General features: G+C 45.8%; 2 protein-coding genes across 3 annotated transcripts in view; both read left to right on the top strand.

Moving 5' to 3' along the window:
* Positions 1 to 242: 242 nt before the first annotated feature.
* CAPN11 (calpain 11) lies at positions 243 to 101,751 on the top strand. 2 transcript variants are annotated; one of them, XM_068129461.2, is made up of 21 exons: positions 243 to 668; positions 21,265 to 21,334; positions 25,415 to 25,533; positions 42,122 to 42,255; positions 57,689 to 57,857; positions 58,056 to 58,139; positions 65,351 to 65,436; positions 67,843 to 67,917; positions 68,292 to 68,452; positions 68,953 to 69,110; positions 69,407 to 69,418; positions 82,091 to 82,302; positions 84,901 to 84,937; positions 85,203 to 85,268; positions 88,510 to 88,567; positions 90,516 to 90,580; positions 91,114 to 91,182; positions 94,565 to 94,643; positions 98,869 to 98,985; positions 99,138 to 99,196; positions 99,996 to 101,751. In XM_068129461.2, the coding sequence occupies exons 1-21, from the start codon at positions 423 to 425 to the stop codon at positions 100,020 to 100,022; spliced, it is 2,103 nt and encodes a 700-aa protein (XP_067985562.2). In that variant the 5' UTR covers positions 243 to 422; the 3' UTR covers positions 100,023 to 101,751. The 2 variants fall into 2 exon arrangements, with proteins under 2 accessions (XP_067985562.2, XP_067985563.2); XM_068129462.2 differs by lacking the exon at positions 69,407 to 69,418.
* Positions 101,752 to 105,700: 3,949 nt separating this feature from the next.
* The window catches only part of PRPH2 (peripherin 2), a 17,602-nt gene continuing 1,406 nt past the window's right edge, over positions 105,701 to 121,896 (top strand). Inside the window, exons 1-3 of the mRNA XM_068127860.2 lie at positions 105,701 to 105,826; positions 111,553 to 112,019; positions 116,286 to 116,532. Of these exons, the coding sequence (XP_067983961.2) occupies positions 105,701 to 105,826; positions 111,553 to 112,019; positions 116,286 to 116,532 (840 nt within the window). The remainder of the gene's footprint in view (positions 105,827 to 111,552; positions 112,020 to 116,285; positions 116,533 to 121,896) is intronic.

Raw genomic sequence — 121,896 nt, 5'->3', positions numbered from 1 at the left:
AATACTGTTTAGATTTTGATGACTTGCGTGTGATATGATTTAACGGATGTTTATATAAATCGTTTAAAATAAAAAAGCCTTCAACTTCTGATATTTTGCCTTTTCATTTGGGCCTCCCAATTGAAGCCCCGCCCATAGGGGCGTTGCTAGTAGTTGCTAGCCCTGTTGCTAGTAAAGGAAAAGGAACTGAGATCTGTGAAAAGTAGGGGCGGAGCGTTGGGCGGGGCAAACTTCCTCATCCTGGGCGTGGCTTCGAAGTCCGCAATGCGTTGAGATCGGGGAGTCGGAGAGCGAACCCGAAGGGGAAAAAGAAACACGTCAGAAATAAAATACTGTATAGTATAAATCTGTCGATCGCAAGTGCCGGAGATTAATAAGCGAGAGGATCCTGAGGAAAGAGAATCGCCACAGAAGCGCCAGCGATGCCCGAGTATGGAATCTCCGCACGCGTTTCGCGGCATCTGCAGCGCCGACGCGCTCTCGGAGCCGGACGCACGGCGGTGGCGCCATTTGTGGGCCAGAGGTGGGACCAGCTCCGGGATCAATGCCTGGAGGATGGGTGCCTGTTTGAAGACTCCCGGTTTCCCGCCGTTTCCTCTTCGCTCGGTTTCAAGGAGCTCGGGCCAGGATCGAGCAAGACGCGGGGAATGCAATGGCTTCGGCCAAGGGTTCGTCAACTGAACACCATCATGATCACATCGCTCTTTATTTAATTGCACTCACATTTACTGATTCATGTGCTTCTTCTTCTTCTTTTGATGTTGTCTAGACGACCATGAAGTTTTAAATTCCGAGCAATGCGATATGCCGCAGCTGCGTCTTGAGCAATGCCTCAGGAATTTTTCTCTCTGTGGGGCGAAGCGCCAGCAACGCTTGTACCAGACATGGACTGATTTACAAAGACAGAATTTGCAATGATGAGGTCCTCTTGTCCGGCGAAACGGTACACAGGTAGCACACTTACCTTTGGGCTGGTTATATAGCCGAGGTTTGATTCCTGACCCAACTATAAATTGGTACTTTGCAGGTGAAGGTTGCTTCATCACAAAGTGTCTGTCTCTCGGATGGATATTGAGCTGGGTGTCCTGTCTCTTTACCTGCCTTCAGGTGGACCACAGGGACAGACATAGAAATACCTGAATTGTAGATGTCATTCATCTAACAAGCTCTGGTATAAATACCTGTACTGCACTTTTACAATAAGCCCTTTAGTTTGATAGTTGGGACCTTATTAATCCACATCAATATTTTCAAGTGTTTGTACCTGTTTCTCTCACGGCTGAACCGCAGCAAGGAAAAGGCCCCACATTTTGGGTGTGAGCAGGCAAAAGGTAACCAGCATGAGGCCAATAACTTTCAATGTCCAACACGTCCCCAAACAGGGAAAATCTCACCCAATGGAGGCAAAGGGTAACCAGCATGACGCCAATAACTTTCAATGTCCAACACGTCCCCAAACAGGGAAAATCTCACCCAATGGAGGCAAAGGGTAACCAGCATGACGCCAATAACTTTCAATGTCCAACACGTCCCCAAACAGGGAAAATCTCACCCAATGGAGGCAAAAGGTAACCAGCATGAGACCAATAACTTTCAATGTCTAACATGTCCCCAAACAGGGAAAATCTCACCCACCGCAGGCAAAAGGTAACCAGCATGAGGCCAATAACTTTCAATGTCCAACACGTCCCCAAACAGGGAAAATCTCACCCACCGCAGGCAAAAGGTAACCAGCATGAGGCCAATAACTTTCAATGTCTAACACGTCCCCAAACAGGGAAAATCTCACCCAACGCAGGCAAAAGGTAACCAGCATGACGCCAATAACTTTCAATGTCCAACCCGTCCCCAAGCAGGGAAAATCTTACCCAATGTAGGCAAAAGGTAACCAGCATGACGCCAATAACTTTCAATGTCCAACTTGTCCCCAAACAGGGAAAATCTCACCCACCGCAGGCAAAAGGTAACCAGCATGAGGCAAATAACTTTCAATGTCCAACACGTCCCCAAACAGGGAAAATCTCACCCACCGCAGGCAAAAGGTAACCAGCATGAGGCCAATAACTTTCAATGTCCAACACGTCCCCAAACAGGGAAAATCTCACCCACCGCAGGCAAAAGGTAACCAGCATGAGACCAATAACTTTCAATGTCTAACATGTCCCCAAACAGAGAAAAGCTCACCCACCGCAGGCAAAAGGTAACCAGCATGACGCCAATAACTTTCAATGCCCAACACGTCCCCAAACAGAGAAAAGCTCACCCACCGCAGGCAAAAGGTAACCAGCATGACGCCAATAACTTTAAATGTCCAACACATCCCCAAACAGGCAAAAGCTCACCCAATGCAGGCAAAAGGTAACCAGCATGACGCCAATAACTTTCAATGTCCAACACATCCCCAAACAGGCAAAAGCTCACCCAATGCAGGCAAAAGGTAACCAGCATGACGCCAATAACTTTCAATGTCCAACACATCCCCAAACAGGCAAAATCTCACCCAATGCAGGCAAAAGATAACCAGCATGAGGCCAATAACTTTCAATGTCCAACTCGTCCCCAAACAGGGAAAAGCTCACCCAACGCAGGCAAAAGGTAACCAGCATGAGGCCAATAACTTTCAATGTCCAACACGTCCCCAAGCAGGGAAAATCTTACCCAATGCAGGCAAAAGGTAACCAGCATGAGGCCAATAACTTTCAATGTCTAACACGTCCCCAAACAGGGAAAATCTCACCCAACGCAGGCAAAAGGTAACCAGCATGACGCCAATAACTTTCAATGTCCAACCCGTCCCCAAGCAGGGAAAATCTTACCCAATATAGGCAAAAGGTAACCAGCATGACGCCAATAACTTTCAATGTCCAACTTGTCCCCAAACAGGGAAAATCTCACCCACCGCAGGCAAAAGGTAACCAGCATGAGGCAAATAACTTTCAATGTCCAACACGTCCCCAAACAGGGAAAATCTCACCCACCGCAGGCAAAAGGTAACCAGCATGAGGCCAATAACTTTCAATGTCCAACACGTCCCCAAACAGGGAAAATCTCACCCACCGCAGGCAAAAGGTAACCAGCATGAGGCCAATAACTTTCAATGTCCAACACGTCCCCAAACAGGGAAAATCTCACCCACCGCAGGCAAAAGGTAACCAGCATGAGGCCAATAACTTTCAATGTCCAACACATCCCCAAACAGGGAAAAGTTCACCCAATGAAGGCAAAAGGTAACCAGCATGAGGCCAATAACTTTCAATGTCCAACACATCCCCAAACAGGGAAAAGTTCACCCAATGAAGGCAAAAGGTAACCAGCATGAGGCCAATAACTTTCAATGTCCAACTTGTCCCCAAACAGGGAAAATCTCACCCACCGCAGGCAAAAGGTAACCAGCATGAGGCCAATAACTTTCAATGTCCAACACGTCCCCAAACAGGGAAAATCTCACCCACCGCAGGCAAAAGGTAACCAGCATGAGGCCAATAACTTTCAATGTCCAACACATCCCCAAACAGGGAAAAGTTCACCCAATGAAGGCAAAAGGTAACCAGCATGAGGCCAATAACTTTCAATGTCCAACACATCCCCAAACAGGGAAAAGTTCACCCAATGAAGGCAAAAGGTAACCAGCATGAGGCCAACTAATGTTGACAGATTGAGTCCGGCCCATGCAGTTGCTGAAGGCTTTTGCTGCAGTGCTGTGGCTGCAGCGAGCAGACCGAGGCTGCACCGGCTCGTACAGCGGATAACAACAACAATTGTGCATTTTATGAGAAAATTATGAAATTTCTAACATAGTCAGTGCATACCATAACGTTATTTTCAGATGTGGAGGGAAGTCAGATTTGACCTCTGAGGACCGTGAGAGGTCAAATCCAAAATGGCCGCCAGTCCACCGGGTCTAATGTTCAAACGCGCTTATAGGTGTCATTTCCAACTAAATTGGGGATGCCCATTCATTTGGTGATACTTTTGAGATCGCCAGAACTCAAGGACATGCATTTAGGTCAAGGTCAAGGTCAAATTACGTTAAATATCTATTTTTATGATACTGCAGTTGGAACTGCTATTGGAAAGATCAGAAAGATCAGTTACCTCTATCATCAAAGGTGGATGGAGGTTATGTTTTCACCCCTGTCAGTCTGTCTGTCTGTCCATTTGTGAACAAAATATTTCACAAAGTTGTGGACGGATTCGGACGAAATTTGGCAGAGATGTAGCGTACGTCACAAGGACGAAATTCTTAGATTTTGGTGAAGATCCGGATTCGGATCCGGCTACTAGAATTTTTAAAGTGATTCTTCACCATTGGGAAATCGGGGCAAAAACGATACATAGCAGGATATCTTAAAAAGTTGTAGACGGATTTGGACGAAACTTGGTGGACCGGTTGGGTGTCTGACAAGGACGGTTCGATTCGATTTTGGTGAAGATCTGAATATGGATTCGGATATGAGAATTATTTAATTTTTCAAGTGATTCTTCACCATTGAGTGATATGGCTAACCAGGTGGAGGTATGCTCTCCACTGAGTGCCGTTCTAGTTCGATGTGAAATCCTCCATAGATGATGTTAAGTACGTTATAGTTTTATAAGTTTGTATCTTGGTGTATTTTTTAAGGCGTTGTGTTGTATTGAACCTTTGGAGTATCCGTGCCATCCCCATATGGGAGGTCTCGCGACTTCCTGAGAATTCTCGCAACTTCCTGATAATACAATAGTGTTAATTGTTAGCATGAATCATTTCTGTTTCCCCTCTTTACGTGTCTTTGATGACATCAAAATCTCTTTCGTACCCTCCTATCACTTGTTCCACTGACAAAGGTGTGGCCCACACCGAAGGTATTGATATTTGATGAATGTAAAGGTGTTTCTTCAATGCATTTTCTGGCACGAGCAAGCATGCTTGTCCATTTAGAAAGCAGCAACACACCTATTACCTCTGATTCTTAGCAAGGTTATCTCTGCAGTTTCACAAATGCATTGGCAATATCATTTATTGATTAGGAAGTACAAAAGTGTTATTTATTAATGGTATTAAATCACAACAGTGGTTGGCCAGCTTGGTGTCGCGTCGTTTCAGTTGGTGAGGCAAATTGTTTGTGTTATAAAGTACAAGGAAATGTCGGTGTTGGTGGAGACCATTCAGTCCATCACACCTGTATGCTTTATCTACACACCTGCAGGTCGATGCCAAATTTACAGCTGACGCCAAGCAGGGAATTTGAACAAGATACCGGCACACAATGGCTGACACTTTTAAAAAAGATACCATGGGATATTGAACCTTCATAGCTGAAATGCCAACGTTCACGTTGGTTATCCCTCTACGGAGAGCAGGATCTCCCAGGAATCCTTTTTTTGGTCTTCCCCCATAGATTAGCCATCAGCCTGGTGTTGGCTTAGCAGTTAGGGTGTCGGCTTGGGATCCTAGGATCCTGGGTTTGTTGGCCTCGCGGTGAGGGTGTCGGCTTGGGATCGTAGGACCCTGGGTTTGTTGGCCTCGCGGTGAGGGTGCTGGCTTGGGATCCTAGAATCCTGGGTTTGTTGGCTTAGCGATTAGGGTGCCGGCTTGGGATCCTAGGATCCTGGGTTTGTTGGCTTAGCAATTAGGGTGCCGGCTTGGGATCCGAGGATCCTGGGTTTGTTGGCTTAGCGGGAAGGGTGCCGGCTTGGGATCCTAGGATCCTGGGTTTGTTGGCTTAGCGGTTAGTGTGCCGGCTTGGGATCCTAGGATCCTGGGTTTGTTGGCCTCGCGGTGAGGGTGCCGGCTTGGGATCCTAGGATCCTGGGTTTGTTGGCCTCGCGGTGAGGGTGCCGGCTTGGGATCCTAGAATCCTGGGTTTGTTGGCTTAGCGATTAGGGTGCCGGCTTGGGATCCTAGGATCCTGGGTTTGTTGGCCTCGCGGTGAGGGTGCCGGCTTGGGATCCTAGAATCCTGGGTTTGTTGGCTTAGCGATTAGGGTGCTGGCTTGGGATCCTAGGATCCTGGGTTTGTTGGCCTAGCGGTGAGGGTGCCGGCTTGGGATCCTAGGATCCTGGGTTTGTTGGCTTAGCAATTAGGGTGCCGGCTTGGGATCCGAGGATGCCGGGTTTGTTGGTTTAGCGGTTAGGGTGCCGGCTTGGGATCCGAGGATCCTGGGTTTGTTGGCCTAGGGTTAGGGTGCCAGCTTGGGATCCGAGGATCCTGGGTTTGTTGGCTTAGCGGTTAGGGTGCCGGCTTGGGATCCTAGGATCCTGGGTTTGTTGGCTTAGCGGTTAGGGTGCCTGCTTGGGATACCTAGGTTCCTGGGTTCGAATCCCGGTTTATCACTGAATTAACGCCAGGGAGGTTGACTCAGCCTGTCATCCTTCCGAGGTCGGCAAATTGAGTACCAGTTCACCGATAATTCCCTGTGTGTCGCAAGAGGCGACTAACAGGGTTGGCGGCACAAAGGGCATCCGGCCATAAAACGTTGCTTCAAAAAGGGGACCACGGTGCCCAAAAAAGGCCAATCCCTGCTCTGCGGGGGGAAAATGGCCTCTAAAGGTGGTTCTATAGCTGAAATGCTGGCACGGCAGACAGGAACACCACGTACATATCAGAAGGAAAACAATATCTGTTTGTTAGCCTCACCAGGAAGAGAGATAGCTATTTTAATCAGTCTGTGTTGTTCATTCTAAGGTTGAGATGCCCTGGAGAGGCTGTTAATTGTCATCCTTGTAATTCACTCTGCATCCTGTCATGTGTATTTTTATCATTTGTTCAGGTCAAATTCCACCTTTGTGGATCAGCATCACTTTCCTTTGTCATCTGACTCTCTAACAGAGAAAACCTTGATTTCAGTATATTTTTTGCATCGTACATTGTTTACTGAAAACGTTTTTACATAACTTCTTGCTCATCATATCAAGTATGAAATTCGATTTTTGGACTGCAGTTCAGGATGAGCACCACACTGTATGTGATTCACATGACCAGTAACAGACTTTGCTTGTTCAGTAATTACACTCTACTGAACAGACCTCTTTCCCAGAAGGCTGCGTGTTTATCCTGTGAACTTCGGCTTGCTGGGCGCAAAAGGCAACTATGACCAGGGGAAGCTTAGTTCGGATGTGGTGTTGCAGTGCACAGTAGTTTTGACATCCATTTTGTGAGTGGAATAACTCCCGTTTCTTTTCCTCTCCCATAAATTTGTGGTTTGTCTCCTGCTCAGTAGCTGGAGCTTTCATACCATCTTAGATGTGTCTTCTTTCACTGGTGAGTGAGCAGATTTCTACTTTTAGCCAAAAATTTTTTAGCCAAAATCGATATAACTTAGACTTGCCTATCGCAGCCAAGGATATTTGGGTTTGCTTTCACATTTATGAAAAGTTGTCTGAAAAATATAATTTTCTTTTTAGCAGCGTCGCAGACGCTGCTCATAGAGTGCCCTCTGCTTTTGTTGTTGTTGTTCTTCTTCTTCTTCTTGTTCTTCTTGTTCTTGCAGAGAAGACAAAACCTCAAAGCTCCACCCATTCTGGGAACCATAGCTCCACCCATTCTGGGAGAGCCTTCATATAAAGAAATATCCACCATTTTATTAACTCGCATAGCTTTGAGGCCTGTTTTGTAGGCCCGTGGTGTCTTCCTCTCTCACACAGTTTTATTTCAAATCAAATTCGATATATCATTTCATTTTTCACAGTCGCTAACATCGTTTTAGACTCGGTTGAAAAAAAACGGGAAGAAAATCCGATGAAAGTTGCCCTTTATAGAACGAAATGAATTCTCAAAGGCCTGTAACTTCAAGTCCATTGAGATTTTTTTTTTTTTTAATCGCGGCATGGTCAGTCATACACCGCCCGAAATAAGAGACGGGAAAATGCCGAGATATATATATTTTGTTTAAATCGCGGCATGGTCAGTCATACACCGCCCGAAATAACAGACGGGAAAATGCCGAGATATATTAAAAATTCGTCCATTTGATGACAATTGTCACGATGAAATATTTAATTTATACGTCGTCACAATAATGTGGAGAGAGGAGCATAGCTTCGTTCACGTGTCGCCACACACGGGAAATTGCCGAGATATATTTTTTTTAAATCGCGGCATGGTCAGTCATACACCGCCTGAAATAACAGACGGGAAAATGCCGAGATATATTAAAAATTCGTCGCCACACACGGGAAATTGCCGAGATATATTTTCACTTTGCACAAAAATAACATCAAGTAATCGAATCAATAGGAATGTCCTGTGCCTATAACATCGACGTTATAGGCACAGCTGCATCTAGGCATTGTGTAACATCGACGCGGCTTTTGTTTTAATTAAAACTTTTTGTACTTGTTCAATTAATGATCATGTTTTGTTTTTGTATCTTTAATCAAGGGTCATGGAGGAGCTTTACATAAATCAGATGCAGAACAAAGACAGAACGAAGACATTGGTATGGAGAAACATGGATATTAATCGACAAAGAAGAGCAGCACCATAAAATACCCTTTTCTCGGGAGGAGAACCTACTGGAAGGACAAGAGTCTCTGCAGCCCTTCACATGTCTCGGCTTTATGGGAGAGCAGCCAGACATAACACACTCCTGAGAAAAAGGCACGAGAAAGATTCAGAGTAAGAGGCAAAATATTATGTGATCTGATGGGACGAAACTTGAACTCTTTGGCCTGAATGCAAAAGCGCTATGTCTGGCGGAAACCGAGCACAGCTCATCACCCATCTAACACCATTCCTACCGTGAAGCATGGTGGTGGCAGCATCATGCTATGGGGATGCTTTTCAATGGCAGGGATTAGGAGACTTCTAAGGATAGAGGGAACAATGAATGGAGCCAAATACAGGCAAATCCTTCAGGAGAACCTGCTTCAAAGTGCAAAAGGCCTGCGACTGCGGTGAAAATTTACATTCCAACAGGACAATGACCTCAAGCATCCAGCCAATGCAACACTGGAATAGTATCAGAACAAGAATGTGAAAGTCCTTGAGTGGCCCAGCCAAAGCCCAGACCAGAATCCCATTTAAAATCTGTGGAAAGACGTGATGATTGCCGTTCACCGATGCTCCCCATCCAACTTGACAGAGCCTGAGCAAATCTGCAAGGAACAATGGGAGAAACTCCACAAATGAGAACAGGTTTAAACAGACATACCCAAGAAGATGTGCAAAGCTGATACAACCATACCCAAGAGGCTCAAAGCTGTAATCACTGCCAAAGGCGCTTCTACAAGTATTGACTACAACAACAACAACAACAACAACAACAAGCATTATCAGGCCATTTTCCCTGTGAGAGCAGGGGTTAGCCTTGTGGGCCCCATGACGATCTCCTCCATTTTGCCATATTTTCTGCATCTCCCCTTGTTAACCCCCTTGCCCGCATTTCTTCTTCCACCATCTTTAGCCAAGTCTTTCTCGGTCTTCCCCGTCCTCTACTTCCTTCTACATTCATTTCCATCACTCTTCTCAACCAGTCACTTTCATCCTTCCTCAACACATGACCAAACCATCTCAACCTGTTCCTCTTCACAGCATCAATCACAGGATCTATTCCCATCATCTTTCGCAATTCATCATTTGTCTTCGTCTCTCTCAACGATACTCCGCACATCCACCGAACCATTCGCATTTCCACCCTTTCCGGCCTTCGTTGCTGCTCCACGTTCATGACCCATGTCTCGCTCCCATAAATCATAACACTTCTCACACATGCAGCATACACCTTTCCCTTCAGCTTCAACGACACTCCCCTCCACATCAGCACGCCACTCCGTTCCCGAAACTTCTTCCATGCACATCTCACTCCAGCAACCGTTGCCGAGTCTGATCCACCTTCTCCATTCAGCATGTCTCCGAGGTAGCAAAATGTTTTCACACCTTCCAGCTCCACGCCGTCTCCAAGATCCAACTCAACATTTCCTCCATCTGCAGCTCCCTCTGTGCACACCTTACACTTGAATGTAGCTGCCACACTCGTTAATGACCCTCTCAGACCACTACATTTTTGATGAACCCACTCAGCGCACATTGTACATTGAATGGAATTCACTCCGACACCCTTCCTACACACAGCACATGGCCACTTCCCAGTTCTTTCCACCTCACCACATGCTTTACCACTTGCCATCACCTTCGTTTTTCCGATATTCACCTTCAGACCTTTTGTCTTCATACATTCTTCCACTTGTTCATCTTCTCCTTCAGTCCATCCATACTTTGCACAATCAACACCAGTGTATTATTTATCAGAGCGGCACTCTATTAGTATACCTTCGATACACGTGTGTGTGTGCTCATGGAGAGATGTGAATTTTCTGAATTAAAGCCCAAGAGAAATCATTTTATTTCCATCTACAAAGATTTCTGATGCAGAACTTCAATTGCCTTAGGCCTGTGGCCTTTTTTCAGTTGTTGATTTCGTGCAAACAGTTTGGTTATAATATCAAAGATCTTGCCAAGGGAACAGATTAAACATGTGGATTTTGATTTATTTTCGAGGGTAGGCCTAGGGCAGCATCTTATATGAACGAGGGGAGCCTTACCTAACTCAGACTTCATCCATCGCGTTTAACATGAGCTATCTGCTCCTGTAGAAGACCATTGTCTTTTTGGGAAATGATTTTAAAAATTCCGGATTAGGTACGACTCTTGGAATTGACAGCACAACAATAAATGATGATTTAATTGTGACTTTGCAAGTACGACGTGAAATTCCGCGAAACGGTGGGCACTGTACTATAGTGCACAGCACAGCATCAGTGGCTTTGTTTATTGGCGGTGACGTCACATGCGGGTCACACCTACCAGCTGCAGTGTACATAAGTCTGGGCCAGTGGCGGTGTGAGCAGGTGAAGAAAAATAAATTCTACCTCTGGCTTGCAGGGAGATAAGATGTTCGCTTGCATGTAAATTAACAACATACTTTCATACATACAGTGCATTCAGAAAGTATTCAGACCCCTTCACTTTTTTCACATTTTGTTATGTTGCAGCCTTATGCTGAAATCGTTTAAATTCATGTTTCCCTCATCAATCTGCACTCCATACCCCATAATGACAAAGAGAAAACAGGATTTTAGAAAGTTTTGCAAATTTATTAAAAAGAAAAAACTGAAATATCACATTGACATAAGTATTCATACCCTTTGCTATGACACTTGAAATTTAGTTCAGGTGCCTCCCATTTCTCTTGATCATCTTTGAGATGTTTCTACACCTTGATTGGAGTCCACCTGTGGTAAATGCAATTATTGATTGGACATGATTTGGAAAGGCACACACCTGTCTATATAAGGTCTCCCAGCTGACAATTCATATCAGAGCAAAAACCAAGCCATGAGGTCGAGGGAACTGCTTGCAGAGCTCAGAGACAGGATTGTGTTGAGGCACAGACGGAAGCCAAACAGTTCAATCTTGGTTCATCAGACCACATAATCTTGTTTCTCACAGTCTGAGAGTCCTTCAGGTGCTTTTTTGCAAACTCCAAGCGGGCTTTCATGTGTCTTTCACTGAGGAGAGGCTTCCGTCTGGCCACTCTGCCATAAAGCCCAGATCGGTGGAGTGGTGCAGTGATGGTTGTCCTTCTGGAAGTTTCTCCCATCTCCACACAGGATCTCTGGAGCTCAGCCAGAGTGACCATCGGGTTCTTGGTCACCTCTCTTACCAAGGCCCTTCTCCCCCGATTGCTCGGTCTGGCCGCGCGGCCAGCTTTAGGAAGAGTCCTGGTTGTTCCAAACTTCTTCCATTTAAGAATTACTAGGGCATGCCCGTACTATATATAAGCTAGGACGTGCCCGTACGTGGGTGCCCGTTCCTTGCCAAAAAAAAAAAAAAAAAAAAATGTGTGTAGGGGTGTGTGTGTGTAAACATCCTAGGGCGTGCCCGTACGTGGGTGCAAAAAAACATGCGTGCAAACAACAACAACAAAAAAAAACTTTGAAACCACGTGGCAGTAACGACCACAGAACCCCCCCCCCTCTATTTACATGAATGGTTTGGTCCATTCGCAACGACCACAGAACCCCCCCCCCCCCCCCTCTATTTACATGCAATGGTTTGGTCCAAAGCGAACGGCTTGCGGTGTTTGGTAAAGAAATCGCCATAGCTCGGTAAGTAATTGTCCGATTAATATGAAACCTTGAAAAGGCACATCCTCGGGTCCCCAGCAATATACCTGGCAAGTTTCAAGTATATCGGACCCGTAGTTGTCGAGAAATCGTTGTCGCATACACACACACATACACACACACATACACACAGAGATTAATGGAATTATAGATAGATGGAGGCCACTGTGCTCTTCGAAACCTTCAATGCAGCAGAATTTTTTTTGTCGGCTTCCGCAGATCTGTGCCTCGACACAATCCTGTCTCTGAGCTCTGCAGGCAGTTCGTTCGACCTCATGGCTTGGTTTTTGCTCTGATATGCATTGTCAGCTGTGAGACCTTATATAGACAGGTGTATGCCTTTCCAAATCATGTCCAATCTATTTAATTTACCACAGGTGGACTCCAGTCAAGGTGTAGATAAGTAGAAACTTCTCAAAGATGATCAAGAGAAATGGGAGGCACCTGAGCTAAATTTCAAGTGTCATATCAAAAGGTATGAATACTTATGTAAATGTGATATTTCAGTTTTTATTTTTAATAAATTTGCAATACTTTCTAAAATCCTGTTTTCTCTTTGTCATTATGGGGTATTGAGTGAAGATTGATGAGGGAAAAAATGAATTTAAACGATTTCAGCACAAGGCTGCAACATAACAAAATGTGAAAAAGTGAAGGGGTCTGAATACTTTCTGAATGCACTGTATGCATTTGGAAAGCTTTAGATTTGACTTTTAATGTCACTAGCACACCCACAGCCTTTGGGAGGGGCAGGAAGGGTCATTCCTCTTTGGGGTATATGGATTACAGTCAATCTATGTTCGGGTCTCAAGAACATTGGGTGTGTGTTCATTTACCAAGTTTCTTGTGGAGAGATCGCCAAGTGGTTTAAGCATTTGAGCAAGCACTCCATTCAAAACCGTTAAGGAACGGCTGGCTTGGCAAGCGCTAGCTGGCTGCTTGGTAAAGGAGCACAACCCGAGCTTCTCGCTTTCAATTTCGTATGAAATAGCAGGAGCGAATTTCAAACGTTACCTACGAAAAATGACACGGGAGCGGCAGAAAGGGCCATGTTATTAACCAAACATTTGTGGGTTATATAAAGTACAGTAGATCTTCGCTCAGTTCTGTAAGTAAACATTGCTTCACGGATGTCGGGATTCCTCCAAATTTCTTAATTTAGTGTTATAAAGAGCAATAGCGACTGTTTAAAAAGCTAAGCATACGTGTTTGTGGTTTATATTATTTTTACTTCCTGGAGAAGCGGTTGCTCCCACGGAAACGCCATATAACTATAAGCTATTTATACACGATATCACTGCAGGAAAAACGCCTTGGTGAAGTGGGACATTATTAGTATTAATATTGTTTTGTAATAACATCAACAATATGCGATTATATCGTTAATTTTGTTATTAAAAGCGTCTTTGGAAAAACGCCACAATAAATCTTCTTTGGAAAAACGCCACAATAAATCTTCTTCTTTGGAAAAACGCCACAATAAATCTTCTTCTTTGGAAAAACGCCACAATAAATCTTCTTCTTTGGAAAAACGCCACAATAAATCTTCTTCTTTGGAAAAACGCCACAATAAATCTTCTTCTTTGGAAAAACGCCACAATAAATCTTCTTCTTTGGAAAAACGCCACAATAAATCTTCTTCTTTGGAAAAACGCCACAATAAATCTTCTTCTTTGGAAAAACGCCACAATAAATCTTCTTCTTTGGAAAAACGCCACAATAAATCTTCTTCTTTGGAAAAACGCCACAATAAATCTTCTTCTTTGGAAAAACGCCACAATAAATCTTCTTCTTTGGAAAAACGCCACAATAAATCTTCTTCTTTGGAAAAACGCCACAATAAATCTTCTTCTTTGGAAAAACGCCACAATAAATCTTCTTCTTTGGAAAAACGCCACAATAAATCTTCTTCTTTGGAAAAACGCCACAATAAATCTTCTTCTTTGGAAAAACGCCACAATAAATCTTCTTCTTTGGAAAAACGCCACAATAAATCTTCTTGTTTGGAAAAACGCCACAATAAATCTTCTTCTTTGGAAAAACGCCACAATAAATCTTCTTCTTTGGAAAAACGCCACAATAAATCTTCTTCTTTGGAAAAACGCCACAATAAATCTTCTTCTTTGGAAAAACGCCACAATAAATCTTCTGCTTTGGAAAAACGCCACAATAAATCCTCTTCTTTGGAAAAACGCCACAATAAATCTTCTTCTTTGGAAAAACGCCACAATAAATCTTCTTCTTTGGAAAAACGCCACAATAAATCTTCTTCTTTGGAAAAACGCCACGATAAAGCTAATTACTCCTGCCAGGGAATAATGCATTCGATCGTGTCCGTCCGTGTGTGTGTGTATGTTTGTGTGTTCGTGTGTTTGTGAACAAGATATCTGGAAAAGTTCTGAACGGATTTGGATGAAAGTTGGTGGGATGATTGCCCTTGGGATAAGGAAGAATTGATTCGTTTTTGGTGAAGCTCAGGATATTTTTCCGGATCCAGGAATTTTTTGAAGGATTTTTTGCCATTGGAAGATAGGGCTCAGCAGCGGCCACCCACGGCGGGAGTATGTGCTCTACTGAGTGGCGTTCTAGTTTAACATTGATATACACCTCAACATGCAACCCCATTGACGGCAATGACGGGGAAAATCCGCTCGGGGGAGAAAACCCCCCCTGGGGAGAGGGGGGGGCAAATGAATGCGCTACAACCTTCATTATGTTACCCTTCGTCATCCTATCAAGTTTGGTTGAGATTGGATACGTAACGACTGAATGTATCGGGGTCAAAAATTCATCAGACAGACAGACAGACAGACACCAAATGGCGTATCTTCGTATGATTGTTCAGCAGTTGCTGTTTTTGAGTTTTCCTCTGAAATTAGGCAAGTTCCTCAAGGACCCTAAACAATGGTATCCCACAAGGCTCCATGCTTGCACCTTCACTGTTTAATCCTCAAGGACCCTAAACAATGGTATCCCACTGTCATGTATGCAGTGCAAATGTTCACCGTTGTATCCCTACACCGGGACCGGGTTGTATCCCTACGCCAGAGCTCGGATGGCGCTGCTGTGAATCGGGCCTTGATCGGCAGAGTGAATAAACGCGTACGACAATTGATCGCAGTTTGTCGAGATACTTTACATGGCGACGAGGATGGGATCAATTGTCGTACGCGTTTATTCACTGTCTTCAAGGACATAATTCTGATCAATTGATCGCAGTTTGTCGAGATACTTTACACCCACAAGGCTCCATGCTTGCACCTTCACTGTTTAATATGTATGTGGGTGATATGCGGCACACAACATCGTGAAAGTTTGCTCACGCAGACGACCTTGCTCTACCAGCACAAGGAGATGGCCCGTGTACTCTCCAAGGACCTAAAAGCAATGGAGGAGGACTTCACACACTGGAAACTTGGTCCAAACGCATCAGAAATATGGCAACTGCTTTTCACTTGAACAATCGGCTGATTAAGTGCTGGGTTCGATGTAACTTTTTGTTTTAAAGTGATCTAGAATCAGCCTGACCAAAAATATATTGGTGTTCCAATAAATATCAGCTATATTTACAGAGAGCATCGGAGGAAGTTTTATTTATCGACATACTTTCGCTTTAAATATTATTTTCTCTGCAACCGCTTGTCCGATCGATGCAAAACTTTAAACATAGGAGGGATTCCCCACGGATACTATTTTATTGATAACTCTGATGCCATTGGTCATATGGTAGGACAGTCATATTGGATTTTTTAAAACTTTGGACATCTCCGATACCGCTTAATGAAAAAAATGGAAACTTCGCACGTGCCATCAACTCCCAATGGGGTATGTAGGGTGAAAACTAGTGGTGGTATAGGTGGTATAAGTAGGTGGGCATTTATCCAGGCAAGATATTCTAGATTTTTAATTAATTTCCTGAAATCTATAAAATTTGTTTTTCACTTGGAAGTTGTGGGTTATGATGTGTAAATGAAGGTGACAAAGTCTGATTTAATGCAATTTCATTCAAGGTGATAAGGCAACAAAAGGTGAAAAATTTGAAAGGGGGTGTATACTTTTTATAGGCACTGCACAACAAAGAACAAGGACAGCAGTTTGTCAGGCACTTGTTAGTTGTCAAAATTAGTGCAATTTTGAGGCCCCATTCACAATGATGCTTCGGGGAGAGAACACTTGTCTTTGTTTGATGGAGTACTGTGAGTCATTGTTTAGTGTTGTTCAGAAGATCATCACCGACCTCAGGTCCAACTTGTATAAATGTAAAAGAATGGCAGGCTTGGCCTTGTGTGTGTCAGGCTTGGCCTTGTGTGTGTCAGGCTTGGCCTTGTGTGTGTCAGGCTTGGCCTTGTGTGTGTCAGGCTTGGCCTTGTGTGTGTCAGGCTTTGCCTTGTGTGTCAGGCTTGGCCTTGTGTGTGTCAGGCTTGGCCTTGTGCGTGTCAGGCTTGGCCTTGTGTGTGTCAGGCTTGGCCTTGTGTGTGTCAGGCTTGGCCTTGTGTGTGTCACGCTTGGCCTTGTGTGTGTCAGGCTTGGCCTTGTGTGTGTCAGGCTTGGCCTTGTGTGTGTCAGGCTTTGCCTTGTGTGTGTCAGGCTTGGCCTTGTGTGTGTCAGGCTTGGCCTTGTGTGTGTCAGGCTTGGCCTTGTGTGTGTTAGGCTTGGCCTTGTGTGTGTCAGGCTTGGCCTTGTGTGTGTCAGGCTTTGCCTTGTGTGTCAGGCTTGGCCTTGTGTGTGTCAGGCTTGGCCTTGTGTGTGTCACGCTTAGCCTTGTGTGTGTCAGGCTTGGCCTTGTGTATGTCAGGCTTGGCCTTGTGTGTGTCAGGCTTGGCCTTGTGTGTGTCAGGCTTGGCCTTGTGTGTGTCAGGCTTGGCCTTGTGTGTGTCAGGCTTGGCCTTGTGTGTGTCAGGCTTGGCCTTGTGCGTGTCAGGCTTTGCCTTGTGCGTGTCAGGCTTGGCCTTGTGTGTGTCACACTTGGCCTTGTGTGTGTCAGGCTTGGCCTTGTGTGTGTCAGGCTTGGCCTTGTGTGTGTCAGGCTTGGCCTTGTGCGTGTCAGGCTTTGCCTTGTGTGTGTCAGGCTTGGCCTTGTGTGTGTCAGGCTTGGCCTTGTGTGTGTCAGGCTTGGCCTTGTGTGTGTCAGGCTTGGCCTTGTGTGTGTCAGGCTTGGCCTTGTGTGTGTCAGGCTTTGCCTTGTGTGTGTCAGGCTTGGCCTTGTGTGTGTCAGGCTTGGCCTTGTGTGTGTCAGGCTTGGCCTTGTGTGTGTCAGGCTTGGCCTTGTGTGTGTCAGGCTTGGCCTTGTGTGTGTCAGGCTTGGCCTTGTGTGTGTCAGGCTTGGCCTTGTGTGTGTCAGGCTTGGCCTTGTGTGTGTCAGGCTTGGCCTTGTGTGTGTCAGGCTTGGCCTTGTGTGTGTCAGGCTTGGCCTTGTGTGTGTCAGGCTTGGCCTTGTGTGTGTTAGGCTTGGCCTTGTGTGTGTCAGGCTTTGCCTTGTGTGTGTCAGGCTTGGCCTTGTGTGTGTCAGGCTTGGCCTTGTGTGTGTCAGGCTTGGCCTTGTGTGTGTTAGGCTTGGCCTTGTGTGTGTCAGGCTTGGCCTTGTGTGTGTCAGGCTTGGCCTTGTGTGTGTCAGGCTTGGCCTTGTGTGTGTCAGGCTTGGCCTTGTGTGTGTCAGGCTTGGCCTTGTGTGTGTCAGGCTTGGCCTTGTGTGTGTTAGGCTTGGCCTTGTGTGTGTCAGGCTTTGCCTTGTGTGTGTCAGGCTTGGCCTTGTGTGTGTCAGGCTTGGCCTTGTGTGTGTCAGGCTTGGCCTTGTGTGTGTTAGGCTTGACCTTGTGTGTGTCAGGCTTGGCCTTGTGTGTGTCAGGCTTGGCCTTGTGTGTGTCAGGCTTGGCCTTGTGTGTGTCAGGCTTGGCCTTGTGTGTGTCACGCTCAGTCTCAGCAACACTTGTAGAAATACTCAAGGCAAAAACGAACATCTCCATTAAGCGTGCACTGTATTAATCTCTGAGTGTTGGAGAAGAAACTTTGTTCAGTCGTTAATAAAGTCGTTTGCCATGGCAATTCTATTAATAATCCATTAATTATAATCTGTACTGTATTGTCATTTTTTTTTCTCCTCTTGACTCTCACCCACATGTCTCAAATTTAATCTATCTATAATTCCAGTAATCTCTGTCTGTACGTTTGTACGTTTGTACGTTTGTCTGTTTGTCTGTGACCGCTGTTTCTCGACAACTACCGGTCCGATATACTTGAAACTTGCCAGGTATATTGCTGGGGACCCGAGGATGTGCCTTTTCAAGGTTTGAAATTAATCGGACAAGTACTTACCGAGCTATGGCGATTTAGCCGTTCGCCGTTCGCTTTGCCGTTGCGAATGGACCAAACCATTCATGTAAATAGAGGGGGGGGGGTTCTGTGGTCGTTCGCTTTGGCTTTGCGAATGGACCAAACCATTCATGTAAATAGAGGGGGGGGTTCTGTGGTCGTTCGCTTTGGCTTTGCGAATGGACCAAACCATTCATGTAAATAGAGGGGGGGGTTCTGTGGTCGTTGCGAATGGACCAAACCATTCACATCGAATCATCGAATCACATCGAATGGACCAAACCGTTCGCTTTGGACCAAACCATTGCATGTAAATAGAGGGGGGGGTTCTGTGGTCGTTGCGAATGGACCAAACCATTCATGTTTTTTTTTTTTTTTTTTTTGGCAAGGAACGGGCACCCACGTACGGGCACGTCCTAGCTTATATATAGTACGGGCATGCCCTAGTCTATCTATAATTCCAGTAATCTCTGTCTGTACGTTTGTCTGTGACCGCTGTTTCTCGACAACCACGGGTCCGATATACTTTTAACTTGCCAGGTATATTGCTGGGGACCCGAGGATGTGCCTTTTCAAGGTTTCATATTAATCGGACAATTACTTACCGAGCTATGTCCAAAAAACGATTCAACCAATCAGAGAGCAGCGAACTATCGCGTGTGCCGAACGTGGCGGGCACACTCTGCCTCGGATGGCACATTTGAGAGCGTATTCATTTATTTCACGTTTGCAAACTATGTTGGCGTTAAACTATGTTTTACAACTAATAAAAACGAATTTGCGATTCATTCGCTTTCCTGCGCGTTTGTGCACGCGATGGCGATTTCTTTACCAAACTCCGGAAGCCGTTCGCTTTGGACCAAACCATTGCATGTAAATAGAGGGGGGGGATTGTCACCACTCGCAAGCCGTTCGCTTTGGACCAAACCATTTCATGTAAATAGAGGGGGGGGATATAATTTTAGATATAGATATAGTACGGGCATGCCCTAGTATGTAACAATGTTGGTATGATACGCTCACATGCGAAGGCGCAGCAGGCCAATTCCCAATTTATTTACTCGTTTCCCTTTGTTATTTACTTATTTGTTTGTTGTTTATTTGTGGCTGATGCACAATGTTCAATGATAAAATTATGTCCTCTTTGTCACAGGTGTGTTTGGCTCTAATCGCAGTGCCCTGTGCTGATAATATAAGTATTTATTGTTAATTCCCCATTCGGTTATTTATTTTATTAATAACTACACATTAAGCTGTTTATTCGACCTTATAAGTATTTTCAAGTGTTTGTGTGTTTGTTTGTATGTTATTCTTTCACGGCCAAACCGTTGTACCTGCAGACCGCATATTTTGGGTCTTGGAATTTCAGAATCTGGGCAAGGTTTCAGCTCCCACTCATTGGCTTTGGCACCCATTTTGAGACCACTAAAGGCCACGATAAAGTGTATATTGGGATGTGGGGTCAGGCAGTGCTGCCACTGCACAGGCAAAGGTAGCCACCATGAGGCTAATAATTCCATAGCTATTCAATGTCTAACACATCCACAAACCACCGCCGGGGAAACCTCACCCAGTTGGGCAATGCCAGGTATCCCTCCTGGGCAGCACCAGGTACCCCCCTCACCTCCTTGGGCAGTGCCAGGTATCCCTCCTGGGCAGCACTGGGTATCCCCTCTCGCCTCCTTGGGCAGTGCCAGGTATCCCTTCTGGGCAGCACCGGGTATCCCCCCTCGCCTCCTTGGGCAGTGCCAGGTATCCCTCCCCGGCATCACCAGGTATCCCCCCTCGCCTCCTTGGGCAGTGCCAGGTATTCCTCCTGGGCAGCGCTGGGTATCCCTCCTGGGCAGCGCCGGGTATCCCTTCTGGGCAGCACCGGGTATCCCCCCTCGCCTCCTTGGGCAGTGCCAGGTATCCCTCCCCGGCATCACCAGGTATCCCCCCTCGCCTCCTTGGGCAGTGCCAGGTATTCCTCCTGGGCAGTGCCAGGTATCCCTCCTGGGCAGCGCCGTGTATCCCCCCTCACCTCCTTGGGCAGTGCCAGGTATTCCTCCTGGGCAGCGCCGGGTATCCCCCGTCGCCTCCTTGGGCAGTGCCAGGTATCCCTCTTGGGCAGCGCCGGGTATCCCCCCGCGCCTCCTTGGGCAGTGCCAGGTATTCCTCCTGGGCATCACCAGGTATCCCCTGCTAGTTATCAACAATAATGTGCAGTACTAAGTTGTTTATTTTATCCTCTCTCCCATCGAATGCTCAGATTGCTCACCTTTACCAGTGTGTGTTCTTGCGAACCCAATGCCCTTTACTCGTCGCAGCTATCACTGTCGATGTGTTGATTGATCAGAATGGCACATCCATCTATGTGCTTAGAAAATGCACATTTCACTGTGATTCAGTAATGTTTTTGATCCGCTGGTTGCATCCTCACATCCAAACGGAGGTGTGGCGCTCCTGTAGATTAGGACTGAAATTTTATATTTGGCCAGGGTTCCAATCTGCATTGGTCTATACGTTAAAAAAAAGTTACTGTGGAATATTTAATGTCCACAAAGAAATGCTAACAGATGGGACAACCAGCTTAACTTCCACTACGAAGGGCAATGTACTTTTCCATGCAGCTCACTGTTCCTTATTGGACATGAAGTGGCTGCGGGTGGAGAAATTACAGGTATTTTATGAACGGCCAAAGTTTAGCTCTCGGATATTTACCCAATTACCTTTTGAACTCTTTCTCACTTGAATTTATTTGAATTATTTATTTATGGCAGCTAGGTATCCAAGTGGATTCCAAATAGACTTATCTCCTTTCTTCCATTCCCTCCCCCCCCCCCCCCCCCCGCCTTTCTAATACTGCAGGAGATATGTGCAGATCCCCAGTTCATTGTCGGGGGGGCAACAAGAACAGACATCTGTCAAGGCAGTCTTGGTGAGGATCCTTCCACCTGTCAACCGCAGATCGTTACCTGTAACGTTGCTTGTGTTTTTTGCATCATTGCCAGCCCATCGTCCTTTTCCCACATGAATGTGCTTGTGTCTCCCTGTGTCATGAGGGTATCCATCAATGACTATGGGGGGATTGTAGGGTGGCACCACAAGTTCCCCATTTTAAGCACATTAATTGAAGCCTTTATTTTACGATTGAAAACACTTGGCACGTTACATTTTCACCACCTGCGGGGTAACAAGCCCCCACTTTCATCCCCAAACGTTACATTTTCACCACCTGTGGGGTAACAAGCCCCCACTTTCATCCCTAAACGTTACATTTTCACCACCTGCGGGGTAACAAGCCCCCACTTTCATCCCTAAACGTTACATTTTCACCACCTGCGGGGTAACAAGCCCCCACTTTCATCCCTAAACGTTACATTTTCACCACCTGCGGAGTAACGAGCCCCCACTTTCATCCCCAAACATTACATTTTCACCACCTGCGGAGTAACAAGCCCCCACTTTCATCTCCAAACATTACATTTTCACCACCTGCGGGGTAACAAGCCCCCACTTTCATCCCTAAACGTTACATTTTCACCACCTGCGGAGTAACAAGCCCCCACTTTCATCTCCAAACATTACATTTTCACCACCTGCGGGGTAACAAGCCCCCACTTTCATCCCCAAACGTTACATTTTCACCACCTGCGGAGTAACAAGCCCCCACTTTCATCTCCAAACATTACATTTTCACCACCTGTGGGGTAACAAGCCCCCACTTTCATCCCTAAACGTTACATTTTCACCACCTGCGGAGTAACAAGCCCCCACTTTCATCTCCAAACATTACATTTTCACCACCTGCGGGGTAACAAGCCCCCACTTTCATCCCCAAACGTTACATTTTCACCACCTGCGGGGTAACAAGCCCTCACTTTCATCCCCAAACGTTACATTTTCACCACCTGCGGGGTAACAAGCCCCCACTTTCATCCCCAAACATTACATTTTCACCACCTGCGGGGTAACAAGCCCCCACTTTCATCCCTAACCGTTACATTTTCACCACCTGTGGGGGAACAAGCCCCCACTTTCATCCCCAACCGTTACATTTTCACCACCTGCGGGGTAACAAGCCCCCACTTTCATCACCAACTGTTACATTTTCACCACCTGCGGGGTAACAAGCCCCCACTTTCATCCCCAAACGTTACATTTTCACCACCTGTGGGGTAACAAGCCCCCACTTTCATCCCCAAACGTTACATTTTCACCACCTGTGGGGTAACAAGCCCCCACTTTCATCCCCAAACGTTACATTTTCACCACCTGTGGGGTAACAAACCCCCACTTTCATCCCCAACCGTTACATTTTCACCACCTGTGGGGTAACAAGCCCCCACTTTCATCCCCAAACGTTACATTTTCACCACCTGTGGGGTAACAAGCCCCCACTTTCATCCCCAAACGTTACATTTTCACCACTTGTGGGGTAACAAGCCCCCACCTTCATCCCCAAACGTTACATTTTCACCACCTGCAGAGTAACAAGCCCCCACTTTCATCCCCAAACGTTACATTTTCACCACCTGTGGGGTAACAAGTCCCCACTTTCATCCCCAAACGTTACATTTTCACCACCTGCGGGGTAACAAGCCCCCACTTTCATCCCCAAACGTTACGTTTCCACCACCTGTGGGGTAACAAGCCCCCACTTTCATCCCCAAACGTTACATTTTCACCACCTGCGGGGTAACAAGCCCCCACTTTGATCCCCAACCGTTACATTTTCACCACCTGCGGGGTAACAAGCCCCCACTTTCATCCCCAAACGTTACATTTTCACCACCTGCGGGGTAACAAGCCCCCACTTTCATCCCCAAACGTTACATTTTCACCACCTGCGGAGTAACGAGCCCCCACTTTCATCCCCAAACATTACATTTTCACCACCTGCGGAGTAACAAGCCCCCACTTTCATCTCCAAACATTACATTTTCACCACCTGCGGGGTAACAAGCCCCCACTTTCATCCCTAAACGTTACATTTTCACCACCTGCGGAGTAACAAGCCCCCACTTTCATCTCCAAACATTACATTTTCACCACCTGCGGGGTAACAAGCCCCCACTTTCATCCCCAAACGTTACATTTTCACCACCTGCGGAGTAACAAGCCCCCACTTTCATCTCCAAACATTACATTTTCACCACCTGTGGGGTAACAAGCCCCCACTTTCATCCCTAAACGTTACATTCTCACCACCTGCGGAGTAACAAGCCCCCACTTTCATCTCCAAACATTACATTTTCACCACCTGCGGGGTAACAAGCCCCCACTTTCATCCCCAAACGTTACATTTTCACCATCTGCGGGGTAACAAGCCCTCACTTTCATCCCCAAACGTTACATTTTCACCACCTGCGGGGTAACAAGCCCCCACTTTCATCCCCAAACATTACATTTTCACCACCTGCGGGGTAACAAGCCCCCACTTTCATCCCTAACCGTTACATTTTCACCACCTGCGGGGTAACAAGCCCCCACTTTCATCACCAACTGTTACATTTTCACCACCTGCGGGGTAACAAGCCCCCACTTTCATCCCCAAACGTTACATTTTCACCACCTGTGGGGTAACAAGCCCCCACTTTCATCCCCAAACGTTACATTTTCACCACCTGTGGGGTAACAAGCCCCCACTTTCATCCCCAAACGTTACATTTTCACCACCTGTGGGGTAACAAACCCCCACTTTCATCCCCAACCGTTACATTTTCACCACCTGTGGGGTAACAAGCCCCCACTTTCATCCCCAAACGTTACATTTTCACCACCTGTGGGGTAACAAGCCCCCACTTTCATCCCCAAACGTTACATTTTCACCACTTGTGGGGTAACAAGCCCCCACCTTCATCCCCAAACGTTACATTTTCACCACCTGCAGAGTAACAAGCCCCCACTTTCATCCCCAAACGTTACATTTTCACCACCTGTGGGGTAACAAGTCCCCACTTTCATCCCCAAACGTTACATTTTCACCACCTGCGGGGTAACAAGCCCCCACTTTCATCCCCAAACGTTACGTTTCCACCACCTGCGGGGTACAAGCCCCCACTTTCATCCCCAAACGTTACATTTTCACCACCTGCGGGGTAACAAGCCCCCACTTTGATCCCCAACCGTTACATTTTCACCACCTGCGGGGTAACAAGCCCCCACTTTCATCCCCAAACGTTACATTTTCACCACCTGCGGGGTAACAAGCCCCCACTGCATCCCCAAACGTTACATTTTCACCACCTGTGGGGTAACAAGCCCCCACTTTCATCCCCAAACGTTACATTTTCACCACCTGCGGGGTAACAAGCCCCCACTTTCATCCCCAACCGTTACATTTTCACCACCTGCGGGGTAACAAGCCCCCACTTTCATCCCCAAACGTTACATTTTCACAAGCCCCCACTTTCATCCCCAAACGTTACATTTTCACCACCTGCGGGGTAACAAGCCCCCACTTTCATCCCCAAACGTTACATTTTCACCACCTGTGGGGTAAGAAGCCCCCACTTTGATCCCCAAACGTTACATTTTCACCACCTGTGGGGTAACAAGCCCCCACTTTCATCCCCAAACGTTACATTTTCACCACCTGCGGGGTAACAAGCCCCCACTTTCATCCCCAAACGTTACATTTTCACCACCTGTGGGGTAACAAGCCCCCACTTTCATCCCCAATCCTGTAATTCGGAATCACATTGTTCAATTGAAACAATCAGCTCGGGAGATGAAATGTTATTTGAGCCTCCACGGTAAGTTTGCACAAATGTCAGATTGATATTTTGACCCTACTCCCCCTCCTCTTCCCTCCCTTTGTCCCAATTTCCCCTTCTTCTTTTTATTCTCACATTAATCATTTCCTGTTTTACTCATTCTCCCTGATTATGTTTCCATTCCATTGTCCCCAACTTCCTCCCTTCCCTGTCCTTAATTCCAACTTCCTTTTGTGTACATAATATGTAGATGGCGAAGTTTCCTAAGCTATTCGTATTGTATTCCTCACTGGTGACAGGTGATTGTTGGCTCCTGGCAGCCATTGCCTCTCTCACCATGAGTGAGCGTCTGATGTCTCGCGTCGTTCCTTCTGACCAGGGATTTGACGATAGTTACGCTGGAATCTTCCACTTCCAGGTCAGTGGATCGTTTGCACACTCTTCTCACTGGTGCTTGAACCATCCATATAACCTGCAGATTTCTACCTTTACATTTCTCCCTTGGATTGACAGTCTAGTCCTATTTAAATTCCTATGTGGAATGAATATTGGAGTCTTTGGAGTGATTCATTCTTGAGAAGTCTTTCATATCTATGATGCTCTTTTTATTTTCATTATTTCATTCCAGCCTTTTATGTTTTTTTTTCTTTCAAAATTTTCACCTTCTTTTTCACAAAGATGTACAAAGAACTTTGAAACAACAGGAGGCTATTTGGCGCATCGTGCCTGTGCTCTGTGAACACGACATAATTCGTTCTATCTGCTTATCGACTTCATTTCACTTGAGAAGATTGAAGAGAACAGTGGGGCATTTATAACAATTCATAACAAAACCATGATGTTATCTGTGTACACACACACACACACACACACACACACACACACACACACACACACACACACACACACACACACACACACACACACACACACAAACACACACATACACACACACACACACACACACACAAACACACACACACACACACACACACACTCAAACACACACACACACGCACACAAACACACACACACACACACGCACACAAACACACACACACACACACACACAAACACACACACGCACACGCACACACACACACACACGCACACAAACACACACACACACACACACACACAAACACACATACACACACACACACACACACACACACGCACACAAACACACACACACAAACACACACACGCACACGCACACAAACACACACACACACACACACGCACACAAACACACACACACACACACAAACACACACATACACACACACACACACACAAACACACAAACACACACACACACACACACTCAAACACACACACACACACACACACGCACACACACACACACACACACGCACACAAACACACACACACACACACAAACACACACACAAACACACACACACACGCACACAAACACACACACACACACACACACACACACACACAAACACACACACACAAACACACACACACACAAACACACACACACACACACACAAACAAACACACACACACAAACACACACACACACACAACCACGCACGCACACACACACACACACACACAAACACACACACACACACACACAAAGACACACACACACAAACACACACACAAACACACACACACACACACACACACAAACACACACACACAAACACACACACACACACACACACAAACACACACACACACACACACAAACAAACACACACACACACAAACACACACACACACACACACAAACACGCACGCACACACACAAACACACACACACACACACACACAAAGACACACACACACAAACACACACACAAACACACACACACACACACAAACACACACACACACACACGCACAAACACACACACACAAACACACACACACACAAACACACACACACAAACACACACAAACACACACACACAAACAAGCACACACACACACACACACAAACACACACACACACACACACACATCGATTCGGAACAACTGTGCTGAGTTGGAGTCGAATGTCTATTCATCTTTCAGCTTTATCGGAAGTATCATCACTGACTCTAGTCGAGCTTCTACTGGTTCGAACAATCGGCAGGAGCAGAAGTGGGGCAAGCATGGGGGCATGAGCAGAAGTGTGGCAGGCATGGGGGAATGTTTGTGGGGTCACGGAAGTGCAACATTCGTCCGCTGTTACCAACCATTTTCCTTTCTAACGTTCGCTCCCTCCTCCACAAAATAGACGAATTAGGAATTTTATGGTTTTCACGATTTAAGAGGTAGGAAGCAATTTCATGATAGCTGTACATACTTCATCACCGATACCTGGCTCGATGGATCCATCCCGGATGCAATGACGCCTCCTGGATGAATCCTGATGCTACTCTCAAACACACACACACACACACACCCTTTAAAATCCTCCTCTTGACCTACAAAGCCCTCCATAACCTGGCCCCATCCTACCTGGCTGACCTCCTCTCCAGACACACTCCCACCCGCAACCTTCGCTCTGCTGGTACCAACCTCCTGACCCCCCCACCCCCATCCGGACCAAATTCAGATCCTGGGGGGACAGGGCCTTCTCCATCGCTGCTCCCACCCTCTGGAACTCACTACCTCACACCATCAGAGACTCCTCCTCACTCACCACATTCAAAACATCACTCAAGACCCACCTGTTCAGCACTGCATTCAACATTCAACCCACAGCATTTAACCCCTGACTATCACTTCTCCTTCTCCCTCCTTTTGCTTTAAATATTTCCCTATTGATTCTTGTCTTTTTGCAATTGTTGTTTTCATGTTTTGGTATGCATTATGTTTTGCACTCTGTCAAAGCGCCTTTGGGCTTCATGAAAAGCGCTATACAAAATAAATGAATTATTAATTATTATTATTATTACTCTCATCATGGCTGGTGATTTCAATCAAACAAATCTGAAGAAAGGCCTTCCTAAGTTTTACCAACATGTGACATGCCCTGAAAAAAGAGAACACTGGACCACTGATGTATTGACACTCTCCATCACTGTCTGGTTTGGTCGCAGGACAGAATGTGCAAGGGAAAAAAATGCACCGTAATTATACAATTATTTTATTATATAATAATAATTATATCATTGTAATTATTGGAGTGAACCTGCCTTCGATCGCTAGTCTGTATGAAAACCGGTGTATTAATTCACGATGCGTTCCATCAAACGCATAATTTTTGTCTGCTGCCATCGAGGAAAAGATACCGAGCTATAAGGATGAAGTCAGAGCGTTCAAAAAAGGAATTTTATCCCACTGTAGCGGCTACCGCTGGGTTTACACAATCGCCTTGCACCTACCAAGGACGCGGAGCGATCACCATGCCGGGCTCGTCCAGGACGCCCGGGCAGGCCCGCTCTCAACTTGCCAGGCCTCGTCCGGGACGCCCGGGCATGCCCGGGCATGCCCGCCCTCGACTTACCAGGCCGCGTCCAGGACGCCCGGCCACGCCCCCTCTCGCCTTTCCCGGGCAAACGCTCCGGGATAATGTGTATATACAGACTTCGCATTTAATATGGAATATTTTTTTTTCTTGACTTGGGTTTACTTTCTGAACTCAGTATATCAATCTGGTGAGTTTATTTTACCCTTCGGTGATGTCTTTGTTGAAAGAACCATGTCACTGATTGTCTTTCGCAGCAAGAAGTCAATAACAGGATTATATCACAGGTGGCGTGACAAAATGTACGGACAGGTACATTTGACGATTGGCTTCACAATCAGGTATATAAGGGTTGTTGCGTTCTGTATTAGTGGAAAACAACTGCTGCACGTCTACAAAAGTTATTGCTGCTTCCTCTGGAGATGGTCCGTCAACTTGACAATGCTGTTTGTCACGGAGTGGTGGCTTTACGAAATTCTGGCATGAAACAGCGTGCTATTGCTCGGCAGTATGGCATCACTCAAGGTCAGGTGTCAAAGATCCTGAAACGAAATGCTCAGAGGGGTGTCCCTACTCCAATACCGAGGCCAGGACGTCCACGCAGAACCACAAGGAGAGATGATCGCCAGCTGCACCGGTTAGTCTGCAATGGCCGTACCAAGTCAGCTAATCGGCTTAGGGCTGAGTGGCAGCAACTGACAAATGTGCCTGTATCCAGAAGGCTAGTCAACCAACGACTGGTTCAAGCAGGCTCTCATGCCAGGCATCCCCTGAGAAAGCCACGCCTGACCAGACAACACAGCCAGCGCCGATTGCAGTGGGCCAGAGAGCACCGTCGATGGCAGCCAGGACACTGGATCCATGTGACCTTCAGTGACGAGTCTAGATTTCTGGTCTATCGTCAAGATGACCGCGTCCGAGTGCACAGACAAGTGCATGAAGCCCACAAAGAAGATTGTATAGTGCCAAGAGTCCAAGCTGGAGGTGGTGGGGTAACTGTTTGGGCTGCTTTTCATGCAGGGGGCAAAACTGACCTGGTTGTTCTGATTGGAAACCTGAATCAGTTCAAGTACAGGATCATTCTGGAAGAAACATTGCTTCCATTTGCTCGTGCAGCCTTTCGAGGAAACTTTGTCTTCCAAGATGACAATGCACGGCCTCTTCGTGCTCGCATGATCCAACACTTTCTTGCTGACCGTGGTGTAGAGCATATGGAGTGGCCTGCCATGTCCCCGGATATGAATCCGACAGAGAACTTGTGGGCAGAATTAATGCGTCAAATCGACAACTTGTACCAGCAGCCTACCTCTGTGCGTGAATTGCAGCAGACTATTGTCACTGCATGGCAAGCGATTCCTGTCCAAACCTTGGCAAATCTCGTGAACAGCATGCCTCGACGTGTACATGCTCTCCTGAATGCTCGTGGGGGTTACACGAAGTACTGAACTGTAATTTTACTGTCCGTAATCCCAGTCATAATTTAGCTTTTGTTTTTGTTGAAATTTTTTTTGGCTAATGTGCAAAATAAAGAGATACTTCTGGAAAACGTACAGAAGTTTATCACAGTACTGTCCATGAATTGAGTTCGATATCAGTTTACATCACTTTCAAGGATCAATTTATTTGCTTCGAAATGTCAAATGTGGTTTTTGTTTCTTTTAAAGGTCACATTAACAAGATCTAGAATAATTTCAACACAATTCCAATGAACTTTTGGTTCTAAGTCATCTTGAAAAGTAAGTTCACCCCCACAAGAAAGATATTCCATATTAAATGCCAAGTCTGTATATTGCTGCCCGATAAACGGGCTTTTCAGAGTACCCGAGTTGTTTTGTTTCAATAAAGAAACTCGGACGAATTCCAGCTTTTTGTCGCGTCCATTCTTCCGACTATGTGGGAGCACAGCTCCTACACCACTGCTGTTCATTTTATGAATTAATTATAAACTATCGTGATGTATTCTAAACAAACACATGCCTTGACAAATTATATTGTATTGTTGCGGATCTCCGACGTCGGCCTTCCCCTTATCAAGTGGGGGGAGGGTGGGGGGGTTAATCCTCTTGTCTTTTATCTGGCCGACGCGATCCTGGGGGTTATAACGTCCTTCCCGGGCAGTGTTAGGTAGGGTTTGTAGGACTAGGGATTCCCTATTACCTAAGTACTAACGCTGACCGGAAATGAGGGAATCACTTCCGCCCGAATCACGGATATGGATGGAATATGCCGAGCGGATAGCAATCCGCGATCCGAGCTGTTAACAAGGACTAACCCGATTATAGCGGTTGGGATCGAGCCATGCTTACCCAATTGAGAAATGACTAGGACGATCGGATTGAGAAGAAACCAGGAAGAACAAGTAATTTATTAACAATGTACAAAGAAGAGGAAAAGAAAGGATGTACAAGGAAAGAGGAAGGAAAAGAACACAGGGCAGCCTTAATAACAGTCTTATTCTATTCCTTGGACATGGGCCCGATCACTCTCAGATTCGGTCTCAGACTTCAGACTCACGCGGGGATGTAGAAGGTAGGGTGGAAGGTCCGGCGATGGTGTTCAGGCTCCGGTCTGGCTCCGGTCCTCGACCCGTACCAGGCGATGATGGTGGACGGCAGACAGCTCTCCGCGTAGCGTAGGTGCGAGCGGGCAATTATTGTGTCGGGGGAAAGGTCGGTAAGCTGGGCTAGCGCGACTTCATGGCTCTTGGCCGCGTATGTAATATGCGTACCGGCGCCTTTACACGCGCTCCCGGTATTACTCGCTCCAAGCGCCCCTTCACCAATGTCCTGCACACTGCAGTTCTCGGCAATGCGTGCCGCGCGCTCGTCCTTTGTAAGCTGATTGCCACAGCGCATCTCTCCCTCTCGTACTCAACTCTCGCACCAGTTCTTCTGAATAAAGCGCATCAGCCCTCCCCGCTCAGAACTGAAGGTCAACCTCATATAACGACTGCAGTTGCGTCAGTCCTCTCCGCACAGTCCTTTTGATAAAGCGCATCAGTCCTCTCCGCACAGTCCTGATCAATCAATGCTGTTCAGTCAGTCCTCTCCGCACAGTCCTTCCCACACAGTCCTTCCCACACAGTCCTTCCCGCACAGTCCTTCCCGCACAGTCCTGATCAATCAATGCTGTTCAAACCTCTCCGCACAGTCCTTATGAGGGCTTTGTGTCCGCGCTTTTATAAGCCAAGCCAGCGAACGCTCTGGAAGCCCCAACCACGCCCGGTCAGGCGATCTCACCTTAGCCCTGGTTGGCTGGTGATGGTTTACCGGCTCCGCCTTGATGGCCGCTTGACGTGGCCGCACCTCCACCCTTGCGCTCCGCCCCCCTTTTCGGGCCTCACCTCGTGGCTTTTGGGCTGGTTCGAGCAGAAGCCCAAGGGCAGCGAAGGCTGCTGGCCAAGGAGCGTAACAAACTGGGAGGGCCGATGGGGCATAGACTGGAGAGCGCTTAATGGCGTCGCTTGGAGGGAGGCTGCCAAAATGAACGAAAGGGGCCTACTCTTATTTGTTTTACGCAACGCAGGTGCAACTATTGGGAATGGCCTTAAATAAACACATACTAAGAAAAAGCTACCATCCTAAGGTGACCTACGTGTTGCTTGTGGCCTATCTATGGGGTGCAACCTTTAACCTTCAATGATGTTACTGTGTGGGTTCTCAAAACCGCAACAGTATGTTACCATGCATATCATCATCATCATCTAAAATACGCCATTTGGTGTCTGTCTGTCTGTCTGATGATTTTTTGACCCCAATACATTCCAATCTTGACAGGGATGTTTAAAGGTTACACAATGAAGGTTGTAGCACATTCATTTGCCCCCCTCCCCAAGGGGGTTTTCACCCCCAAGCGGGTTTTCCCCACCATTTCTGGCAATGGGGTTGCATGTTGAGGTGTATACCAATGTAAAGTTAGCTTTATCGTGGCGTTTTTCCAAGGCCGCTTCGAATAACAACACCAACGATAATAGCAGAATATTAATGTTATTACAAAACAATAATACCAATAATATCTCACCTCCCCAAGGGGTTTTCCTCCTTGAACAAACGTCGAGGCAACGTTTATAAATAGCTTATCATGGTGTTTTCGTGGTAGCAACGGCCCAACGGCCTCCACCAGAAGTAAAACTATTATAAACCATAAATACGTATGATTAGCTTTTTTAACAGTCGCTAATGCTGTTTATAACACTAAATGAAGAAATCTGGAGGAATCCCGACATCCATGAGGTTAGTTTTACTTACAGAACTGAGCGAAGATCTACTGTACTCTATATACCCCACAAGGGTTTGGTTAATAATATGGCCCTTTCTGCCGCTACCGTGTCATTTTTCGTAGGTAACTTTTGAAACTCGCTCCTGCTGTTTCATACGAAACTGAAAGGGACAAGCTCGGGTTGTGCTCATTTACCAAGCAGCTAGCTAGCGCTTTCCAAGCCAGCCGTTCCTTAACGGTTTTGAATGGAATGCTTGCTCAAATGCTTAAACCACTTGGCGATCTCTCCACAAGAAACTTGGTAAATAAACACACACCCAATGTTCTTGAGACCAGACCATAGATCGACTGTAATCTATATACCCCAAAGAGGAATGACACTTCCTGCCCTCTCGTAGTGAGCGGGTGTACTTGTAGCAATAAACTATTTTAACGGTTGCCGAAGACGATAAGAAGAGGCCATTTCGTTGGGTACAAAAGGTTGTTTATTGTACAGAAATCTCCAGCAACTGCTAGCGAACGGAAGTCGTAACGGCTTATATAAAACCAAGCACCCTCTTCGGAGGGCGTGGCTCCAACAGCCGCGCATGCGTCACGATGACACAACCAAAAGCCCGTGTGCGTGGGTTAGTCCAAACCCATCATAATGGTAACCGTCACATGCGGATAAGTTAACCGCGACAAGTGAATAAGGTAACCGCGACATGTGAATAAGGTAACCACTACATGCGCCCCCCCAGAAGGCACGCCACGGGCGTGTACGTAGTTTGCGGGTGGAACAGAGCCGGGCCACGGGTGGAACAGAGCCGGGCCGCCGGTGGAACAGAGCCGGGCCGCGGGTGGAACAGAGCCGGGCCACGGGTGGAACAGAGCCGGGCCACGGGTGGAACAGAGCCGGGCCGCGGGTGGAACAGAGCCGGGCCGTGGGTGGTGAGCAGCGGTAGCCGTTGTAGTTGCAGCAGTAGGAATTGCGGGAGTGGCGAGCAGCAGTGCGCGCGAAGGTAACGAAGCAGCCGTGCATGCGCAAGAGATGAGCAGCGGCAGTAGCTGTAGTTGCAGGAGCATCAGCCTCGGGATCCGCCGTAGGAGCAGTAGTAAGAGTGGTGAGCAGCAGTACTCGGCCTGTGTGCGCGGAGGCGACGAAGCAGCAGTACTCGGCCTGTGTGCGCGGAGGCGACGAGCAGCGGTGCTCGGCCTGTGTGCGCGAAGGCGACGAAGTAGCCGTGCCCGGCCTGTGTGCGCGGAGGCGACGAGCAGCAGTACTCGGCCTGTGTGCGCGAAGGCGACGAAGTAGCCGTGCCGCCCACGCCCCGTAACGGCGTTCCTTCGGAGGGTCCCGGAGCTGGTGCGCCCCTCCAGTCGTAGAGGAGGAACCGAGCGCGATGCGCGAACCACATGGTCGCTCGTCGTTGCTAAAACTGCGGCAGTTCGAGTTTAGGTCTTGTGGAAGAAATTGCGGTCGCAATCCTGCCGTGTTCATGTGGCCCCCGAATACGTTCGGGGGCAACGGGGTCACCAGTTTAGCGGTTGCCGAAGACGATAAGAAGAGGCCATTTCGTTGGGTACAAAAGGTTGTTTATTTTACAGAAATCTCCAGCAACTGCTGACGAACGGAAGTCGTAACGGCTTATATAAAACCAAGAACCCTCTTCGGAGGGCGTGGCTGCAACAGCCGCGCGTGCGTGACGACCACACAATCAAAAGCCCGTGTGCGTGGTTTAGACTAAACACATCGTATTGGTAACCGTCACATGCGGATAAGTTAACCGCGACATGTGAATAAGATAACCGCGACATGTGAACAAGGTAACCACTACACTATATTATATTCGAAGATATTAAGCCTTCACCGTTGAGCTAACACCAGGATTATTTTCCTGCATGAAAAACATAAAATTAATTAACTTTCTTGGGTTTTTAAGATCATGTACCTTTAAAAACGTATGTACCTTTAAAAACAGTAAGTTTTCTGTTTGGAATGATTTTCAATTTGGTTTGATTGCCAGGTAGACAGAGTAAAAATATTATCTTACTCCTCTCTGCGCATAAAAATATTATCTTACCTAGGCGATCGGGATGGATTCAAAGCCAAAGTACCGTAAAACAGCAAACTTGTTTCATATTCATGTTCCTATTCATGTTCACTATGCAACATTCGATTCAAATAAGTTGTTCTTCGATCAAAAGCTGATAAGACGGAAGGACGCACGGACCGACGGGACAAGCATAAACCAATTGCAGAACCCCACTATTCGCTTCGCATGCGCGGGGTAATCACCTATCCATACCTAATAGTACTCGTACTCGTATAAGCTACGTAACAGTCTAGCCAATATCCACGTACCTCTCTATCTGCAATGCTTCTGGGTACCAATCTACTGTTTCTGCATCACTAACTCTCGAGAAAGACAATTCCATAGAGATTAACAACACTCCAAGTGAAGGGCCCCTGCCTTACTATCGTCCTAACTCTCATCATATGTGATGATGTCACTGTCGATTCTGCTGAAAAACCCTTCTGCACTTTTTTTTCCTACACCCTTCATTGTCTTACATCCCAATCAGATCTTTAAGCTAAAAACCACCTTTAGAGGCCATTTTTCCCCGCAGAGCAGGGGTTGCCCTTTTTCGGGCACCGTGGTCCCCTTTTTGAGGCCATGTTTTATGGCCGGATGCCCTTCCTGCCGCCAACCCTGTTAATCGCCTCTTGCGACACACAGGGAATTACCAGTGAACTGGTACTCAATTTGCCGACCTCGGAAGGATGACAGGCTGAGTCAACCCCCCCCCCCCCTAGCGTTAATTCAGCGATCGACCGGGATTCGAACCCAGGATCCTAGGAATCCCAAGCCGGCACCCTGACCGCTAAGCCAACACCAGGATCAGATCCTTAAGCTAAGGAAGAGTATAAACAAAATAAGCTTTTTTTTCTTTCTGCTTTTTCTTTTTCAATAAAAATCATCACGTTTTTTAAAGCATCTTTTCTCACTTTCTTTTTGGATTTGCAACTAGGTGGTTTGATCACTTCACATAGAATTCCTGTCCGCAGGATGCCACACCCTGCCTACAAACGGCTGGCTTAGCAGTTTGCGCAACCTGTGATTCAAGCCTCGCCATGTGATTCAACCTGATTCACCACTCGGAAATCAGCACAACTGGAAGTTTTGCAATGATTATAACAATGAAAGAAGATTCCTTTAAATATAAGGATATTATTCCAACGACTATTACTATTTCCATTATTACTTCTACTTCGACTACTACTTCTACTACTAATACTTTGTATTGGTACAATTATCACTCTGGAAAAGACCATTACTTCCAACTTTCAGCTCTCTTTAAATGTCGACAATAAAATTATTTTGTGTTTTAATGTATTATTGAATTTTAACAAAAGCATGGGGTTAAATTTGTGTTTTTAACTCAACTGGACTATGTCCAGCTGAGTTTTTGTCGACACCCAGTGTCCGTCGTCCGTCTGTCGTGTGTCTGTCTGTCTGTCTGTCTGTCTGTCATCTGTAAACAATTCGACGTCTTTGCTCTAAAAGTCACAAATATTGATTAAATTTGATGAAACTTGTTATGCAGCATCTTTAAGAGATAAACTAGTTTGGGATTGCATTTGGGCGTTGCACGCCCAAAAATGGGCGTGGCAGGGCGGCCATATTGAAAAATCAATTTTTGTCAATCTGGTACTTCCTAATGTAGCTAGAAGGCTGAAATTTGGTGTGTAGACAGTATGGTACAAACCTCAAAACATATATTACGGGTATATATACCGGTGACGTCATAGGTCACGTGACATGGTGGCCATATTGCATTTCATGAAAACCTTTAAAATGCATCTCCGCCTTCATTTTTTAATCAATTGAGTTGAAACTTTGACCACTTATAGTATATCACTTGTTCGGATGTATATCCTAATTATGACATCATAGGTCACATGACATGGCGGCCATATTGGATTTGATGAAAACCTTTAAAATGCATCTCTGCCTTCATTTTACGATCGATTGAGTTGAAACTTTGACCACATACAGTATGGCACTTGATTGGATGCATATCATAACGATGACATCATAGGTCATGTGACCTGTCAGCCATATTGGCCATATTGGTGGCCATATTGGCCATATTCTAACCATATTGACATAGACCAGTTGAGTTCAGGTTCCCTGGAACCTTTAGTTTTTTCCTAACTTGTGATTTTGTGCAATATATTTTCATTAAATGATTACTCATGTGTTGCCCTGCAATTTGTAGAAATGTTTACGGTATTTAGTTCATGGATAAGCCGGTAAGATAAACACAGATTTACAAGAAGGTAATATTGACGCAATAATTCATGAATGAGGTTCAAGACAATAAAAAAAGAATGTACAAGCACATGAACACATTCTACTTGTTTAGTTATTACAGGTGATATTGTAAAGATGTCGTTGGTCTTCCTTCAGGTATTTGTTGAAGTGTGACTTTGGGAAGGTTTTTAAAATCCAGTTCTACCTTTTAGAGAAAGTAGGACTAGGATGGCCATGGGCAAGTGGATCAGCGTTCAGGAAAGAAATGGAAAAGCAAGTTAGATGCTGAAGTGCTTCACTTCTTTTCCTTTATTTGGTAGAACTTGTAGGACACTGTGCAGCTCGTGTTGTCCTTGGCAAAAGTCTGTGTTCACATTTTCCAAAGCATTTTGGGGTTTTTTCATTATTATTCTTATTGCCATTCCGCAACTCACTGCTTCTCCCCTCTCACTTCCGTTCTACCTTTTGTTTGGTTACTCCCTGGGGGTAAGGTGGAACACTGCTGGATCCGAGCAAGGGGAAAGGGTGGAAGGATACAGATTTCTGCATTTGATGTTGATACGCAGTTTTTATCAAGCATGCTTGAGGGCTCTATACTTGAGGCTTTCATGCTTTTAGATTCTTTGAATTTTGGTTTGCTGCACCAACCGTGTATTTGATAATGCCATGGGAGGTAATTAAGTCTTGGATATGTCTTTATTACTAGTGTGTGTGTGTGTTTCTATGTATATATATATATGTATATATATATATATATACACAAAGAATTAAGTTAAGCACCCCCCTCCCGTTTTTTTACAACCTCGCACATTACAAGTTTGTTGTCGTCAAAACAGTGTAATATACCCATGATATTGCTATATTTTCTGGAGAGGTGATATTATGGTCACATAAAAACATAACAATCATGCCGTTTTCAATATTTTATTCTGAATAATTTAAGGTGAAATTTTTTGGGAATTTTAGGCATATTTTCACCTCAATTTAAGTATGGAGCTATAGGTCCATCACGGACAGTGTGGATGACGTTTATGTTTTCTAACGTACAGTCATTGTTCTGAGAAGACCTCTAGCGATCTTTGCGTCAATCCCATCTTCATGGATGACAACGCCAGGCCTCACCGTGCGAGACGCGTCCGAGCCTTGCTGGAGCAAGGTGCTGTGACAACCATCCCCTGGCCTGCGTACAGTCCTGACCTGAACCCCCTCGAGCACGTTTGGGACATGTTGGGACGACAAATTGCGAAGATGGTCCCTCCAATAGCCAATCTGGATGAATTGGAACGTGCATTACATCGGGAATGGAACAACCTGCCACAGCAACGCATACGACGGCTTACAGGGTCTATGAGACGTAGGGTTGAGTCAGTGATCCGATCACGTGGGTCCTACACACGTTATTGACGCAAAGATCGCTAGAGGTCTTCTCAGAACAATGACTGTGCGTTAGAAAACATAAACGTCATCCACACTGTCCGTGATGGACCTATAGCTCCATACTTAAATTGAGGTGAAAATATGCCTAAAATTCCCAAAAAATTTCACCTTTAATTATTCAGAATAAAATATTGAAAACGGCATGATTGTTATGTTTTTATGTGACCATAATATCACTTCTCCAGAAAATATAGCAATATCATGGGTATATTACACTGTTTTGACGACAACAAACTTGTAATGTGCGAGGTTGTAAAAAAACGGGGGGGGTGCTTAACTTAATTCTTTGTGTATATATATATATATATATATATATATATATATATATATATATATGTGTGTGTGTGTGTGTGTGTGTGTGTGTGTTTGTTGTCTTACTTTCAATATTCATTGTTTTGACTATTTTTTACTGCCCTACTGACTTTTCTTTCTTTTTTTCAAACTTTTTTCTTTTTCAAACAAATTTTCAAACTTGTTTTTTCTTCCCTTAACACTCCCTTTAATATGTTCATGAAGCTGATGAGAAAAAATGTATGTGTCTATGTCTTATATATTTGTGTGTGATGATGTCTCCTGTAGTACTGGCACAACATTTATGCATGACAAACAATTCCTCTGTGTTGCTCCCACTGACATTCTCCCTCAATCACTAAGCCAGGTTTTATTTGTTACATGAGCCAAAACAACCATCAGGCCATGGAAAACCAATATTTTCTGCACATACAGTTTTGATGTACCGCATAGTAAATCATTAAGTTGGAAAGCTGGTCGGTGACAATATTATGATCATTAGCGTTGCGAACCGAGTAACTTTTGGCAATGTTGAAAAAAAGAAACGTCCTTAATGTCCAGGCCGTCAGCCAAGAGCACATGCTTGTTTTATGACACAATATCTATGAATATAATACAGCAATTGGTTCTGGCCCAGCTGATGTTTGAAGAGGGTAACAGGATGAGAACATTTTCTCTGTCTATAATTATCTGACCTTCTCTCATCATTCGTGTCTCAACAGAGTAAGATACGCTACTTTTCAGTGAAATTCGTTTGCGGCAGCACACCAGCACAACCAGGACACATCGTGCATCTTGTGATCCAAACTCTGGAAATTCTATTTGATTTATAAGACTGTTTAAGGCAGGGTACAAGTGACCAATACTCACTGCTTATTTCACTCGTAGGCAATATAAAAAATAACAAATGTTGAGCGTTTTGATAGAGCGAAAGAACAAACAGAGTACAGGTGTATGTATGCTTCTTGTAATATATGACTTGTAAAATCTGAGCATTAGCAATACATTCGGGGTTTGAAATGCATTTATTCATAAAATGCATACATATCAGAGCCATCCTAATCATATGAAAATACACCAATTGTATGTATGTATGTATGTATGTGTATATGTATGTGTATGTATGTATGTACGAGTATGTATGTAGGTGTGTGTGTGTATGTATGTATGTAGGTATGTTTGTAGGTATGTGTGTATGTAGCATGTACAACACAATGTATGAACCTTATAGAATCAAATGGCTTGGCCAATCTCAACCAAATCTTGCATACTTTCTGGGTGCACAACTGAGTCACCAATGGATGCAAGTAAAATTGGCCCCTGGACCCCCTGCCCCTCCCACCCCACCCTCGAGGGAAGGGGAAATGATCCCAGCGTAAGGCAGAGTAATGTATGCATATTATTCCAGGTAAAATTTGAATACAAAGAATGGGGAGAGTGGGGAAGGGAATACAACCAGAATATATTTTTTAATAATGGGGGAAGTTTGCGCAGTCAGAATTTTTATTAGAGGATGGGGAGAATTGTTTTGTATAAGGGGAGAGGGGGTATAGCCACAGTTTTTTTTATAAGGGAGAGGGGATGCAATCATGTTGTAATAATGGGTGGTGCAACAATGTTTTTATAATGGAGGAGGTGTGTGCAACTAGGGGTTTTATAAAGGATGTGGGGGGGGGGGGCGGGGGGGATATACACAAGGCACTTTGCATGATATTCCACTAATATGCCATAATTCGCTCCAAGAGGGAGCGGGTATTTCCTAGTGTTCGTAAAATAAAGGTATACTTTGTGTCCGATGATTGCTGCCCATTGCATGTGGGTCCATGGTTCTCGATTTACCTTTAATTATTTCTCCAGACATCCTGGAATTGTCATGTAAATGGCATGTGGATGGAGGAGTGGTTGTGGTGGGCGGGAGAGGAGGGTACGATTGGAGTCATTTGTGTGTTTCTGAACAGAAAAGGAAGTGAGAGATGGAACCAGTGAGCGAAGTTGGGCTGTGCCTGCAGATGGAATGTTCCAAGGGTTTGAGTCAGTGAGGAAGCCAAATGGGCGAGGGGGGGGGGGGGGGATGAATAGTGTGGCTGGAGAGGGAAGGAACCCATCTGGTGCATTGACTTCACAATAACAGCTAAGCAACTGTGTCGTATTGCAAGACAATCTTTGTAAAATAATACAATTACTCAATGTGCAAGATGAGTATCAAAACATGGGCCTTCTTAGAAGTTTTATTAAAGCCCTGCTTGGCCTCAAGTGATTTAATCTTTGTGGAATGCTGAGGAGGTTGAAAGGAACACGAGAGAGGATGCAAACAAAAAGGTGACATCACATGTTTACACAACAGAAAACTAGTCTTTAGAGGGACAACGTGTACCGTAAAATGGGGTGAATGGGGACAGCAAGGTGAATACGGACGCAAACTGAAAAAAAGTTGGGAAACTTTTTTCGCTGAAAATTGATAACCATACTGATTTGTTGATATTTGGGTTGAAAGTGTTCTCTTGTTTATTTAAAAAGCAACTTATAGTCCCTATTAACCCCATATATGGGTTAAATAGGAATAAATAGGATTTTTATGGCTGTCCCTATTCACCCCGTTTTACGGGTGAATAGGGACAGTCACTAATACAAAAAATTTATAATCAAGCAACAATCCTGAGTTTCCAACTTATTGCTAAATTGATAGCTCAGATGGATGCACATAATATGCACCCATAATATAAACCACGGTGCCAATGAAAAAAAATATGGGATAAAAAGTTTCTCCAAACTGTCCCTATTTCTTGATTGTTATTTTTTTTGTATTAGTGACTGTCCCTATTCACCCGTAAAACGGGGTGAATAGGGACAGCCATAAAAATCCTATTTGTTCCTATTTCACCCATATATGGGGTTAATAGGGACTATAAGTTGCTTTTTTTTAAAACAAGAGAACACTTTCAACCCAAACACCAACAAATCAGTATGGTTATCAATTTTCAGCGAAAAAAGTTTCCGAACTTTTTTCAGTTTGTGTCCCTATTTACCTTGCTGTCCCTATTCACCCCATTTCACGGTACGGTCTGCTTTGTCAGAAAAATAAGAACATTTTTTCAGCCAAATGTTGACAGAGGTAACTGAACCACCAAATCACCGTGTTTCTCACACTGGTTAGCAAATCTCTCAACATTTGGTTGAGAACATTATTTGTTACATGTTTACAGACTGAACACATGGATGTGATTATAAATGGACTGTTTTTTTTTTTGTGATTCATCTTGCCTTGCTGTAAGACAGTTAGCCCCAGATGTATATCATCCACCCTGTGTTTTTCTCTCAAATCTCAGTTCTGGCAGTTTGGAGAGTGGGTGGATGTGGTCATTGATGATCGGTTACCTGCGAAAGATGGAGAGCTGCTGTTTGTACACTCTGCTGAGGGGAATGAGTTTTGGAGTGCTCTGCTGGAGAAGGCCTATGCTAAGTGAGCAATGCACCTCTATATATATATATATATACTGAATATAAATATTGGAACAGTGAAGTAAAATGTATTATTGTTATACAGTATACTCAATAAATGTTGATTTGAGATCAAAATATGAATGAGGCAAGAATACAGAAGGTCAGCTTTTATTTATTGGTATTTATATGTACCGGTATATGTTTTACCATTGTTGAACAATATCACTTTTTATGTTCAGTCCCCCCAATTTTAGGTAAGCATAAGTATTGGAACAAATGACTGACAGGTGTTTCTTGTTGCTCAGGTGTTTCTAGTTGCATTGATTGTTCACATATAAAAGATCTGTGAATGTGTAGTCTTGGTTTTAGCCTTTGCTGTTCCCTTGGAGGTCAGTAGGCATAAACCAACATGAACAGCAGAGAACTGCCTATGAAAGAAAAACAAGTAATTTGGACGCTGAAAGAACAGAATAATTTAATTACAACTATAGCACAAAAATTGGGAAAAGCAAATACAACAATTTGGAATATCTTGAAAAAGAGATAAACCGTTAGTGTACTTGGCAATAGATAACGGCCAGGTTGGCCAAGGAACAGAAAAATCATCAGAGCTGTGATGAAAAACCCTAAAACAACTGTCAGTGATGTCACCAAGAACCTCCAGCGTGCAGCGGGGAAAGTGTCACAATCGACCGTTCACAGAAGACTTTGATGGCGGAATTACAAAGGCTACACCGCAAGATGTAAACCTCTCATCCGCACCAAAAATAGAAAGGCCAGATTTGAATTTGCCAAGAAGTACAGAGGTGAGTGAGCCAGTAGAGTTCTGGATTAAAGTTTAATGGACAGATGAGACCAAGATAAACCTTTACCAAAGCGATGGAAAGGTGAAAGTGTGGAGAAAGGCAGAAATTGCATATGATCCAAAACATACTACCTCAACTGTGAAGTATGGTGGAGGAAGTATCATGGCTTGGGCTTGCATGGCTGCCTCTAGAACTGGCTCACTCGTCTTTATTGATGACGTAACTAATGACGGCAGCAGCAGAATGAATTTGGATGTGTACAGAAACATTTTCTCTGCCTATGCACAAGGAAATCCCTCCAAACTCATTGGGCAGCGCTTCACCATGGAGCAAGACAATGACCCAAAACACACTGCCAACACAACCAATGAGTTCATGAGGGTAAAACAGTGGAAGGTTTAAAACTGGCCAAGTCAATCTCCTGATTTAAATCCAATGGAACATGAATTTCACTTTCTGAAGGGGAGACGCAAGTCAGAAACCCCCAAAAACAAACAACTGCAAATGGCTGCAGTAAAGGCTTGGCAAAGCATCTCAAAGGAAGATATCAAGAGTTTGGTGATGTCAATGGGTTACAGGCTCGATGCAGTTCTTGCAGTTATTGATATGCACCCAAATACTCACTATTATACTACTTTAATATACTTTAAGTTAATGTGTTACAATACTTATGCCTACCTAAAATTGGGACACTGACCATAAAAAGTGTTATTGTTCTACATTTGTAAAACATGAACACATAGAAATACCAATAAATAAAAGCTGACCTTCGGTACTCTTGCCTCATATTCATTTTTTGATCTCAAATCTAAATTTATTGAGGAAATCTTATTTCATAGAGCAAACGTATATGGTGATATTTGTTTCTATGTAATTTTTTTTTTGTGTGTGACCAAAACGTCTTATTCTTCAAATAAAATTAACACCCAAAACACAGTCCTTGAACTCTTAAATACGTACTGTTGGAATTACGTATTTTACCATTGTAGCACCTTTTTATACCTTTTGACCCTTTAGACTGCTGAGACCCCTCAGATCTTTGACGACCCTTTAAGTCCCCCAAGACCACTAAGACCCCTGAAGACCCAAAATACCCTTAAAGACACTGAATACCCTAAATACCCTTAAAGACCCAAAGGATCCAGAAGACCCTGAAGAACCAAAATATCCCAAAGACCCAAAACACCCCAAAGATCCTTAAAGACTCAAAGGAACCAAAAGACCCTTAAGACCCAAAATCCCCTGAAGACCCCAAATACCCTGAAAAACCTAAAGACCCCAAAACACCCCAAAGACCCAAAATACCCTTAAAGGCCCAGAGGATCCAAAAGACCCTGAACACCCAAATGGCCCCGAAGACCCCAAAGACCCAAAATACCGTTAAAGGCCCAGAGGATCCAAAAGACCTTGAAGAGCCAACACACCCTGAAGACCCAAAAGCCTCCGAAGATCCAAAAGACCCAAAATACCCCAAAGGTCCAAAAGACCCTGAAGACCCAAAATTCCCAAAGACCAAAAATAGCCTGAAGACCCAAAAGGCCCTGAAGACCCAAAATACGCCAAAGACCAAAAATGTCCCAAAAACCACGAAGACCCATAAGACATTTAGTCCCATTAGACCAGCTTGGACCCTTCACCATTGAGAGCTTTAGAACACTTGGACTTTTTAGATTTGAAATACATAATAATATCACCGGTATTACAAATGAAATGTTTCTATTATGATTGGTGTAAATCACAGCAACACAGCAACTCACATAGTCATTATTATCCTCAGTTAAAACAAGCATTTGTAAAGTTTATTGCACTCTCCGGATCATTAAGCACAGCAAAACACAAGATGAGTGCGCCAATTCTCTCCCGATCCTCCTCTTCTTCCACCTCTTAACACTTCCGACCAAACGGGTTCTTCTTCCTCCTCACGTATCGCAATGCACCGATGCCATTACATGACGTCACATATCCACGACACACACACACACATATATGTATATGTATATATTATATATGTATGTACGAGTATATGTTAAGCTAACCTAAGAAACACATTAATGATTTACCTATATTCATCAGCGCTACTTTTTTGTTACTTTGACTTGATTAATCAAGATGTAGATCGTGACATGGGGCAAAATAAAAGATACGTCGTAAAACCCCAGCCGGAAGTCTAAGGTAGGTGGTGTATTGGGGGCATATCTGCTCTGTGAGGCTGGAAGTTCGACTTTGCCATCCAGTTTTTGATTAATTTGTATTGACCTTCCCCTCCAGCTTGAACTGATAATTTAAAATATATATATATATATTTGCGCTCAGTTCCTTTTTATTTATACGTGTTGGGTTCTGACTTTTGATTTCCAATATATATTCAATCAGAGCAAAAAATATATTTGGGCGCTCTCCCCCACCATCGCCCCTCCATCATTCCCCCACTTCTCCCGACGAGCCCCAATCCACCATCACCATCACTAACCCCCACTAGTGGAGCAGCCTAACTTAGATATTTATAAGGATTGTGCAATGTGCATTTTGTGATAAAAGCAACACACTTGCCACACATAAAGACACTTATAATATTGTTACAGACACGACTTTGATGTTATGGTGGGCCGAGCGGAATGGCCGCCGTGTCCGCACAAGTTACCCGATTATGCTCGAACGTTGACTAAGTCGCGCTACGCTAGATCAATGAAGGAAAAGACACAACGGCTGGATTAAAATGACACGACACCAAGGGTTCAGTTCTCAAGACCTCCGGAGGAGGTTATATTAGGGCGGAAGGTTAGATTACAGGAATGAGAGGGACAGCATAGAAAGATAGGCACTTAGACACATTTATCTTATTCGACAGACCACAGATAAACAGGACAAAACTGACTCACACGGGGATTGATGGCAAGGAAAGCGGGCAGTCGATGGCTCAAGGTGCACTCTTGGCTCAAGGACAGAATCGACCCGCTCCGGTCCAGAGATGCGGGAGGTCTCACTCAGCGCTTGGAGGTGGTGACTTGTCTTCTTCAGTCTGGGGGCGCATCTGACGTCACGTCCGGTAAGTGGCCGCGTATATCCGGCGGGGAGTGACACGCTCTCGGCTCGTTAGCTCCGCCCCAGATGGAATCGGCCCGTTGCTTCTCATTGGGTGCGTGCGGGGGGGTTACCGGCTCCGCCCTTGACGAGGGGCTGACAGGGAGCCCCTTCGTGGTAACCCCGTCGGAGCGCATGGTCAATGGCGGCTAACCGAGCCGGTGTGAGGACGCACACTCCCCCGCGCCGCGCCGTTGTTGTAGTTGTTGTAGTTGTTGTTGTAGTTGTTGTTGTAGTTGTTGTTTGGGGAAGAAGATGGGAGGAGGTATGGGAAGGTCCTAAACTCACTACTGGTGCCATATAATCACATTCTGGTGCAACGAAGAGTCAGAATTAATGGAAACGAGTCCTTAACTGACATAGACTAAGAATAACTAGCAAGATGTCCTATAGTTGTCTACGTGAGATGCGGTGGACCTGGGCACGACATTTAATGGGGGAAAAAGGGGAAGGTCGGTTCTACAGAGTGTTATTTACAGGCAATGGGACTAGGGAATGGGGGATTGGGGATAGTTGGGGAGTATTGGGGAAATAGGGGAGTATTTACAAGCGGATATTGAGGCCAAGTCCCATATCCGCAACATTGCACCCTTCTCTACCCTCGGGGCGTCCCGACCCGATAAATTTTTACCTACTTTAGTGTGGCACTCAGATGTAGTTCCCTCTACTATTAACTCTACCCTGAGTGCGACAGTTTTACAGATGTTCACAAATGAGTAAATATGTCCCCCTGCGACGTTGCACCCTTCTCCTCACAGAAACACACCCACAGGATAACCGAATCCGGAAAGAATTCGCAAACTAAACATACAGCCGGTAGGGAGCATTATTTACAAGACTACGCTGCTATTTACACTACGATCCAGGACCTGTTTTTGGAGGAACACATGCAGATGTTATGCATAGAGAGAGCACGCATGCCAGCATCGATACACCAACCCACGAGTGCTCTGTGGCCTTACGGCCTTTAATAACGTGCAGAGCACCCCTTCCAAGCACCAAAAGCACCACCCCATCATGTACAGTCAGCACCATCCGGTGCACCAATAAAGTGTCTATAAATCACCGGTGGTGTCGCAGCCGGCCGATGTTCTGCCGCTGGTCTTGCCTTCATGTGGTGCTCTTGGCCTTCTTACTGCTTTCAAAAATAAAGAAAGGCGCCAACCGCGTCCATTTCTCTATTGTGGCCGTCAGGGGGCCAACTGTTAGTGGTTCACCTTGTATGGCATAGGTGCCACGTTGACCCATAGGTCCATCCATGGGTGGTGCTTGGCCGCAAAAGAACTGCGGTCCATTTTGGGTGGCCACAAACATTGCGGTCCATATGGTGTATCGATCCAAGCAGCAAGCAGCGAAAGTGCAGGCCCACAACTGCGGAGCCAGCACCTCTCTCTCCTCTCTCTCTGCCCCAAAACCAGATCCTCGGAGGTGGGAGACAAAAGAAGAAAACAAGTGAGTAAGGTGGTAAGGGCGCAAAAGTGCACGCAACACAAGGTAATGCACACTAGGGGCACATGGGAACCAGGTGAGACAGGTACGTTCCTACTGTACGCTCCCCCCCCCCCCCCACCAGGTAACCTACATGGCCCCTCCCTTACCCCTTACTGTATCCACAAAACACAACACTACCCATAAACATCTACTTTACAAATCAACAAACATCCCTACTGTCTTCCCCGTTCCTCCCATAAACCAAATTCGTCTTCTCTCCCTCCTAACCAATCAAATTTGCCATTTTCAACTTTCATCAAAATTTGCCATCTCCAACTCAACATCATAATTTGCTATCACCAATTCGTCATCAGTCCCTCCTAGGGAGGGAGAGATGGAATCACCCCAATGTCTCATCCACGTCGTGATGCGTCTCACCAATCCACACAGCAATTCTCAGTTCCTGCACAAAACAAAGAAAACACAGGTGTGGAGTCATCATCATCACCTCAGGTAAGTGGCTGCGTATGGTGCGACAGGTTCATCAATCCTAACTATTTCCTAAATGACTTTAACAACTTTACACTACCCGGGGTCTTTCTCCGGCCAAACCATTGGCCCTCTTACACTATGGGTTCTAAAAACCAATTCCCATTGGCCAAACTGTGGTGCTTTTCAATTTGGGGTCTCACTCCCCCGATTCATCTCCCGGTGCCCTCGCACAATTTCTGGGCTGTGGCGTGTACCTCTCCCAGCGGGTCTACCCACCTGCACACCTCCACCACTGCAGTTGCCTCCGAGCTTACCTGCTCCTTACCCTAACCTAACTACCTGGGGAAGGCCCTCTGGCGCTCTCCCCACTCGGTGCCCTCTCTGGCACTGGGCTGCCCGATCCACACCCGGGATCCTCAGGCACCCACTCACAACTACCGGCTCCCAGAGCCCACCTGCGGCCTCACCTGGCCGACATCCTCACAGTGGTGGAGTGCCCAACCAACTACACACACTAACAGGCTACACGCCCAGCCATTTCCACAACACGAATGCACCCATCCACAACACCATTCTGTCACCCGCACCACAGATGCCAATATCCAACCACAATTTACCTGTACCCTCTACCTAACACTTACACTACCCGCCCCGGGTATCCGTGATGGGGGTCCACTCTTCCCCCATTCACACCTTCGCACCATGCACACCACTCCGTACCACTCACTCCAACTCTCTCCACACACCTGTACCTGCACACCTGTGCTCTCACACCTGGTGCCACCTGCACCATTCTCTCCCCAAGCGCATTCGCGCTGATCAACACACTCACTACTCATACACTGCTCCACACACCTGTCCAGTTGCACACCTGTGCAATCACACCTGTTCAATTCTCAACCACACGGCATCATCTCATCTAACTACTCCCCTCTGAAACTTGCGCTTCCCAGTCGTCCCTTTAAACTATTGCGCTCCCTCGTCATTATCATCCATACTAATCTACCTGCGTCCCCACTACAGGTATCAGTCACTAACTAAACTTAACGTCACCTAATGTCATCTTCGCTAGATTCCTATCAATATCCTAACCCACCCGGGCTAGTTTTCACTGCCATAAACCCCATAAACTATTGCGCATTTGCCCCCATATGGGAAGGGCGGCAGGGATGCCAGCCTTACCCACCGGGCCCATCGCTCACTACCAATTTTGCACATCAAATTTCAACAAATTAAAAATTTGCCAATCACTACTCATCATCTGCCAATCACTACTGCCAATCCCTTGCCAATCATCAAATTTTGTTTTTCTCTAATTTTGGGGCCAAAACACTAACCTCGTCATCACTGTCCACTTACTAATGCCTCTCGGTGCGCCAATTCCTGTCCAAAGCCCGGCTTCGTAAAGCCGAGCAATGAATGCGGGTTGTTCCGTGCCAGCGGCTGGATGCGTCCGGCATTCGGTGCAGGGACGGGGGCTTACCCGTGCCGAGATCCCACGCACCATCTCGGCACGGAGCCATCCAATGTCCCGCTCTCGACCTGCCGGCACGTCTCACCAAAAAGTGGTCGCCATGACGACCCTTTCCATCAGGCTGCCAGCTCCGCCTAGTGGAGCACGGACGCGGCCGTTCAAAGCGAGGCCCGGCACGCACCGAGGGCCCGATTCGGCTAAAAGTCGACCTAACCTCTAACCCGTGTAACGTCGATGCTTCACCTGCATGCTTACACCCCGCAGCCCGTTCCTTGCTCACACATCCAGCCGTGCCCATGCTCCTCGTACCTTTCCTTACACACCCAGGTACACCCATTCCACTCACAGCCTTGGTCACACACCTGACCACCGAGCACTTTGGCACACATTCGTTGGTCGCACACCTCACCAACACACCTCTTCGCGCCCCCTCCTCTGTCACCTCCTCTGTGACAATCACAGGTGTGCCCTCATTCGCACACCCAACCACGTGCCTCACTACCAATTCCAGCGTGCATTCCCACTCACGCTCTACCATTCCAGGTGTGCATCCTTCCATCCCAGGTGTACATCCTCGCTCACCTGTCACAACCAACTCACGCTCCGTGTCACTCTTACTACTCTCACCACCACTCTTGACAACGCACTCACCCTTACTCTTGACAGCGCACTCTTTCCCCATGCACCTGTCCGTTACACACCTTTCTCGCGCACACTCTCCCGTTACACCCTCTGTAACACTCACCACAGGTGTGCATTCTTCCTTACTTTTGACAGCGCACTCTTTCCCCATGCACCTGTCCGTCACACACCTTTCTCGCACACACTCTCCCATCACACCCTCTGTAACACTTACCACACCGCGCTTCCATGTGCTCCCTCGCACACACGCTACGACCGACTCACTCTCGCCAGCACCCTCACTCCTTGGCACGCACTTTTTCCTCACACACCCCAGAGTCGGACTTCCTCGCACACCTCCTTTTTCGCACACCAGACCTGTCGCACACTTCACCAGTGGCCTCTCACGAACACCCGGGTCCATCTCGACCCCCAAGCTCATTAAATCACCTGGCGCATCATACGCACGACCATATTGGTCACCACTTACACCGGGTCCTCTTCCTCTTCGCTTCTCCTCCATCACCTGCGAATCCCTCATCCGGTTAATGAGCACATCATCACGATCCAAACACAGACTTTGGACCAATTCTTTTACTTCCTCTTTTATCTCTTTGTTATCCCCTCTCCGTCGCTTCTTAATTTCGCTCACCCCTTCTTCCACTTCTTCTAATTTCTGCTTCACCTCTTTTATTCCCCGGTACGTCTCCTCAAGCTCGTCCTCCAAGGCTACCTTGACCGTTTCCATGTGCGTCCTCACCTGCCGGTCCTTCGTCTCCATGACCTCTATCACCTCGTCCAGCCTCGTTGTCAGTCCCTCACGTACCATCTGACATTCCCTCTTCGTCGCTACCAAGTCATCTTTTAGTTCTTTCTGTGTCGCTTTTAAACCTCCTAATACCGCAGTGTTCCTTTGAACCTGCTCCACTAACTCCGTCTGTCCCACCGTCAGCTGCTCCACCTCCTGCGTCAGGTCCTCTATGCCCCCTTGTAACTTTACAGTCCCCTTTCTCACCTCCTTCTCCATGTGCTCCTTACAGTGCCTCACCTCCTCGCGCACTCCTCCGACCTCCTCACTCACACCTCTTCTGATCTCTTCTCCCATCACTTGCATCTCCTGCCCAGATGCCACCCTCATCTGCTCCATTTCCTCCCTGTGAGCATCCAGTTTGGTTTCTACCCCCATTCTGACCCCCTCTATCTGCTGCCCCATTTGGTTAACTTCCCTTTCCGCTTGGTCCCTCATGTCCCTCAATTTGCCTTCCATCCTGTTTTCTAACCCCTCTAACCCCTTTTGCATCCCTTCCATTTGATTCTCTTGAGCGGCCATTCTGTTTTCTACCCCCATTAACCCATTTTTCACCTCTTTTATCCCGTTGTCTAACCCCTCACCGGTACCCCTCGCTTCGTCCCTCATTACCCCCATTTCGTTTCCCATTACCCCCAATTGGCCCTCCAATCGCTCACTCTGAGCATCCATTTGGTTTCTCAAACCTCCAATTTGGTCTATAAGGGCCCTCATTTGCAGGAAAAAAAGGTTCGAATCCACCAGCGTCACTGCTAGGGTCGCGGGCGTGGACGCCGTGGCCACCTCGTGCGCGACAACGCTATTTTGCGACCCTGCCGCCCTCACTGCTTCGCTCTCCTCACGTCCCTCAATTTGGTCCTGGACCGACCCTGCCTCACTCTCCCCTACCGGACCCCAGCTGTCTTGATCCGCCATAGCGCGACTTTCAAAATTCGGGTTTTGCTTTACACAAAACAAATTTCGGCAGCTCGTAATTTTGACCAAATTTTTTTTTTTCCTCTATTCGTTTTAAAAATTTGGTCGGGCCTCGAATCCCACTCCCAGACACCAATTGTTACAGACACGACTTTGATGTTATGGTGGGCCGAGCGGAATGGCCGCCGTGTCCGCACAAGTTACCCGATTATGCTCGAACGTTGACTAAGTCGCGCTACGCTAGATCAATGAAGGAAAAGACACAACGGCTGGATTAAAATGACACGACACCAAGGGTTCAGTTCTCAAGACCTCCGGAGGAGGTTATATTAGGGCGGAAGGTTAGATTACAGGAATGAGAGGGACAGCATAGAAAGATAGGCACTTAGACACACTTATCTTATTCCCGACAGACCACAGATAAACAGGACAAAACTGACTCACACGAGGATTGATGGCAAGGAAAGCGGGCAGTCGATGGCTCAAGGTGCACTCTTGGCTCAAGGACAGAATCGACCCGCTCCGGTCCAGAGATGCGGGAGGTCTCACTCAGCGCTTGGAGGTGGTGACTTGTCTTCTTCAGTCTGGGGGCGCATCTGACGTCACGTCCGGTAAGTGGCCGCGTATATCCGGCGGGGAGTGACACGCCCTCGGCTCGTTAGCTCCGCCCCAGATGGAATCGGCCCGTTGCTTCTCATTGGGTGCGTGCGGGGGGGTTACCGGCTCCGCCCTTGACGAGGGGCTGACAGGGAGCCCCTTCGTGGTAACCCCGTCGGAGCGCATGGTCAATGGCGGCTAACCGAGCCGGTGTGAGGACGCACACTCCCCCCGCGCCGCGCCGTTGTTGTAGTTGTTGTTGTAGTTGTTGTTGTAGTTGTTGTTTGGGGAAGAAGATGGGAGGAGGTATGGGAAGGTCCTAAACTCACTACTGGTGCCATATAATCACATTCTGGTGCAACGAAGAGTCAGAATTAATGGAAACGAGTCCTTAACTGACATAGACTAAGAATAACTAGCAAGATGTCCTATAGTTGTCTACGTGAGATGCGGTGGACCTGGGCACGACATTTAATGGGGGAAAAAGGGGAAGGTCGGTTCTACAGAGTGTTATTTACAGGCAATGGGACTAGGGAATGGGGGATTGGGGATAGTTGGGGAGTATTGGGGAAATAGGGGAGTATTTACAAGCGGATATTGAGGCCAAGTCCCATATCCGCAACAATATGAACAGATTTGGATATTGGGCCACCTCACATTTTGCCCATGGTGGCTATAGCAGCCATTTTCCAAAATGGCCACCAGCGGTCACTTTTATTTTCTATATATGATGTACTGGGGAAGACAGTGGGTCGACCGTGGATGCTAATGTGCTTTTAAAAGTCCAAGACTGTTTAGGGAGTGCCTATTATTTCATTTGGTACCACAATAGATAACTATAATTGAATTAGTTAGTATAAATAGGTTTGCTACCTATTTCTACATGGTCATTCCATGGTACTTCCATATCCATTTTTCAGCACCCCTCTTATACTGGTGAAGGTGTGGATCGAAGTGTTGTCATCAATGAAGGATTGGTAAATGCAAGCTCCAAGACAATCGGCCACTTGCCACAGTACTACACCGATGTTCCCCCTGTCACCAGCAATGTTAAGATGTCCTCTGTCCCAGCTGCTAGATTAGCATCACTGAACCGAAGTGACTCCAGCCAGTTGCGGAAACATACAGAAGATGAAAATGTGTGGCTACACAATACAAAACAAGTCCTGGAAGATGAGAATGAGACACGCGATAACACATCTTGGGCTGCATTTCATGCCAGTCGCCAGCCACCAGAAGCTCGAGTCGTCTGCCACAATGCTCTGCTACCATTGTTTCTGGACAGTGCTCACACAGTTGCAATGATCCGGCATTCAATGGATGTTGTGACGAAAGCCGTGCAGCATCTGAATCCTGGGCAGATACCAGTTGTTGCCTTTGATCAGCCGTTATTTGCCTTAGCCAAGCAAATTCAGTGGACGTGGCCGGAGGACCATGGCGAAGATAAGTTGGTAGTGATGTTTGGGGGACTCCACATCGAGATGGCAGCTCTAAAGACATTGGGGGACTGGCTGCAAGGGAGTGGCTGGGTGAATGCCCTTGTGCAAGCTGAGATTACAACGCCAGAGACAGCTCAACGCCAGGGACTCATTCCTGCGAGCAGTGCACGTCGCTCGAACAAGGAGAGTTCACCAAGTCACCGCAGCAGCATTATACATCTTGCAACATCGTGCCTATGACCATTACTGTACGAGAAAAGCAGACGATGCACAAGATATCCTGAACTTCGAGGATTGGTGCCGTCAGAAAGAAGACATTCCACAGTTTAAGTACTGGGCAACTGTACTGGAACTAGAGGTTTTGGTTCTGGTCTTTGTGCGTTCTCTGCGACAAGCATCATTCGCGATGTATCTTGATGCCCTGACAGAATTGGCCTCCTGGTTTCATGCTTTAGACCACACTAATTATGCCAGGTGGATCCCTGTTCACCTGAGGGACATGGCTGAACTTCCAACAAAGCACCCACATGTAGCCAGGAAATTCCAGGAAGGTAGTTTCACTGTGCAGAAGACGAAGAAAGTGTTTTCTACCATCGCAATTGACCAGGCACATGAACAAAATAATGCCTGCATCAAAGGAGATGGTGGAGCAGTTGGCCTCACTGATAACCCCAGTGCCCTGCGCCGGTGGATGATTGCGGGGCCAGAAGTTGCCCGGATCATAGAAGAATTCCAACTTGAGAATGAGAACTGGAGGAGGCTAGTGGACACTCGTCATCATGACCAGACACCAAGCGTGCAGACTGCATTCACCAAAGATGTCCAATCTCTTGTCAGCGTCATGGAAGAGCTTGGCAACCCCTTTGAGGAAGAAAGTATGGATCTGGTTGTCCTTGATACAAAGGACATCGCAGCCCCCATTGCAGTTCAGGCAGTTCAGAATGTTAAGAGGATTGGCCAAGAGCAGTTCCAGGCTTTAACCAAAGAATGTCTGGTGGAAAGAACCAAGCCTATTTATGACACCATTCATCAAAACAACCTGAAGGTGTTCAGTAAGTCGGCTCCCAGAAGTGTCAGCAAGGGGAAACAGCAGGTAGTCTCACTCAAGAATGACTTACAACTTTTCTCTCGGCTGTACATAAGCTGTCAGACGAGAGACGGAAACCTTGATGAATTCTTTCGACATGAGAATCAGGCATGTCCTCCGTCACTCTCTGATGGAGGAAGTCTCCACCTTGGTACGAAAAGTGATCTACTCACATGCTTGGAAGCCATCTCTGATGTCCAGTCTGACCGTCCTGCTGCCACGAGCGTAGTTCTTGATGGAACTGTCATCGTTCAGATGCTGAAGCCAGCTGCAGCCAAGAACTTCGATGAATATGCTCAACAGATATTCATTCCATATATGTCTACAAAGCTTCAAACTGCATCTCGCCTGGACTTGGTGTGGGACAGCTACCATGCAAATTCTCTGAAAGCAAGTGCAAGAGCAAAGCGTGGGACAGGAGTGCGAAGACGTGTGATGGCTGGAACAACCATACCGAGAAACTGGCAGAACTTTCTCAGAGTAGATAGCAACAAGGTAGATCTGTTCAATTTTCTCTCTGAAGTTCTGTATAAGTGGTTTGATAAAGACAACAAACAACTGGTCATTACTAATGGGGAAGCCATTCTCAGCAAGCCAGTGCTATCAGATGTAGCATCACTCACCCCATGCAACCACGAAGAAGCAGATAGTCGCATGATGTTGCATGCAGCCCATGCAGTCAGGCACGGCCACCATAAAATAGTGATTCGGACAGTAGACACTGACGTTGTGGTGTTGGCCGTCTCAGTAGCCCAGGGGTTTGCATCAGAAGATGAACTGTGGTTAGCATTCGGAACTGCCAAGTCTTTTCGGTACCTGGCAGCCCACGAAATAGCAGCTGTACTAGGACCAGAGAAATCACAGGCATTGCCAATGTTCCATGCCCTGACTGGATGCGATACAGTGTCGAGTTTCGCAGGGCATGGTAAGAAAAGTGCCTGGGCAATCTGGAGCGTGTTACCAGAACTCACAGCTGCACTACTAAAGCTATCTTCTGCGCCAAGTGATATACCAGAAGATGTCATGTGCACCATCGAAAGGTTTGTTATCCTGCTCTACGACAGAACCAGTACATGCATGGACATTGACAAGGCAAGAAAGAAACTCTTTGCAAAGAAGAACAAAGTTCATCTGATTCCACCAACCAAGGCAGCGCTGGAGGAGCATGTCAAGAGAGCTGCCTACCAGGGAGGTCATGTATGGGGCCAGACACTGGTATCAGCACCAGACCTACCTCCACCGACCAGCTGGGGCTGGGTCAAGACTGAGGGTGGGATGTACGAGCCATATTGGACAAAACTACCTGAGGCGGCCAACACCTGTTATGAGCTAATCTCATGCAAGTGCAAGAAAGGTTGTGTGAGCCGATGCAAATGCAAAAAGGCTGCACTTGAATGCACTGCTCTGTGTTTGTGTGAAGGGGAGTGCTCACAAAATTGAGTTCCTGGGAATTGCGACAGCAACTTTGGCGGTATATCTGTAGAAGAAACAGACTTTGACAGAAACGTTTCATCTGATAAATGTTACAAATATCCATCAGTTTGTTCCTCAACATGCAATTGCTTTAGTTACTAGTATGTCATGGCTATGTTTATGTTTATGTATGATCCTTTCAATTTTAACAATTTTGAATAAATTGTAATTCTAATGACTGATATTTCATTTATAACAATGACAATGTTGAACTATACAACAATATTGCTTGTAACCTCAGAAATCATAAAATATATGCATAATAATGAGACATCTTCTACAGATTGTTTGTTGTTATTTTATCCAATAACTATTATAACAATCATGTAAGTGCCCCTAATTACTTGACAATCACTTTGCACAATAATGCAAAAGCTTAGAATGCCAAATATACTCAATTGTTGTCAGCTAGTTCCTCTGATATTGGCAGGTCTGCACACACAGAATTTCCGAATTTAGTTCCGATTAATTAGCATAAGCGCCATTTTGGAAATTGGCAACCATTGGTGCCCAGGCCCAAATTTGAGATGGCCCAATATCTATATCTGTTTGTAATATGTCAGTCTACATGTGTACAAATTTTGGTGCTTTTATCACAATTTGCACAATGGTTTTGCTAAGCTGCCCCACTACACCCACCATTCCCACCATCCCTCACTCCCTGGGAAAGCAGACATGGTCAAATATGCCTATCCCTCTGAAACGACGTGTGGTGAGGTGCGAGCGTCGATTCACAGGAGTAACAATGATAACAAATTTGACTTCACTGTTGCAATACTTAGAGAGCGCACTATATATATATATATATATATATATATATATATATATATATATATATATATATATATATATATATATATATATATATATATATATATATACACTAGCAAATGTATTTTCATCAATTCGTGAATTTCCCTTTTTCTTTGTAACAATTGATTGATTGAAAAGTTGAATATTATTGGATTTTTTATTTTATTTTCCTGTTGACAACATGATGACAACAGCTCGGACTATTTTGGAGGTAATTTCATATGAATGTTCAATTAAAAGCTGTTTCAAAATGTAAAGCAAAATTATGGAATTATTTCCTACTCTTTCTTTTTCTTCACTTCTCACTGTTATGCTCACAAGTATGGTCCACTCTCTTCCTGTTACAACTGATCGAATTGGTATTGCTTCCACAAAACCTGATTAGTTGAATTCCAAAAGGAACTTTCTGTTACAGACTGAACGGGTCATATGAAGCACTTTCGGGTGGAAGTACCAGTGAAGGCTTTGAGGACTTCACGGGTGGTGTTACCGAGTGTTATGATCTGGACAAAGCACCTAAGAACCTGTGGCGATTGCTGATACAAGGCCTGGCTCGGTCGTCCCTCATGGGTTGTTCCATTAACGTAAGATGGCAGTTATTGGTTGAAATTTCATTTCTTGTGCTTGAATTTTGTAGGGTAGCAAATAAAAGGGAAAAAATTCATATGTAAATATTTACCACTATTAAGTCGATAAATTGGTGAATATTTACACTGCAGCTACTGTTTGATGATGTTGATGATATATTTTAAAGAGCTACAGTGTGAGATTTGTTCCATCAGATCACCAGTTCAGGTGACATGGAGGCAGTGACTTCACGAAAGCTGGTGAAAGGTCATGCCTATTCCGTCACAGGATTGGAGGAGGTGATATCATTCTCTTAAACGACTCAATTTTCTTCTGCTTGCCATTCTATTTATCAATGTCCTGCTGCTCAATCACATGTTCACAGTTGTAGCCCTGTCTAGTACTAGTCAGGTTCACTCTGTTTTTTCGTTCAGAAATTTTGGAGATTAGCAAAACTATACATTTTTGGAATATTCAGAGCATGAGGAATCCAAAAAATTAATCTTGGCATTTGCGTAGACACCTGCATGGCCGCCATTTTGGATTTTCAAAATGGCCACCATAAAATACATAATTTGCGCTATCTCGGCTTCTAGTCAACCTAGAATCTCATATAAATATGCTAATCATATGTTTTCTGGGTCAAGAAAACCATTGGTGGGGTCATTAGACTTCTAATCCTAACACTTGCTTCACTTTTAGGACTTTCCAGATGACACTCAGGACAGTAATGAAGATCCGTAAAAGCATATTCCTGAACGGTATAGACCTTGTAGATCCTGTGTATAGGACTTGTAGTTCAATCTGATACTAACAAGGCTGCTTTCTTGCTTTATAAACCCATACCGATAACTTCAAAGGACTTGCAATATCATGTATTATGTAATACAGTTATATCACAAATATAAAGACAATGGTTTTCAATTACCTTTGTTTGTCACTTTTCTATAATCCTGAGCACTATTTTGAGGCCTTTATTGGATTCCTTGACCCAGAAAACATAGGATTAGCATATTTAATTAAGTTTCTAGGTTGACTAGAAGCCGAGATAGCGCAAAATATGTATTTTATGGCGGCCATTTTGAAAATCCAAAATGGCGACCATGCAGGTGTCTGTGCAAATGCCAACATTGATTTTCGGATTCTCCATGCTCTGATGATTCCAGAAATGTACAGGTTTGCTAATCTCCCAAAAATTTTAACGAAATTATATTTGTTAACATAGTGAACCTGACTATACTGTCACTGTCTAGTCAGGTTATATACTAGTTCCTGACCAAAATATACCCAGTTTGATTCTTGGCCAAAATATAGTCATTCTGGTATGTTGCAGTCATGCTTCACATAAATTAGTACACTGAAGCGCGATGCTGCGCGCGCTAATGCTTACGCAAGGAGCAAGCGGACAACGCGGTTCATAAAAGAGTCTTTATTGAAAGTACTCAAACTGCAGCACTGAGCTGCTCCGGGCTGCACGCCCCGTGTATATCTTGAGGCCACGCCTCTCTCTTGGGCGTGGCCGCCGCCCACTCGGTGCGCGGAATGATGTCACCACGCCAGTGGGCTTTCGTGTCCGCCACACGTGCCCCCCCAGAATTCCCGCGCACCTGGAAGGCCAGTTTGCGGGGCAAACGGATGATCCGGCCGAAGCGCCCCCTGGCGATCGGCGGCGTCTGGGGTGCAGGGATGCCAGGTGGGATGCCTCTGGCTGCCCCTGGGATGGGTGCAGGACCGGGGGGCGGCGGGGCTGGGCGGTGCCGGGGGTCCGCCCGCAGGGGGGCGGCCCCGACGCGGGGGTCGGGCCACTGGCGGTGGATGGTCCACGTCGAGGTGGGCCGGCTTGAGGCGGTCTACAGAAACGCGGTCAGGAGTACCGCCGATGTCCAGGGTGAAGTGCTTCGCCCCGGTCTCCAGCACGCGGAAAGGCCCGTCGTACGGGGGCCGCAGTGGTGTACGGTGGGCATCGAGGCGGACGAAGACGTACTCTGCCGTGCGAAGCTCCGGGGCGACGTGCGTCGGTGGGTGCCCGTGGCATGCCGTTGGCACCGGGGCGAACCTCTGGGCGGTCTCTTGCAGAGCGGAGCGCTGCTGTGCCGCGGACCATGGTGCCGTGGAGTCGGGGAGGAACTCGCCCGGCACCCGCAGCGGTTGCCCGAAGACCAACTCCGCCGCGGATGCGCGCAGGTCCTCCTTGGGCGCCGTCCGGAGGCCCAGCAGGACACAGGGGAGCCTGTCGACCCAGCCGCCGTCGCGGAGGGTGGCCCGGAGCGCGGCCTTCAATGAGCGGTGAAATCGCTCACACAGGCCGTTAGCCTGGGGGTGGTAGGCCGTGGTTCGGTGCAGCCGGACCCCGAGCCCCTGCGCGACCGCACCCCAGGGCTCCGAGGTGAACTGGGGGCCGCGGTCGGATGAGATGTCTGAGGGGGCGCCGAAACGGGCGACCCAGGTGGCGATGAAAGCCTGCGCGACGTCCGCCGCCGTCGTCGACGCCAAGGGCACGGCCTCCGGCCACCGGGTGGTGCGGTCCACCATGGTGAGGACGTGGGTGAAACCCCGCGAGGGAGGCAGAGGTCCCACCAGGTCCACGTGGACATGGTCAAACCAGCGTTCCGGCACCGTGAACGGGGCCAACGGGGCCTGGGTGTGCCGGTGTACCTTGGCGCGCTGGCACGCGAGGCACATCCTGGCCCAGCCGCGGACAGCCTTCCGGAGGCCATGCCAGACGAACTTGTCGGCGATCAACCTTTGGGAGGCCCTCGCGCCCGGGTGGGACAGGCCGTGGATGGCGTCAAACACCTGGCGCTGCCAGCCCGCGGGCACGATGGGGCGAGGCCGCCCGAGGGAGACGTCGCACAAGAGGGCCGCGCCCGCGCCGTCGAACGGCACCTCGGTGACGCGGAGGCCCGTGACGGCGGTCCGCAAGGCCTGGACTTCGGTGTCAGCGGCCTGGTCCACTGCCATCCGGGCATAGTCGATGCCGACGTGGACTGCGTGGGCGACGGCCCGGGAAAGGCAATCCGCCACCGGGTTGTCCTTCCCCGCGACGTGCCGGATGTCCGTCGTGTACTCGGACACGGCCGAGAGGTGACGCTGCTGCCGGGCCGACCACGGCTCGGTGACCTTGCCCATCGCGAAGATCAGCGGCTTGTGGTCGACGAAGGCCGTGAACGCACGGCCCTCGAGCAGATGGCGGAAGTGCCTGTCCGCCAAGTGAAGCCCGAGCAACTCGCGGTCGAAGGTACTGTAACGGCGTTCGGGCGGGCGAAGCTGCCGGCTAAAGAACGCCAGCGGTTGCCAAGCTCCATGCACCCATTGCTCGTGCACCGCGCCCACCGCGTAGTCCGAGGCGTCGGTGGTGAGGGCGATCGGTGCATCGGGCGCCGGGTGCGCGAGCATGGTGGCATTAGGCAAGGCGAGCTTCGCGCCCGTGAACGCCGTGTCCATCTGCTCGGTCCAGGTAACGTCGCCTTTGCCCAGCTTACCCGGAGAGCTTCGTGCAGGGGGCGCAGGAGCTGGGCGATACGGGGCAGGAACCGATGGTAAAAGTTCACCATGCCCAGGAACTCCTGCAGCCCTCTGATCGTGCGGGGGCGCGAAAACCCCTTAACCGCCACCACCTTGGCTGGCAGGGGGACGGCTCCGTGCCTGGTGACACGGTGCCCCAGAAAATCGATTACGGCGACGCCGAACCGGCACTTTGCGGGGTTCACAATCAGGCCATGCTGGCCCAGGCGTTCGAAGAGCGTGCGGAGGTGGCGTAGGTGCTCTTCGCGGGACGCGCTGGCGACGAGGATATCGTCCAGGTAGACGTAGACAAAATCCAAGTCGCGCAGGACGCTGTCCATCAGTCGCTGGAACGCCTGAGCCGCATTCTTCAGACCGAAGGGCATCCGCAGGAACTCGAAGAGTCCGAATGGCGTGATGACCGCCGTCTTCGGGACGTCCTCCGGCCTGACGGGGACCTGATGGTAGCCGCGTATGAGGTCCACCTTCGAGAAGCAGGACATGCCCGCCAAACGGGCGGAAAAGTCCTGAATGTGGGGGACGGGGTAGCGGTCGGGAGTGGTGGCGTCATTGAGACGGCGATAGTCCCCGCAGAGTCACCACCCCCTGCCGGGCTTCGGCACGATGTGCAGCGGCGACGCCCAAGCACTCTCCGAGCGCCGAACGATGCCGAGTCGCTCCAGGGTAGCGAACGCCGCTTTTGCCACCGCCAGCTTCGTCGGCTCGATGCGGCGTGCCCGGGCGTAGACCGGTGGCCCGACGGTGGGGATGTGATGGGCCACCCCGTGCTTGACGGCCCCCGCCGAGAAGGTGGGCCGCGTGAGGGCCGGGAAGCCGGCGAGGAGGCGGGTGAATTCGTCCGCTGCCGGAAGCGTACAGATCAACGTGGCTGGAACCGAACCGTTCGGCAAGCCGCTTGGCAAGCCGCTCGGCGAGCTGCTCGTTGAGCTGCTCGACGAGCTGGGCAGCGCACAAGCGAGCAAGCTGAACGTCTCGGCCTGGACAAGACGTCTGCGCTTTACGTCGACCAGGAGCCCATTAGCGCACAGGAAGTCCGCGCCAAGCAGTGCCATGGGCACGTCGGCGGTGACAAACGTCCATCGGAAAACCTGCCCTCCGAACCGCAGAGAGAGGCAGCATTTTCCGTACGTACGGATGGGCGTCCCGTTCGCGGCAAGCAGCGCGTGGCCCCCGCCCGCGGTGTGCTTGTCTGACGTACCGGCAGGAACGACACTCACCTGCGCTCCCGTGTCGCACAGGTAACGGCGCCCAGATAAGGTGTCCCTTATGAACAGCAGGCTGCTCGAACGGCCGGCGCTCATCGCCACTATTGAGCGCCGGCCCGGGCGTTTCCCGACCTGTTGAAGGAGCATGGCGGATGACACTGCCGAGCCTCGTGGCCGAACTTGGCGTGGAACCAGCACCAGGTGGTGGAGCTGGAGGAGTGCGGCTGGCCCCGCCAGGCCGGTGGAGTTGGCGGTTTTCCCCGCGGTGGCGGTTTTCGCCGCGGCCGTGGGCGGGGCGTGGCGGCGGTCACGAGGTGCGTATCAGCATGCTGCGTATGCTGTGTAAGCTGATGCTGTGGATCAGCATCATCAGCAGCATCAGCCTCGAGGTCCGTGACGGCCGCACCGACTCTAGCCCGCGTATCCGAAGCCGCGAAGTACCTGTCCGCCTCGGCTGCCAATGCTCGGGGTTCCGTTAGCACGGTCCCGGCCAACGCGAGGCGAACCTGTGCTGGAAGTTGGCGACGGAAAAGCGCCCGGAATAGAGAACCCGGGGCTTCGTCGCCCAACAGTGACAGCATATGGTCCATTCGGACCGACGGGCGCGTGTCGCCGAGCTCGGGGAGATCCAGGAGGCGGTCGGCCCGTGCGTCGTCCGTGAGGCCGAACGTGGCTAGGAGTAGCCGCTTGAGTGCCTCGTACTTGTGGCCGTCCGGTGGGTGGCGAAGGACGGACACAACTCGAGCGGCCGTGCCGGGCCCGAGGGAGGCAACGACGTGGCAGTAGCGCGTGTCGTCGCCGGTGAGGCGCCGAAGCTGAAATTGGGCTTCGGCTTGGACGAACCAGACTTCGGCCTGGGCCTCCCAAAATTCGGGAAGTTTAATCGACATTGCATTGTTGTTTGCCATTGCAATGGCGTCGTGTTCGGAAGGATCGCTACGGCAGATCCAACGTCGAGGTCACCATATGAAGCGCGATGCTGCGCGCGCTAATGCTTATGCAAGGAGCAAGCGGACAACGCGGTTCATAAAAGAGTCTTTATTGAAAGTACTCAAACTGCAGCACTGAGCTGCTCCGGGCTGCGCGCCCCGTGTATATCTTGAGGCCACGCCTCTCTCTTGGGCGTGGCCGCCGCCCACTCGGTGCGCGGAATGATGTCACCACGCCAGTGGGCTTTCGTGTCCGCCACAACACCATCCTTCAGATTAGACTTTAAGCCAGCTGCTCCATATGTTCGCATTCACATGGGCATGATAAAGATCCTTAAATGTTTTTTTTTTTTCCAAAAGTGTAGGCCATTGTGTGCTGGTATCCTATCGAAATTGCAATAATCTACAGTGGCACTGTATTGCTGACATAGCTGTGCACCCAGAAATGAGGCAACCAACCAGCAGTAAGTTACTGCATGCTCATAAATGAATATATCGCAGATCCTTTTATAAAACCCCTTTATACGCATTTTCAGATCAGCAGATCCAAGAAGTTGAAGGAAGAAAGAGTTACAGTGAACCTTCTTCTTCTTTCCTTCATTAGGGGAAAAATGCAGTACATTATTATTACCTTCGTTTAATTTCCCATACCTTCACTTTTAAAAAAAAAACTTTTTTGTGCCTCCGCACCCTAATCATAGGTCACATGGTTTGGCAGCCATATTGGATTTAACCTAAAACCTTAAAAAAGAACACCTCCCAAACCACCAAAGTGATAGACTCGAAACTTTACCTGTGTCATCGACTAGGCATGGCGAGTAAAAGTTGATCACGAAAATGTCATCGGTTCCATGTTGTGGCAGCCATATTGGATTGAAGGAAAATATTAAATAACTATATCTCAGAAACCGCTTACCTTATCGATGCAAACCTTTACAAATGTCACCTGACACCATTGCTGCATATAATTTGAAAATTATGAAGTCGTAGGTCACGTGGTTTGGCAGCCATCTTGGATAGAAAAACGAACCTATCCGATCAACACAAAACTTCACAAATGTCATCCCCTACCCATGCATATGCAGAGTGTACATTTTTGATGTCATATGTCACTTGGTTTGGCAGCCATATCAGCTTTAATGCCATTTTTTTTTAACCTTCTCCGAAACCGCTTCACCGATCGATGTGAAACCTGTGATATCTGGTAAAAATGTGATACTTGAGAACAGCTGTAGGGATTTAAATCAAACTTGTTTATTTTTAGGACAGTGAGCAATTGCATCTACCCGTTGTCAAGGGCAGGGACTACGCAGAGGCATATTGGCGACGCAGTCAAATGGCTCTAGTTTATTTCACTCTTGTCGGTCTGTCTGTTTGTTTGTGAACAGGATATCTCAAAAAGTTGTGGACGGATTCAGACGAAATTTGTCAGAGAGGTAGCGTATGTGACAACGACGAAATTATTAGATTTTGGTAGAGATCTGCATTCAGATCCAGCTAGTATAATTTTTTAAGTGATCCTTCACCATTGGGAGATAGGGACAAAAACGATACGTAGTATATAGCAGGATATCTTTTAACATGCCTTTCCCCAATGGATTATGATGTGAGACATGCAATTTTAGCTATGTGCCTATGAATCCCAACTATACATTCCATAACAGACTCCTGCAGTTCTTTTTTAAAATTCTGGATTTGCTTCTATTATACGTCAACCTTATTTTGTCATGATCTACATACTTCACATCATTGTAAATATACAAGTATGTATATATATATATATATTTACTCCACCTTACCCAATAAGTGTGCCACGTGTCAATCTGTCTTACTCTTTACAACCACATGCAGGTGGAATACGATGGGCAGCTGGTACGTTTGGTACGAATCCGCAACCCCTGGGGTCAGGTGGAGTGGACAGGAGCCTGGAGTGACAAGTTTGTAATGCATATAGCTTGGCTACATGGCACAAAGTAGAATATATTGCAAAGTACACTACAGGGAAACATGTGACAAACAATTGCAAAACATGCTCCATTGTTGCATGTGGTATATCATGAAATGTGTACCTCAGTACAGTGTATAGTATAACTGGACATTGGAAGCTTTGCTTGTCCACAGGAGGACTAAATATATATACCGGTATATATGTTTATTTATTTATACATACAGTGCATTCAAAATATTCACACCCCTTGACTTTTCACATTTTGTTGTGTTACAGCCTGAATTTAAAGTGGATTCAATTTTCATTTTTGTCAACAATCTGCACAAAATACCCCATAACGACAAAGTCAAAACACGTTTTTTTTAATCCCTTGCAAATATATAAAAAATGAAATACAGAAATATCTAATTTAGATAAGTATTCAACCCCCTGAGTCAATACTTTGTAGAAGCGCCTTTGTCCGTGATAACAGCTTGAAGTCTTCTTGGGTATGTCTGTATCAGCTTTGCACATCTGGATTTGGGGAGTTTCTCCCATTCTTCCTTGCAGATTTGCTCAAGCTCTGCCAAATTGGATGGGGAGCGTCGGTGAACAGCAACCTTCGAGTCTTTCCACAGATTCTCAATGGGATTCAAGTCTGGGCTTTGGCAGGGCCACTCAAGGACTTTCACTTTCTTGTTCTGAAGCCATTCCATTGTTGCATTGGCTGTATGTTAGGGGTCATTGTCCTGTTGGAATGTAAATCTTTGCCGCAGTCTAATGTCTTTTGCACTCTGAAGCAGGTTCTCCTCAAGGATTTGCCTGCATTTGGCTCCATTCATTGTTCCCTCTATCCTTAGAAGTCTCCCAGTCCCTGCTGATGAAAAACATCCCCATAGCATGATGCTGCCACCATCATGCTTCACAGTAGCATAACCACCGTCAAATTTCTTAAGCAGTCAACTTACACTTTACATAGGGCATCCATCAATCATCTGAGACAAGGAAATGAGAGTTAGAGGTGAGAGAAAGACGAAAATGGGGACTGTTCATGCCCCGTCACACCTTGTGCCCGCTTGGCTGAGCTGACCCTGCCCAATAGCTGTGTTACAATGTCTTTTTTGTTCCTGCTCCTCGTCGCCCCAGCGCTGGCCCCACTCAGCATGTCTTCGAGCCCCCATGTCACACCACGGACTCTGGGAAAGATGACGAGCATAGCGCGGACCCTGTACTATTAAGTTAGGACACCAAGACAAGTCCAACCCAGGCAAAGTGTTGACCCTCGAGCAACGAATGGTAGGGGAGTGGGGGGGGGGGGGGGTAGATGCACCACAACATGAAGCCTCGCAATAGTTCAGTTATTTCTTAGTGAATGTAAGTGTAGTCCTTTCCTGTGTTAGTTTTGCGTTGAGCAGGCCCGTGAGTAGGGCGGTCTTTTGGCCCTGAAATGCCACGTGCTCGGCCTGAACAAGTCTGGCAAGGCTGAAGGGAGGAGCTGCAGGAGGGAGTGGCCGGTAAGCGCGAGCCGCCAATCAGAGCTCGAGAGGAGTGGCTAACCACGGCAACGGGAGGCGGAGCATGGAACATTCGGGTAAGGCCGGGGCGGAGCTATAAAACCCTGCCCCGAGCCCCCCACGTCAGAATGCACGAGAACGCGAGGAGAGCGCAAGGAGTCGAGTCAAGAAGCAGAACGAGTGAATTGCATTGCCTGTTAATCATCGTTGTACACGAACTTGCCTCGTGCCCCGTGCCCTGCGCTTTGCGTTGTATTAATCGCGCGTTCGAGAAGACGACCCGTTCCGGGCCACAGACGCACGATCTCCTCCTGCCTGCTTTCTCCTGCATACGTGCTGTGACCACCAGAGGGCCACGCCGGGCACGCTGCCCCGGAGTGACCGACGGCAAAGCGCGTTTGGCGCGTGAACTTCCTTTCTTCTTCTCCCCGTGTGTGTGAGTGGGCCCTGTGTCTGGGGATAATTAACATTGTTTAAGTGCCTGCTCTGTGTCTCTTCGAATCACTGTACATAATAATAAATTGTGTTATTCCTCTTATTTGACCGTTCCCGCCCCTTCCATTAATTGGCCTCGCATAGTACGAATAAAACCGCTCGAATCGGGTTCCATAAAAGTAATGGCACGAGTCACGTGATACGCACACCGCTCAGCGTAATCGATTAGCGTGGCTTGTGTGAGGTCCGGTCCCCGTTTTCGTGGCAGCGTGGGTCAAAGGTACGAGCGGCGTCGACCCGATACCCTTTTTCACGCTTGCTGCAGATGTGGCGATTCGGCCTCGTGGACACGAAGACCCAAGGGGGAAAAAGGGGTTTAATCCCCCCTTTGTAACGTGGACGGGCTTCGGGAGATCCGCAACAATATATATATATATATATGAGAGCATCTCCTTTTCATCCTCCAGGTCTCCTCAGTGGGACTATGTTTCTGATGATGACCGTGAGCGTCTTCTCATCAATAATGAAGACGGCGAGTTCTGGTAAGTATGCATTCTGCTTGCTCTTCACTTTATTATGCTTGAGACTCCCCAACAGCGATCAATCATTTGTCGTTACCAACAATCTCCATTGATTGTTGCCCATGCTAATCAGCTGATCATGCTTGCACCATTTTATAAACAGCTTCAATTCGGCTTTTTACCATCTCATGAATGATTCACCTTCTGGTGTGTGATTGATCTGCATTTTTCTGAATTAAGAATTTATTGTTCTGATACATTTAATTGTGTTTGAACAAAACACTCCTCCATGCTTGCAAAACACATTTCACTTGCTGCATTATGTCGTCATCACTTCATCATTAAGAAAAAAGGAAGGTACCATGAGGTAATCCTTGCTTTATTGTACTTGACAGGATGGCATTTGATGATTTTATGCGGAAGTTCTCACGCCTTGAGGTGTGTAACCTGACGGCGGATGCACTCGCTGACTCGGCAACTCAACAGTGGAGTTCGGTAACACATGGAGGCAGTTGGATATCAGGATGCAGTGCAGGCGGCTGCCGAAACAATACACGTATGCACAGAACACATGCAGGCCACCATTTTCACCAAGGTGTTAAGTTGGCTTTCCAATTCATCAAAATGGTGGATACACTGTCATGGCTGTAAGAAGTGTACAGCTTTGTGATGTTTTGTATAAACAAATACATTTTATTTTTTACAATTCCTGCAGTGATTGATGTTAGCTCTTACACGAGCCTCGATCTTGTATACAAAAAAAAAAAAAAAAAAGCCATGAGTACCTTATGGGCCAAAAGTAGCATGGTGAGAAATAACTAACTAACCAAGTATCCACACTCAATAAATATTACATAACATACTCTGAACCTCTGTGACCAATTTACTGTCATTTTAAGATCCCAAGTTGTACTCGTTTTTGTAAATATGCCGATATTCTCTTTAAAATTTCACCAATTTCACCATTTCTACCAAAACTTGTGAACAGCGGTTTTCTGAGCTGTGACTTTGCCTCTGTTCATCATTTGCTGATCATACAATTAATTACCCTGGCAGGAACATTTTGGACCAATCCTCAATACCGGCTGCGACTGGAAGATCAAGATGAGGACCAAGAGGGTTGCACATTTGTGGTGGGGCTAATGCAGAAGGGTCGACGCAAGGTCAGGCGACAGGGCAAGGACCTCCTGACCGTTGGTTACGCCATCTATGAGGTGTGGCAAGTTTTGACAGCTGCCGCACATACTATGCTGTGGCTTGCAACAAAGAAAACATTCATACTGAAAATAAAATACAAAGCACCTTATACTTTGTATGTATGTATATATGTATCAGCAGGATGGCAAGCAAATGCAATTGTAAATCTAATTAATGACATGACTTGTATGTAAAGAATGGCATGAAGTAATTTTTATTTACTCGTACATCATCCCACTGTTTTTCTGACTATGGCTTGTCTTGTTTGCCTCCCCTTCCCATCTCTCTCTGCTTTTCTGTACTTGTCTGGCAGGTTCCTCCTTCGGTATGTATGTTCATGTACAGAATACGTGCAGAGGAGAGTATGCAAATTAGCAAACAAATTTAACTGGGAGAGTTTTTTTTTTTTTTTTTTGTATACTGAATCGAGGCTCGTGAAAGAGCTAACATTTACTTCACAAACAAATCAACCAGACAAACAAAATACCCAAAAAGAGGGAGCGGAAGACAAGATGGGGAGAGAAGGGGAAGCACACAAACACAACATCCGAGAGCAGGGAGATGTGTGGAAGGGAGAGGGCCCGGGGGGAGGAGGCATGGGAAGGGGGGGGGGGGGGGGAGAAGTATAAAACACAAGGACACCAAGAACTTCCTGGACAGAAGTTGGTATTTCAAAAAAGTGGAATTGGGGTGAAATTAGTGGGGGTAGAAAAGATCAAGGTTTTGGATGGGGGAAGATAAGAGATGGTGGTGAACAGCTGTTTTAAAGACTTGGAGGGTGGAGTGGGATTGAAGAGAGTGAGGGAGTTTGTTCCAGAGGCGGGAGAAAAGAGGAATGAAGGAGTGAAGGTGAGCAGAGAGTCTTGATTTTGGCAGTTTAACCATAAGAGGGTTGCAGGCAGATCTTGTGCGACCTGTAGGAATATTTGCGGGACAGAGCCCAGAGAGAGCTGGGGGGGCAAGGCCAGAGAGGAGTCGGTAGAAGACGGAAAGACCACCAACCTGCCAGCTGTGAGTGAGTGAGAGGCCCTTGGAGTTAGCTTCATCGTGGGAGATTCCAATGATTCTGAATGCTTTGGTTTCAACAGCGTGAAACCAAAGCTGGAAGTAATCAATTGGAAGTAATCTTGGAAGTTGGAAGTAATCTTGAGTTACTCAATTACTTGAGTTGGAAGTTATCAATAATTTGGGGGGCAGGAAGTAAGTAACTTGGGGGCCAGTACGGTAATTAATAATAGTCGGGAAGGTGACATAATTGAGAATATGTTTAAACTAATCTGATCTGGTCCGGGAAACTTAGCTTTGTTGAGCTGTATGGAGGAACTCACCAACCAGCAACACATGTGGAGCAGCCCGGAACCGGAAGTCTAGACGTAGGAACTGATTGAAATCTGATTATTTCATCAGATCTCTGGAGAAATTTATTTAAGGTCCACATCAAAGAAATGCCCAGATGTATTTCAAGTCTGGTTTTGCTTTCACTTTTTGGTACATATAGCATCATAATATTTACATTGTTTACATGACCATGAGAATCGTTTTGCATAAAATTTACTTGGGAGCCATCGCCATTATCTTTTTGAGTAATTCTGCTTTGTCATTGGTGTAATATTAAAAATTCTGATGATCTCCGAAATAATTTGGGCAGTGTAGTTGATTGTAAGTACTTAAGTAAGCTGTAACTTACTGGAGGTGTGAGACAAAGGTCACCATGTGAAGTTGGAGTTGCAGTGAAGAAACATTATTCCTCTTCTTCCCATGCAGGTGAATAGGCTGAACAAACTGAAACAAAATATACATCGATATATAAATATCTGTGCAGTGTCTGTCTTGTGTTGTGTTGTGTTGTGTTGTCTTGTCTTGTCACTGAACTACTTTCTCAAACTTTTGTGAAATCGTACCAAACTTCTGGTATGCACATATCTCTCCTGTCGGTATGTCCTAAGGGTATTTTTTTGGAAAAAAAATCTATTTTGTTTTTTTTCGGAATTTTTTCGGGGAATTTTTTTTTTCCGACTTAAGTTTTCAACTTCAATTGTTTATAAAATGTGATATCACGTATATTACAAATACATTTGTGCAAAATAATTGTTTGAATTATGATTGGTTTAAACAATGACAGAACGGCAACTCGGGTACAGTCATTTATCGATACAGTCACGTGAAAAAGTAAGTACACCCCATGTAAAGTTTTGACTTTTTCAACATATTTCAACATACGGCTATTTGATCTTCATTTCAACAATATTGATACATAAAGGTGATATAATATAACAAATATCATGAAACATTTACATTTTGTAGTCCATTGTATAATTTAAATAAACATAAATGCAAATTTCGCATGTGCAAAAAGTAAGTACACCCTTAGCTCTAATAGGTGGTATTGCCCCCTTTGGCAGAAACAACCTCAAGTAGGCGTTTCTTATAACTGTCTTCCAGTCTCTGACATCGACTGGGAGAAATTTTTGCCCACTCCTCCATGCAGAATTCTTTCAGCTGTGCGATGTTTGAGGGGTTTCTTGCATGCACAGATCGTTTCAAATCCCGCCACAACATCTCGATGGGATTTAGATCCGGGCTTTGATTTGGCCATTCCAGAACCCTCCATTTCTTTCTTTTCAGGCATTCCTTGGTGGATTTACTGGTATGTTTAGGGTCATTGTCATGTTGCAAGGTCCACCTTCGGTTGAGCTTCAACTCTCCGACAGATGGCCTCACATTATCCTCAAGCACCCTCTGGTACAATGAAGAATTCATAGTGGATTCGATGATGGTGAGCTGCCCAGGCCCTGATGCAGCAAAGCTGCCCCAAACCATAATATGTCCACCACCATGCCTTACAGTTGGTATCAGGTTCTTGTGGTCAAATGCTGTCTTTGGTTTTCGACAAACATGTCTGCTGGTACTGTGGCCAAATATCTCTACCTTTGACTCATCTGTCCAGAGCACATTGTTCCAGAAGTGCTGGTCTTTGCCTCGGTGTTCATTGGCAAACTTTCGTCTTGCCCTGATGTTCTTTCTGGACAGCAAAGGTTTCCTCCTGGCACACCTCCCATGTAAATCAAATTTGTGCAGCCTCTTTCTAATGGTAGACCCATGCACTTTGACATCGACAGTGGCAAGAGCTGCCTGTTGGTCCCGTGATGACATTCTGGGGTTCTTAGAGACGTCTTTCAGCATCTTGCGGTCTGCTCTCGGGCTGAACTTGCTGGGGCGGCCTCGCCTGAACAAGTTGGCAGTTGTTTGGAATCTTCTCCACTTGTAGATGATCTTCCGGACAGTCGAATGATTGATTTCAAATTGTTTGGAGATCTTTTTAAATCCCTTCCCAGACTCGTAGGCATCTATAACCTTCTCTCTGAAGGCCTCAGAGAGCTCTTTTGATCTAGGCATGGTGACGCCGCACACTTCAACAACAAAGAGCAAACCAAACTAAATGTCTGAGGTTTAAATAAGACAAGCTCCTCCAAGATCCTCTCCAACGATGTTCTAATCATTTGCACCTGAGCTGGTACAGCTGATTCTAATTTTAGGTATTTGAAGTAGTGATAAATGTAGGGGTGTACTTACCTTTTCCACATGCGAAATTTGCATTTATGTTTATTTAAATTATACAATGGACTACAAAATGTAAATGTTTCATGATATTTGTTATATTATATCACCTTTATCTATCAATATTGTTGAAATGAAGATCAAATAGCCGTATGTTGAAATATGTTGAAAAAGTCAAAACTTTACATGGGGTGTACTTACTTTTTCACGTGACTGTATTAGTGTAGCAGCATAGCAAACCTGTTGTGCATTTTGTGATACAAGCACCAAATTTGGTACACTAGTAGACTATCATATTGTTACAGACGTGGCTTAGATGTTAGTTTACCGAGCGGTTTTGGTATGACCACGTCTGCACAAGTTACCGATTATACTCGACGTTGACGAAGCCGCGCCACGCTGGCTCAATAAGGAAAAAGAAGACACACGGCTGAATTATAATGACAGACACCAATGTTTCGATTCTCAATTATATTCGTACGGAAAAGGTTAGATTACAGGGGCTAGAGGTAAAGCACAGAAAGACAAGCACTTAGACACACTCTTATATTAACCCCGGACAGACGACAAACAAACGGGACAACGGCTGACTCACACGGGGGTTGATGGCAGGAAAGCGGTTGTCGATGGCTCCAGGTGCACCTGTGCTCAAAGGTTAGAATCGACCCGGTCCGGTCCAGAGATGCGGGAGGTTTCACAGCGCTCGGAGGGGACGTTCTTTCTCAGGCGGGCCTTTCTCTTCCTCTCCGCGATCGCAGGCAACGTTCTTTTTCCAGCTGGGGGCGCATCTGACGTCACATCCGGCGCGTGGCCGCGTATATCCGGCGGGGAGTGACACGCCCTCGGCTCGTTAGCTCCGCCTCGTGGAATCGGCACGTTGCTTCTCATTGGGTGCGTGCGGGGGGTTTACCAGGCTCCGCCCTTGACGAGGAGCTGACAAGGAGCCCCTTCGTGGTAACCCCGTGGAGCGCATGGTCTGGAGCGCATGGTCTGGAGCGCATTGTCGATGGCGGCGAACCGAGCCGGTGGGAGGACGCACACTTCCCCCCGCGCAGCGCCGTGCCCCTCTGTTGTTGTAGACGGGGAAGAAGATGGGAGGAGGTATGGGAAAGGTCCTAAACTCACTACTGGTGCCATATAATCACATTCTGGTGCAACGAAGAGTCATAATTAATGGAGACGAGGCCTTAACTGACATAGAATAAGAATAACTAGGAAGATGTCCGAAAGTTGTCTACGTGTGGTGCGGTGGACCTGGGCACGACATTTAATGGGGGAATAAGGGGAAGGTCGGCTCTACTGATTGTTATTTACATGCAATGGGACTAGGGAATGGGGGATTGGGGAAAGTTGGGGAGTATTGGAGAAAATAGGGGAATATTTACAAGCGGATATGGAGGCCAAATTCCATATTCGCAACATTGCACCCTTCTCTACCCTCGGGGCGTCCCGACCCGATAAATTTTTACCTACTTTAGTGTGGCACGCAATGTAGTTCCCTCTACTATTAACTCTACCCTGAGTGCGACAGTTTTACAGATATTCACAAATGAGTAAATATGTCCCCCTGCGACGTTGCACCCTTCTCCTCACAGAAACACACCCACAGGATAAACGAATCCGGAAAGAATTCTCAAACTAAACATACAGCCGGTAGGGAGCATTATTTACAAGATTACGCTGATATCTACACTACGATCCAGGACTTGTTTTTGGAGGAACACATGCAGATGTTATGCATAGAGAGAGCGCGCTTGCCAGCATCGATACACCAACCCACGAGTGCTCTGTGGCCGACGGCCTTTAATAACGTGCAGAGCACCCCATCCCAGCATCAAAAGCACCACCCCACCACCAATCGGTGCAGTCACCATTGTTCATTGGAATAAAAATAAATTCGACAACCCCTAACCCTGCAGGTGTCTCTTGCTCTTCTTGTGGTGCACTTGGTGTTAACTAAAAGTGGTTCACCTGTATGGCATAGGTGCCACGTTGACCCATAGGTCCATCCCCGGGTGGTGCTTGGCCGCAAACGAACTGCGGTCCATTGTGGGTGGCCACAAACATTGCGGTCCATATGGTGTATCGATCCCGGCAGCAAACAGCGAAAGTGCAGGCCCACAACTGCGCAGCCAGCACCTCTCTCTCCTCTCTCTCTACCCCAAAGCCAGATCCTCGGAGGTGGGAGACAAAAGAAGCAGACAAGTGAGTAAGGTGGTAAGGGCGCAAAAGTGCACGCAATGTAAGGTGATGCACACTGGGGGCACATGGGAACCAGGTGAGACAGGTACGTTCCTATCGTACGCCCCCCCCCCCCCCACCAGGTAACCTACATGGCCCCTCCCTTACCCCTTACTGTATCCACAAAACACAACACTACCCATAAACATCTACTTTACAAATGAACAAACATCCCTACTGTCTTCCCCGTTCCTCCCATAAACCAAATTCGTCTTCTCTCCCTCCTAACCAATCAAATTTGCCATTTTCAACTCTCATCAAAATTTGCCATCTCCAACTGCACATCAAAATTTGCCATTACCAATTCATCATCAGTCCCTCCTAGGGAGGGAGAGATGGAATCACCCCAATGTCTCATCCACGTCGTGATGCGTCTCATAAATCCACAGCAATCTCATTTCCTGCAACAAAACAAAGAAAACACAGGTGTGGAGTCATCATCATCACCACAGGTAAGTGGCTGCGTATGGTGCGACAGGTTCATCAATCCTAACTATTTCCTAAGTGACTTTAACAACTTTACACTACCCGGGGTCTTTCTCCGGCCAAACCATTGGCCCTCTTACACTATGGGTTCTAAAAACCAATTCCCATTGGCCAAACTGTGGTGCTCTTCAATTTGGGGTCTCACTCCCCCGATTCATCTCCCGGTGCCCTCGTACAATTTCTGGGCTGCGACGTGTACCTCTCCCAGTGGGTCTACCCACCTGCACACCTCCACCACTGCAGTTGCCTCCGAGCTTACCTGCTCCTTACCCTAACCTAACTACCAGGGGAAGGCCCTCTGGCACTCTCCCCACTCGGTGCCCTCTCTGGCACTGGGCTACCCGGGTCCATCCTCCGGATCCTCGGGCCCCATCCACAACTCTACCGGCTCCCAGAGCCCACCTGCGGCCTCACCTGGCCGACATCCTCACAGTGGTGGAGTGCCCAACCAACTACACACACTAACAGGCTACACGCCCAGCCATTTCCACAACACTAATGCACCCATCCACAACACCATTCTGCAACCGCACCACAAATGCCAATATCCAACCACAATTTACCTGTACCCTCTACCTAACACTTACACTACCCGCCCCGGGTACTCGTGAAAGGGGTCCACTCTTCCCCCATCCACCTTCGCACCATGCACACCACTCCGTTCCACTCACTCCAACTCTCTCCACACGCCTGTACCTGCACACCTGTGCTCTCACACCTGGTGCCACCTGCACCCTTCTCTCCCCAAGCGCATTCGCGCTGATCCACACACTCACTACTCATACACTGCTCCACACACCTGTCCAGTTGCACACCTGTGCAATCACACCCGTTCAATTCTCACCTGTTCAATCCTCACACACACGGCATCATCTCAGCTAACTACTCCCTTCTGAAACTTGCGCTTCCCAGTCGTCCCTTTAAACTATTGCGCTCCCACGTCATTATCATCCATACTAATCTACCTGCGTCCCCACTACAGGTATCAGTCACTAACTAAACTTAACGTTACCTAAGGTCATCTTCTCTAGATCCCTACACACAATATCCTAACCCACCTGGGCTAGTTTTCACTGCCATACACCCCATAAGCTATTGCTCCTTTGCCCCCCACCTGTGAGGGATGGTGGATTTGCCATCCCACCACATCGGGGGTCTCTCACTACCAATTTTGCGCATCAAATTTCAACAAATTAAAAATTTGCCAATCACTGCCCATCATCTGCCAATCACTACTGCCAATCCCTTGCCAATCATCAAATTTTGTTTTTCTCTAATTTTGGGTCCAATACACTAACCTCATCACCCAGTCGACTCACTAATACCTCTCGGTGCGCCAATCCCTGTCCAAAGCCCGGCTTCGTAAAGCCAAGCAATGGATGCTGGTTGTTTTGTGCCAGCGGCTGGATGCGTCCGGCACTCGGTGCAGGGACGGGGGCTTACCCGGGCCGAGATCCCACGCATCACCTCGGCGTGGAGCCATCCAATGTCCCGATCTCGACCTGCCGGCACGTCTCAACAAAACGTGGTCGCCATAACGACCCTTCCTATCGGGCTGCCAGCTCCGCCTAGTGGAGCCTGGACGCGGCCGTTCAAAGCGAGGCCCGGCACGCACCGAGGGCCTGCTTCGGCTAAAAGTCGCTCTAACCTCTAACCCGTCTAACGTCGATGCTTCACCTGCATGCTTACATCCCGCAGCCCGTTCCTTGCTCACACATCCAGCCGTGCCCATGCTCCTCGTACCGTTCCTTACACACCCAGGTACACCCATTCCACTCACAGCCTTGGTCACACACCTGACCACCGAACACTTTGGCACACATTCGTTGGTAGCACACCTCACCAAAACACCTCTTCGCGCCCCCTCCTCTGTCACCTCCTCTGTGACAATCACAGGTGTGCCCTCGTTCGCACACCCAACCACGTGCCTCACCACCAACTCCAGCGTGCATTCCCACTCACGCTCTACCATTCCAGGTGTGCATCCTTCCATCCCAGGTGTACATCCTCGCTCACCTGTCACAACCAGCTCACTCTCCTGGTCACTCTCACTACTCTCACCACCACTCTTGACCACGCACTCACCCTTACTCTTGACAGCACACTCTTTCCTCATGCACCTGTCCGTCACACACCTTTCTCGCGCACACTCTCCCGTTACACCCTCTGTAACACTCACCACACCGCGCTTCCATGTGCCCCCTCGCACACGCGCTACGACCGACTCACTCTTGCCAGCACACTCACTCCTTGGCACGCACTTTTTCCTCACACACCCCAGAGTCGGACTTTCTCGCACACCTCCTCTTTCGCACACCAGACCTGTCGCACACTTCACCAACGGCCTCTCACGAACACCCGGGTCTATCTCGACCCCCAAGCTTATTAAATCCCCTGGCGCATCATACGCACGACCATATTGGTCACCACTTACACCAGGTCTTCTTAGTCTTCGCTTCTCCTCCATCACCTGCGAATCCCTCATCCGGTTAATGAGCACATCATCACGATCCGAACACAGACTTCGGACCAATTCTTTTATCTCCTCTTTTATCTCTTTCTTATCCCCTCTCCGTCGCTTCTTAATTTCACTCATCCCTTCTTCCACTTCTTTTATTCCCCGGTACGTCTCCTCAAGCTCGTCCTCCAAGGCTACCTTGACCGTTTCCATGTGCGTCCTCACCTGCCGGTCCTTCGTCTCCATTACCTCTACCACCTCGTCCAACCTCGTTGTCAGTCCCCCACGTACCATCTGACATTCCCTCTTCGTCGCTATCAAGTCGTCTTTTAGTTCTTTCTGTGTCACTTTTAACCCTCCTAATACCGCAGTGTTCCTTTGAACCTGCTCCGTTAGTCCTTTTTGTCCCTCCGTCAGCTGTTCTACTCCCAGCGTCAACTCCTCTATACCACCTTGCAATTTTACAGTCCCCTTTCTCACCTCTTTCTCCATGCGCTCCTTACAGTGCCTCACCTCCTCGCGCACTCCTCCGACCTCCTCACTCACTCCTCTTCTGATCTCCTCTCCCATCACTTGCATCTCCTGCCCAGATGCCACCCTCATCTGCTCCATTTCCTCCCTGTGAGCATCCAGTTTGGTTTCTACCCCCATTCTGACCCCCTCTATCTGCTGCCCCATTTGGTTAACTTCCCTTTCCGCTTGGTCCCTCATGTCCCTCAATTTGCCTTCCATGGTGTTTTCTAACCCCTCTAACCCTTTTTGCATCCCTTCCATTTGATTCTCTTGAGCGGCCATTCTGTTTTCTACCCCCGTTAACCCATGTTTCACTCCCTCTATCTGATTCTCTTGAGCGGCCATTCTGTTTTCTACCCCCATTAACCCATTTCTCACCTCTTTTATCCCATTGTCTAACCCCTCAAAATTTTTGTCTACCTTCTCACCAGTACCCCTCGCTTCGTCCCTCATTACCCCCATTTCGTTTCCCATTACCCCCATTTGGTTTCCCATTACCCCTATTTGGCCCTCCAATCGCTCACTCTGAGCATCCATTCGGTTCCCCATTACCCCCATCATTCTGCTTTCCATTTCTTCGCTATTCTGGGCCATAAGGGCCTTCATTCGTATAAAAAAAAGGTTCACATCCATCGGTGGCGCTGCCACGGTCGCCGGCGCGGTGACCAGCGAGGCGCCATTTTGCGTGCTTGCTACCCTCGCTGTTTCGCTCTCCTCACGTGTCTCAATTTGGTCCTGGACCGACCCTGCTTCACTCTCCCCTACCGGACCCCAGCTGTCTTGATCCGCCATAGCGCGACTTTCAAAATTCGAGTTTCGTAAAACAAATCCAAATTTTGCTGTTATAATTTCGTCGAGCGCAGTAACCGCGGGACCGCGCTCCGGTTCGATTTTGTCGAGCGCAGTACGCGCTCCGATCGATTTTACTTCCCAATGTTTGGGCCTAAAAAAAATTTAGTCCCGGGTCCGAATCTCACTCCTCGACACCAATTGTTACCGTACTAACACAATTGGTGTCCAAAATTTGGGCTAAATAAATTTAGTCCCAGGTTCGAATCCAACTCCTGACAACCAATTGTTACAGACACGACTTTGATGTTAAGGTGGGCCGAGCGGAATGGCCGTCGTGTCCGCACAAATTACCCGATTATACTCGACGTTGACGAAGCCGCGCCACGCTGGCTCAATAAGGAAAAAGAAGACACACGGCTGAATTATAATGACAGACACCAATGTTTCGATTCTCAATTATATTCGTACGGAAAAGGTTAGATTACAGGGGCTAGAGGTAAAGCACAGAAAGACAAGCACTTAGACACACTCTTATATTAACCCCGGACAGACGACAGACAAACGGGACAACGGCTGACTCACACGGGGGTTGATGGCAGGAAAGCGGTTGTCGATGGCTCCAGGTGCACCTGTGCTCAAAGGTTAGAATCGACCCGGTCCGGTCCAGAGATGCGGGAGGTTTCACAGCGCTCGGAGGGGACGTTCTTTCTCAGGCGGGCCTTTCTCTTCCTCTCCGCGATCGCAGGCAACGTTCTTTTTCCAGCTGGGGGCGCATCTGACGTCACATCCGGCGCGTGGCCGCGTATATCCGGCGGGGAGTGACACGCCCTCGGCTCGTTAGCTCCGCCTCGTGGAATCGGCACGTTGCTTCTCATTGGGTGCGTGCGGGGGGTTTACCAGGCTCCGCCCTTGACGAGGAGCTGACAAGGAGCCCCTTCGTGGTAACCCCGTGGAGCGCATGGTCTGGAGCGCATCGTCTGGAGCGCATTGTCGATGGCGGCGAACCGAGCCGGTGGGAGGACGCACACTTCCCCCCGCGCAGCGCCGTGCCCCTCTGTTGTTGTAGACGGGGAAGAAGATGGGAGGAGGTATGGGAAAGGTCCTAAACTCACTACTGGTGCCATATAATCACATTCTGGTGCAACGAAGAGTCATAATTAATGGAGACGAGGCCTTAACTGACATAGAATAAGAATAACTAGGAAGATGTCCGAAAGTTGTCTACGTGTGGTGCGGTGGACCTGGGCACGACATTTAATGGGGGAATAAGGGGAAGGTCGGCTCTACTGATTGTTATTTACATGCAATGGGACTAGGGAATGGGGGATTGGGGAAAGTTGGGGAGTATTGGAGAAAATAGGGGAATATTTACAAGCGGATATGGAGGCCAAATTCCATATTCGCAACAATATTATGAAAAGATCTGGATATTGGGCCATCTCAGATTCAGAGATTTGATTTTTGCAAGATTTCGATTCGATTGGGATCGAAGAGAACACCTTCTTCGTCTTCTGTACAGTGAAGTTGCCAGCCCTGAATTCTCTGGCTACATCTGGGTGCTTCATTGGGAGTGCAACCGTGTCCCTCAGGTGAACAGGGACCCACCTGGCATAGTGTGTGTGGTCTAAGGCATGGAACCATGGGACCAGTTCCGTCAGGGCATCAAGGTACGTCGTGAATGAAGCCTGCCGCAGAGAACGCACGTAGACCAGTACCAACATCTCTAGTTCCAGCACAGTTGCCCAGTACTGAAAGTTGGGAATGTCTTCTCCTCTCTGGTGACACCAGTCTTCGAACTCAGGCAGGTCTTCTGCATCATCAGCATATGTCATACAGTGGCGTTCATACGCACGGTGTTGCAGGATGTGCAGTGCCGCTGCAGTGATTTGATGAGCTCTTCTTGTGCGGGTGACGTGGGCAGCTCGTAGGAAGGAGTCGGCCGTCCCTGGCGTTGCAATCTCAGCTTGCAAAATCTGCAAATCTTGCAAAAATCAAATCTCTGAATCTGAGATGGCCCAATATCCAGATCTTTTCATAATATGATAGTCTACTAGCGTGCCAAATTTGGTGCTTGTATCACAAAATGCACAATTCTTTTGAATATTTGGGCTAAGCCGCCCCACTATATATATATTTACATATGTAACTTTTTTGTGTGAACCTATCGCTTTGCTGACGGTAGTCGAACAACAAAACTTATATATGTTGCAGTACAGTAATACACTTTATTGACAGTCAATATAGTATTTACGTTTTTTATTTCTAAAACATTTTGTTTACTGCTATAACAACGCAACGTTAATTTTAGTAACACACACTTATTCACCAAAAAACAATATTAGGAATTCGTTCTATGTTACCATGAATTAGACATTACGTCCAAGTTTGTTTGTTTGTGCCTCATATGTTTCCAAGCTCCAGGGCCAATTTCCCCGAATTCTGCTGTACCACATTATTTTCACACACAGAAGGCCAATGTCACAACAAAATCTTTAAATTCCTATCAAATTACAACTCAATACTTGTCCTTCAAACCCTGAAAATGTCATTCTCACCCTATCAATCATGCGTCAACTACAGATGTCCTTGGTCATCCACTGGAAGAGGTTCAGTCTCGAACTTCTAGGCCTCACCATCATCCATGACCGAACGTGTATACTATAGCCAAGAGTGGTTATTTATTTGTGTTATGCAATATGTCGACAACCTCAGAAAATGTAACTTGTTTTATGAAAAGGGGGCAAGTGACAACTATAAAAGGGATCCGAGTACAGGAAAAGCCTATTTTACTCCATCACAACTGAGCAATATTTTTATTGTTTTCATTTTCATTCATGCAATTTAATAATGTATTTAGACTCTGTCCAAAGTACCAGGGTTATATTTTTGTATCATCTCTAACTTTTATTCCTTTCCTGAAATTCCTTTATCTTATTGTCATACCCTCAGCTCATGGGGAAGGCGCAGGTAAAGCTGAATAAGTCGTTCTTTGATCATCAGGCCTCGGCCGCACGCTCTGAAGTCTTCATCAACATGCGCGAGGTATGCTCACGCCATCGGCTGCCTCCAGGAGAATACCTCATCGTGCCTTCCACATTTGCACCAAACGAAGAAGCAGACTTCATCTTACGTGTCTTCTCTGAACAGCCTAGTACTACAGAGTATGTAGTTGCATACATTCCACGCGGTTGTGCGCATTAGTTTGGCTGAAATGTTTTTGTTGCCAGTTGTGGCATATGTCAAGTGTCTAGTTTTGGGTGTTTAAGGATAGCTTTTGACTACAAATGGTTGGCCTGTTTATCATTCCCATTGGAGCATGATTCCAGAATCTCAGGTTCAAATCCAATATGTTGTGTTGGTTTCTCCATGATTTACCCTCAGCTCATAGGTGAGCTTGCCCACTTTGTCCTCCAAAGAATGACCCTTTATGCTTGTTTTCTTTCAGCAGACAATACGATTCATAAAAGGTTCTTAATTTTGTGCATGCGGCATCTGTCTGCTGATTTGCATCATTTCCTGGGTTGCGGTGATACCATTGTTGCAGTGCCTTCTGTAAATTAGAGGAATTTCGAATTTGGCCAAGGTACCAGAATACAAAGGTTGAGTCATTTTAAAGAGTACCTTGGGATCTTTCATGTGCACTAGCAGATGGAATAGCTGGCTTAATGTCTCTTACAAAGGCCTGCGTTGCCCATTAATGCTACGCCCTGGCGCCAAAACACCGGTATGACAGTTTGTCGTACTCAGACTTCGATTTGAATTTCTAACCTCGATAACTTGTAGCCATTGTGGTAAAGGGTGTTTCCCTAAAGAATGCCTTTTTTCCCGACCGGATGCATACCTCAGACTTTAATAATTTTTAATCGATTTTCCGCCAGCGGCTTTCACAAGATTCAAATGTGTTCGAAACGACCTCAACAAATTGCAAAAGTGGTCAGTATCACCTTTCATTCCTTTCAAGACCTCTTTGATTATATCCATTAAACGGTCACGGGAACACTGTTCGCTCTCCGAAAAATCCAACAAGCGGTCTTCAACTCACTCTTTCATAATGGCTCCAAGGTTCTCCGCTGGCTTGAGGTCTGGCGAATTTCCAGGCCATCGCCCAAAGCCAACGCTGTGAAAATAATGCAAAACAAAGCCAACACTGTGCAGCCTTAACGGGCCTGAGAGTGTCTGCAAAAGCTTGTGTGCAATTCCAAACACGACACAGGCGATCCTTTGAGTGACGAGATTTTCGGTCATATCTTTTAAAAATGAGAAAGAATTGAGATTTTTTGGAGACTTTTCACCTCACAGCGCACGCGTTGTTGAGACTTGCTACAATTAATTATAATCGCTTGTACGTTCACATTGCGGTATGTGTGAGCGCGCGATTCGTTTCGGGGAAAAAAGGCATTCTTTAGGGAAACACCCTTTACATTATGTTGGAGTATGCTTATTAGTCCCCTACCGGTGTACACCGGAGGGGACTATAGGTTTGCACGCCGTCCCTCCGTCTGCCGTCTGTCAGTCCGTCAGTCTGTCAGTCTGTCCGTCCATCAGTCCGTCACGCAAAGAACAGTTTTCCGGACTTTTGTTCTAAACTCTTAATGCTAATAATTTCAAACTTGGCACATGGTTTCCTCATGATAAGTTACAGATCGAGTTCGAACTTCATGACGTTTCGATCATTTTTGACAAAGTTATGGCACTTTGAACTTTGGGAATTCTGATAATTCTGATGATCCTTAACTCAGTGCCATTTTAAGTTTTAATTTCCTTTAAAAAAGATTTTCTCTGCAATAATAGGACCGATTGAGATCAAATTTTCACTGTAGGGGGGACTCGGTCTGTAGAATATTTTAATGGTGATTATGACGTCACAGGTCACGTGGTTCGGCCGCCATATTGTTTTTCGTGAAAACACGAAAACCCCTTTTTATCTGCAACGGCTGAACAGGTCGAGGCCAAACTTTGCAGGCAGAATCGCATACCCATGACGAACGAAAAAGTCAACGAGCATGACGTCATGCGTCACATGGTTTCAGAGTTATGACGTTTTTAAGCATGAACCTTTAAAACTGAGCTCCTCCCTCATTTTTGATCCAATTGAGGGGAAACTTCACAGATCTGTTCAGCATGTCAATCTACTAAAATGTCCTTTTGGAATTTGCGATAGGGCACGTGGTTTGGCAGATATCGTTAATTAAACGAAAATATTTTTAAAATGGATATCTCTTGTTTATTCGAGAGTTCTCCTCAAGCCGCACCGGGCACCCTCAGCCTCGTCTGCGAACGTCAAAAGCGCGACACAGCGCGCGCTTTCGGGAGGGGCGGAGCCAAGCCGAGCAACATATATATACACATCGATCATTGATCGTGAACCGGAAAATATAATAAATTACTGATATTTAGCGACTCGAAAGGTTCCTTATCAACAACTTATTTTCTCGTGCTTCTGCTGACCTGTCTGCAAGGTGTATAAATCGATGTCCCGAGTGCGAATCACAGGTGAGCCCGTCCTGAGGTAATTAGCGATTGGGAACGATTCAGAACCTGTGGGTAAATAACCCTTGGTAAATTCCCCAACAGTTTTCCGGACGACAGACTGCCGGTAGGGGACATGTATTGCAGCGTAATACTCAGAATGCTTCTTGAATTACATTCTCTTTTATTTCTGCTCATTGAGTTACATTGCGTTCTCACACATTTTGCTTGGTGACCAGGAAAATGTGGGCAGTTCGTATTGCCATCTTATCTTGATGCATCTCTTGCAGGATCATGGATGATGACATCGAGATTACCGTTCCCATGGTATGAACAGTAGAAGGGAAAGGGGTTTGTTGAAGACCCAGATTAGTTGTCTAAGCGGCCGTGATGTATCTTTAAACAAAATCCTTTCTGCTTGGTACCATTTGCACAGCGGCCTGTGGTAGTGGTTCTCAGGTGTGGGTTAAAAAAAAATCCATCCAGGTATGGATTTCAGAACCATGATTGGGAATTGACTGTGGAATTATCAGTGCTTTGCTGGTCTTTTTTATTTTATTTTACGAACTCTGCATTGTCTGCATCTCTTCAGGTCATACCAGAGGATGTTGATATTGATCCATCATTTGCCGCCATATTTGAGAAGCTTGCTGGGAAGGTACTGAACCTATTAGCTACAGAGAATTGTAGTGTTTTTGGCATTCCTGTATGGTCTCTGTTACCTCCGCCACCAAAGGTGGATGAGGTTATGTTTTCACCTCTGTCTGTTTATTTGACTGTGAGTACGATATCTCAAAAAGTTATGGATGGATTTGGACGAAACTTGGTCGATGAGTTGGATAAGTTACAAGAACAAGCCAATCGATTTTGGCTAAGGTCTGTAACATTGGGATACAAATCCGGCCTATCAGCGGGATACAAAACGTAAACTGTTCGGCCTTGTGGAGGTATGCACTCTGCAGAGTGCCGTTCTAGTTTGATATATTTGTTCATACAGATATTTAAATTTTAATTGAAAGGGTGATTTGTTTATGCATGTATGGGTTAATGCTCATGAAAGAGCGAAAGCTGTGATCGAGATTGGAGCACACACTGACAGGAAGTACATGAACGAGAAAGATGTGAAGGATTTAGGAACAAATATGGGATTTACCATGAGGTATTGTTGACCTGTTAGCTGGAAGATCTGTATTGACAAGCAAGACTGGACGAAGTTTTATAAGGGAATGAATGAGTTGAAATGTCAGTCAGCCTTACACTTGGGAAAGGAGGCTTTTTTTTTTTTTTGGATACAAGATGGAGGCTCGTGTAAGAGCTAACATTAATCACAAAAAGACAAACTGACATAAAACATAACATAAAGGGAGCGGGAGACAAGATGGGGAGAGAGAGAGGGAAGCACACAAGTACAACATTTGAGAGCAGGGACATCGGGAGATCTGTGGGAGGGAGAGGGCTGGGGGGAAGGAGGCGTGGGAAGGGAGGGGGTGGGGTGGGAGAAGTATAAAACACATGGACACTGCTAGGACTTCCAGGAAAGAAGTTGGTATTTCAAAAAAGTGGATCTGGGCTTTGATGGGTGAGCGAGCCAATGACTATATTGAGCCTGGGGATCCAGAGAGGAACAAATTGTAGTAAAGGAAGTATTGTGTATGTGCGTGATGAAGCATTTATTTGTGCACATTAAGCAACGACCTGAGATGAGGAAAACAAACAACCACGAGAGGACCAATCTGCCTTTGATCAATGAGCAGCAGGCGCATGCTAAAACCAATGAGATGCAGTCGTCTTCTTCTTCTTTTTCCTGGATACTTGACAAAGCTGGTGGAATTACATCGAGCTCGAGGCACGGAGTTATCACACTCAGGTTTACTTTAATAATGATTTCTACAATATAGGAGCTTGGAAATAGTGGAGTTAGAGGTGTCCAGGGTCCCAATCTCAATGACATTATTTGGCAGTTCATTCCATCTACAGTGCATATCATAGGAAGAAGGAAGGAGGTAGTACTTCAAGGTTTTGTTTGCATTCCCAAGGAACAAAATCTTTGTTTATGTATTGATGCTCGAGTTGAAATACTGGGAGTTATTAGGAGTGAAGTCATGGTTACTTGGTATGTAAACCGTATGATAAACAGACAGGAGGCTGTTACACTGTCTCTTCTTCATAAGTGGCTCCGATTGAAGTTTCTGGAGCATTGCAGTCATGCCGTCTTGCTTGTTGTAGCTGCTAAGAACGAATCCAGCAGCTCTCCGCTGGATCAGTTCCAATGTTTGTACATCACTGTCAAAATGTGGGTCACAGACAGAGCAAGAGCCTCGATCTTGTGTACAAAAAAGAAAAAAAAAAAGTACTCATTAAATGTTTCGGCCCAATGGGCTCGTTTAGATCATCCTGAAGTTTGCTGATGTACCTTGGTGATAGTTCAAGCATTCATCAGTGAATACATTCTATTCGATTTATATTCCAGACCGAGAAGGTAGGCCGGCGTCACACAAGACACCAAATCCTTTCCCTTTCAATTCCAAGAGTATCTTATCTTTTTTCTTTCTTTTTTTTGTATCCAGAGTCGAGGCTCGTGTAAGAGCTAACACATTAAACAGGAAAACATGCACGGACACATGAAACATACAATTAAGGGAGCGGGAGGCAAGAGGGGGAGGGAGAGGAAAGCACACAAGCACAACAGTAGACAACAGGGACGTCGGTAGATCTGTGGAAGGGAGAGAGCTGGGGGAAGGAAGGGGTACATGGTATAAAACAAATGGACACTACTAGGAATTTCAGGAAAGAAGTCGGAGATTGAAAGAGGTGGATTGGGGTGTTTTAACGGGGGTAGAAAAGATCTAGATTTTGGATGGGGGAAGATAAGAGATGGTGGTGAACAGCTGTTTTAAAGACCTGGAGGGAGGAGTGGGATTTAAGAGAGTGTGGGAGTTTATTCCAGAGGTGGGAAAAAAGAGGAATGAAAGAGTGAAGGTGAGCAGAGAGTCTTGATTTTGGCAGTTTAACCATAAAAGGATTGCTGGCAGATCTTGTGCGTCCTGAAGGAATATTTGGGGGACAGAGCACTAACATAGCAGGGGATGCAAGGCCGGAGAGGAGTCGGTAGAAGACAGAAAGACCACCAACCTGCCTGCGGTGAGTGAGTGAAAGGCCCACAGAATCAGCTTCATCGCGGGAGATTCCAATGATTCTGAAAGTTTTGGTTTCAACAGCGTGAAGCCGAGCTAGGTGTGAGGCAGGAGCACCAGCCCCAGAGGGGAGAGCAGTACTCCATCAAGCTGCGGATGAAAGCCTTGTATGTGGCGAGGAGCTCAGAAGTGCCAAGGAACGACTTTGCACGACGGAGGATGCCCAGTCGGCGACTGGCTTTGGAGGCCAGCTTGGAAATGTGGTTTTCCCAGGAAAGATCATGGCAGAGATAGTGATTATTTATCTTCAATTGATTGTTATCTTCAATTTCACTTTTTGTTATATGGAGAAACCCACCAGTACATGGAAAAATCTACCTTGAGATGTATATTTCATACCGATATGCAAGTTGTGAATTTCGCTGAATGTTCTGTTGTTCAATTTATTCAAAATGGTTTTGAATACACTAGAAAATAGAACAAATTCGTTTATTTAAATTTGACTGTTTGATTGCATTGAGGCACTAATTATAATTAGTTAGTTGAATAAAGAAAATGTGATCATGTGTAGCACTCGTGGCATAGCCTGATATCACTGATCAACACAGCAGCATCCCTGATACTAAGACTTCCAGAAAGACAAAGCACAGCTGTTGTGATTTTATTGAGTCAAAGATTTGTTGTAGTAGTTGAGATGTTTCCTTTGATTTCGATTTCCCGGGCCTGCCTGAGACACCTCTTTTCCGTGCTATGTTTTGAGAGCAGGATGGTGAGATCAGTGCTGCAGAACTCCGTAGAATCCTCAACCGGGTCGTCAGCAAGCGTGAGTATCACCCTGTTAACAACTACCTTGTGCCCCTACACCACACATTATATCTGCAAGAGTGAGTTGTTAATAGGCCACCTATTGCTAAACCCCTGTTTGGCAAATTAATAACTTGTATGTACAAATGAGGGATTTTACATACTGTTACGTGCTCCTCCCCAAACCTCGGTCACAGTGTACCTCCGAGCCCCGAAAGGAGTCACGGCAGAAAGATGTGTTATTATGTGTGTCAATGACCAATGGTGAAACCACACCAACCAATCAATACCAAAACCAAGTATTGTATTAATGTCACACAAGAATAACAGCACAAGTACAATATACTTTCAATTGCACAACCAAAATACCATATAATTCCTATGATGGTACCATCAGTTTCTTAACTCGATAACTCACTGTGCTCCACGTGAGCGAAATGTAACATTCCCAAAGTCACTGTCCCAGCACCAGGCCAAAGTCGATCCACGCTCCTGTGATCACAAGAAACAGGTCGTATCGAGACCAGAATCCCGGTCGGCTGACAGTCAACGCTGCCGAAGAGCTGCTGGGTTGAAATCAGGCCGACGTCGGTCAGGCCAAGGTGCACCCAAAAGGCGACTGGGAATTCACACCTTCGGATCACCAGACAATGACGCTGGTATGAACGTTCAGCAGCTCCCAAATGGAGAAACCGCAAATTCCCAATCGAAATCCATGTTACATACGTGAACCAGGCTAACGGCTGGGGCGCGGTGAAATGGCTGGAGCGAGGTGAAAAGGCTGGAGCGAGGCGAAATGGTGGATGGGCCCGTAATGGAGGCGTACCTGCTCTCCAACAACGATTCACTTCGGAATCAACCGCAAAACCCGTCACGCAGGTTTATCTGCCACAGTGATAACTACACTGTCAGAGGCATCCCTTTCCTGGGGAAACCAATGTTCTCTCGGGACCAACGTTCGCCAGCGTCCGCTTGAGACCTCCAAGCAGCTCGGCTTTTCTCCCGACCTCACTTGCATACCTTGAAGTGTAGGACCTTGCACACACTTGACCTTGCTTTCGCTTCCTCCTCTTTCTCTTCCGGTTTCTCCCGATCCATTTCGTTTTTCTTTTAAAACACTAATTTCTCCTTTTGAAGACAGTTATCTCCATTTCACTTAAACGATACCAATAATAGTACATGGAACTAACAATGCTTCCAGTGGATGAAAACTACAAAGACGGAAGTGACGAATCCATAACAATACCCTAGGCAGCCTCATGAGCAAAGACAATGGAGCCAAAGAAATCAAGGCCAGACTCTGCAAAGCTCAAAATGCATTCGCTCAACTCCATTCTATCTGGAAGTATAATCAGCACACCTTGAAGACAAAGATAAGACTTTATAACAGCAACGTCAAGTCTGTTTTTCTATACAGCTCTGAGTGCTGGTGAGTAATCAAGTCACATATGAGCAAAGTAGAGTCCTTCCACAATGAATGCCTTAGGAAAATCTGCCGCATCTTCCGGCCCAATAACATATCCAACAGACCTGCATGAAAGAACTGCCAGCCACAATATTGCCCTTGAAATCAAGTGTCGCTGCTTGGCCACTTGCTTAGAATGTCCCCTGACCGAATCCCCAAGGTTGCTTTGAGATGGACACCATCAGGAAAGAGGAAACAAGGCAGGCCAAAAACATCTTGACGTATGACTGTGGTAGCTGAGTTGGGCGAGATGGCTCAATCATGGTGTGAGGCCCAGAATGTGAGATAAACGGCGAAAGCTCGTAGCAGCCTGAGTTAGAGTGAGAGTTAGGGTTAGGTTTTGGGTTAGGGTTAGGGTTAGCCTTGCCGTATGTCCCATTGGGATGAAGAGGATAAGTAAGTATGTTAAGATATGAGCCCTAATTCAGTGTAGTGAGTCACATAGCATGTGCTGAATAATAGCATGAATAGCATGGTGTGTATTTTTCTTTTCTTTTTTCAGATACCAAACTGCGTTCAGACGGGTTCTCCTTGGACTCCTGCCATGCCATGGTGGCACTTCTGGATGTATCCTTCCCATTCACCAGCATTCAACACCATGCCTCACAGTACCACATCAAAATTCTTATGAACGAACCACAAACAAATCTCAAAGAACCTTCTTCTATTATTCAGTAGCATTGAGACCATCACTCACCACTCACCACTCAATACCAACTTTGCTCATCTTGCTCATCGTGCTCCCACAATTTATTTTATTTCTTCATTCTAGTCTTTTTCTCAACCTTCCTCATTATTTTGTCAATTTTTGGTTTGCTTTAATTTATTTACCTAATTGCCTTTGTTTCTGCTCTTGTATAATTTTTTATCTTTTCATTTTTCACATTTTACCCATTTTTTTTGCAATGGTAACCTTATGTTCTTCTTATGTTTCCCCTTTCCTTATTGCTTGTTTTCTGTTCTATCTCCCTTTCCTTTTCTTTCTTATTCCTGCTTCATTTGTCTTCCTTCTGATGATTCCCTACAAATCTCCTTTCTTTCTATTCTTTCTTCTGGCCTTTTATCTTTCCTCACTTACTCCCTTGGCCTCAACTCCTCAGAAGGACGGCTCCGCACGTCTAGGCTTAATGGAGTTCAACTTCTTGTGGAAGAAGATCAAGGGCTGGCAGGTAGGATATGTGATGGTGAGGCAGATGTGAAAGCAATGTGTTGGATAAAGTGGATGCCAGCATAGGAGAGTTTATCCTCGACATTCCTGTCCTTTTCTCATCGGTAATTTTAAAAGGACCTATTTTTCTACCCCAAGCACTCGTTTACTTCTCATTTTATTAAAGCCTCATCGCTTATAGTATTCGGCATGGTGTTTTGCCTGTGTGGCAGTTCACCGTCCAGTGAAAGGATGCTTAGCTGGAGGACCCGTCTGCCAGCACTGGCTGTTGGCACACTGAACAAATTACAAATTTCCACCCTGGTTGCTGAGAAGGCAAAAACAAACCACCAAGAATAACCTTGCCAAGAAGCTTGGCAGTATAGATGTTCTTTCAGGAGTATTGATCTTGATGATTTATAGTGTATCCCGTGCAAACAAACCTGTGCAAACAAACCTGTGGCGAACTTGTGCAAACAAAGCAAATTTGCACCTTAAATATTTCCGTTGTTTTATTTCAATTGCATCATACTAAAATATGCAATTTGGTGTCTGTTTGTTTGTCTGTCTGTCTGACGATTTTTTACCACGATACATTCGGTCATTACTTATCCAATCTCAACCAAACTTGACAGGAGGACGAAGAGTCACACAATGAAAATTGTACCTAATTAATTTGCCACCCTCCCCAAGGGGGTTTTCTCCGCCAAGGGAGGTTTTCTCTGCCAATATGGTTTTCTCCGCTAATGGGGTTTTCTCCACCAATGGGGGTTTTCCCCACCAATGGGGTTGCATGTTGAGGTATATAATCCGTGTGAAGACAGCTTTGTTGTGGCGTTTTTCCAAGAACCCTTCTAATAACAAAACTAATGATAATAGCATAATAGTAATATTATTACAAAACAATATTAACACTAATAATATCACCCATCCCCAAGGGGTTTTTCCTCCTTGAACAAATGCCATGTTAACATGTATAAATAGCTTATCGTGCCGTTTTTGTGGGAGCACCTCTACCAGAAGTAAAAATATTATAAACCACAAACACGTATGATTACCTTTTGAAACAGTCGCTAATGCTGTTTAACATGAAACTGAATTAAATTTGGAGGAATCCAGACATCAGTCTGTGCTTGTCACATCGACGAACGCACCTGATTGTAGACCTACAGTAGTCTATATACCCACAAGAGTTAATAACACGACCATTCTTTCCGCTTCGTGTTGTTCTTCCAAGGCATATCTCGTGGTGTTTTTGCAAAGCCACTTCTCATCACAAAAGTAATAACAACATCTCTGATAATAGCATAATATTGTCGCGTGACTCCCCCTTGGTTAATACCGGGGAAGTCACGGATGGCAATTTGAGCGTTAATTTGGGGTGACGATCAAATACGGACTCACTATACAAGCACAGGAGGAAAAAGAGGAGAAGAAGAAGCGGGAGCTTTAACCTGGCGGTCCCGAGCAGTCTTCAAACATGCAGGAAATAAATAACTAAAACTGAAAACGGAATTAGAATGTATAAAAATAATATTTATTAAACGGAATGCCGGGACAAGGAATTGCGACGATAAAACTAAAAAACCCCTAATGAGCGCTCCTACACCAGACGCATACAACAAACAAAGGAGGATATAATAAAATAAAGGGTTCATCATGTGTGTGTGGTGCGGGCTTATCTCCGTCTGGCTGAGGTGTGTCAGGAATCGTCAGGCTCGAGCACGTCGTCCGAACATGGCTCCGGTTGGCGGGAAGAAGGCCTCGATGTGCCCTTGTTCGCGCGCTGCTAGGCCAGCGTACGCTGCAGAGCGGCAAGCCTCGCCCCTGCTTCTCCAGGCTGCAGTGGCAAGCCATGCTGGTACACCCGTCGCTCACACGGAGAACCCAACTCTTCGTGCTCGCTCAACCGTCTCTCCACCAAAGTCCGAAGGCAAGCCAATTTAGCGGAACGTAAGGGAAGTCCAGGGCAGGCAGAAGGTCCAAGCGCAAGAGAGCAGTCCAACAAAATGCAGGCTAGTCAGTCCTTTTATCGCTCGTCTCGTGATGTCACCGTCACTTTCCACCAATGGCCACCTCATTTCTCTCTCATGCCATCGGTCGGTGGCCAATCACCAGTCCTTCCTTACTCTGCCAATCGGCGGCCTTCGTCCTGCCTCGTGTCTTCCTTCCACCAATTAGTGGCCAGCTTCTTGCCCCGCCCTATCCAATCACGAGCTTCATCCTGCCTCGTCTCCATATTGGTGGTGTCTTGTCCAATGGTATGATCTCCCCATCAAACCCTTCGACCAATCCTTCCCAAGGTGGGCGTGGCCGCAGCCTGCCTGAGCAATGTGTGTCTGCCAAGTCGGGATTGTCAGCCCAAGTCTAGGTTCTGGTTAGTTTTATTGTTGGGGGGATTTAATTAGTGTGTGCGCGCTAATGGGGATGGATTCCTAACTCGTGTCTATGTGCGTTGCCATACGGGACAATGGGATGATCACAGGTCTCACACACAGGGGAATTAACATAATCCCTACTCTATCTAACACAAGGATCATCCTTGTATGATCACAAAGATACACTTACACGACATTCGGGCGAGACAGGTCCCTGTTTATGTACATCGAGATGGTTCTTCCTCTTCATGACAGTCGGAGCATGATACCTACACAGATCTACCTGATCTATACATCACTCTACCCCAAAATTCATAACAATATTAATGATATTTTGAAACAATATACCCACTCCCCAATGGGTTTTGTGACTTGCGATATTGCCCCCCTCCCTCCCCTACCCCGACACCCTCACGGAAGTAAATGTAATTATACGGAACTTACAATGGTGAGGCACAGTCTGAACTTTTCAAATACTTGATGTAACATAAGTAATAGTATTGTAATAATAATTGGCAATAATAATAACATGACTCCACCTGTCACTCCCCTAGTGAGCGGGTGTACTAGTATTTCAAATGTGTGTTTTATGTTTGTTTGTTTTCATTCATTTTATTTATTGCTTTTAACATGCAATGTGTGTGTGTGTGTGTGTGTGTGTGTGTGTGTGTGTGTGTGTGTGTGTGTGTGTGTGTGTGTGTGTGTGTGTGTGTGTCTGTCTGTCTGTCTGTCTGTCTAGGCGTCTAGGCCATAACTACTTTTTTTTAAACAATTTGAGCTTTTGTCATCATTTCAACAAACCTTTATTATGAGAATATGTAAAACACAAATTGATAAAATGTACAATTTTTGTTTTAACTGTCGTTTTCGTCAAGTTTAGTTTGAGTACAAAGCAGACGTGGACGGGCTTTGTGTTTTGAGATTCTTTCCAGTTTACCAATTTTTTTACTCACTCTTCTCTGGCATGTCTAACTAAATACCTCAGTAAATTCCTTGCTTTGATTTCTGTTTTTTTCTTCCCACTAGAAAAACTTCCGACAGTTTGATGCAGATAACTCTGGAACTATGAATGCTTATGAGATGCGCCTTGTGCTGAAGGAAGCTGGTAAAATGTACTGCTCTTGGTACAGAGCACTTAAATCCTCACACTATATTCAACATTTCTACACATTACATGCATATGGAACACACGCAATCGTGTGTATGTATACATATACACAAACTAGCAGGAGTTCCTGGTGTTGCACGGGGATGTTCTAATCCTGTTGCCATATATATACAGTCACGTGAAAAAGTAAGTACACCCCATGTAAAGTTTTGACTTTTTCAACATATTTCAACATACAGCTATTTGATCTTCATTTCAACAATATTGATAGATAAAGGTGATATAATATAACAAATATCATGAAACATTTACATTTTGTAGTCCATTGTATAATTTAAAAAAACATAAATGCAAATAATTCCGATGTGGAAAAAGTAAGTACACCCTTGGCTCTAATAGGTGGTATTGCCCACTTTGGCAGAAACAACCTCAAGTAGGTGTTTCTTATAACTGTCCACCAGTCTCTGTCATCGACTGGGAGAAATTTTTGCCCACTCCTCCATGCAGAATTCTTTCAGCTGTGCGATGTTTGAGGGGTTTCTTGCATGCACAGCTCGTTTCAAATCCCCCACAACAGCTCGATGGGATTTAGATCCGGGCTTTGACTTGGCCATTCCAGAACCCTCCATTTCTTTCTTTTCAGTCATTCCTTGGTGGATTTACTGGTATGTTTAGGGTCATTGTCATGTTGCAAGGTCCACCTTCGGTTGAGCTTCAACTCTCCGACAGATGGCCTCACATTATCCTCAAGCACCCTCTGGTACAATGAAGAATTCATCGTGGATTCTATGATGGTGAGCTGCCCAGGCCCTGATGCTGCAAAGTTGCCCCAAACCATAATATTTCCACCATCATGCCTTACAGTTGGTATCAGGTTCTTGTGGTCAAATGCTGTCTTTGGTTTTCGCCAAACATGTCTTCTGGTACTGTCACCAAATATCTCTACCTTTGACTCATCTGTCCAGAGCACTTTGTTCCAGAAGTGCTGGTCTTTACTAAGGTGTTCATTGGCAAACTTTCGTCTTGCTGATGTTCTTTCTGGACAGCAAAGGTTTCCTCCTGGCACACCTCCCATGTAGATCAAATTTGTGCAGCCTCGTTCTAATGGTAGACTCATGCACTTTGACATCGACAGTGGCAAGAGCTACCTGTTGGTCCCGTGATGACATTCTGGGGTTCTTAGAGACTTCTTTCAGCATCTTGCGGTCTGCTCTCGGGCTGAACTTGCTGGAGCGGCCTGGCCTGAACAAATTTGCAGTTGTTTGGAATCTTCTCCACCTGTAGATGATCTTCCGGACAGTCGAATGATTGATTTCAAATTTTTTGGAGATCTTTTTAAATCCCTTCCCAGACTCGTAGGCATCTATAACCTTCTTTCTGAAGGCTTCAGAGAGGTCTTTTGATCTAGGCATGGTGACGCCGCACACTTCACCAACAAAGAGCAAACCAAACTAAATGTCTGAGGTTTAAATAAGACAGGTTCCTCCAAGATCCTCTCTGACGACGTTCTAATCATTTGCACCTGAGCTGGTGCACCTGATTCCAATTTTCGGTATTTGAAGTAGTGATAAATGTCGGGGTGTACTTACTTTTTCCACATGTGAAATTTGCATTTATGTTTATTTAAATTATACAATGGACTACAAAATGTAAATGTTTCATGATATTTGTTATATTATATCACCTTTATCTATCAATATTGTTGAAATGAAGATCAAATAGCTGTATGTTGAAATATGTTGAAAAAGTCAAAACTTTACATGGGGTGTACTTACTTTTTCACGTGACTGTACATATACTGTACATACATACATACACACATATAATCGAAGACGAAGACCTGGAGATAATGGGTGCTGAAAATAAATATATGAAGAAAAGCAAGGAGGAATATTTTTAAAAACCGACTAAGTCAACAATGGGAGGAAACAAATCAAGATGTTTAAAAATAACCCGAAAAGATTCTAACATGTACAAGGGAAATGAAAGCAAAATGTCTCAAGTAAACTGGAAGATTTTTAGAATGGAACTCATGAAGACCCAAAATAACATAAAGAGGCAGAATGGATTTGAACCTTGAAAAGAAAAAGCAGCATGTAAAGGAATTGTACCAGTGATAAATTGATGAAGAAAGAATTAAAAGAATAACTTGGAAAAATGCCAAACTTTCAAAGCCTGGGCCTAGATGGAATTCCAAAATTCTAGATAAAGCAACCAGATGCTCTCCACAGTCACTATGCTCGAGCATTCAACGGAGTTATTCAAACTGAGGAGGTAATGGATGAATGGCTCACAGAGGGTAACACTTTCCTCATCACAACATCCAAAGAAACCCAACTATCTCACAAATATAGACCAATAACATGTCTACCAACAACAAAGAATCTTTTAAAGAGAATTATCACAGAAATGGTATACCATCACCTAACAGAACAATGAGGCCTAGTGGCAGAGAAGAAGGGATGTAAGAGAGAACAATAGACCACCTACTACTAAACAAGGCCGTACTCTAAAACTGTAAAATGAGAAGAACCAAATTATCCACAGCCTGGTTAGATTACAAAAAAGCTTTTGATTGTGTCCCACATTCATGGATGATAATATGCATGCAAGTTTAAAAGATCAACTCCCAAATAATGAAACTGATTAAGAAAGCCAATGGAACACCACACTGATATTAGAGCACTCGGAAGGAAAGATTGAATTACCAGAGGTGAACATACGTCGCTGGATCTTCCAGGGAGACAGCCCTCCTGTTTTGCCTGGCTCTGGATCTACTGAGCAACCTCATTAATGAGCAAGGACACGGATATACCCTAACATCCAATAAAAAGAATATCCAAAGAAACAGGAAAGGTGACACATCTACTGTACATGGATGATTAAAACTCTTCGCACCGAACTATGAAAAATTGGCAGAACAATTGAAAGTAGTGAAGCGATATCCTAATGACATTCAAATGCAATTTGATAGGTATGCCAAGTGCACATCCCTGCAAGCTAGACCAACAAAAATGGACAACATTAAAACCCACCCAAATATAACAATTCAGGATCTAGACAACGAAGCATCATACAAATACCTCGGAGTAGAAGAGGGTCACAAAATATCTCACAAACAAATGCACAAAACAATTACCAAAGAATACCTTGTAGAATGAGGATGATCCGGAAAACATACCTATCCACAATAAACAAAATCAAAGCTATAAACCAACTCGCAGTACCAGTTTTCCAATACAGCTGTGGAATAATAAATTGGCCACAAGCGGAAATCAAAAAACTGGATAGCAAAAAATGAAAACTGTTCACTATCCACAAAATGTTATGCAAAATCAATGCATCCAATAATATAGCTGCCGAGATGAGAAGGAGGTAGCGGCCTGATGGAGTTCAACCAAGTGCACAGAGTGACAACAGTAAGATTGGCTGAGTATGTGAACAGACTTCCTAACTCAATTTGTATGCAAACATGAAGCCAACAAACCAGCTAAGGTATCCCTAGGCCACCTTGCAAATAATTTCCAAAGGCAGGTGCGAATAGAAGAAGTCAATCATGAAACCAAAACAGCAAAGAATACAACTCCAATTATTGTAAAAAAGATAAAAGAAAAATATTGTTGCAGTTGTCATCCGGGCCAGTTTCCTGGTCCGAATCCTGACAAACCACTATTAAAGTGGTCACGCCATTCCACCGGTTCAGACACTCCAAGCAGGTTCGCCGATACCTCCATGGAACATCTGGGCAGGTTGTTGTTGTTTTTGTTGGTGTTGTAGAGCCCCAGACAGTTCTATTGAACAAGCCTGCGCATGGAGACAGTCGATCAATCCCCCAGGAGCGACCCAGAGATCCCCCACATCCAGGACGGTGTACTCCGCCTTCACAAAGTCAGGGCCACCACGGAGTTAGAGAGAGAGAGAGAATAGGGAAAGGGCCGGTCCATGGGGATCGATCGGCACTCTGACCATGACTGTGCTGCCCTGACAAATCCGGGCAGTAGGGAAGAATGGGGAAGACTTGGCCCACAACTTGCGTTGGGAGTACAACCACTGCGAAGAGGCTTCCCCACGCCTCCCGCCTCCCCCATTCCACCTTCTTAAACCTACATATAGAGATAACAACCAAACACACATTAATATCTGAAACATAGTACACAGTTATTTGGTTTCAAATGAAAGCCTCATTAACATATTTGTGTTCTTCCTACTTCTCACCTTCCAGGATTCCAACTGAATGACAAATTAATGCAGACCATAAGCTTGCGCTACTCTGATTCTTCCAATACTGTGGACTTTGACAATTACGTTTCCTGCCTCATCAGACTAGAATCCATGTATCGTATGTCCTACACCCAGACAAATTTACCTTTTGAAAACACTACATTCAAATAATTATCCTCTTTTCCATTGTATATTAACTATAGTTTCTTTGTTTTTCATATCCCTTTAATTGACCCCAAAACCTCACCTGGCATTTGTTGCCCTGCGAAGGTGGCTTTATGGCGTTGGAGAAGGATGACGATGGTGTTGCTGCCTTGACGATGGGACAGGTAATTTTAAAGTCTGAATGCGTATCATGTCTCAAAATTTGCAGGCTATGTAACTGCTCAGAGCCATCTTATATAATGCAAGCGGAAGTGGAATTTTTGACCTCTTCCTCCTTCCTTATCCTGTATTTCCTATTCGCTACATCCCCTCCCCCCCAATCCCCATACTTCTATACTGTCTCGTACTCCTTTCCCTTTTTCTCTCTCTTACTTTCCGACTTCCTTATCTATCACACTCCATCCACCTTTCTTGTCTATCTCATAAATAGTTTTGTGAAATTTTAATTTGGCAAAGAAAGCTGGATTGTGAAGCAGTGAATAATCAAAAATAATAAATGCTTATGCAGTTTTAGAAAAGAAGATAGTTTGTGGCGTGTTTGGTTTATTCAAGGCAGGAAATGGGACTTTCAGTTCAAAAGGAGATGTGTCTGATACGTCGTATTGTTCATTAATGTTGGTGTTGTTGGTTGTTGTGTTGTGCATGGCATTTGTGTCATGGAAAATAGGAATTGCACCATGAATACAAGTTGTCCAGAAATCCTTGAAAAATAATCTCAGTGCCAAATCATGATTTGTAGTCTCAGGAAACTCACCCACTAATGGTGCTTTAAAAATTGTGACAATGGCTGGAAACGACAAAGAAAAGGACGAACATCTGCGCTGAGTTTAGCTTCACTGTCTGGGGGAAATCTTTGACTCTCCCCATGTGATGTACCTTTTTAGGAGCGTAGCATTATACATTGTCTTGGATTTATTTTCTCTCGTAATACAAATACACCATTTTGTTCTGCTTTTGTTTCAGTTCTTGATGCTCACCATGTATGCCTAAATACCAGAGGCATACCACTCACCTGCTGCACTGGTTCGAACCAACTAATACCACTTGAGCACGGCTGAGATTCCAGACAAGTGGGACCGGGACAGACATCACCAGGATGAGCAGCCTTAAATATATGCCAAATATAAAATACTTCTTATCTACTTGCTTGGACTTGAATCTTGGAGATTTTCAGTTCCCATTGTTCTCAGAATTTGTTTTGTTCCTGAGAAACATTGTTCTCAGGCAGCATTTCCATCATGTCACCAGAATCACCAGAATTGCTTAAGTCAGACTTTCAGGCCACGGAACAAATGAGAATTTCGATGGCAATGCCCATAAATTCATAGAAGTATTTATTGAATTTGATATTGACGTGCTCAAGTGTCTGAACATACGTGCACGTCAGTGTAAAAATGACAATCATGAAATACTTTCCAACGTCTAAATCAGAAGTCGAAACAATGAGTAGGCATCCCACGATCTGTTTCCATATCCTGTCGCTTCGACTCAAACCTATGAACTTGAATCTTTGATAACTCAGTATGGAAACATTTTATGATCTTTTGAAGAGGTTCATCTTTGCAATTTATCACCTAAGCCCTCCATTGCTGATGCAGTTTCTGTCTATGTTTGTGTGAAACTGGAGTTCCTCCTGTCCCGTTGCCTCAGTTTTTGATACAAGTTGTCAAGTGCTTAAATATCTCTTCTAAATATGCCTTAGTCATGTATTCTCAAAATCTATCACTGCGCAAGATTGTATTGGATGTTGCTCTTTTGTAGTTTGCTGAGCATAGCCTATGTTTCGCATGTTTAAAATGAGATTAGATTAACACAGACGGATTGTAATGAGCATTAGAAGAAGAGATTGACAAAATGGGAGTGTAAAAATCAGAAAAAAGAAAATTGAGAAAAGGAAAGAGAAAGGATGATGAGGGAGAAGAGAGAAAAGATATTGGAAAATTGAATACAAAAATGGGAAGAGGGGTCAGGAGGGGATTTCTACCTTTCATACACAAGTACAAGAAAAATGGCGAATAATGAGAACGTGAAGAAAAACATGGAGAATGATCGAAGTGTGAAGTGTTTGAATTCATGAATCATGAAATTCATGAAATGAATGAATCAAGATTCATGAAAATCAAGAAAATCAAGCTCATAATAGAAGAAACAACAACAACATTCTTTTGTACAAGAAGGATCCATATGGAAAACGATATTCAAAATAGTTAATATTAATATTGTTGGGAGTTAATATTGCAGGGAGAAATATGTGGTGGCTTATAAAGCAAGCAAGCATTTCCGTCCTTTTGCATCATTTATAATATATGATATCGAGGAATGTTTGTCTGAAATATAACATCTGAATATGGAAAGAAAAGTGGTTTATCTTTACATTTTATTTTCTGAAACCTGTGATGCTGATGGAGAAAGGACAAACATGAATGTGCGATGTCAATTGACATGTGCGCAAATCCCAACCTCATATAAGGTCTTTGGTGCAATACGCATTAACGATACTTCTTGAAATACATATGCGGCTATTCTTTCACAGAAGCTCGAGGTATCGTAACATTTTTGATCCTATGTCGATTATTACCCCGCGCACGTGAAGCGAAAAGCGGGGTTCGGCAATTGATTCACTTCTGTCTGTCTGTACGTCTACAAATGTCAGTTTGTGATTCAGCAACAACTTGATTTCAATTGAATGTTGTATTTTGAACATGAATCAAAAAACGAACCTGTAGTTTAACAGTACTTTGCCTCTCATTTAGACGCGATCGCACATGCGCAGAAAGGAGTGAGAGAATTTTTTTTACTCCTTCTGCCTATCTGGCAGCAAAACAAAATTGAAAATCATTCCAAACCGGAAGCTTACTGTTTTTAAGGATGGCATAAAGGACACAAACAACAGGCATGATGAGTAATGCACGGCGACTGTATCAACGGCGGTAAACTTCCGGATTTTTTTTTTTTCATTCGACTTTATGTTTAGATTTTTATGTTATATTATATTCGATTTATATTAGATTTTTTATTCGAATTAAAATCTTTATTTTATTTAAATTTAATTATACACTGCAATACTGCAGAACACAGATTGCCTTTTTGCCACTTCCAGAAACCTCCAGTTTTGCAGTACTTGGATGTGTTAAATAAGGTGGTGTATAAGACTGCATAGATGGCGGTAAACCTACGGAGATTTTTTCTACGACCTTTAAAATATTTACTTTATTTCAAACAACTTATATACTTGAACACCACGTGGTGTAAGATGTTGTATGAACTCTCCAGTTTTACCAGCATTGAGTACAAACTACTATAATATTGTGAGGTGAATTTATTCATAGTAAGGAGATTTTTGGCTCTGAGAAACACAAAGGTGTTTGCGTTTCTTAAAATATTTTGGTGAATATTATTGCAAAAGTCCAGTTGATTTAGCTCGACAAAATAACTTTTGTAGATCTACCTTACCTGCTCAATTCCCTTTACCCGTTGACCATACCTTTAAGTGTTTTGGGCAGAACAGAAACAATGTTTCCTGCATGATACTGATTTGCTTATTGCTTGATAATGGAAAGGTGTCTCCAAAATGGGCAAGATATTTGAGAAGCTAATTAATGCAAACAAGATGCGCTACCACCAGTCGAAAGGTGGCTGGAAAAAAGTGCAAATGCCGTTGCATTTTTAAAACTACAATGGCACTGGGTAGAGGCCATAACCCCACCAAGCTCAACAGTTTACGTTTTCTATCCCACTGAAAGGCCGGATATGGATCCGGACCTGACTCCAAATATAATCGGCTTGTTCTTGTCACCTACCCAACTCGTCCACCAATTTTTGTCGGAATCCGTCCACAACTTTTTGAAATATCATGCTCTGTATGGCCGTATCTCTCAATGGTGAAGAATGACTTTAAAAATGTAGTATCCGGAACAGGATCTTCACCAAAATCTAACAATTCGTCCTTTCCACAAACCCAACTTAACCACCAAGTTTTCTCTGAATCTGTCCATAATCTTTTGAGATATCCTTCTCACAGACAGACATAGAGGGGTGAAAACATAACCTCCGTCCACCTCCAGTGGTGGAGGTAACGAAATATTTTCGACAGATTTAGAAAACAGTGGCAAACATAATTCTTGTGTTCTTGTCGGGGGATAAGGAAAAATGTGCAGACTCCTTTGCTCAAATAGATATTTTACGCATGTTCCCAATCACATGTTAGCAACATCAGGAAAACCCCATTTCACCTGCATCCGCATCTGTTTGTGTGGATTAATTTAGTCAGTATCTTATCTGACTAAATGAACTTGCTCATTTATGTGGACCTGTGTCCACAAAACATGCTAACTTTTTTTAAAATGTTTAATTCGGTTAATTAATTAATGTGCCTTACGGGCGGGGCTTCAATAGGGAGGCCCAAATGAAAAGGCAAAATATCAGAAATTGAAAGCTTTTTATTTTTTATTTTAAAAGATTTATATAAACATCCATTAAATCATATCACACGCAAATCATCAACATCTAAACAGTATTTGTAGAATTTCAATAAAAGCCACATCAATGTTCATATCGGTAAATATTATTCCATCGTGTTTTGAAAAAATTGGAAAAACAATATAGCCTATTTTACTCCATGGGGTCCCAGGATGACCCACCCAAAATTTCGTTGCGATCGGTTCAGCCGTTTTTGCGGTACCTGGGAACAGACAGACAGACATTTGGTGAATTATAGTAAGATAACTGATGTAGCATGGTTTGAAAACATTTCCAACAAAAATAAAATAAAACACATGGAGGTGCCTCGCCTTAAACCCCCATGCTGCAACGTCCATGCTGACAGCTTACGGCATCCAGTTTCATTCTCTGGGGCCTACCGAGGCTTTGGCTACAGGTTTTTGTAGCTGTTGCCAGGCAAAGACTTGCATACACGGGGACTGTGCAAACATGTGCCCACATTCGGGTCCAGGGCTCCAGGGAGTTCAAGCCCTGCCCGAACTGTGCGCACTGCACCATTTCACCATAGCGACTCATTGGATAGATCAGGCAGCTTCTGACCAGATGACTAGGGAAGACCAGGGATCTCAGCTTTGCCATTAGCTTTGCCATTCAAAAGCAGTGGCGGGTCAGCGATCCTGGCATGTTCTGATGGAGCCATGCGGCAAGAGCATGGCTGTCTCGATCTACCAACGTCTCAAGAGGAATGGTGACGCTTTCAATCACTGCGCCACAACAGTTCTCAGGGTCCTTTTCTTTTAGCCAGCGCCCCCCTCAAGTCTCAGCTCTTTCCCCAAATCCCCAAATCTGTTTGGTACAGATATGCACTCTCTCCAAACTGTAAACCTAGGTGATTAATCAATGTGTGTGCCAGCCCTCTGATGGATGTTATACTGGGCATCCCATCTGCCGGCATTAGGCGGTAGATGTTAAACGTCCCACGGTGTCCTTCGTGAAGAGTAGATGGGTTATCGCCGGTACCCTGCACCAGAATCACTGCGCTCCTGCGAATACTGATGCAAACCCGCAGCACGTGCTCCATATGAACAAACAAACCCTCGAGTTGATTCTGCAGACCTGTGAGATCTATGTATGGTGAGCAGTCCATTGCACATAAATATCCCCATCGTTTGGGCGTTTGTGCATTTGCCAATTCATGCAGTTACAGATGTTTTGAAGAACCTTCAAAAGGAAGTTCACCCTTTTGTGAGTGTATTCGTTTCTTTTTATATCGCAGAATGAAGAGGAAACCCGATGCAATATTATTGATGACTAGCCGAAACCCGTGGAACATCCAAGGAAGGGAGGATGTGGTGTATGGATAGAGTGTACCATTATGGATGGCATAGGGGATTTGCTTGTCCGAGTAAGAGTTAGGAAGAAAGATGAGAATGAAGAGTGCGTATATGAACAACGTATTTATTGCAATCTACTTAAATGACAACGCTACGATATACTTTTGAAAAATGAATGGATTCGTAATAGGAATCGGCATAGCACCACTCTGGGATTGTCCACTCAGTGGACGGCTTGCTGTCGCCTTCGCCTGTCCAATCAGCGGACGGCTTGCTTCGCCTTCGCCCAGCAGACGCCAATACGATGGCGTCGTAAGATGGCGTCGTATCGGCAGTTAATCGGATGCTTTTGGGCCCCAACGTCGGCTAATTCAGATTTTTCGAGTGTGTCTGTACGTGATAAACAAAGAGCGCGGTTCGTAGATCGTAAATCCATTAGTGCCGTGGGCATCGGGTCACTGGGTGCGGCGTAAAAGGGATAACAAAGTCGAGTCCTTACGCTATTATTATATAGATGAGAATAGCCCTGTATGTGGATCATCTTCGAGTGTTGTCACCAAACCCCAAAGTGCTGACTGAGGCCCAAATTACACCAAGTAAAGGTTCTTGCTGCATTGTCAAAACTAAACTAGCCTGATTTCTGTGTCTAAGTTTCCTTGTAATCAGCATTATTTCATACTATTCCTAGCTATGTTTCATTAGCTTACCTTCTTCAGCTGCGTTAAATGCACTGGTATTTCAGGTTTCAAGTTGACAGTCAGATGCTCAGAAGGATTAATCCCATTAAACTGGCTTTTCACCAACTGCTGAGTGGGCACCCGGACAGTGTCCTTCGAACGCTAATCCAGGCAGCAGTGAACTCGTGCTAAGCATTGATCGAGGGAAAGCGCTGCCATGGCAGTGTTGGTGCTACGTTTCTCCCATGAGCGCCGAGAGAAATTGGCACAGGGACTATGGCTACTACATTGGTCTGCGGCAGGTGCTTCTCTGCTGCTCTTCTGCCTTGCCATCTTCCTCAAGGTCTAGAACCTCCTCCTGTAGCTGTTGATAGCTGAGCTACACATACAAAAAATCGAGGCAACTACTGTTATTTCTACCTTTTGCCTACCTTATTTCACATGAGCTAGCTATAATGATTTCGCATCATCACCAGACGTTTTAGAACGCTGATCGTGCAGATTTAGACTATGGGGTTTACCTGGTTCTCCTTTTGTTAATTTCCTCATGTTATTATCTTTTGGTGCATATAGATCACCGTAGATCTTGGCTCGGGTCTGTTTGTCTGTGGTGGACACAATAAGCATAAAATGCCTCAATTTGTTTTTATACCTCTTTATATTGTTTTGTAATAACATTAGTATTATGCTAAATTATCATTAGTGTTTTTATTACCTCTGTCACCAAAGGTGGATTGCGGTTATGTTTTCACCCCTGTGTCCGTTTGTTTGTTTGTGAACAAAATATCTCAGAAAATCGTGGACCAATTCGGACGAAATTTGGCAGAGAGGTAGTGTATGTGACAAGGACAAAATGATTAGATTTTGGTGAAGATCCGGATTCGGATCCGGCTACTAGAATTTTTTGAGTGATTCTTCACCATTGGCAGATAGGGCCAAAAACGATACATAGCAGGATATCTCAAAAAGTTGTGGACGGATTTAGACGAAACTTGGTGGACATGTTGGGTGTCTGACAAGGACGATTTGATTCGATTTTGGTGAAAATCTGAATATGGATTCGGATATGAGAATTATTTAATTGTTTAAGTGATTCGTCACCATTGAGAGATAGGGCCAAAAACGATATATATAATAACCACCTTTAGAGGCCATTTTTCCCCGCAAGCGGGGGTTGGCCTTTTTCGGGAACCGTGGTTGTTGTTGTTTTTCGGTCCCCTTTTTGAAGCAATGTTTTACGGCCGGATGCCCTTCCTGACGCCAACCCTTTTTGCCGCCTTTAACGACAAACAGGGAATTACCAGTGAACTGGTACTCAAAAACGATACACAACAGTATATCTCAAAAGGTTTTGGATGGATTTGGACGAAACTTGTTGGACAGGTTGTGTGTGTGACAAAGAAGAATCGATTCAATTTTGGTGAAGATCTGGATCCGGGTCCAGCTCGTGGAATTTTTAAAAGTGATTCTTCACCATTGAGTGATATGGCCAACCAGGCGGAGGAAGGCTCTCTACTGAGTGCTGTTCTAGTTACCTTCGCAAAAGCGGAAGGTTATGTTTTGATCGCTGTGTATTTATTTGTATGTCTGTGTGTGTGTATGTTAATCGCATAACTCAAAAAGTATTCAACCGAATTGCATGAAATTTGGTGGGATGATTGGTTATTATACGGGACACATTTGATTAGATTTTGGGAAACAGATTTGCTCAAATTCTGACTATTTTTAACTCGATCGTATTTCACTCAAAGTTATGAGCGACTGAAGAAGAAGATGTCCATCCAGGACGTCATCACTATAACGCGATCTCCCGCGATCATTTCAACCTCAAAAAAAATTATAATTGCAGATTTGACAATAGATGAGGCATATTAACAAACGAATGAAACAGATTTGCTCAAATTCTGACTATTTTTAACTCGATCGTATTTCACTCAAAGTTATGCGCGACTGAAGAAGAAGATGTCCATCCAGGACGTCATCACTATAACGCAATCTCCCGCGATCATTTCAACCTCAAAAAAAATTATAATTGCAGATTTGTCAAGAGATGAGGCATATTAACAAACGAATGAAACAGATTTGCTCAAATTCTGACTATTTTTAACTCGATCGTATTTCACTCAAAGTTATGATTTGTATGTCTGTGTGTGTGTGTGTGTGTGTGTGTGTGTATGTTATTCGCATAACTCAAAAAGTATTCAACCGAATTGCATGAAATTTGGTGGGATGATTGGTTATTATACGGGACACATTTGATTAGATTTTGGGAGCAATCGGGTCAAAGGTCAAGGTCAAGGGCAAGTACAGAACAGTAGCTGCGGCGAAGGTATGCGCTCTACCGAGTGCCCGTTCTAGTTACTTTTGTTATTATAAGTGGCCTTGGAAAAATGCCACGATAAGCTATCGTAACACAGATATCTTACTATAATTCACCAAATCTCTGTCTGTCCGTTCGAAGGTACCGTAAAAACTGCTGAACCGATCGCAAAGATATTTTCGGTGGGTAATCCTGGGATCCCCAGGAGTGAAATAGGCTATTTAGTTTTCCCAATTTCAGCTTTAGTCTCCAGCATTCTCAGGTTTGTACTCACGCATAACAATCGCGTTTGCATGATGTTCATTGTGACGTCTTCTTACGTCGAGCAACGGTACCCGCCTGCGGGGCTTCAATTGGGAGGCCCAAATGAAAAGGCCAAATATCGGAAATTGAAGGCTTTTTTTCTTTTAAACGATTTATACAAACATCCGTTAAATCTCCATGGGTGCAGTCGTTTGTGTGGCACGCGGGAAAATAACGTAATGCGGGAGCAAGTATCAGCAGGATGTGGCAGTGTGGGAGTCCACGTTTGCACCGATCGCTGCACCGTGTGCCGCACAAACGACTGCACCGATCGCTGCACGGCTGCATCGATCGGATGTGGCATGAAGGAGGATCAGATCTAACAGATCGCTGTCTCCATCGATCTTGCCAAGGCCGTAACACCTATCGGCTCAAATCCTTTTAACTGTTGATTTGGTACAGTTACACGTATCGGGAATTTGGTACACGTATCGGGAGTACATACGACATCGCGATTGTGAACACGATTATCGATCACGATTCACGATCACGATTCACGATCACGATCATAGTGTATCGATCACAATTTGAAACGCGATAGAATAATATTTACCGATATGAACAGTGATGTGGCTTTTATTGAAATTCTAAAGATACTGTTTAGATTTTGATGATTTGCGTGTGATATGATTCAACGGATGTTTATATGAATCGTTTAAAATAAAAAAAGCCTTCAATTTCTGATATTTTGCCATCGCCATATGCAGATTCGCCACGGACCCACGATCGATGTTTCTCTACGTGAACGTACCCGTTTGTTTGCGAACAGGTACGTTTTTCATGGAAGTCCTTCACGAACTTGCTGTCCATGTCTGACGTGCGACTGAAGGTGCTACAGGAATGTGGAATTTATTGGTTTCATGATTTAGCATTCACCGTATCTGCATTGCCTGTTTGCTTCTGGGCTCCCACTCGTGCGTAGCACGGGTATTTTTCGAGTACACCTGAACACAGATTTCACTCAAGGTGGACAACCCCCTTGGGGAGGGGGGCAAATGAAGTTGCCACAACCTCCGTCGTATGAACATTAGTACTCATGTCAAGTCTGGTTGAGATTGGATAAGTAACGACTGAATGTATCACGGTCAGACAGACAGACACATATTGCATATTGTATTGCATCTAATTGCATATTGCATCTAATTGCATATTGTCGCGTCCGTAGCTAGTGAACACCAGCTTTGGATGGATGAGCTGAACCAGCCTTAACTCCCGAGGCGATCTCCCGATTATGGAAGTTATTGCGCACGCGAAATGGAAGAGACATGAGGCGTTTGACCACACGAAACATAGGTTTAATCCGAAACCCAAACCAGGAACAAGACAAATAGTCAGGTTCACTATGTCAATAAATTATATTTCGTTCAAAATCATGGTAGATTAGCAAACCTATACATTTTTGGAAAGGTTATAGCATAAGGAAACTAAAAATCAATGTTTACATTTGGAGAGATACCTGTATGGCGGCCATTTTGGATTTTCAAAATGGCCACTGTAAAATACATATTTTGTTCTATTTCTGCCTCTAATTACCCTAAAAACTTTTAAAATATATACTAAACCTATATTTTCAGGGACAAGGAATCCAATGAAAGTATCAAATTAGTGCTATGGGGAATGGTAAGACACGAATGAAAGGTTTTGAATTGCAAAATACTGTCTTTATATTCGCGATAAGTTGCATAATCAAATACATGTTATCATTTTGTACAGGCAGTTAATAACATAAAAATGTGTCACAATAATTCATATCACCAAACATACACAGGCAGTCAGCAAAATCATATATACACATGCGGTCAGTATAACTTCACATCTACACAGGCAGTCAATGACAAAATATACACAGGCAGTCAATGGCATCAAACATACACGATTACAGAATATGCCATTTAGAGTTCGTCATCACTGTCCTGTGTGTCGTATCCGACAATATAGTCCGCATCGTTTTCACAGTCCGTTCCACACAAGCAAAGGTCGGTCAAATTGATTGGCGAATCGAATTGGTCGAATGGTCGATCGAATCGAATTCGATGAATCGAATCGAATCGATCGAATGGTCGAATGGTCGATCGAAGCGATTGGTCGAATTGGTCGAATGGAATTGGTCGATTGGTCGAATTGGTCGAATCGAATTGGTCGGAATTGGCAAATGTAAACATTGATTTTCAGATTTTCCATGTAATAACGTTTCCAAAAATGTATAGGTTTGCTAATCTACCATGATTTTGAACGAAAAAACATAGTGAACCTGACTAAAATAAAAATGTACAATAACGATTTATAAGAAAATAACAACGGAATGAAAACACAAAAATAAAGCTGAGGTAAAAATGCTAACTTGATGTACCTCCACGTAGTTGCAAACACGCACATGGGGAAAATTAAGCAAATAAAATTCACGGTCCGGCACACTCAACTGGAGCCAAAATGGATCCTGTGGTTTCGGCAGTTGGTGAAGCAAAAATGGCGGCAACGCAGCTCGTCAAAGGTGCCGTGGGCGCCCGGGAATGAGGCGAGGCGTGAAGACGGCCCTCTTTCTTTCTCTTCCACTTGGGAAGAATAGCGCAGCCTCCAGCCCACCAAAGAGCCCAACAGTCCAAGCTCCCTCACGATCCCATCGCACCCAACGCTCTCCTCTCAGGAACACCAAAATGGCCAAGCTCCTTCTCCAACAAGAACCACTCGCCGTCTCGCCCTCTTCCTTCTCTGGCGAGAGCCAATCGCGAAGCCTCTTGCTGTTGCCCGCGCTCTCGCTCACCGAACCAATCGCGAAGCTGCTTCTTTGAGCTCGCCTGCGCTTCGCCCACGTCATCCGGATGTTTCACTCAGGGGACGTGGCCTGCCGGTCCTGTTCCCCCGCCCACTAAACCACGGTCGCTCCGCCTCTCCTGGGCGGGTCTTCACTGTACCGTGTCCACTGTCAATGGAGCATGCATAACTTGGCCGGCCGTACTGGCAAAAATGTTAGGAATGACAACAGTGGGTTTCACGCACAGGGGAGATATTACTAATTAACACGTCATCATCCCTCGTATGATGAACATTTAAACAACCTTAAGCTACATTTTCCCTACTTAGCACATCAAAATGCTCCTACACGTCACATGGTCCATACTATTTCTATACAATTCTACCTTTCCTACTGGACTCTCTTACCTACCCCCATAAACTTAACAATATTTTAGTATGAAGAGAACACTCATCCACCCCAAAGGTTTTTCCTGTTGTCATCATTTATATGGGCGGTCGACTATGCTGGCACCACAGAGGCATATGTTAGATTATCTTTCTCATAATGTCCTTGTTCTTGATGTTATTAATATGCAAAGTCCTCCATGACCCTTAGCATAGATTAACAATAAAACAAATGACCCAACAAGGTTATGTCAACTAATGATGATTGACGAGGTAATAGATGGTTATACAAAGTTTGTTATTTCAAGGTGGAGCTGCGATGGCGTGCAGAACTGCTGGAGCCAAAGGGATCTAGCCAGGGAGTGGCTAACTTCCTCTTGGTGCTGAGCACCGTTGCCTGTGGCCTAAACCTGGTAGCCGGCCGAACATGCCATTCCTGCGCAGCACAGTATGGGAGGGTGATCCCAAAATTCTGGCACGGAGCACTGAGTGTCATGATTGTGACGGGAGCAGTCCTGGCCATCACAGGTTTAATTGCTGCCTTGGCATGCCGACTCTCCTTGGGTTCACTGGAGCAAGCCCTTGCAGATGGACTGCAGGACGCAATGACCATCTACAAAGACACTGACACTCCGGGTCGCTGTTTCCTCAAGCGAACCATCGATGAATTGCAGATCCGCTTTCGATGCTGTGGGACATCAAGTGCCCGTGACTGGTTTGAAGTGCAATGGGTGAGCATGCGGTATCTGGATCCCAACAGCAAAGAGGTGCAGGAGTGAGTGGCACACATCAGTCATTTTGACGAATCACTTTATAAAGCACTAGTGTGGATTGGCTTGCTACGCTCGCCCCGCTTTTGGTATTTTGGATCTTCATGGTCGTTTGAGTCTTCGTGATCTTTTTTTATTTTTATTTTGTATACAAGATCGAGCCTCGCGTAAGAGCTAACATTAATCACAAAAAAACAAACGAACACATAAAACATAAGATAAAGGGAGCGGGAGACAAGATGGGGAGAGAGACGGAAGCACACAAGTACAACAGCTGAGAACAGGGACATCGGGAGATCTGTGGGAGGGAGAGGGCTTGGAGGGAGGAGGAATGGGAAAGGGTGGGCGGGGGTGGGGGAGGTATAAAACACATGGACACTGCTAGAACTTCCAGGAAAGAAGTCGGGATTTCAAAAAAGTGGATTTGGGGTGAAATTAGCGGGGGTAGAAAAGATCAAGGTTTTGGATGGGGGAAGATAAGAGATGGTGGTGAACAGCTGTTTTAAAGACCTGGAGGGTGGAGTGGGATTGAAGAGGGTGAAGGAGTTTGTTCCAGAGGCGGGAGAAAAGAGGAATGAAGGAGTGAAGGTGAGCAGAGAGTCTTGATTTTGGCAGTTTAACCATAAGAGGGTTGCAGGCAGATCTTGTGCGACCTGTAGGAATATTTGGGGGACAGAGCCCAGAGAGAGCTGGGGGGGCAAGGCCAGAGAGGAGTCGGTAGAAGACGAAAAGACCACCAACCTGCCTGCGGTGAGTGAGTGAACGGCCCTTGGAGTTAGCTTCATCGCGGGAGATTCCAATGATTCTGAATGCTTTGGTTTCAACAGCGTGAAGACGAGCTAGGTGTGAGGCAGGAGCACCAGCCCAGAGGGGAGAGCAGTATTCCATTGAGCTGCGGATGAAAGCCTTGTTTGTGGTGAGGAGCTCAGGTGTGCCAAGGAAGGACTTCGCACGACGGAGGACGAAGAGAGTTGCTGGCAGACTGGTCTTCATGGTCTTTTGGGTCTTTATGGATCTTTGGGGTGTTTTGGATCATCAGGGTATTTTGGGTCTTCGGGGTATTTTGGTCCTTTTGGGTCTTCCTGGTCTTTAATGGTCTTCAGAGTCTTTAGGTATTTTTGGGTCTTCAGGGTCTTTTGGTTATTTTGGGTCTTTGTGGTCTTTTGGGTCTTCAAGGATTGTCAGGGTCTTTTGGGTCTTCGTGGTCTTTTGGGTCTTTATAGAGCTTCAGGGTGTTTTGTATCTTCAGGGTGTTTTGGGTCTTCAGTGTGTTCAGGATATTTTGGTCCTTTTGGGTATTTTGGGTCTTGGGATTGTAAAGATTCGAAAGGGTCCTAAAGGGTGGAATGTAATTAATACACATGCTCACGTTTTGTGTGGACAAACAAATCTAATAATTTCGTCCTTATCACACACCCAACCACTCCACCAAGATTCAGCAGAATCCGTCCATAACCTTTGGAGATATCCTGTTCACAGACAGAAAGACAAACTGACAGGGGGGACATGGCAGAGGTAACAATTTGAGTTTAGTGATTGATATTGCGTTATGGACGATGGTTTTCCCTTTAGCAATGTAAGATGCTCTCATCCATAAATAAACAGTTTGGCTAAACGTAACTCATCGGTTTTCATTAATATTGTGTATGGATATGTGCGAATGTCCAGTAGTCAGGGCCCTTCGGGATATTTTGGTTCAAATTCTTCCAAAAGCATCAAATTTGGCGCAGATGTTGCCCATGCCAAACTCTTTCGATTTTTGACGGGCGCCAAGGGCGGTATGATCCGGGGACCACACCGGTCCATCCCGCCATGTCACCTGACCTATGACGTCATAATTAGGATATGCATCCAATCACATGGCGTACTATAAGTGGTCAAAGTTCAAAATGAATCGATCGATTAATACACAGGGATCACACATTAATGAAGGCAGGGATCCATTTTTAAGGTTTTCATAAAATCCAATATGGCCGCCAGGTCACATGACCTATGACATCATATTTATGACATGTATACAATCATGTATACATGAACCCGGATCATGATCGCACAAAAATTAAACACAAGGATATGGCATACAGTTCATAAAACATCAAAATCCGTACCTTTGTAATTAGACTGATGAACTGCATATGCCTGAAAATTAGGAAATAGACATGTAAATATTTCCTCTAATTGTCAAAAATAAGGTCAGAGTTCGATTACCCAACCCAGAAACATAAAATGGTGAACCTCGCGTAAATCTTGACAAAAAACTCAAAAACCGACATGTTAGACTCAAAAATTACCTTTAAGATGACCTTGAGGGTTGACCTTGACCTCGAATCATCAAAATAACATCATAATTGGACTCCTCGACCTCGAAAACCCCTGAAAAGTGGTATCATACATGATTCCAACCCTTTTGGTTATTTAACTGATTTTCCTCTAATCCGGGTGGCGGCCATTTCGTATTTCGCCAATATGGGGCCCCCGGGGGGGGGGGGGGGCGCCCGTCTTGGCGCCCTTCAAAAATCAAAAGAGTATGGCATGGACAACATCTGGGCCAAATTTGGTGCTTTTGGAAGAATTTGAACCAAACGGCCCCAAAATATCCCTAAGGGCCCTGACTACAGGTAATAACCACAAGATGATTATTATCGAATCAAAACGTTTGAAGCCACCCATGAGACAACTATAGATGGTATACATAGAATACTTACCCCATGCAGTCAACTTGGTGCAAGCCAACTTTTGTTTTTGAAAGTTTTTATTTTCTTTGATCCAATATGGCTGCCAGACCACGTGATCGATGACATCAATTTACATTCTCTAATATAATTGTTATGTAAATCACGCTCAATAAATTTCAAACTGATCAAACTAAGGGTTGTCCCTCTTGAATTATGGCGTCATAATTAAGGCACCAATGACATTATCATTAACATATCTTATTCCCCATGGGGAGTACTTGACAACGCACCATGTTTCAATTTTTTCCATGGAGTGGTTTCGGAGATATAGAGATGCAACTTTTTTCGTTTTTTCCAACATGGCGCTTATATTACGTGACCTATGTCGTCATAATTATCATTGAAAAATTCTGCAGGAGGAGGCGCTCGTATGGTGAAAATTCCTGTCCGTTGGGCGAACAGTTGCAGAGGAAAGTTTTTTTTACGGCGTAGCCCATAGGACAAAGCCGTCTAGAACAGTGTTTGTCTGTCCGTATGTCCCCTCAAACGTACACCAATCAGAGCTGAGGATCTGGTCACATGACAGGGGTGATGTGATGTCATTACGGCGGTATGGTGGCTGACTCCGCACACCGCCATTTTGATTCCAATTTTGTTCAGGGCAAACATATCGTCAAACCTGTCATATTATATCACAATCGGCATGCTCTACCTTTACGTTTTTCATTCAGTGTGAAGCACAAACAAACTGATTGTTAAAATGACCATCAAATATCGAAAGCATAGACGTTACTGGTCTTCCAACGACACAGTACGTATAGGCCTTAGGCTTCATGCATTCATGCCTCACCTTCAGGCCGCTTCGGACAAATTAGCACAGGTTTCTTAATACAGTAGTATTGTTTTCATAATAATAATAATAGTGTGAATACTAATAATATAGTAAATATAATCATAACACTGCAATTCCTTTGTCGTTATTGCAAAGTTTCTAGATTGAAGCGGTGTTTGGTTGGTTCATTGTTGACTTGAAACATAGAATAAGCCAGTGTCTCAAAGCAAAAAATAATTTAATACTTAGATTATTTGCTAACTGGTATCTCCACCCAAGTCATACTATCCTCTTAAACTAACGTATCAAACAAGCCCGGCTATGCCGATGTTAGACTTTCGGTCTTGTTTTCATATTGATCAGATCAAGCATTGTACTTGTCAAATTATGACGTCATAATGAAGACACCGATGACATTATTATTAACATATCTTATTCCCCATGCGGAGTCCTTGACAATGAGCCATGTTTCAATCTTTTCCGTTGAGCGGTTTCAGAGATATAGAGGTGCACTGTTTTTCCATGATGGCATCTGTACCACGTGACCTATGACGTCATAATTGCGAATAACAAATTCTAAGGCGGAAGCGTTCACATGGTACAAATTTCGTGTCAATCGGAACAACAGTTTCCGAGAAAATGGATTTTTAAAATGTATGCACGCACCCGATCACTTAACCTGGCTTTTCGCTTCGCGAGCGCATGGTACCAATGGGTTAAATATCTACACTACCAAGACCAACTGATCCATGTGTCTGTTGCAGCCGCATGAAGAGCAATGTGGCTGGCCGCTACTTGACGGACAGCGTGCCGTTCAGCTGCTGCAACCCTCGATCGCCGCGGCCATGCATTCAGCATCGCTTGGCGAACATCTCGGCGCACTATGGACTCGAGCCGGAACGCGACGAGCCGAACCTGTGGGTACGGGGATGTCGGGATGCGCTCCTCGAGCACTACTCGGGCACGGTGCGCCAACTCGCACTTCTCACCGCCATGACCTCGCTACTGCAGGTATCGGTACCATAGTCTGCTTTACTCGCTACTAGCAGTGTACCTGCCCTACAGGCGACCAGGATCACCCAATATTCCTCTACATTTATGTACAATGTAGAGGAAAACCTATTGTTTCTGCTTTAGTTTATTCTTCTTCCGCCTCCTCTATGTCACTGAAACGGCTATATGGAAAAATTTCGAATCATGGCTCATTCTAAAGAACTCTGCATTGGGACCAAAAAATGTTTATTTCGGATTTTAAAAGTGCTAACGTTATGACGTTAGAATTCGACAAATAGAACCCTTGATGCCACAAATATGATATTGTTTGTGAATAACCTAAGTGAAAATAAATTCAGAATCCCAAAAATTTCAACGTCATGGGACACATGGTTCGGTCACCATATTGTTTTTTTGTGAAAAACACAAAAAACCCTTTTTCTCCGCAACACTGACCAGATCAAGCCCAAACTTTGCATGCATTATCACATGCCCAAGATGACTAAAAAGTTCAGTTATCATGACGTCATAGGTCACATGGTTTCGGAGTTATGACGTTTTTAAGCATAAACTTTAAAACCTAACTCCTCCCTCATTTTTCAAGATATCGAGTGGAAACCTTAAGCAAATGTTCCCCATGAGGGAAATTTAAAACGTTACTTGGGAAGTTTCGATAAGTCACATGGTTTGGCCGCAATTAATAATTGAAAGAAAATCTTTAAAAGCTTCTATCTCTTGAAACGCTGTATTGATCGACTTGAAACTTTAATGTAATGTAGCTCTCATCAAGGGGATTAAGTGTTTAAAATTTCAACATGATTGGTCATATCATCTGGAAGCAAGAAGTCGTTATTGTTGGAAGAAGAAACGCACCACCTCTCAGGTCATCTAATTTATTGTACCACTGCTATTTTTCGGATTTATTTCCTTTAAAAATCATTTTCTCTGCAATAGTTGGACCAATTGACAGGAAATTTTTTACCATAAGAGTGCCTCGGCCTGTAGAATATTTTAATAGTAATTATGTCATCAAAGGTTACACCACGTGTGGTACGGGCACCATCTTAGAAAAACCGAAAAACTTTGCACCTCTATATCTCCAAAAGCGCTATGTATACTGAAACGCAAAAGAAACTTACCACCTTTGAAACCTTTAAATATCAACAATAACACTGCGTGTAGTAAATGTGTGAACTTATCTGTGGACAATAGTGTCCTCACTGTCAGACAAAACGGTCACGGATGGTCACTTGAACCTTCAATGGTCAATTCATAGCACAGCTGTTGAACAGCCATTTTGACTGTCAGTGATTAGCCAAGGGGTACCGGATGATTTTAATGAGCTGCACGTGATGTCTTGATATTGGCTTTAAAAAGGCCAGTGCAAAATGGGCATTTCAATCAACATGCCACGATTGTCAAGGGATCAACGGCAGCGTGCCCTGGGCATGCTGCAAGGCGGACCTGAGCTGCCGTGAGGTGGCACGTCGCCTTGGCTGCACACACCAGACGTTCACACCTTGGCTGTTCACACCAGACCGTCCCTGGTGGACAGAGACACCCTCCACAACTCTGCAGATGACAGACCTCGATCAGGGAGGCCAAGAGTCACCACTGCAAGGCAGGACAGGCAGATGGTCCGAAGTCACCTGCGGGATCGATTCCGTCCAGCATCCCGCACTGCGGCAGAAACTCCGGGGAAACCGCAAAGAAACTTACCACTTGTTTGAAGGTTTGACCGACATCGCGTTGTTTGCCATTGCAATGGCGTCGTGTTCGGAAGGATCGCTACGGCAGATCCAACGTCGAGGTCACCAAATGAAGCGCGGCGCTGCGCGCGCTAAGGCTTACGAAAGGAGCAAGCGGACAACGCGGTTCATACAAAAGAGTCTTTATTCAAAGCACTCAAACTGCAGCACTGAGCTGCTCGGGGCTGCGCGCCCCGTGTATATCCTGAGGCCACGCCTCCCTCCCCGGTGTGGCCCACCCCCACTTGGTGTGCGGGGTGATGTCACAACGTCAGTGCTTTCGTGTCCGCCACATTATAATGAAGGCACCGATGAGATTGTTGTGGTTTTGAGTCTGTCAAGTGAGAGTAATAAAGGTTAAAATCTGTCCCCCATAGTTAGTCACACAAGCAACATGTAGCCTCGCGATAGTATAGTTATGTCTTAGTATTTGTGAGCTTAGTTCCCTTCCAGTGTTAATTCTGCGTTGAGTAGGAGCCAGGAGGATAGGCCCTACTTGCCACCGATTTCCCAGCCACCCTAGCCTCCATCATCCTACGTCCGTAGCCTCAATCCCTTTTGTTAACGTTGGTTCATATTGGGCGAGTTAACACGAGGCAGGCAGAGGAGGATCGGGGCGGAGTCGAGGCGGGGCGGCAGAAGCGATGTCGGTAAGCATGAGCCGCCAATCAGAGCTCGAGGGTGGTGGCGGCAGCGTGGCGGCAGTGGACGTGGTGAGAAGAGTCTGGTGAGTTCCAGAAGGTTCAGGGGGCGTAGCTATAAGAACCTCTGCGCAAAAGCCCTCGAGAGGACTCGCAGAGGAACACCGGATAAGCGAGAGGACTTGACTTGCTGAGAGAGAGAGAGAGAGATAACAGGACTCGCAGAGGAACGCCGGATAAGCGAGAGGACTTGACTTGCTGCGAGAGAGAGATAACAGGACTCGCAGAGGAACGCCGAATAAGCGCGAGAGGACTTGCATCGGAGGGCTAAGAGGACTTGACTTGCTGCGAGAGAGAGAGAGAGAGATGATAAAAGGACTCGCGTTGTACTGCCTGATGAACTTGACCATTGCACGAGAACGCGCGCGCTAACCAACACCAAGTGTATTGAAGAAGAGGAGTTGGTCGCGACATATACACGGGTGCAGCCAGGAGCGTTTATAACGAAATAGCGCATTTCACCCGCGCGAGTGAACGAGGCTGTGTAACCGCCAGCCACACTAAAGTCCGCCCTCTACCATTTCACCCCGGTCATCCCTTTGTACGAGAGACGCGCTACGAGTCCCTGCCTTCGCCTGCCACCATCTTCGTGGGACATGCCGGGGGCCATGGAGAGCTGGACGAGGACCATCTCTGGACGCGTTGGGGAACACCTGCCCATCTGCAATACCCCGTGTGAGTGTGAGATGGGCCCATTGTCCCAGGGATAAGTTAAGACTGTTTAAGGATTGCTCTGTGTCTCTTCGTCCTTGAACTGTATATACAGACTTGGCATTTAATATGGAATATTTTTTTTTTCTTGACTTGGGTTTACTTTCTTAACTCAGTATATCAATCTGGTGAGTTTCTTTTAAACTTTGGTGATTTATTTGTTAACAGAACCATGTCACTGATTGTCTGTCGCAGCAAGAAGTCAACAACAGGATTATATCACAGGTGGCGTTGCAAAATGTACGGACAGGTGCATTTGATGATTGACTTCACAGCCGGGTATACAAGGGTTGTTGCGTTCTGTATTAGTGGAAAACAACTGCTGCACGTCTCCAAAAGTTATTGCCGCTTCCTCTGGAGATGGTCCGTCAACTCGACAATGCTGTTTGTCATGGAGTGGTGGCTTTACGAAATTACGGCATTAAAACAGCGTGCTATTGCTCGGCAGTATGGCATCACTCAAGGTCAGGTGTCAAAGATCCTGAAACGAAATGCTCAGAGGGGTGTCCCTACTCCAATACCGAGGCCAGGACGTACCCGCAGAACTACAAGGAGGGATGATCGCCAGCTGCACCGGTTAGTCCGCAATGGCCGTACCAAGTCAGCTAATCGGCTTAGGGCTGAGTGGCAGCAACTGACAAATGTGCCTGTATCCAGAAGGCTAGTCAACTAACGACTGGTTCAAGCAGGCTTTCGTGCCAGGCGTCCCCTGAGAAAGCCACGCCTGACCAGACAACACTGCCCGTGCCGATTGCAGTGGGCCAGAGAGCACCGTCACTGGCAGCCAGGACACTGGAATCACGTGATCTTCAGTGACGAGTCTAGATTTCTGGTCTATCGTCAAGATGGCCACGTCCGAGTGCGCAGACAAGTGCATGAAGCCTACAACAAAGATTGTATAGTGCCAGGAGTCCAAGCTGGAGGTGGTGGGGTGACCGTTTGGGCTGCTTTTCATGCAGGGGGCAAAACTGACCTGGTTGTTCTGAATGGAAACCTGAACCAGTTCAAGCACAGGGTCATTCTGGAAGAAACATTGCTTCCATTTGTTCGTGCAGCCTTTCGAGGAAACTTTGTCTTCCATGATGACAATGCACGCCCTCATCGTGCTCGCATGATCCAACACGTTCTTGCTGACCGTGGTGTAGAGCATATGGAGTGGCCTGCCATGTCCCCGGATATGAATCCGATAGAGAACTTGTGGGCAGAATTAACGCGTCAAATCGATCACTTGGACCAGCAGCCGACCTCTGTGCGTGAATTGCAGCAGGCTATTGTCACTGCATGGCAAGCGATTCCTGTCCAAACCTTGGCAAATCTCGTGAACAGCATGCCTCAACATGTACGTGCTCTCCTGAATGCTCGTGGGGGTTACACGAAGTACTGAACTGTAATTTTACTGTCCGTAATCCCAGTCGTAATTTAACTTTTGTTTTTGTTAAAAAAAATTTTGGCTAAGGTGCAAAATAAAGAGATACTTCTGGAAAACGTACAGAAGTTTAACACAGTACTGTCCATGAATTGAGTTCGATATCAGTTTACATCACTTTCAAGGATCAATTTATTTGTTTCGAAATGTCAAATGTGGTTTTTGTTTCTTTTAAAGGTCACATTAACAAAATGCAGAATAATTTCAACATAATTCCAATGAACTTTTGGTTCTAAGATATCTTGAAAAGTAAGTTCACCCCCACAAAAAAAATATTCCATATTAAATGCCAAGTCTGTACGTGTGGGAATAATTAAACCCTTGTTCTTTCTTTCTGATTCGATCATTCCTGTGGTTTCCTCAATTGACTAAGCATGGCATGAATAGGATCGCTCCAATCGGGTTCCACTAGTTAAGCCTGCGCGGGCCACGTGTACGCAATCCGCTTGGTGTACTAACATCATACGTGGTTCGAGTGAGGCTTGTGTCCTCGCTCCCAGGGCAGCGCGGGTACTTAGGTACGAGCGAGAAAGTAGTCCCGAAACCCTACTCCGCGTGTGTCCGGGAGGGACGTAATAAGTCTCGGTTCCGCCAGGCCAGTAAAGACAAGGGGATTAATCCCCCCTTGATAAGGGGAAGAAGGCCGGCATAGAGAACGTAGTTTTGGAGATGTAGAGGTGTAACATTTCCCCAAGATGGCGTCCATATCACGTGACCTATGACGTCATAATTATGAATTAAACAATTCTACAGGCGGAGGTGATCCCACGGTGAAAATTTCGTGTTGCTGAGAAAA

Source organism: Myxine glutinosa, chromosome 9 (assembly GCF_964187855.1).
Source record: "Myxine glutinosa chromosome 9, kmMyxGlut1.1, whole genome shotgun sequence".
Lineage (NCBI taxonomy): Eukaryota > Metazoa > Chordata > Myxini > Myxiniformes > Myxinidae > Myxine > Myxine glutinosa.
Note: the sequence above shows the minus strand (reverse complement) of the source record. Positions and strands in the feature narration are given on the sequence as shown.

Bases quoted from the DNA above. Each gene is read 5' to 3' on its own strand.
- CAPN11 (XM_068129461.2), top strand. From the start codon at position 423: ATGCCCGAGTATGGAATCTCCGCACGCGTTTCGCGGCATCTGCAGCGC. The intron at 669-21,264 runs GTTCGTCAACTG...CTAATACTGCAG, and splicing joins TGCAATGGCTTCGGCCAAGG to GAGATATGTGCAGATCCCCA. The intron at 65,437-67,842 runs GTTTGTAATGCA...TTCATCCTCCAG, and splicing joins ACAGGAGCCTGGAGTGACAA to GTCTCCTCAGTGGGACTATG.